This window comes from Aythya ferina, assembly GCF_964211825.1.
Source record: "Aythya ferina genome assembly, chromosome: 1".
Taxonomy (NCBI): Eukaryota; Metazoa; Chordata; class Aves; order Anseriformes; family Anatidae; genus Aythya; species Aythya ferina.
The window spans coordinates 2,947,713-3,091,891 of record NC_140296.1 but is presented as its reverse complement, the minus strand read 5'-3'; the positions used below and the strand labels follow the sequence as shown (position 1 = coordinate 3,091,891).

The window sequence follows — 144,179 nt, the reverse complement described above, 5'->3', positions numbered from 1 at the left end:
GGCAGCTTCGCGCCCCTACTCAGATCTGAAGCGCCGTGTGCCAGAGCTAATTAGCTGAATTTCAAATCAGAAGGGCAACTGGTTGCCTCCTCTGACAGCCCTGTTTCTCCAGGACCTCCCATGAAGATTCTTTTAAAGTTTTCCCTTCCCAGGCTTGAAATGAAATCACAGGAAACTTGTCCCTTGGAGGGGGCAGGGAGAGGGGGGCAGGTGTAACACAAGTTTTGTTTTCTCTGCCTCACCCAACACACTCATACTTCCAAAAGTGTGTGTAAAGATCAATTTGCATCCATCAACCACTTTTGCCTCATGAAGCACTGGGAAGACAGATATATGCTTTCATATGAAGCTCCCCACAGCACCACCTCCTACCCCACTAATAACACCATCATCTTTAGTGCTACCTTGAAAGAAGGTTGCTTTATTCTGCATGCTGTAGGACAATCACCATCAGTGTCTTTCCTGGGACTTCTCCTCTTCCTTCTCCTCTACTTCTGGGAGGCCACCAAGACACTTGGTCACCCACAGCACTGCAGATTTTAGGGCTGAAAAAGGTGATGCTGAGCACCCAACTGAATTTTCCAGATTGTGTCTGATGTTCATCCTCTTGTTCACCACCTTGAACTTCCACCAGAGCCAGGCCATAACCAAGAACAGGAGCAAAATTCACCGCTTTTGGCTGCTTACGTGTTGGCTGATGTAAGATCAGCGATTTTGTGCTGTTCAGCTCTACACAACTGGAAGAGACCTTGGTTTTATAGGCAGGTGCTTGGTGCTTTCTGCAGACTAAGTGTTCATAAATGTCTCATTGCTGACAATCCATAGCCCCCAGCCACTGAGGGAGCATCAAACCCTCTACTGCTCCATAGACTGCTCTGATATGCTATTTAATTCCCCTAAAAGCTTCTTGTGTGAATTCAAGCCCACCTGGAGTTGTTATTACTTCCCCAAACCATTCATCCACTCTTCTGCTTTCATCTCTGGACCTTTAATCACCTCTGCAGTGGATGCTGGGTTCCTACACAATATGTTGCTATGGGCAATTGGCAGTCTTGGGAGCCACTACAATACATTCCCACCTGAGCTCTCTGGCACCAATTCAGCCATGCACTTTCTTATTTCCCCCTCCCCTGCCCTCCACACCCCCAATTAAAAGTAATATGTCATTAAATTGCCTTTATGTTTGTGTTGGTGGGCATGTCAAATGCCTTCACAATACCCGCTCGTACAAAAGCTAAGACAAAGATTCCCACACAAACTGGCTGCCCTCCGTCACTTCACTACAAAATCCCCCATTGTACCTCAAGCCTTAATAAAAGAAACTTAATGAGACACTGGAGGGCCCCCAGCAACACAGCATCTGAGACCTGGGGAGGGGGAAGGGGGGTGCTGCAACCTTTGCAGCATTAGGTAACAGGAGTTATTTAACTGAGTGGAGGTGCCGCTGAGCTGAAGCATTGCTGCTGGGTTTCTCCTCCAGGAAAAGCTGGCTGAGCCCTTAGGAGAAGGATTTCCAGGGCTGGGGAGCCTGGTACCCCAGTTTCTGCCTTTCTCCATTGTGTGCAGGGCAGGGGGTGCAGCTCCACAGGGGTAAAGGATCTGGCTGATCCTAATCCTCTGGATTTTCAGCTGAAAGCTTTGACATGTCCTGCACATGCTGCCTTATTAATGCCTCGCAGGCCTCCAGTGGAAGAGGAAAGGATGAATCATTCCCTGTTCGACTGAAAGGACACCAAAGCATGAAGAGATGAAAGGGTAGCAAAAGAAAACTTCTACCCCTCTCTCCTGAATTAGACCTTAATTAATGACTCTGGGCATATCTATGAGGTGTGTGGAGATGGGGTTGAAGTTGCTGCTCACAACAAGCTCTCTGGACACAAGTGGGCCCAGATCAGAGGGATGCTATGGCTGGATCATACCCCTAGAGTTTAATACTCCTGTACATTACTTATGGCTTTCAGACTGGGACAGCCCAAAGCTGCTGGATCATGGCAGAGCATCTTTGTCCTGCCTGTCTCCAGCCGCACCACCATGCTCAATGGGGCATTGAAAACCTGGTGATGGGGTAGGGTGCATCTGTGGCAATCCTATAACTGCTTTCTGGGTTGACATGACCAGCTGAGCACATCTATCTTATGCTCACCCCACAGGGATTCAGGGCCCTCTTTGGGTTTGTGCTGAAATCTGTCCCTGTGGAGCACCTCGGTGTTGCAGAGAGTTTGGGGTGAGCGATGGAAAGTGCTGGGAGTGTACTTCAGCTCCTAATTCCCCTGCAGGATGATGGCTGTGGAAAACCCATGTGTTTTAGCTAGGCTACTCTGACAGAACCGCTACATCCAGGATGAATTAAAACCTCTTCTTTTTTGATTAAACACACCCCTCTCAAATCCTGTTTTGCAAACATGTAACCTGATCAGTTCAGCTAGAGGCACTCTGCTTTCTCTGACGGGACTGTAAGATGGGTGGCCTAAAGCCACCCGTGCTGCCTGTGGCTGTGTTGGTGATTACAGGTTTTTTCATCAGGCCAGCAGAACCGAGCTGGTAAAACTCCCCCAGCATAGGGTCAATAACATCAGTGCAGTTTGCTTGAGCAGTGCGATGAGATGTTAAAGCCTAAATTATGTAGGCAAAGCTGTCCCAGTTTTGTCTTTCAGGAGCTGGCCACAGGGGCTTTAATCATCCCACTCTCACTGGCCAGAGGAAAGGATGGTCTTGTATTGTGGGATGTGATAGCTTCATTCCACTCCATACTGTGACGGTGTCCACCCTGAAAAGGAGGTGATGTGTTTTCCCACATCTGTTCATTCCTAGGAAGCAATGATTAAAACCTAGAAATTGCCTAATCAGTAGTGAAGGGAAACTCTGATCCCACTAAGCGGTGGATGTGTGAGGAACAGGGAAGTGCTGGATGGGACTGAGTGGACCTGCCTGCTTTGCTTTGCATTGCCAGCATAACAGGAATGAACTGCTCACCCCTCAGGCACATACTTGCACTTGTTTGCTGGAGAACCAGGTTTGTGTTCATGGAGGAGAACTGTGTGTGGCTGGGTGGGCAAATATCTGCTTGTAGAGCCATACGAGGAAAAGATGCAGACCCCAGTGGCCTCCCCTGGCTGCTAGCAGATGGAACTTTCTCATATGATCCTTAAAAGTTATTCCCACAGGGAGCTGGGCCAAGGTGTGGTTGGCCATATACAGTTATGCAGTGTGATGCTATTGAGTATCTCTGCCAGAGAGTAAGAATTTCAGGACACCTCGTTCTGCCCTTGTTTTATGAATTACCAGAGGACTGCGTTGGCTTAGCTATCATGTAAAAAATATGTGCTCGCCCCACCCTAGCGTGGAGACTTGTGTTACTTAACCAGCAGATGAGCTCTGGGTTCTGCACCATGTCTGGGGAACCAGACTGTTGCATCAGCTCTGCGGGGACACCGCCAAGCAAGGCAAACAGCTGGCCCTGTGGAGGCCAGGGATATCATCCCAGCCCAAATCCTACTTCTAGCAATGGTCAGGACTGGTTGTACAAAGAAAGATGTGTCAGCGAATGCCGCACCCTGCTCAGCATACTCTATGAGTAGGATCTGAGCACATTGTAATTTTGGACATCATAACATTTGCTAGGAGGCCAAGATCCTTCCAGAAAAATCTGATCCTACTCCACTCAGCATGCAGAACTGCAGATGTTTTTAGCAGCTGCAGTGCTTTGCAGCTTTTAAAGCCAGCATCCATCATTTAATTCATCTCCCGCGTCATCCAGTGACCCAGTTAGCAAAGGTAACTGAGGATGAGTTGCCTTTTCCTTTCAAATGCATCTTCAGTGGCTGATGAAGACATTGGAAAATGCTCCTGGGGTGAGGCAGGCACATCCTTGGATTCAGGAACGGAGCCTGGCAGAAAAGTCATTTTGCTTTCAAGGAAATGCCCTTCTTCTCTCTTGTCCCTGTGTTGTAGTTGCAGAATCTGACTATTAAAAAGGAAACTCAGGCCTTGTCTGTTTAACGAGCTCAGGTTTGATTGGAGTGTGGTCAGGTCCGTTATAAACAGATTGATTCTTGCTGGTGGAAGAGGCTTCTCAGGTCCCCAGGGGAATCTTTTGTTCAGGGTCACCTGGCATTTACAGCCAGGTGAAAGCTGCTGGAGGACTGGCTGTTCCTCATATGCACTATAAAACGCCACAGGCTCTGTAATCCACTATAGGTGTTTGAAACAAACAGGCAAATTCTGCACAGATTCATGTCCCATTTGCTGCCTGTTGCCTCCAGCCAGGCTATCCAGAGTTTCGTATCTGTGTCTGTCCCAGGTGACCTGAAGAATGGGGATAAGCTTCACCCAAGCGATGCTCATTTCAGAAATTTGGAATAATTTTATAACCCAGCAACTCAACGCAAAACAAAGCCCGGCACCAAATAATTCAGGTAGTGTATTCTGAGGGTCTTGGTTTTGACTCAGCTGGATCCTGGGACTAAGGCTGTAATAAGAGACCAGACCTGCCCCAGGGAGCTCAGTTGCCAGCGGTCTGGACTTGAAAGCCTTGGAGACTGCAGTCCATCACTTGGTTTTATTGGAAAACTGCTGTCTGAAGTCGTGAGTATTTAAAGACCATGGCTATTTAAAACACACACACACATGAAAGGGAGCTAGAAATAGCAGGGGCTGTGAGGAATGGGGGCTGAGCTTGAATCCTTCCTCGTCTGCACACATGGAGACTTGGATGTCTTCCACAGGCGGCTCACAGCCGCTGTTCCTGGACTGCCAGTGGCAGGGAAAGCAGCATCTCCCACACATGGTGGCAGCCCCACTGCCATTCCTGCCAGGCTCTTCCATGTATTTTCAGATTGCTATCACACTATTTATAGCTGGTGCCTCGTTCTAACCCTTCAGATGTAGTTGTGCATGTGAGGGGCATCACCACTTCCAGAGTCCCAGGCTCCGGGCGAGCCAGGGATGCTTGACGTGTGACATCTGTGAAGGCCAGGGAACAGGGTTAAGAGAAATCCTGGGACAAAATACAGGTGGAGATGGCAGGCAGGGCACAAGCTATCTCAGGACCGTCACTGATCAGATAATATCTCCTTCTATGTGATACCTGTGGTTATTCCTGCTTCATGAAGTGTACCGTCCCAAGGTGATGGGAGAGGAACCAGTGTGGGATAGCCCCCATTTTCCATAATATTCTCCCCTCTGTCTCCTGGCTTCTCACTACAGGCTATTTTTCTCCTCTGTACCATTCTAGAGCTTCTGGAGATGTTGGCATCAGCTGCTGTGGCCCTACAGGAGGAACCTCTCTTGGCCGCAAGTCACCTTCTCGCTCCAGCTGGTCCTTCACGCAATCACAGAATGGTTAAGATTGGAAGGGACTTCTGGAGATGATCCAGACTTCAGTAAGATCCCTTACTGAAGCAGGGACACCTGGAGGCTTGCCCAGGACTGTGTCCAGGCACTTTCCCCATGATCTGGGCTGCCCCATGGGATTTGCTCTCCCAGGCACTACCTCCCACAGGCAACTGCAGCTCATGGGCTCTGCACCGAGTCAGACCTGGCAATCAGCATCCAGTGCACCATGAAAACCTTGGCTTTTGTCCAGGCTTTTCTCTGCCTGTTATAGCACAGCAGCTGTGAAATGCATTACTCACAGATGTCTATATTTAGGGTCCAGCACTGCCTTCCGATGGCATCTGAACCAAAAAGGCCAATGAAAATTGAACGTCCTTGTTTGAGCCAGTAAATCAAAGATTTATGCTCTGTGCAATTCAGTTCTAACAATTTAGCCTCATCCCAACTGTGAGAACCAATAGCAGGAATCCTGACTCCAAAGGGATCATATCTGAGCTGTTGTTTCCAGCAAGAAGTTCCCATATAGCCAGGAGGCTTTATGTCCTGGGGTTCTGCAGGATCCTAAATGACAGAAGTAGGTCTCTACTGCTCCATTTTGGGATGATTATTTGTGCCTTCCTGCCTGCCATGGAAAACTAATTTGCATCTTGACTAACACCAGCTGTTTGCTACTGTTGATGAGCTTCAGTCATCTGTAAGCTCTGTCAACAACATCACATTTTATATATAGTGCATTTTCCAGCGCGAGCCTGTACCAAGAGCCTTTCCAGCAATCACGATATCATAAAATCTCCTATAGAAAAAGACAGCTCCAAAAACAACACACAAATGCAGAGTTCCCTAAATAAAACTTACTTAAAATTTTTAGTCAGGGAAATCTGTGCAGTTTTGGGGAAAGCAGGCTCAGCTTGTTGAAGGCTTTGTGTGTCCACAGTGTTGGGTGCATCCTTGTATTTCTCTCCAGACAGCCTCAGGCCCAAATTTTGCAAGAACCTCTGTGTGTGCCTAAGCAAACAAGCAGCCCCAACAAAAGCTTTGTAGGGCTGACAAGGTAACGGATAAGTGATGGACACAGGCAGCAGTGTAAAAGATGATATTTAAAGATTGATGGTCTTTCTGCTGGGGGTCCATACATTTTGAGGAGCCTAGGAGGAGCAGGAGAGGGTCAGCACACGTTCAGAATGAAAATGAGGAAGAAAAGGCAGGGAAGTGCCAGCACAGAAAAGAGATGGTTAAAATGAGCTCTCACCAAGATCACAGAACAAGAACCAGCAGAAACCAAACCAGAGATTTAATCTTTGTGTTCCCTGCTCAGATCTTCTGGATGCTATTTTCACCTCCTTTACTGCCAATTTCTATTGGTGCAGTTTAACAGAAACAAAGAATAACAGTTGTTTATTATTACTATTAATAATTATTATTTTCCTAAGCAGACAGTGTTAAATTCATACTTGTTGGTAGTTCCCATTTTTGGCTTTGTTCTTTCCAAAGATAGGATATCCTTCATTCCTGGAGACACTGACATTTTCTGTTAGACCAAAATATAATTAGATTTGCACACATCAAGCACAAGGTTATCAACCACAAAAACAAAAGACATTGCATGAACGGAAAAGAGTATCTGGGAGACACACCAATCCATCTAGGGACCAGCAGATACAAAACCTGAATAATAGATGGATTAATGTGATCCTATCAGGGCCAATGTCTTGTCTGATTAAATCTATTTCATCAAACATCATCAAGGACAAAATGTACTCTTTGCCCACAGATGGATGCATGATGAGGAAGAAAAAAAATAAGTGTAACTTATTACACGTTGCTGAGTTAGTTTAAGACCTCTGTATTTTGCAGTAAGGGGGCACAAAAAACCTTTGGGTTCTGGGTATCAAATTGGCTTTCATGTATTCCAGTTTTAGGAATGCTACAATGTCAGACAGCAGGAAAATATCTGACAAAAAATGGAAAAATGGGAAATTTGCAGGCAGGCTTTCCTTCCCAGTCTGCTGCACTGCCTGCTGGTGGACTGAAGCCATACTAAGTGCTGAGAGTGCTTAGGGTCCCCATCTGGCACACATCCTTGAAGCCATGTAGTCATGTTTTACCCTTATGTTTTCATGTTTAGTGTTTGTATAGACACTTAATTTGGTGTCTGTGAAAGCCTTGGGCTGGCTGTAAAGGATGGCATGGGCTCACTCAGTGGACCCATGGCCACTGCCTCGTCCCTGCCTCAGACAGGAACAGGCCTGGTTTGAGGGAAAGCAGCTCGTGGATACCCACTGTCAGCGCAAACCACAAGCAAAAGAAGTCATATGAGTTCAGATTACAGAGAAAGGGAGGTGTAAAATCCATCAGCAGCTGACCAAGGACTTTGCTAGCGCAATTTAAATGACCCGGGGCCTGCACTCTCTGCCTGCTGCCTGGTGACTGATGGAGGCTCCACCTGCGCTTGGCACATCTCAGACAAGACGAACTGGCAGGTAAATTGGAAGTATTGGGTGAGACAATAATTCAATTTCTCTCATTGGCTCAGTTAATGGTTTTCAGTTAGAAGGCTCGTGGAAGGTCATTACTCTCCATTAAGCTGCCACAGGTAGACACAGACAGATGGTAAACCAGTTTCCTCGAGGCACTCCACTAAAAGCATATACCTGGAGACAAATTCTGGAGCCTGGCTGCCAAAGGAACCTGTCAGGCACAGGGAAAGAGCCTGGAAAGTCCCAGGAGGTTGCTCTGGGAAATTCTGATCCTGGTGGGCTTGCTCGAGGCCTGCAGGTTGCACAGACTGAAGCCAGATGCTCAGGAGAGGACACGTACTGCGATATAGGGCTGGCCAGAAATTCAGCCCAAAAGATCTGCTCTTTCACTGCAGGGAAATGAGAGCCTGAAAATCTCCTGCAGATGACTGTGCATGGCGGCAGGGAGCCGAAAGTACTCTCTGTGGGTTGATACCACTGGCCTTCCCCCCTGTGTCACAGGAGATAGTCAGGAGTCATTTAATCCAGGATGCATTTCCAGTCCATCCACTGGGTGTTTAAGATAACCTCAGAGAATGAGAAGCTCCTCTTATCCGAGTCCCTGGTGTCTCTTAAGCCAACGATGTCTCAGTGAAGCAGGCGAGACACTTGGGTTCAGAAGAGTTGGGTCCTCTGTTTTTCTGCTACCTTGAAGAAATCACTTCTGCTTTGCATGAAGCATGGGAGAAACAGCACAGTGCACCTCTGCTCCTCTGCTTTGACGTGTTAGAGAAGGCCTGAGGCTAGTTACACTGTGAGTCAGCCTAACATAGAAAAAAGGGCCATGGCTTCAACTTCTGTCCATGTTCCATTGGTTCCCTCCTGCAGATTCCCCCTGTAGCCCAGGGCTAGTGCAGGTTGTGTCACAGAGGACGCAGGCAACACACATGAGCGTTTTGCTAGAAAGGACCTCTTAAGACATTGCTTAGGAGACTAGAAAAGTTTTATCCAAGCATTTCAAAACAGTCAGAAAAGGAAATTAAGAAAGGCTGATGTCACGTTCTCACCGTCACAGTGAGCAAGGCTTCTTGGGTATGAATGTTGTTTTATCTTTGATTTTCTCTGAGTTGTTTTGCCCCGACCCACTGGGTCACTAAAATTGCATCAAGCACTTCTCAGCAACCCCTCCTCTTTCAGCATGAGCTCATGTCTCCTGCGTGGGACTTGTCATTGCCAAGCTATCCTGGAGCACAAAAATGTCAGAGAGTTCCAGAGAAAGCCTTGTGGGGGTGTGTCGGAGGGGGCTGTATCAAATCAATAAATAATGGAGGCCTTGTGTGGGCAGGAAAAGCCATGGCCAGAGATATGCCAGGCTTAGGGAAGGAGGATTCACGCTGGCATTGTAGGGGGAAGCACTAGAATGGGACACTTCAGATGTCTCGAAACTTTTTGTGGCCCCATAGCTGCTTGGAGAGGTTTGACCAAGAGCTCTTGGGCATTCCAGAGAAATGAGAGATGCTGCATGGACACAAGGAAAGGGCTATCTGAAGAGCTGAACTGGGCTGTGGGGTCACACAGCACGGAAAAGCCATGGCAGAGGGGTTTCTTGTGCAGGATGGGTGCTCACAGGGCACTTAAAGGACTGCTGTTAGAAAGCATGTTCCCTATATATACCCTCCTGCCTTGTGCAACCCATTTCTTCAGACCATGACCTGAAGCCTGGGGTGAGGAGAGCAGCAACGTGATGCTCCTGAGACAGGGATACAACAACATCCACCTGTAGAGGTTCACACATGCCCCGCAAAAACCTCACTGAGACCAAAACCCCACCATGCCCAAAGGCTGGACTCAGCCTCTAGGTCATGTACTTGGACTTGCAGGCAAGAAGTTACTTCTGCCTTGGAGGCAGACATCCACTTGCTCTGTAAAAGTCAAACCAAAGCCTCAAAGAGCATTACTTTACAGGAGTTACAAGCTACCCAGTTATTGCTAGCTGGGTCAGTTCCAAGCTATTTTTTTTCTTCCCTGTGGTATTCACCTCCTGCCTTTTGCCCAAAGCCTGGGCTGTCAGTTCTCTGCTTTGTACTACCTTCCTCTCAGGATGGCAGGGGTTTGTTAGCACTACCACAGTGCTGTTAATAAGCCATGAGTGGAAGCTCTTCCACACACCTCTGACTCTGGCTTTGTCCTTTATAATGCTGTATACCTCAGGTTCCTCTGGCAAAGGGAAGAAAAAAAAAGGCCCTTAGTCAGAATGGGAAAGCATGTCTGCAAACTTTGTTGAGTTTTGCCTGAAGTAAGATAACCTGAATTAAGCACATACCCTATTCCCAGAGGAGACAAGGCCCACCAGCAAGGAGCTGGTTTAAAGGCTGTGAGGTTATTTTACCTGTAACTTGTGTGTTACATTAGAAAAATACAAAACAGATTCCAAGCCCAAAGGACAGTTCTTATCCTCAGGGAAAGCATCCTGATTAAAAAATAAATAAAACCAAGAGGCAGACTAGAAATGTTTAGGGTGATATTTGACATCTGAAAGCAAATGAGCACTCTGGGAGATGTGTTCCTATAGCCAGTTTTGTCAGTACCTCTTACTATTTCTGTACTTGTGCCCCTAACCATATTCATTACAGTGATATGGTGCTCTAATGTGGTGCTCTGAGCACTGGGATTACTGAAACCTGCCTCCCTATGTCTCTGTGTGGTAGGATATAAAACTATGCAGTTGATATATACATACCTAATACATAATAAGGGTTGTTGCAGCCTTTCCTTCTGGAATATCAGTAAAGGTTTTCTCCATTGGCTATTAGCAGAAAATCTTTAGCTTTGGAATATCTCAAAGGCTTCCACCTTTCTGTCAGAAGTGACCGAAATTGGACAGCATGTTCAAAAACAACTGGGAAAAAAAGAAGAGGATTGAATAGTTAGGCAGGCTAAAACACTTAGAGGGAGGCAATCACAAAGGTAGCATGATTGCATTGTACTCATTTCCTTAGGAAACTAGGACAAACAACATTTTCACTGCTTTTGATTATGTCCTGCTGTGCAATGCCATCTTCAGTCTGCAAACATCAAAAAGACACTGCTGGGGTAACCACATATGACATCTGATGTTGAACAGAAGGGGATGAAATCCCAAGTAACAGGGGACATATTTCTATCTAAGCTTTCCAGGCGATAATGATAGAACTGTATTTTATAAAATGCATAAAATAGTGGGAAGCTGAGAAGTCATTTTCCAAAAGCTCCTTTCCAATTCCCTTCAACAATTGCCATCAAATCTTGAAATTGTGTTCTTATTTCAGTGGAAAGAAAAATAAGCTTTAAATAAGGTTTGGGTTCTGGCCTGAATCAATCTGAAGATGTTGGTGTTTAGACTTTTACCTGCATTGGCTGAAGCAACAGGATTAGGGTGTAAGAAATAAAACCAGGCAGGTGGTGCAACCAACAGAAGGTGACATTTCACAGTATTGTCCCCAGACAGCCCTACATCAGCTCCAGGAATGCTTTGCAACCCGGCCAGCAGCAAGATGCTGAGCAGCACTGAGGAGGGCAACTGCTAAATGGGATTTTAAGGTATCAGAAACAATATGATGAGAAGTCCTTCCCTGGAAAGAAGGTGTATTACAGAGGGATATATCCTGTCCTATCACATGTGAGTTGGCTTGTCACAAATATTTATGCTATAAGGTCCTCTGGATACTTTTATATCTTAGAGTCATAGAATCACAGAATCATTAAGGTTGGAGAAGCCCTCCAAGATCACCTGCTCCAACCACCCCCCTACCACCAATGTCACCACCAAACCCTGTCCCCAAGCACCACGTCCAACCTCTCCTTGAACACCCCCAGGGACGGTGACTCCACCACCTCCCTGGACAACCCGTTCCAATGCCCGACTGCTCCTTCTGAGCAGAAATGTCTCCTCATTTCCAGCCTGAACCTCCCCTGGCACAACTCGAGGCCATTCTCTCTAGTCTTATCACTTATCCTCCTTAACCAAGACCAGTGAATAAGTCATTCCTGATGACAGAAATGCAGAAATATTTTCTTTGAGTTCCATATTAATGGGAAGAACCAATGGGAAGCTTTTGGGAAAAAAAAAAAAAACACAACCAATGCAGTATAATATATTGGCTATATCACCTCAGATCTTGCCTCTACCACTGGGGAAGGGATGAGTGTCACAACCTTTATGACAGCAAGGTGGGTTAAAATGTGACAATCTGATTTGGTGTGTTTGTGCTTATTGAGGAGAGAGAGGTGTTCTCTTTCAAGCCCTTCTCTCCTCTCCCCAAAATCTTTCACCTTGCATTTGTAAATAGCTGGACTCACCATTTTGCTCTGAGTCAGACTTCTTAGGCCAGGAGATGCTCAGCAAAAAGTCAAAGATTTAGTCATCTTGCTAGGTGAAAGATGATCTGCCTGGGCACAAGGTTGCCATCAGATGTCATGGGACAGATGGTTGTGCAGCTGCAAACACATCTGTGACAGCCCTAAAGCTGGAATGGTGAGAAAATCTGGCAGCATCATGAACCATGACTGGTCATAGGACCTGCAGGGCTGTGCACCCAGTAGCAAGGATGCCCAGCTCCTGGTGCAAAGACGGATATGTGCAGCTTCTGGACCCACCCTGGTTATGCTACATTGAGCTATGCTGGGCACGGAGTGACCAGCTCACGTCTCAGGTAGTTTGGGGGTCTCCCTGGACTGCAATGTTAACAAGGCCTAATAGCCAGAGGATTAAACACAGGATTTAATATCCTTTCCTGCATCTGTTGGCATTAGTTGTGGTAACTACAAATGTCATATGAAAATCAAACTCTTTTGGAAGGCTGTTCATTTCCTGCCTCCTGAAAAACACGTTCTCCTCCCTTAAAAAGAAACCAAACCAGAATGAGTCCTCTCCCTTCGGAAACCAAAGAGGCTACTTGAGGACAGAGACTCTTGGCTCTGGCCTTTCTCAAAGGCCAAAAGGCTCCATGTCACTCCCAGGGGAAGCTGCAGAGGGTTATATGTGTTTTAGTGGTCATTTTGCTAGGACATTATCTGATTGGGTTGGAAGGTGCATATTTAGAGCAGAGAAAACATCATGTAGCAGATGTATTTGTAACAAAGACTGTGAATTATCTCAACCAATTTGGCCACCATGTCTTCTTCAGCATTATTTGAATGTCCTGGTGGCTGAGAAAGCACCTGTGGGTGAGGTGGGTGACAGACTGAGTGTTCAGCCCACCCCAAAATTAGTATTTGGGGTTTTCTGAAAATTTAAGGTGTTATTTGACCTCAAGAAATCTGCACAGAATGTAACGGGCATTGCCAGCCACACAGGCTGATTGTCACTGGCTTTAATTTAAACAACTTTGAGCTTTCTACATTCAGTGAAGCCAGAAGGCAATTAAAACAACTCCCAGCAGTACAAATAGTTGCAAACGTAGCCTAAAAGTGTGCTGAAACCGTGTCTTGGTTGACTGCCTACTGCTGCACATACATTTGGGGTTGGAAGAGGGAAAGGTGTCAGTAGTCCTGTGGGTGCTCTGGGCTACGAGGGACATCTTGCACAGATGATGGGCCCACGAGGCTCAGAAAACCCTGGGGCCATTTTGCTGCAGAGAACATCCTTTATTTCCTAGCTTTCCTGCTATAAACATATGGCCATCATTAATAATAATCACTGATTACATCCGTCTAATTGAACACAAGATATTTTGGTGTGAGAAGTAGGGTAAGAATGTATCGGCTGACAGTCTAAAGGGAAAAATGAGGATTCTCTGGGTTCCTTTGGGGATATGATGACCTAGAAGAGTGAACCCAATGTATTCTGACCACTCATCTGCCAGCCACACCAAGATGTCATTTTTGATTGCAGATGAAGATAAGCCTGCTCATAATTTCTTTCCTAAAAAGGGAATGTTTTCTCTGGAATTTTTTTTTCTTTTTTCTTGGTCAAATGGAATATTCTGTCTCTGACGTGCCAGTCAAGGTCCTGCAGGAAAGGGTGTAATGGACAAAGACCAAGAGACCTTTTCCTCTCAGATCTCCTCAGCTTTTAGTACCAAGTGATTTTGAGACTCCCTGAACTATGGCTTGAATGTGGGCTACCTTTTCTGCACAGCTACAATGGAATTATCTGTTGTGGACACCATCTGGAAGCAAATTTCCAAGTGAACAGGAAACATGCCACTCCTGCTTGTTTTATGCTTGAAACCAGGAACTTCTCCAGAAGTTCCTTCAGCATGAAATAGCCAATAATCCTCCACACCTCCACCCTGCTCGTGGCTGTATAGACCATGAGCTGAAAAGCAGCCAAAGTGGGTAAATTCACCTGCAGATTACCTAACCAGGATTATGGTAATCCTCTTTACGTCCAAATGGCTGTTGTTATTTGCATTTTGATTCTGGTTTCAAATCAGCTGCTTCATCTGTCTTGGCAAAAGCTTCTGCTGTGCTTTGTTTCCAAGGAAATATTTGGGTCAGACATAGCAACCAGAAGCTGCTGTTATTATTATTTAGCAAATAGCCCAAACCTTTGCTCTCCATCCAAGCATCCCTCTGACTTTGAAGAGTTTGGAAACCTAATCCCATATTGAAGCTTTACAAACAATCCCTCTCTTTATAATGGGCCAAGCCACAAAGCCAAATCCGATCATGCTGAACCTTCGCATTGCTCAATGCTTGATGTGAGCTCCAACTGCTGCAGCGTTTCCATCTCTGTTATTCGTTACTGCTGTTACTCCATAACTCCTTTTCCCTCTATGTACAGGAAAATGCATCAGACCAAAACTTATGAGGCTTTCTAATACTGTTGATGGCGTTATTGCAGAACTGCATCCATTAGTTAGCCCGAGGCTTATTAGAAGCATCTGGAAAGTTATCCATCATGGGTGTCAACAGAGACCTCTGAGATTTCACCCTTTTCCTCTCAGGCAAGACTTTTAATTTTCTTTTGGCTAAACAGCTTCAAAACACCTCTGCTTCATCTCTGGTCACACTATCACATACGAGGCAAACATATCCCATTTATATTCAAACTTTTGCTCGTTGGCTTGTTTTGTGTTTTGTTGTTGTTTGCTTTTTCTTCCAGAACAGCACAATAAAAATTTAATGATCCTCTGCATATACAATAGACATATATGGAAATCTACGCTGCTTAAAAGTTAAGCACAAGAGTTCTCTGCATAACTAATTGCTGCAGAGGTTTACACTACCCATAAAACAAGCCTCAGCATGGGGCAGCTATAACCGGGGGCAGGCACTTATCTTCTGCTGTCTGGGGAAGTGACACGCTTTCACCAACCTTAAATGTGAATCCAACCCCAGATAAAGGCACGGGGGTGGATTAAAAAACATAACCAGTGCCTGATTCCTACAAAAGTGCGAATTCTTGAGTCTTCCAACCATCTTGTTACATGACTTTCTAGTTCTTCTGCCTGTCATGCTTTTCTGCTGAAGGTTTCTAGTTTCCTATAGGCTTCTGTAATTCCTATAGATATTTTATAATGGCTTCTGGGAAGCCGTGACATTCCTTGCATTTATTTATTTATTTATTCATTTATTTATTTTAATGAACCTCTTTGGGCTGTATGACTGCATCACCTGTTCTTCTAAGCAATATTCCTATAAGTAAGATCCAAATACCTATAAGTATTAGGTCAGAGGTTGGACTCGATGATCTTGAGGTCTCTTCCAACCTAGAAATTCTGTGATTCTGTGATTCTCTAGCCCTGGGGCCAAATGATACTGCTCAGGCTGTGTCCATATGGCTTGGTTCTTTTGCCCCAGCACAGAGTGGACTTTTCCATGCTGCACATCAGGAACATCCTTTGGCCTGTGCTCATCTCTAGACCACTTGGGCATTGCCTCATCTGTTTGCTTGCATGGGACAGCTGGACTGGATGGCTCGAGGCCAATCCAAAGTCAGTGAGAGGGAGCTCTCTTTGACAGAGGCCCTGAAGATGTCACAGCTGGGAAGAGAGATGGTCAGTAGAAAAGGGCTGACCCTTCTGCGCCTACCACATCATGCAGTGGCATTGGTTCGGGCTAATTTGGGATGATAAGTAAACATGGATCATCCAAACCTACTGCTGAAGAAAACTTCTCAACCATAGCAGTTATCTATGGCTGCAAACTGTCAAGGGAAACAAAACAGCAATGCCACCTTCTCCAGCTCTTCCTATCTCCCCCTATCTCCTACAACCAGAGGGGGACATGTTCTAGCTCTTAATCAAGCCTTGATTATGCTGAAGCCTGACTCACAACCTGTCTGATGCCTCCAACACTGACAAGAGAGGACCCAAAGCCCTCACCCTCATCTGGTTGGCTTCATGCATCACTGCAGCAGTTGCCTATATGACCTCCAGGCCACGAAGTTAGCAAGGACATTTAGTTTTGTTCATGATACAGCCAAATCATCATCTCTCCCTGTCTCCCTCTGAGCTAAACTAGCAGCATCACTAAGCTAAACGAATTTAAATACAAAGCTTTTTTGACACTGTGATGGGGCAAACTGGAATCTGGCTAGCAATAAACTTTATCTCCCTTTGTAACAATGCCTCAGCTCTGCTTAGTCAATGATTCGGATGGTGTCAAGGGTTTGTTTCCCTGGAACAATGTGTCTCTGCCCTGGAACAAGGCTTTCTTAGGATGGGAGGGGTGCTGAGAATGGAAGGGGGGTTGGCTCTGGGGGAGAGGGCTGGCAGAGTTTGAGGGACTGCAGAGAAGTGATGCTCTGATACAGCCCTTTCTCTACTGCAAAAGTTAAGATGCTGCAAAATGGGGATTTTTCTGTATTTTTTTTTTCTTGCTTGTAGCTCCTTTAGCATCAGCACAGATGTCCACTCAAGGGAATTGCTCTCTTTTCCTTTTTTTTTTTTTTCCTTTTTCTGCCAGACAATGAAATAACAGGGAATAGCACTCCCATCCTTCACTGGATGTTTATAACAAGCCAGTTCCAGCTAAACAAACTCCGGAGGAGACATGTATATTTTGCAAGCCCTCAGAAACAAAGGCTGCTGATAACGACTCATAAAAACCTTGCTGGAGACCGTGCCCCATGGCCAAGGAGTGGTGACTGCATTCAGTACTCAGCTCCTGGATGAGTACAGCCCAGTTCTGGCAGAATTGCAGATGAAAGGTGCTTCACCCTCTAAAGAGAGTCGCTAAAGTAGGTGCTGAGAAGCCTCAAGGCTTTGCACAGGGATGTTAGGAGGTCCCTGGAAGATCACAAAGTTGGGTACAGATCCAAGGTGACCTTTCTTACCACGTCCTTGATTGCTTAGGTACGGTGATGCCTGCATCCCAGTCCAACAATTCCTGTGTCCACACACAATCCTCAGCTTTGAAAGGACAAGATATTGCTTTGCATGAGCAGGAAAGAAAATGAATTCACTTGGGTGCAGAGTCCAAACCCCTGTCACACAGAATTTACAAATTAACACTTTTCCCCTCTTTCTATATTTTTTTTGGTATATTTTTCTATAAAAATAAAATAAAATAATAAAAAATAAAATAAAAAAATATTTTTCTATATTTTTTTTTCCATTGGTTTTGGTAAAATCTGAAGATGGAAGCCATCTGAAATACAACCATGCTGCTTACAGCTGTGATTTGCAGAAAGAACTTCTCATTTATGCCTCTGGGCTGGGAATTTAGTATTTATATTGGGATATGAGCACTCTGGATGGTCATTGTGATGGCAGGCTGAGCATCACAAAGCATGAGGACCCCCTGGCCTTGGCATGTCCAGTTTCTCTCTGGTTTTCCCCTTCAAGGTTGTTCTTGTCTGTCCCATGCATCTCCAAGCCTGTCTGCTGTGCTTGACCACGTTCCTCCTAGGTGGTTTCTGACCAGTTTCTCCTCCTTCCCACCTTCCTAAGTCCCCATCCTCACCAGTTGCCAGTGGACATGGAAACGAGCGATGGTGATGGGCAACCTTCAGCCAGGCAGGGCAAGGCTACCCCTGTGAAACACCCAGTTCCTTCCCTCTCCTTCCTACTGGGACCAGTAAAGGGATAAATCAACTGTTCTTCCCCTTCTGTCCTCACTAATGAAGAGGGACAAACCCATAGCTTATCTCCTGTGATTCTGGGATTCTGGGATGATTTATCAACCACAAACTCCAATGCTGCCCAACGCGGAGCTAAGTGGGAGACCCAGCACACCAGCCAGGCACCACCACCTGGGGCTGAGCATCCCTTTAATCACAGCTGAGGGCATTCCCTCTCCCCGGAGGAAGGAGCCAGGGTGTTTTTCAAGCGTCATGCTTCATTAAGTGTTTTTATAGCATTACTTTGCAGCTGCAGGGCCAAGGCAAGCGGGGGGCTGCTGCTCTGACTCGCTCATTAGCGCGAGGGCTCGTACACACTTGGCTTGATGAGACCAGCAATCGTCTGAGCAGGAAAGAAAAAAAAAAAAAGAAAAAAACAACACACAGGATGGCAGAAAATCAGGAGTGGTTGTGATAAGTCTGGCGTGTGGGGAGTCCTCTGAACTGTCTGTCATCCTCAGACACTCACCACAAGGGAAACTTAATTAAAGTGACACATTGCGAGGGGCTCGCCGCTCTTCTCTCACTGCTTAATCAGGGAAACAAAGCGCTGGCTTACTGGAATAACTGAGGCTCTTTGGGACAGGAAATCCCCAAATATGAAAAAAAAGGCTGAAGGCATTGAGATATATTTTACCAGCACTGTTTTCAGCTTGCTTGGTGAGGATCAAAGTCCGGCTGGTGACAATTTAGTCTGGATGACAAAGTGGCAAATCACACTTGTAACTTGCACTTGGTAAAACACGTGGCTGGGAGAAGAGAAAAAACCCTCCCTTGTCATGGTCTTCTGTTTTGCTTACAAGGGTTTGTGTCCTGAAGAAATATTTTCCTGGGAAAAAAATAAAAATTACAAATTATAAGACCTAATGCATCGCGTCCGGTTCCCAGGGAGCTGACTTTGCTGGGATTTAGGGGTGAGAAGGCGACTGGAAAGCAGCCCAGGGACCAAGCCACCCTGATGAGCTTCTTTCCAGTTTAACCAGTTGGAGAAGTGTGTGGTCTGCCAGAGAGGGAGCGCTCTCTCGTGGGCTACACAAGGCATGAGCATGTGTCAGCTGCATTGGCTCAGAGGTGATTAAAAAGGAAAATAAATGAGGCTGTGGAAGAACGACATGACATAAACCAGGACGGCAGTAAAGGACAACCAGATGTCAGGTTGTTTTGATCTTCTCAAGGAATAGGGATGGCAAATAAATGCCAGAGCCAGCTTTGGCACCTGCTGGGATGAAGGGGAAGGTCCAACACATCGCACGTCCCTGGCTGGGGGCTGCGAGCTGCAGCAGAGTATGGGACGTCTTGCTGCAGGGCATAAACACACTGGGTTTGCTCTGCCTTCCCCATATCAGGGCTTTGGCAAAGCAGCATGTGAGGGTGGTGGCAGGACCAGCGTATTCTGGGTGTGTGTTAGTCTGGTGAGAAGGGGGTAAACACAAAGAGAAGAGGATGAGAAGAAGAACCTGTACGTTGTTGGCTCAAGGCTGACTCATACCTGCCCTTATAATGTCATGCAGCCGTGTTTCCTGTTGCTATATGGATGAAATGATTTTGTTTGTGGCCGTAAGCAAGTCTGTGACAAAGCAGGCAGCCCTGAAACCTCTTCTCCCTACCCCTGCAATAAGCTCACCTCTTTGGACCTGCCTTGGTACCCAGTGAAGAAGATGCAGATTCCTGTACTCCCATTGCACTCACATACCAGATTTCTGCTACATCTCAAGGCACAGCAGCTTTCAGAAACTAGAACAGCCACCAGAAAACCCCAGAAAGACATTGAGAGCCTTTTGCAGCCCAGCTCCAAAACATGGAGATGAGGTAATTTGCGAAAAGTTGATTCTTACAGTTAATCATATCCTTACGTGCTTTAATGTATAGAGGTTCTTCCTGCCCCAGGAGAAAAAACCCTTGGCCTTTCCACCCCAAGGATGTAGCCCAGAGGCTGGAATAGGACCAGAACTGGAGTTTGATATTACTATATCAATAGTAATATAAATAATTATTATATTAGTAATAAATGGTAATAATATGTCAATATTCAAAATGCATCAAATATCAAATATAATCTCAAAAAAACTAGTTTGATATATTACTATATGACTATATCAAACTAGTATATTTGAGATTATATTTGATATTTGATATATTTTGAACATTGATATATTATTACATTTGATATTTGATATTACTTTATCAAACCATATTAGCATCGGCTGAATACCTGACTGCATATTCACGCTACTCCTTGAAGTCCTCCCTGCCAGTCAGGCAGGCATGAAATCCTTTGGCAGACCCTGATCTAAACAGTTTAGTGCTCGGGAAGAACAGTGCAAATTGCTCAATATGGAGTAAAACGTGGCTTGCACATATGTCTGCAGCCTTAGGGAAGAAGCAGAAGTGACAGCTCTCTGCTGCACCTGCTGCATTATCGGCTCGGTGTTTCAGTCACCCGTAGTGGTGCTGATCCAGATGTGGGCTTGGAAGTGTTTTACGCTTTCTAAAACACAGAAAAATTATTCCAGGATCCTTATTATATAAGGACCTATTCCAGGACCTTATTATATAAGACAACATCATCTGCTCTAGTGACAGCTGCAGAAGGTGAAGTGTTAGAAGAAAAGAGGCAACAGCGGTGTCTCTTTTTCATAGCACAGAGCTGGCAGTACTAGTACCAAAAGGCAGCCTTGTCCCTACTAAATCTATCTAAGGAGGCAGCCCTAGGACTGGGGACATGATTTCTTACCAGGCCTCTCTATTTGGCCTGCCTTTGAGGGCTGCAAGCCTCACAGTGATACTCTGATATCAATCTGAAAGGTGAAATGAGAACTGGCTTGTCCACGGTTTCAGTCTGGGCTTGGGCTGGCTGTAGAGCTTAATTACCCTTAATGGGAAGTGAAGGCTGATGAAAATGGAACCATGAGAAGGCAGGACCAGCCCATGAAGCCACAGGCAGTTTGGGACTGGACTTTTCTAAGCCACCTCTGATTAGTCTCCCTGCAGCTCTCTCTACAGATCCCTGCAGACATCCATGCGCCCTGGCCTTGCCATTGGCAAACCAGGCGGTTCCTCGGACAGAAAACCCTTCAGTGAGGTGCAACACAACCCGATGGCCAGAGAGAAAGCTCATTCCACTTCCCAGCACTGTCCTGGCCATGTACCCCAGGCAGACATCTCCTCGGGTCTAGAAATGTGGTCCAGATCCTGCTGCCCTTGTCTCTGGCCCTGCTGTGTCCCTGCCTCTGCCCAGCATGGATCTGATCCAAATCTGATCCAAATCCGACCACTGCTCATGCCAGCTACTTCTGCTTGCCATTGTCACCGATAAAAGCCAATAAAAGTCTTGTGCTAGGAGGAGGCCTCTTTGGATGTCAGCCTACGTCATGATTTAGGCAAACAGCGATATCAGGATAACCATGACCAGAAACTCCAGGGAAGCTGTAATGTTTTGCACCAGAAATGCCACCCCTGGAATAATCATTCTGAGCCTTCCAGGTGCAAGAGGGATGGAAAGAAAGCAGAAGCAATCCATGGAGGGCAATTCCTGTTCTTCGTGCACTACAGGGAAACACTGAATGAGATTTAGAGCAACAAGGAGGAGACCTCCATTCAACAGCAGCCAGAATGCACCCCAAGGACAACTGGAAAACTGGCAGAACCCAGCTCTTAGGGGTCCCCATCCAACATTTCCACAGTTCTGTAGATAACTTAAAAGCTTCTCCCAGGCCCAGATCAGAGGACTGGCCCCTCAGGAATGTGCTGCTTCACCAGACCTGGCTGCTGCTCATCAATTTTCCACGATTTCCAAGGCTGGATTGCAGAGCTACGAGCACTAACTACCAGCATCTCGTGTCTGCTGCCCATCCAGGCCCTGCTGGACCCAACAGAGCAACACACAGCCAGCCTGAGAGGCTTATCATTATCGGCTTAGGAGATGTAGGTCTGCGGGGAATTTTAATCAGCAGAAACACTTTCGCACCCAAAGAGACAAAGATATTACCAATTCCCTTAAACGGGCACCAGAAGAGCTGAGCTGCAGGACTCTTCCTCCATGCATCCTGATGATATAAGTCACTCCAAGGACCACAGCAGGGCCATGGGGATCCCTAGCAGTTAATCCTATGGCTCTTCAGCCATGGATGTACTTTGAAAATTTAATTTCCCGGCCACGGAAGGATTTCTTTATCCACTTGAGACACCCCGCTCGCTTCTCTTGCTGCTCTGAAATGTACCCTACATGATTGCCACCCCCCCAAAAAAAAAGCTGAACTGGGTGACATAAAAGTGACTTGCTGTCTTTGGAACATTTTCACGAGTCGTTTTGATCTGTTTTTTTCTCTCCCTTTCTGGCCTGCTGCAGTGTGCCATGCTGTGCAGCAACAGATAACAGGGACTTAGCGAGGTGTTAGCCCTGCTCTGCGTGTTTCAGATGCAGGGATTAATACCTGGGGGCTTGCTGGGGACTGACTCCTGCAGAACCTGGGTTTGAAGTACAGCAATATTTACACCAGCATTCGGTTTTTGTCTTGCATCTGTCAACACTATTCATGAGAGTCTCCTTAAAAATCACACGGTTGGCATGAATATAGATAAAAGCACTTTATTTTCACTCTCTTTTTTTTTTTTTTTCATTGGGTGAATTGTAGGTTATTTGATGGCTGGGTCACAGTTCAGGCTGATTATTTCTTCGTGCTCCAGGAGGCAGAGAAAAAGAAACATTGGGGGTGTTTTCACTTTGTTATCTCAGGTCTTATCTTTACTGAAGAGTTCAAGCATGTGATTAGCAGATGAGCTGCTCCAGCTGGATTAACTGAGCTTGAGCAACACTACAAAATAACCATCTGCAATGGTCCCTGCAGTTTGAATGGCCTTCAGAAACAAACATCTCAAGGGTTATCTTTATGAGTGGCAATTAAAGGGCATTAAAAATAGGTGTGGTCTGAGACCATGTACATTGACCCTCATTAAAGTTTTGTGCAGGCTCTGGAAAAGAAGCAGGTGAAATCAAAACAAGATTGCTTTCCTTCGGACAGGATCCTCAGAAAGACTCTAATACAATTTAAATAACCACCTGTAGAAATTCCTTCTCATTAGCTTTTCCGCCAGTCTGAAATAAGGCCAGTTTATTCCCAGTTAACCGAGAATATTTATTCCCAGTTAACTATTTCCTCAACCCTGTAGGCACAGTGGCAGTGGAAAGGTTTGGGAGGACCACAGGGTCTTCATGGGAGGGGGCTTTGCAGGGAGTCAGCAGAGACAGAGCTGCAGGACACTGCCAGAGCAGCCCAAAGGGCTTGGACAACGTCTGAAACAGGAGAGATGAAACCCTGGTTTAGATAGCACGGTGCTGTGTCATGCTCCATAATTTGTTTATTGATTGATTGATTGATTGATTTTTCCTTGGTGCTCCCAATTATGGATGAAGTGGTATTAGAAAATGGGGATATAAGGAGATCACTGCATATACTGCTGGTAAATTAATAAAGTGTGTTGTGATGAGAGGGCTCTTATGCAGAATTCAGGAGCTGGGCAGCCCAGATGCTGGTAGAGAAGTGAGTTGGGGCTGCATGGACGTGTGACTTGGGGCCTGGGGTGGTTTCTTCATCTGCTGCTGACTGGTCTTCTGTGTAACATCTGGAAGGTCATGCACCAGATGATCTCAGAAGTCTTTTCCAACCTAAATAATTCCATAAAACAAACAAACAAACAAACAAACAAACAAACAAAGAAGACCTGGCCTAAGTCCTGCATGGTAGAAATTATAACTGAGAGTACATAACTCTTGAGTTTTTCTTTACACTAAAAGGAACATAAAATTTGCGGAGAGTACACTCATTTCCTATGCAGCCTGGGGTAGTTAGTTAAATGTTGTGTTTCTTCCAAAACTTTAAATGGTGATACTGGTTCTCTTCTACCACCAATATCTGCTAGAGATTTGGGTAGCCTGATAACAGGGGACAAAGGTTTTCAGGCGATGGGCAGGACTAGAGATGGAGGAAGAGAAAGAGCAGTAGTATATGGCCAGTGCAGTAGTTCAATATCCAAGTTAATGTCTCTCCAGTAAACATTTGAAAGTTCAGATATATAGATAAAGTTGTTAAACTGGCTATTTTCCTCAAGCTGCCAAAAATGCTGGAGGCTAGGAGCAATTTACTGGGACAGAAATATCCCGGGATTATTTTCTCCCTGGGGTTTGTAAAGTCTTGATGTAAAGCAAATGCAAGCCGGTGTCATGTTCAAACTTTATTTTAGGGAGAAACGCCATTTATCAGATCTGGCAGGATCTGATAAACCCTCCAGTGAGGTTATGTGGTTGCGGGAAAGTTTGCAACATAGCAAAGTGTAAGTCATCATGCAAAACGCCAGCCAGCCATTCATGAGTCAATTGACGCATTTGGAAGCCGTGTTACCATTCACCGTGAACAGAGCTGGCCAAAGCCCATCATTCTTTGTCTGCCAGAAGGTTTTGTGTGATTTTATTTCTTTTTCCTTTTCATATTTTTGGCTGGGCTGCACTGAGAGCGTTTATTTCTGAACTGTCCGAGGAACTGTGGGCTTCCTGAGCTCTACAAGTACAGGGTGGGTTTGCTGTTCTCCTCGGGTTTTCTGTTAAAGCCATCGATGAAATTGTCATTGTCATGGAGCTTCTGTGGCTGGCTTCCAGGCTTCTTTGCAAGAGCCAGGCTTGCAGGGTTTATATCAAACACTCACCTGCTTTCAGCTTCCCTGCCTACGAGACAGACCTGCTCGGTATCTTTATTTACAGACAAAACTCCTGGCAATTTCTAAGGTCTCCAGACACAGATCCAGGCATGTCTCAGATCTTGTTGAACCATACTGCAAGAAAAACATTTTAGATTAATTGGGCAAGTGCTTTTTCAGTTGATACCACGTGAGACACTCACTCCATCTCCTCCAACACCTAATTTTAACTTGCTAAATAGTCCAGCCTCACTTAGCCTCATGTAAAGAAAGCAGTGAACAGTAGCCACTTTTTAGGTCAAATCATAGAGGGATCTAAGATGTTTAGAAATCTCCCCTGGAAGAGGAGTGTTTCTCTATTTATTGCTATGTAACGAGCTTCTGGAGATGAGGTTGTCAAATTAAACACTCGGGTTTTGATGCCTAAACAAATACAGATATTAATACCTCATCTGGTGTCATAACGCCAGCCTCTGCCAGCTCTAATATTGACTATCCAAACTACCTGCAACGTCATATATTCCACACAGGTCAGTGCCAGAGACCTCAGATTTCACAGGCTACAAAAGCAGCATCCAAGAAAATCAAATAAATGGAAACGTTTGGGGAAAGAAATCACCTGAACCTGACTGTACAGGACTGCTCGGGGGCTGACAGGTAACAGCCCTGGTACAAAGCAGATAATCTGGGGAGAAAAAAAAAAAAAAAAAAAAAAAGGAGAGAAAGGGATTCCATGTGAAAACTTGAAAACAGGGTAATGTGCCACAGCAGGACACTCCCACCCCAAAAAAAACAGAACTGTCAAAACTGTGGGACATCAAACCTTCCTGTGCTGGCCTGCCAAGAAACTGATGTCAGATTGGGTTGACATCAAGCTCACTCCAAGTCACAGAAAGGACAAAACGAAGAGGAACTCGTAATGAATTACAGGATGGAGATTAACTAATGCCAGTCAGTGACGTTGAGAGATGATAAATCTTGTCGGTTTGACTTTACATCATTTTCTGATGGAGTCCTAAGTCTGGCAGATAAAGACAAGTGGTGATGTCTCAAACTCCTACAAGGTATCAGCTAACAGAAAGGTGATATTGAGGAAGAGAACTAGTGCTGCACAGTCAGTGTGCCCACATCATAAAGAGACCAAAAATGATTAATTGATAACACGAAATAAGATAGTAGATGTGAATGCCTCATTTGGCATTTTCTGGTGGAGCCTCTGGGGAATCTCATTTTTTTTTCCAGTGCTGTTCAATAACTGTATCACATTATCTTGAAAGAAACAGAAAAAAAAAATCATTATTTATAAAACTTGCAGATTGGTCTGGACCTTTCATTTAGGAAACACATTTGAAAAGCGTCCTTTAAACTGGACCCAAATGGGTTTGTATACTTTTGGGAATAAAAATTCCATGTCACACTTCCAAGGCAGGGGTTTTACTGAGGAAACCAGAGACGAGCTTGCAAGCAGTGATGCTGCAACTGTGCTCATGTGAGCAAAAGCATTAAAGTGGAGAGAAATGAAATGAAATGGGTGACAAAAGATGCTATCAGCTCTATATTCACCCATTATGGAGTGGAGGATTGCTAACAAGTGCTGTTTCTAATTTATCCGAGAGAGGGAGAAGGGAAATTTTAAAATGAATGTGGAGAGTGCTATAGGGATGAAATCCTGAAAGGCACGCTCTATGGCAAAAGCCTGAAGGAGTTGTTTATTTATTTTACCCAGAGGATGACTAGGATGTGAGCTAATTATGGTGTGCAAGTGCCTTCAGAGAGGTGATATTTATTGTGCTTCCCGGCTTTTTGTTTCTCAGGCAAAGGCAGAGCGACAGCCAGGCGCAGGAAGCAGAAGCCAGACGCACTAGACACGAGGTGGATATTTTTAATGTTGACAGTAATTAACAGTTGGAATAATAGACAGGGGAACCTGGCAGATCCTCCAAGGCTGGAGCTTTTAATTAAGGCTCGGAGGACGTGAAGAAAGGCTAACGCCGGAGTTGCCATCCCTCAATTTTCTCTAAAATCTGTGGAAATGGAGACTTTTCTGCAGGAAGAGTCAGAAAGGGAGCCAAGCCTTCCCCTGCCTCTCTCTGCTGGCTGCAGAGGGTTTCCAGCTTTAGTCAGCAGTACCCTGTGGGAGAAGTCATTACAAAATGCATTTTATTTCCAGCACGCTTGAGGAGCTCAGCGCAGCAGCTCCTGGGAGGCTGCTTGGCCAGGCTGATGCGGGAGGTCAGAGCAGAGATTAGAGCACCCTCTTCTGCTCTGAAAATTTAAAGCAAAGCGAGACAGCTGTGCCTCAGCCTTCCCTGGGGAAATGTTATGGATGTACAAGCACACGCATCGCTTGCTCGCTTTGGTGAATACTGAAGTGTTGGGAATCCAATGGTATACAAATAATAAATCACATCACAGACAAACACTGTATGAGGTGGTTGTTGCAGCAGTGATGAGCTGCAAATTCGAGGAAAAAGCAAGGTTTTGGGGACATAGGATCTTTAACACTAATTCTAGACAAATAAATTATCTTATTAACATTTTTTTTTTCCTTCAGCTGCAAGACTTGCCTTACTGAGACAAATCATGCAATGCCAGGACCTGAGCTTGTTTTGCAAGCATGGCAGAGCCCTTTCGGGTGAGAGACCTGGCAGAGCTGTTTGGGGTAACCAGCTTGCCATACAGAGGGTGGACTCCTGCCACTGGCATTATTTGATTGCACGCAGTTCTGTTCTTTCACTGGGGAAACAAGAAGCAGAAGAAAAAGGAGAAAGTGGTGCAGGTTTCAACCCACTTGGCTATGTAAAATACAAATTGTTACATGTCAGAGTAAGCACACTAGTAAAAAGACCTCCACATCATTATTTTTTTTTAATCTTTCAGTGGGGGCTTAACACACTTTTTTTTTTTTTTGCTTTCTTTTTTTTTTCCCCCCAACATGGGACATTTTAATGCTATAAACATCCCCCATAAATGAGCCAGTGGAGCTACTGCAGGAGGCTTTGAAACTGCTGATCCTGAGTGGAATTAAACTGCGCAGTACCATTGTCAATATAATAATATTGAATAAAATAATAGTAATAGTAATAGTAATAATAATAAAGACAACAGGGGACATATTAGACATGTATGTAGCTATAGGTATATTTGGTTATAGACATATACATAAATTAAACTTTTACACTCAGTTCAAAAAATCACACTCCTAGTGCACGAGCTTTATTTTATTTTACTTTGATCTGAGCCTGGCGTGTAAGCCTAACGCACAAGTAGCATACATAGCAGTGTTCTGAGTTCAGGCCTGACGTTTGATGTCTTTTAAGTACTTTCCAAAAGTGAAGCACTTTGGTAATTCCTGATAACTGTCTTGAGCTGCTCCAGTCCCCAGTAAAGCACATTTCCAGGAACCTTCCTGAATCCATGCAAGGAAATGAATGAACGGAAGGAAATGAATAAAACAAATGGAAAGAGCTGCTCTCCCCACTGCATCTGAGTGACTTTGTGGCTTCCCCTAATCATTAGTCACAAAGAACAAGCTACTACTGAACACACATCAAGGAGATTGTATGATTTATATGACATATTTCAAGTTAATACTGCTAAAAGGTTGAGTTACAAATGGTTCCCTCTAGACCAAATGCTGGTCCTACGGCCTCGGATAAATTATTGCAAGGGGCTTCCTAGCTGGGGCAGGTGTGGTAATGTTCGAGGTCTTTCCAGGTTGACAGTTTTTTTGCCAGGTCTGCTAAGGAATGAAGATGTCTGGGAATGTGGAGGGGGTTACTGGGGGCTTCAGCTGTAGGGAGAGATCTAAAGAGCCCAGGGAGACAGGAATATTATGCTGCAAATGTAAAAAACTCTGTGTATGTTACGATGGGTACTAGGGAAAAACAAGGAAGGTGGGACTGTAAAAAAAAACATCAGCAGGATGGTGGGGTCTGAAATCAAATATTTTGCTTACCCCAGGCCTGAAAAAGCTCTTGGCTCTGCTGCTTCAGGGTGGAAGGGGAGCTGTGGTGCAGAGACTTAAGGATCTGTTCTGCAAGGGGCAGATCCCAGGAGCTAAATCCCACTAATCCAAAGGCAGAGCCTTAAGACTCCATCCCTACAATTACTGAGTTAGATATGAATAAGTCCTTGCACTGAGGCAGTTCGGAGTAAGGCAGCCTTGGAGTTCTGCAAGACCTTCACCGAGGTCCAAAGATCTTGGGGTGATGCACCCCGAGTCATGAAATCCTGGAGGAGAAGGATGGTCCTCACCAAAGGGGGCACAGGAAGATTTTGAGACTGCTGGAGGGTCCCAGAGCTCCAGCTGGGGGGTCCTGTGCAAACCCCAGCCTGAAGGAGGTGGGCACTTGCACGGAGGCCCACCATGCATCGCCTCTCCCTGGGGCAGGACCCACGTCCCAGGAGATCCATCACCACCAGTGAGATGTTGCTCTGCTGGTGGGTGGCTTTTCCTGGAGGGCTCTCTCCATAAAGGACCTGTGGGTGTATTTATAGCTCACTCAGCCTCCGTGGATGAAGATCCAAGATAAAAATACTTCTCTGGTGATGAACAGGTAAGCTGGTAAGGGGGCTGCTGCTTTTAGAGCACAAACTTGTTTGGATCAGCAAGTTTTCTCAGCCATGGGATGACGCTATTGATGGTGGAGGAGCTGCTGCGGGTTTGGAATTTCTGTGCCTGGCTGTGAGGGGTGGGTCCTTTACTCCCCAAAACATATGGCTCTTAGTCTTTAAAAACAGATATTTTACGCCAAGCTTGAACACAAAGCTTCTGCCATGGCAGTTGTTTAACAGTTCTTAGCTAAATTCCAATCATAATCCTGCTTTTCCCTTGTTTTGTGACTACCTGGATTTCAACCTTTCCATATGCCAGGTTTAAAAGACACTGGCAAATGAGATAAGTTTGACCTTGAAAAACCTTTTCAGAACGTTTTAATATCATATGCATTTACATATACAACTCTAAGTACCTACATATATGGGCCAGTACCTGTTTGTGTGCGTGTGTTTATGTGTATATGGGCTTTGGTTCATTTTCACAGCTCACTGAGGTTTTGGGAGTGGCAAAAGTTGCTGGCTCAGTGCATTTTATCTTTTTGTGCTCTTATTTATGTGTTTTTCTATGTGGTTTGGGATTTATCTTTCGAAGAACTGAAAAAATGCTGTACGCATAGGCTGCATTTTTTGCTGCAAACAGAGTCACTCTTCACTGGCTTGTTTCAAAATATATTGCGAAACTTTAAAAAATGTTAATATAGGTGTGCATTTTAGGACCACAGGGAGTTTAACTGGCAATTGGTAGGGTTTTCTGTGTGGTACAATGGCTTTTGTGGTGCATATCCATGGGGCTATGCAGGTTTTTGGCACCCCATACACTTGCACCTTGAGAGCTGTTGTATAATTTGGGCTGATTCAGCTCTACCTACATGCACAGAGCAAATACGTATACAGGAAGGCAAATGTAATCTGCTTTTCTTCCAGCAGCAGGTAATGCACTGCTTGGCTTCCTGACGAGCTCAGCTTCGGTCTCCCTGCCTGTAAAACAATGTCATTTCTCCTACCGTGTCCTAACAGCTTGCTCTGGGTGCTGTCGAGGCACATTAAGTTGCAGACGTTCAACACTGGAAATTCATTCAAGACGTTTTTCCACGCTCTCTGGTGGCTGCTGTTGGGAATAATCGCAGTTTCCCCTCCGGTGCATTGTTCCATTTTTAAAATTGGTCTGCTCGGACCCTGGGACTGTGATCCCTTCTTCTCCAAAGCCTTTCCCCATGCGGCTGCCAGGTTAGCGGTGGAACGAATAAGCAAAGACCCTTCGCTAGACCTTGGCCAGAGATTGGATTATGTGGTCCTGCAAGAAGATTGTGAGACATCAAGAGCTCTGGTTAGATTCACTGACTTTGGAAAATTTTCCTCAGCTTTTGTAGGCCCTCTGAACCCTGGCTTCTGTGAGGTGGCTACTCTTTTAGGGGAAAACTGGAATAAAACCATCTTCTCATGGATGTGCATCAATTATAAACTGGATTCCACCACCCATCACCCTGCATTTGCCAGGACCCTGCCCTCTCCAACCCAAGTTTTGTTTACAATCATGAAATATTTTAACTGGGCTCACGTTGGCATCATTGCTTCCAACCAGGATGTTTGGATGGACACAGCCAGCAAGTTAGCAAGTGCACTCAGGAACGAGGGGCTTCCTGTAGGCATTGTTACAGCCATGGGTAAAGGAGAAAAAGGCATTGAAGACACTTGGAACAAGATCAAAAAAGTTGGTGGTATTAAAAGTAAGTGCTTTGAGTGCTTTGAGTCTCACTCCTTTTCTTTTTACTTTTTTTTTCTTTTCTTTTTTTTTTTTTCTTTTTTTTTTTTTTTTTCTCCAGAGTATGGCCTGCATTGTTATCCATGAACATAACCTAGAGAATGAAATACTGAAGTTATTTAAGTCAAGCAGAACTTTATCTCTGACCTTAACAGAGCCAGGGTTTCATGTGAAAGAATGCTGGGCATTTTGTATGTGAAGGAGATAGAATAAAATTGTAGTCTACAGCATCAAAGTCTGTGTCCAGCTCGTGTGAAAAGACAGTATTTAGTAGAGATAGGTGTCTCAGCTTGACCCTATCAAGTGTAAAGAGGGGGTTGTAGGAAGGTTTTGTATTGTTGGTGTTTTGAATTATCAGAAATCTCACGCTTTGGAAATGCTGTGTCCTTGCTACCTGGGTTCAGTGAGTTTTTGGGGGTGAAATCCAGTGTTACACACCGCATACTAAAGCAACAAAAGCATCCCTGCTGGTGTACAACGCATGTAGTAAAGAATGCTCTGTTTTCTCTTAAGAAAATGGGTAAAAGCCTTGTTGTCCTGGTTCAAAGCCCTTCAGGAAGTCTGTGACACAGCTCTGATCCTGGATGTACATCTTTGCAATCAGCACTGCAAATCCAGCTGAGGATGCATTTTAAATAAAATTTGCTTTTTAGGCTGAAGGCGAACAAAAAAGGGTAGGAAGGTTGTGTATAACTTGAGTTTTATCAGTGCTCAGCTCTATGACGGAGAGCAAAACCACCTTGGGTGGGTTCATCTCATCTCCATCACTACTCTGTTTGAGCTAGGGATGATGGGCTGCTTCCATTAACAAAGAACCAGTCCCTTCTCAAACACGATTCATCTGGCCAGCTTAAGCTCCCTGCTATATATAGTACGTGACAAATCACTGCCTAGAAGTACCTGCTTGTTTCCTGTAATTCGAACACCTGAAAAAATGCTCTTGTTCACTTCAGCTCCTCATTTGTCAGGAACACTTTCTTTCCTAAGGAGTGTCCAACCAAAATCTCTATAGCTGGTGATGGGATGAATGGGTGGAAGTTGGGCACTGCTGATGACTCTGTGGTGTCCTTCAGCTCAAGGCACACGAAGAGAAAGCTCACGTCTCAGTTAATGACAGCATAGGATCATGATTGCCCTCCTGTTTTATTTTGAAAAGCCCAAATGGATTAATAACACTGTCTGTGGTCCTTGTGTTTCAGTTATACTTCTGTGCATGCATTCTGTGCTCATTGGAGGGGAGGAACAGGCCACCTTGCTCACAAAAGCTCAGGAAATGGGACTAACGGATGGAAGATACGTCCTCATTCCATATGACACTTTACTTTACAGTCTTCCTTACCAAAATATCTCATTCTATGCCCTCGACAATGACACCAAGCTCCAGGAAGCATATGATGCTGTGCTGACTATTACACTGGAATCTGGGAACAGGACTTTTTATGATGCATTCAGGGAAGCTAAAGAAAATGGTGAAATAGCCAGGGAGCTGGAAGCTACACAGGTAAATATTCTTTTTGTTGAGCTTTTCCGGGACATGGTAACAGGACATGTAGTTCAAACAACAATTACAGAGAAAGGACAGGAGAAAGAAAATCCAGACTGTGTACTTGTATTTTGAGAAAAATATGGTGAAGGTTGGGTGTTGTCTGCATTTGTTTGGAAAAGGTATTTCTCCTGATTGTCTGGCAATCTAAGTCAGTTCAACTGCAGAGCCATGATGGGAATTCAAGAGAAATGGGCTGTCTCCAAGGCTCTCAGATTTAGTTTAACTTAGTTAACTGCAGTAAACCCAAGCTAAAGTGGTCTCTCTTCAGGTGGATAAAGTCTGTGACCCCAGCTTAAAGCACCAAAATAAGATTCCCACATCTGATAATTTTTGGGGGGCTACAACAAACAAAATACTGGATGCTTCTAGGTAGAAGTGCTGATTATTATTGCTGCCTCGTGCTTCTTAGCACTTCAGTCAAAGCTGTTCTTTTGAACATGCCATAACAATTATCTCAAAGTCTATCTAAAAAACAAACAAAAACCAAACCAAACCAAACCCTAAAGTCAAGTTCTACCTTTTAGACATTAGAATTGTAGAATCTGTTGTGCTGGTGAGGAGATGCAGGATTCAGCTGCACTAACCTTTGAATCTCACTAGGATCTTCCAAAAATTTAAGCACTTTTAAGGCACAATTTATCAGATCTGCATGGGTGTCTACTTTAGAAAGAAAGGAATCATGTCTTAAGCATCCATATCTTTTCCTTCACTGCAATGAGAGCCCAGGGTAACTATACTGAGTGTAGGATTCTTCACTGTAGGTGTCTACATCTGGTCAACAAATCCCTCCATAGACATCAAATTCTGTAGTTCCCAGCAGCACTTCTCATTTTATAATGAGTGTATTGGCTATAATCTCTCTTCAACTACCAACTGTGAACGATCATATGTCTACAAAAACAACCATTTTTTGGGGGGAGAGGGAAAGGTACAGACTCTTAAATCAAGTCTGGCACAGAGGGGAGCAATGCAAAAGGCTTTGGTACCCCAGAGGACAGATTTTCTCTGGCAGTGAATTCTATGTCTTAGGAATAATCAATGCTTTGACAGAGAGGACTGATAACCTGAGTATGACATTTTTCCTAGCTGGGTGGGGAGCCGAGACTCTTGCTGTGATCTTTTATTTGTGGAAGATGTTTTAGCTCAATCCTTTGAGGCTGGCTGTCATAAAAAGCTAGCTGAACATCAGGCTCGTAGTCTTGCCTCTTCCCATAAAGTAATTTTACTTGATTTTAAAAACATTTTGAAAGTGTATTTTGGGAAGCAACCATAAGAAATGTTCACATATGTTTTTGACAGAGCTACCTTCAATCTAACATTCTTCAAACCCGTTTTTCTGTGAGCCTTAATGCTCACAGGTTCAAGTACCTCCCTTTAGCATTTTTGATACTTCAGATGGCCAAAAGTTTTCAAGATCTTATACCTAGACTTAATGTTGAATGGAAAACAAAGATATTCAAGTCCTCTAATATATCCTCCTAGATCCAGTTATCAGTCTGAATTTGCACAGAAGGTCTGTGACAAACCTGGAGAACAAAACCTATTGTCTCAATTCTTGAGTTTACTGATAAACCAGAGGGACATCTTTTGATGCAGATGTTAAACCAGAAGTTGGCAGCAGTATGTCCTGACCAGAATTTTATCTGTAATTTCAGGTTTCTCCACTCTTTGGGACAATCTATGATGCCATTTACTTCATGGCAATGGCTATAAGCAGTGCTCGGAAAAAAGGAGCCTGGGTCTCAGGAGTTAACATAACAGAACACACGAAAAATGTCAGTTTCCCTGGATTTAGCCAGTGGGTAGAGACAGACAGCTGTGGGAAGTGGCTGAGCAACTATGTGGTACTGGACACAGATGGTCATGGGAGCCAGCTCTTCCCAACCCACTTGCTGGACATGTCTTTAGAGGATGTGACATCCCTCGGCCAGGACATCCACTTTCCCAGTGGAGCCCCTCCCAAGGCAGACTGCAGCTGTTGGTTCAATCCAGACGTTCTCTGCACTGGAGGTAAGAAAAACAAAATATTATGGTCAAATGTCATCAGGCCTACCCTTCTTATTTATTTCATCTTTTTTTCTTACACTGTGTAATTATCTACTAAGTTAGATTTCCCCAAAGAGAAAAGACCAAACCTAAGAAATTCCCATGAAGATGACTGGTCTTCACACTACTTGTAGTGGGAGTCGTGTGCAGAGATCTTACATTTATCCACAAGATTCTCTTACTGGTTTTTCAGATCAATAATGTTGTTGCCACTTTTGGATTCTGGAAAGAGTTTTCCAGGTCTAACAGTCAACATCTGCAAGTAATATATGCTAGATAGCAACCAATATATGCCAGTGGCTCCACCCAGCAAAGTGTCCCTGTCCTTTTGAGGGACAGGGAACTAAGAGGATTTGTGCTGAAGACATTGTTCTTAGGTTGCACATGCTCTCACCATCAGCCCTGGTAAACTCCAGCTTCTTTAAAGAGTTAGGTATGTGGTGTTAGGGCTCATCAGAGCTCATCAAAAAAAGAAAATAATCATTACTCAAAGTGTTGGAGTAGACAAATGAAGTGGTCATTGAAAACCTAAGAAGACTGAAGAAATATTTTCCTGGGTTTGCTAGACTGAACACCGGTTGCACTTACTGTTTTTAACTTGAGGCAACTGTGCTGCAGTTTTAAAGTCAACAGGGAAACCTAATTCTCAGGGTAGGATACTTAGCTTCCACTTGACATATTTGTTTATAATAATACACGTTTATTCCTACTGTTCTGGGATATGACTTAAATAAACAAACTTAACCACTTCTACAGAATATTTCATTCAGCAGCTGAGGAAAGCACTCCCCTTGGCTCAGTTGTAGCTGATTTAAGTCAGAGTAGCTCCATGGAGATTGGAGATATACTGATCTTAGAGCAGTCGACAAGTATATATAATCTCGCCATATATCTAATTCTTCATTGTCACTAGGAACAGCACAGCAATTCAGCATCCCATTGCAGTCTACAGAAAGATTCCACTGACTTTTAGAGAGATCAGGTTTTATGTTCCCACCTTTACAAAAGCATAAAAGCATTTGTCAGGGAAGTGGCAGTTTATTATTATTACTGATATTTCAGAAACTGGATTTTATGACTGGAACTAAACCTAGGCCTCAGTCTGGCTTTTGTATGGAGTTAGGGGTAGAGGAGGTGTGGATGTGAAGCTGCCAAGGTGCTGAGAGAGGAAGAGAAGGGTCTGGAGATCCCCAAGGAAGAGCCCCCAGCCCCTCGCTGGGCAGCCTGTGCCAGGGCTCCGGCACCCGCCCAGCCCAGCAGTGCTTCCTGAGGGGCAGACGGCACCTCCTGGGCTCCAGGCTAGGCCCAGGGCCTCTTTGGCTCTCCCCAGGGTGCCAAACCCTTTGATCTCTCCAGGAGCTGGCTTCCACACCTACCGTCTCTGGCAGCAGGCTCCCAGACCCCTTATCTTACTGACTGATTTGACTGACTTGATGCCTTCAAGCATCACACACAGGCAGAATAGAGAACACCCTCACCTAGGAGAAAAAAAAAAAAAAAAAAAAAAAGGAATAGGAGATGGTAGGACAGATTGTGATAAGCATGTGCAGTGTTTAGCCAGAAAAATGCACGTTTGTGTATGACCAGCATCCCATCCTCTCCCTTACCCCATTCTTGAGCTTCAACCCATCCCCAGTGATTCCTTTTCCCCATTTTTATCCCTACCTCTATACATCCCAGAAGAAGTTTCACATACTCTCACCGTCCCTTTAATGAGTGCAACACAATCCCCCAAAGTCCCTTGAGTATGACTTAAATTTGCCCATTCTGGTGAGCCCATTTTAACCTTGTTTTCACTTCTAATGAGTTACAAAGTTCTGACTGAGTTTCCTAAAGGCTTTACATGGTGACATGAGCACTCTCATCTTTGGTATTGCCTCTGCTAACTCCTGTTACTTAAGGTTTGTTTATCTGGGTGCTTATTTTTCACTTCTTTTGTCCTTTTACTGTCTCTCATTCATCCCAGTGAATTTTGTGCTTCAACCAGGTCTCACGTAGCCTACCAGGTGCTGCTTCAGTGAAGAAAATGGGACTTAGGCATTTTTCAGTTGTGGAAGAGTCCTCTCACCATGATGGGTTACAGGGGGCTATCCGAGGAAGCTTAGGAGACAGCACTGGTAAAATAAAAACCAAAACAAACAAAAAAACACCACCAACAACAAAAATAAACAAAATAAACAACCATACCAAACACAACTGGATGCAGAAGAGAACATCAGCAAACTCCACATTATTCCTACCACGATGTGGTCTGGCATACAGATTCTCTCTGAAATTGTTGGATGACCATGCAGGGATGTGAGATGGGATTTTCATACCCCTACACTGTACCACTATCTAGTTGGGAAGGCATTTGCTCCTTTGTGCAGCAAGAAACCCAACCCATGCCCCTGTGACTGAGTTATTCGAGGGTATTCTCTCTTCAGTAATAGGTTTCCCAGCAGATAACCACAGGTGCAGAGCACCAGGTGTCCTGCAAGTCTGCCTCTAAGCTGATCCAGTCCCTCTTTTTTCATGGCTCTAGACATGAAAGCAGAGTGACTTATATGCATAAGGACAATCAGGGACTGGAGCCCTGGGCTGAAACAGAAAATTAGTACAAATCTAGCAGGAAAATTTCGACTAAAATGTTTTGTCTGCCCCTGGAAAATATGCAATTTTTCAAAAATTCCTGCAGCTTTCACTGGGAAGCTCCATGTCTCACAAAATGCCCTGAGACTTAGGTGCAAGAGAGACTTAGAGTCATGAACTTTTTATCAACCCAAATTTCTGCATGCTTGTTTGTGTTAGAGGATCTCTGAACACAGAGAGAATAAAGTAAATATAAATCAAAGATAGAAGAGGCAGAGGCAGCAAACTCTTCCCGCTGGAATTGAGCTCATCCATTCATGTCAGTTTTCCTTAGCTCCCTAGCAAATAAACTCATGAGCAAACCATCTCCAGTACGTTCTGTCAATGGGCCCATTGAGACATCAAACTCGTCTCCCTGCTCTTCTGCTCTTTTCAGCATTAGACATCAGTAGCAGGGAATGAAAAATCCCAGATGGACTGGTGACTCACACTGGCAGTCAGTTTGGTACCACATGATAAAGCTTCTTCAGTGTTTCGGTTCCTGGAGAGAAAAGGGTCAAATGTTCAGAAGTTATGAACTTTGTAGAAGCTGTCTGTACGACTTAATTCTTGTCTGTGAGTCCAGTTATTTGCTATTTTTCCCACTGTTTCAGGACTCTGTATCTCATTAAAAAAAAAAAAAAAAAAAAAAAAAAAAAAAAAAGGAGAAAAATGTGCATGCATGTAAGTAAAAAATTAAAGTAGTTTCATGCAAATGCAGTCAGCAGTTGTGTATTCACAAATTAACATTAAATAAGAATCATTTTCTAGCATCTTTCTAGCTTAATATTTGACTCTGTAGTCTGAAGGCATTATATTGGTAATTTTAATATTATTGCCTAAATCAATTTATTTTTCTTATTTATTCTAATTATTTAAATATTATTCCAATTCTTAATTATTATTCTAATGAATCAATTTTCTAATCCACCGATTTTTCCCCCTCTCTTTGCACAGGGATTGAGCCTGCAATCATGATTTTGGGAGCAATGCTGGTATTTGCCCTGGTTCTTTGTGCTGTGGGCCTAGCTTATCTTATCAGGTGAGAATTGCAGCACTTATTTGATTTAGAGCTAATTTTACCTTCTGTGGGAGGCTTGCCAGCAGCTTGGGCCATGTGTTGCAGGTTTGGTTGCGGTCTCTGCCCTCCAGCCAAATGTCTCTTCATTTTATTAAGGGATTGAGGCTTGGGTGGTGTGATCACTGGTTCTGCAGTCTTGGGTGGAGCCATTTCACACTTAATCCAGTCCAGTTTTAGAAGAAGATTGTAGTTTGCTGCAGGAAGGATTAACTGGATGATGTCTCTGAAGCATTACAAAGATGAGTATCTCTTTGGAAGTGCAAAGTATGCCCTACAAATCAACAACAGGAATCTGCTTTGAGAACTTCAGGGTGGAGAACAAGAGGGCTGCCATTTTAAATGTCCTTTTTCTTATTCCAGATCATTCTTTTCTGCATTTCTGTCTCCTATGTGATTTACCTACCTAGCACATACGCTGACCCTCTTTCTTTTTTCCATGCATTGGAAAGAAAGAGAGAGAGACTCTCTCTGGAAAGGGTTTGGAGCAATGAACTAGAACACCTCTTTATTGTCAAGCCAATTTATTCCCTGCTATGAGCTGGAGTCCAGGTCCCTGGTCACTCACATTGCATATACATTGTTCTGGGCATAGGATTTGTCTCTTGAGGAAGAGACAGCTTCCACCAATTGTACAAACCACACTTCTGTCCCAACTGTATATCCAAGGTGGATATGAGCCAACATGAACTTTGGTGGCTTGATCTTTGTGAGGACAGCATAGCCACAATCTAATGTGCTCTTCTACTCCAAACCCTCCCCTGGAGGAATCTGTCTGTCATTGGTGACACCTACATGGTACAGGACTGAAATGAGAAGGCATATTTATCCAGCAGCAATGGGTTCAGCAGAGCAGGGCTCCTGGAATTTCCCATCCAGCTCAGCCTGTCAGATCATCCTCAAACGTGTTCTCTCCCCACTCCTGAATCATTCCTCCAAACCCATATGATGTAAGGCCACCCAACAAGCAACACCTCAAGCAGCACCCCCGTTTATGACACACAGCTGCTTCTAATACTTGATAATTGCAGGCACCGAGGAGGTGGCCTCCATCCACCCACATCTTAAAGCCCTGCTCTATGCCTTGGCCACCAGCCTCTATGATTACACAAATAAAAGACATTTTTTTTCTGCCTATTCTACGTGAAAGCTGTTCCACAAGTACCAGACTGTGCCTGGGAAGGCTTAGTCGTAAAGTAAAGATGTATGGCCATCTGCAGGGGAAAAGAGAGAAAAAAAATAAAGTCCAGTGTGACTCAGACAATGATTTATGTTAGGGCAGGGCACGTCTGGAACTAAATTTAAACCACAGCGTGGACTGAGTTCAGATGTGGGAGCACTGGTCTAAGCTCTGCCAGGGATCTGCTACATGACCTTAAATGAGTCACTCCACTCTCTGTGCTTCGCTTTCAGCAGCAGGGTGCTTTCCTCCATGCCTGGGGGAGAGGATGTGCATGATCGAGCAGGGTTTTCTGCAGGGCAGGTGAAGGGTACATGAGTGATGAGCTTTTTGCATGGAGCTGACTTGGGTGGCTAGGGACAAAGCGGTTAGAGAATGATGATAATCAATCAGCCAAGGTGATGCAGACATATTGATGAGGCTCCCTCTGAACTCCAAAGAGCTGTGCTGTTCTGAAATGCCCAGATTGGTACATGCAATGAAAAAGTAAATCACGGTGATCTGCGGACATATTGCAAAATGAGTTCTTCCACAACATGGTTAGTAAAAGGAGTCTTACTGCCAACAAGATCAAATATGTTTCTTTGGAATCAAATATGTTTTTTTGGGATCTCATCAGGAAAAGTTCTAGTTGTCTTAGCAGGCAATCAAACATGAACTTAGTCTTACCAGATGACCAGACATCTGCTGGAGTGTAAACAAAATACTTGAAAAAAAAAAAAAAAGTAATAATGGGGGCAATTGAGAGCTTTTATTTCCCTTTTCTGTACTTGTCTGATGAATTTTTGACTGTCTCATAGACAGGATGTTTCGTGCTCAGTGTTAGACCTTGGCATTCATTGAAAGAGTGGTGTGTGACTTCTATCTTGTTCCTGAGTCCACAAAATGTCCAAGTGCTGTCATGTCCGAGTGTCAGATGAATCCCAGCTGAAAACTACCCATGAAAATCTGGAATGTTTCATATTAATTTGTGCAAGACTGTCTGAACTAGCCCATGAACGTGTTGTCCTTGCTAGTGCATCCTTTCCTGCTATGCCAGTTTTAGAGAAGCTGGGCAAGTAGCAGGCAACATCTTTTTTTTCTGACAAGTACATTGAATTTCCTATCTCCCCTGAGGCAATTCTGCAAATCTGGTAGTCTTTCCAGGAGTCCAGAGTCATCCCTTGGAAAACAAGCAGCAGCATCCCTGGGAGATGCCAGAAGAACATTTGTCCTGTGCTGCACAGTATGCGATAGACATCCCATCTGGCTCAGATCCTGGAAGTAGATCTGAATCAGCACAGTCTTCTGCTTGATATAATCACTCATGGCCAAGAAGAAGAGCACTGTCTCAGCAATATTGCTTCCAAGACCTCCATGCTGCATTGCCACGTACAACAAACCTCTCATCCCTTGCAGCCTTTCCCTCTGTTATGAGTTTGCAGTCATTACAAGGAGGTAGCTTGCTGTGGGGTTCGTACCGCACCATGCTACAATATTCATCTAGCATGCTTGGATGGTGACTGTTGTCCGGGCTGCTTTTATAAATTACCAAAGGTTCAGCCCTAAGAAAGGCTAGTGTGCCTGAAAGCTGGTTTGTTTTTTTCACCAGATAGGCTGGTCTAATAAATCCTGCTATTCTCCCTAGTACAGAATGGCTGGGGATATGAAAAAGAAATGCAAGCAGAACAAAGTATGCAATTACATACACCTCCGGTTCATATTTGTAAGCAGATTAACTCAAAGCCTCTATTTGTGCTGAGACCCTCTGAGATTAAAGATTTTGCTGTTTGTGAATTGGTGACCCTTGCTGTTTGACTCAGAGGATTTCAGTCCAAGTCAGGACATCTTGGCTTGTCTTCTGCTTTCACCCACGTCCAGCACCACTGCACTTTCCTAATACTGCAGTGAAGCCAGACACAGGGGATTCGGTGTCAGAAACTACTTATCTGGCTAAAAGTGGTAACTGTGGCTCTCTCAATCTCCCAGGCACAGCATCCTGAACAGCCAGTTATTCAGGGGGCCTAACAAGATAATACTGACCCTGGATGACCTTATCTTTATCAACCCAGAGCTACATAAAAAGGTAAGTCCTTCTACTCATGCAGTTAATCCTGTGGGACCCTCAAAGACAGGTTTGCTGCATGGCATTTCCATACTCATGTAGCTCTGGGAAGGTCCTTCACTTCCCCATACCTCATTTCCTCCTGCACATCAAATATTTTCCCATATGCTGAGTGGTTTTGAGTCTCAGGTTAGATGCACTCACAATGTTAGAGCTGTTAGAAAGTTAGAGGTTGGAAAAGCCCTCCAAGATCATCTGGTCCAACCACCCCCCTACCACCAATGTCACCACCAAGCCCTGTCCCCAAGCACCACGTCCAACCTCTCCTTGAACACCCCCAGGGACGGGGACTCCCCCACCTCCCTGGGCAACCCGTCCCAAGGCCTGACCGCTCTTGCTGAGCAGAAATGTCTCCTCATTGCCAACCTGAGCCTCCCCTGGCACAACTTGAGGCCATTCCCTCTGGTCCTATCACTAGTTATGGACTGCTGCGGGGCAATCCCATTGCTTAAATTGATGGCATGTATATACTGGGCAGAGCTGGGATGGAGGATAACAACCAGAGGTGTGAACTGTCCTGCATCTGCTTTCTTTGCCTTTCAGAGGCTGACCTTGGACAGCCTGACTGATGCAAACAGTGTAGCAGCCGAAACCAGAAGCCAGAAGTCTCCAACCCGCTCCTTTTCCTTGAAAAGCACAGCTGCCACCCACGAAACCTCCAACGTGGCTTTGTATGAGGTAGGTATGGACACTGTACAGCCTCCCACTAATTTGGTTCACCGAGCTGCTTAGGTGGGGAAAATCTTGGGCTGCAGTACTGTAGATCCTGGGATGCTAGTACTGCTGATGGCCCCGGAGGGTGAAAATAGAATAAAATGAAATAAAATTAATAATAAAATAAAATAAAATAAAATAAAATAAAATAAAATAAAATAAAATAAAATAAAATAAAATTCACTCAATTCTTTCCAAAAATACAACTTTTTGATAAATGGCATGGCAATTCTTGTAAAGAGACAAAGGAAACTAGATTATTAAGGCCAGAGAATCTGTAGAGGGTTACTTTCTCTTTTAATCAATGTATCATTGTTTTTTAGATACTAATAATATTAATTTAATAATTTGTATTGTTAATTAGATACTAATAGGTACTTCCAGCTATGAAGTTCTGTGCTAGGTAAAGGTCCTGCCTCAACCCCATTTTTGTAGTGTTTCCTCTGGATTCTCACTTGGGTGCAATACAGAAAGAACCTACTGCCAAGGACGTTGAAAATCCCCAACCACTTTTAGAGTCAAGGATCTGGAATTCGGATCTAGGTCTCAGTGTTAGACGTTGTTCAGAGACTTGCTCTATCATTCACCCACCTGTATTGTGGACAGGGTGACTGGGTGTGGCTGAAAAAATTTGAGACGGGAGCAATTCACCATCTGCGGCAAAGCTCCACCAGCATCCTGAGGAAGGTAGGAACAGGGGCTGAGTGGGGACGCGGAGGGAAGGTTGTCTGGGGGCCTTTGCAACAGCAGGGCATTTTTATTCTCCTTGTCTCCTGTTTATACCCATTGAAACACACTTCCTGGCTTTCAGTAATTCTTGCCTGATTAAACCTGGGAGAAAGGATCATGCAGGATTGCATCTGACAAACCTGCCAGCGACCAATGTGTCCCAGCCCATCCTGGGCATCGTACTTCAGAGCTGGTGCAAGACTAAATGTACAACGAGTCCTCTAAACAAAGTTGTCTGCAAAGACAGAGTGGTTTGGGGGAAACCACACCATTTTGTATCAGGGCGGGGTAATGCACTGCTAGCTATTTTTATGTGCTGTTTGCTGACGGTCTAGCAGTTTGGCACAGACATAGCTGTGCATTTCTCTGGGATTTGGTTTGTATTTCCAGCTAAGACTCCCTTCAAAAGTTTAGTTTTCTATCCTATTATTATTAGCTGACAAGCAAACGCACTTATTTTCCATATTCAAGGCCATTAGCTGTTGGCAGTTATTGCTAACAAATGAATGGCATTATTATGCATAGAAATACAGCAAATTTACCAGTGTATTTAGCCAAAGCCACCATTGATGGATGACTTTGGATACTCCAGGCATGGTATTGCTTTTCAGATCAAACCAGAGCTGAAGCAAGGCCCCAAATGCTGAACTCGGCTTACGCCACCTAAACCATTTTGTCCTGGTGAAAAATCCAGTCCAGCTTGTCTGAAGAAAAACACGTTGCGGCTCAGTTTGTCTTTGATATCTTACTTTTGTTGTCTTAATGGTTAGACTAAGATGAGCAAAGCTTAAAAAAAAGTGTAGGACAGATGAATGTAAGCAGCAAAGATAATGTTTTCTTCCCCATTCTTGTGTGAAAGGTTGTTTGGAAAGACAGGAATGGTAAGGGCATCTGATGATGCTGAGCAGATGTCTGGCTGACTTGGTCTCCTGTGATTCACTGTCTTGTTTCAGATGAAAGATTTGCGTCACGAAAATGTGAATCTGTTCCTGGGCTTTTTCTCTGACTGTGGCATCTTTGCCATAGTGACAGAGTACTGCTCCCGAGGAAGCCTGGAAGACCTACTGAGAAATGAAGATATGAAGCTGGATTGGATGTTCAAGTCCTCCCTCCTGATGGATCTAATTAAAGTAAATCCATTGCTCCTGCTGAGGCCTGACCAGCATGTGATTTTTAGATTGACATAGCTATTTCCTCCAGGACTGTGAGATTTTAAGAGTAATGTAGGGAAAAACAATGTGACTGTAATTATTCTGGTATACATGGGTTTTTAGTAGAGACCTCTTATTCCCGTTCTGTTACCATCTGAGAAATACTGTTTAGAGTAATAGGACTACATCCTCAACAGCAGGTTGAGAGGTTAAAACCACAAACTGGAACTGACCACCTAGAACAGTGAATTTGGTGACAAAATCCTACTTTCCAGAGGCCTTTTCCTGTCATAAATCAGAAATGGTTCCAGCACAGAACCAAACCATAGACATCCTCTGTCACTGGGTGGATGCATCTGTGGTCACTTTGCAAGAGTGTTCACACACTTCCAGTCATGTCCTTTGTGTTTTTATCCCATAATCATGAACTAGGAGTCCGGGGTGGATGGCTTGAAGAGGGTATACTTCCAGAAACCCACCTTCTGCTCCTCCTTTGAGGAGGAGGAGGATGCCAGGGCATCCAGCTCTCACCACCTCTGTAGCTTCCCTTCATTTAACCATTTGGTACCACTTGTGTCCACCTTCATAACCTCATCCAAAAGTACAGCTTCTGAGTGCAATGAGTCCTAAGGCTACAAAGAAGGAGGCATTGGACTCCTAATGGTGCTAGTCTTTTTCAGTATTACTTCAGGGTGCAGCCAAATTCTTGTTCCTAAGCAATTTCTGAACTTCTCCCCTAGTTTCCTGGACTGATTAATGCTGGTTGTGTAGTTTGGAGCCTTCCAGATGATGATATCTTAATTGACTTCTGCCTTTGCCATGGAGTCAGTGCTGTATTTGGTGCCCTCCACAGTGGCTTAGTGCCTCTGAACACTGATGGATAACACAGTCTCAAAGAATAGTCTCAATCTTTTCTGTATTTTATAGGGAATTAGGTATTTGCACCACCGAGATTTTGCCCATGGACGTCTGAAGTCTCGTAACTGTGTTGTGGATGGACGGTTTGTGCTGAAGATCACCGACTATGGTTATAACGAGCTCTTAGAAGCACAGAAATGCCCTTATATTCAGCCACCCCCCGAAGGTAGGTGCCCTAAGGAAATATTTGGGGGAAATACTGATCCATTGATTTATCAGCCAGTGGTCACATGAGGATTTACATCTCACAACATCCAGGTACCAGTATATGATGGATTGTTGTAGAAAAGAACATGCAAAGTTTTTCAGACTTCCCAAAGGTTTATAGCAGAGTGTCATGGTAATGGAAAGAGATTTTGTTGTAAGTAGTGACAGAGCTCAAGCTTTTTGTAATTGGAGAAGGGTTTAAGTGCACCTCAAATATGAAGCAATTCTGAATTTCTCTGACTGGTGGAATTGGCTTCACGTTCTTAGCTCCAACCCCATCTTTGAAGTTTTATGTTAAGCCAAATAAAAAGAGATAAAAAGAGCCTTTTTTAAAACAAAACAAGACAAAACAAACAAACAAACAAACAAAAAACTAATTTATCTGAAACACAGGATGATAACAGTCTCTTTGAAATAGGTCCTTCACATGCCAGTCACCAAAGGCTGCCACATGACATTACCACCTCTTAGGGACAGCATCTCAAGGGACTGAGTTTGAAGATTTTGATGAGATTTCTTTCTGGGTGAAAAGAAATTGCCAGCACTCGTCTTGAATTCCTATTGTATCCCAGCTTATCCTAGAAAGCTGGTTTCAAGTGGCATGTAGTGCTTTGATCCCTCTATCACAGGTTTTGGTTCCTATACATTACCAGTTTCTCAGCTGTGTAAGCTGCCAGAAGACCCATCTTCTTCTCCTTTACTTTAATTATATATATTACAGTAGCTGAAAATTTCTGTATTCCCATTGCCCACAGTGCACAACTGCCAGGGTAACAAAATCCCAGTTTGAAAAAAAATCATTTCCTGATAAGTCTGGGTATGTTTTTTCCAACTATGTCTTTCATCACTTGAATTATAGGACTATAAAGACTGGTCATACTTCAGACTGCCACAAACTTCTGTGATGGAAACTGCTTTCATCTGAGAACTACGTAAAATACTTTATTAACTCTTTCGTCATTGATAAACAGCACCTGTAACAAGAAACCCAAGCTTTAGCAACAGCATTTTGTCTGAGTGATGTTTTTTCAAACAAACAAAAAATAATAGTTAAAACTTCTGACACTGGTCAGATGACTTCTTATACAGAAATTCAGGACTACTGTTATACAATGTAAATTATTGGTACAGCAGAATTTTTTTTAAAAGGTAGAGTGAAATTTGGAAAATTTCTCAACAGTATGGAAGTTTAGTATTTCTAACACATTGCAAGAAATAAAAGATTCAATAACCAATGAAATATGTTTCCACCTCTTCTCAAATGACTGAAATGAAGTATGCATTTAAATACGGGGAGAATCACTGCAATTAGCAAGTCTGAACCCAAGTATAAGAAATTTGATACCCTTGTTTTTTTTTTAGAATTGCTCTGGACAGCCCCTGAGCTGCTGAGGGACCCAGACATGCGCAGAAAAGGCACATTCAAAGGAGATATTTACAGCTTTGCGATTATCCTGCAAGAAGTGGTTGTTCGGGGCCCACCATACTGCACGTCAGACCTCTCAGCTGAAGGTAGGCCATGATTTCTGTTCAGTTTTAAGGCTTTACACAGAGCACTCACAAAAAGTCTGCTCAAGCCCCTTGGGTAAAATGTTGCCGTGAAAGTGACGTCTCAATCTCATGACCATTCTCAGTGAAAAAAAAAATCAAAAGTATATTTTCAATAAAACATCCATAATGAACATCAAAATGTACACTTCTGATCTCAGCCTTGGTTTATGAGTAATCTCTCCTGTTAGTGGGGTTGGGGCACTGGGTCACCGCCCTAGATGCTTCAGAGCTGGCCAGCTCTGCTGTAGTTTCTTCCCACCCATTATTCCTTTTATGTCTGTTGTAAGAGGGGTGAGGTTTTTGAGCTGGACCCCATGCTAGCCATGTCTTTTTCCTGCTTTGTCCATCAACCCATCTATTTTTCCTTAATTGCTTCCCCATTTAAAGGGGTTCTGTCTCCTCGGCAGAGATCAAAGTGATGCATCATGACCCTGGTGACTTCTACTGAAGGCAGCTCGGATCAGAAATAGCAAATAGGTGAATTCCTTGGGAACTGTTCATGGTGCAGCTCACGTTTGTTCAAACCCTGTTGGGAGGGCATAGGAAGAGCAAACACACTGCAATCAGGGTCAAGTCACAGCACTTGGACAGGGAGGGGGGGTGAGAAGAGTCAGAAAAGAGCTGATTTCAGTGAATGCCCATTGTAAACCCACTTAGGTTGGACAGTCACCAGGTGGGGTATGGCCATTTGGTGCCTGGAAAAACGGCAGTGGTCCAAGCTGCTGCTGCAATGCAGTGACAATGATGATTATGGTGTAATTCAGAGCTGGACTATGATGCAATCTATGATGTAATTTGCAGGTGTTCTCCCTCCTGGCCCCCTAGAGGAACCCCCAGTAGATGTTGAACATAGTGCACTCCAATTCCCAGACCTGATAAAATGATAAATTTCTATTCATTGCTTCCTAATCCTCAAGGATCTTTTGTACATGGTGTGAACTTTAAAACTCTCTGCAGAAGGCATTTCCCCTTGGCTGCCCCTGGAAATACTTAGCCAGGTGTTTTGGTTAATTCATTTGGTGGAGACTGGTGGGATGGTCCAAGGAGCTTTAAAGTAAGCTGTCAATGCTGAAAAGCTCTTGGTACTCACCATAACAGCTGTGGAAATGCAGGGTCTCTGCCAGAAGGAGGGTGGTTTTCACTCCAGATGACTGCTCTGCACTTCACAAGATGAAACCTTCGAAAACAATCACAGTTGTTGTTTTTTGTTTTTTGTTTTTTTTTTTTTTTTTTTTTTTTAATGCAGGAACATAAGAGTTCTACCTTACACTTTTTTTCAGGGGCAAGGTTGGCTCCCTGAAGGTATCTTCTCAGTTTAAATTGCAGAGTCAGGCTAAAAAGCAGTAAAAAACAAAAAACAAACAAACAAAAAAACAATAACAAGAAAAGAAAAAAAAAACAACACTGTCTCTGAAAACCTCCCTGAAGTTTCAGGGCTCTGGCTTGCAGTGAGCTCCCCAGTCACCTCGGTGTGGCTGCAGGAGTGCAAGCTGCTAATGTGGGATTAGGAGTGAAGTGCCAGGGCAGGGAAGAGGGAGCTACAACAACAATTTCCTCCAGGATATTCTTAACAAGAAATACCTAAACTGAAGTCAGGGTTGGGTTCAGACGTCACACTCTCCCATCCATATTCCAGCTGTCAAAGAAACCCGCAGCTCAGCTCCTTCGCGGTAGGGCTGCTTTATCTAAAAACTGCAGATTCAAGGACTGACTTCTCAGGACCTGTGAGCCAGGCATTCATTAGGTTTCACCTCTAGCCAGGGAGTCACTTCCCAGATGTTGTTTTGAACCCAAGCTCTCCCTCTTAAAATACTTCTGCCTCCATTCCCATCAACCTCCTACGTACTGGTTCCCAGTTAACAATGGAGCGTCAGTGGCTGGTATCCTTCCTGTCTGGGCTTGGACATAACTCTCTAATCTCTTAGAGGACCACAAATCCTGATGGAGAGAGTCGGAGGCAATTTCATTAAATATAAGCCTGAAGGCTCACACATCGATCTGTCACACAAGCTTCCCCCATCCAGCCACTTTATTGCTTGTAACCTGTCTCTCCAGGGACAAGAAGGCAATTGAATTTCTTGCCTTTTAAATCCTCCAAGAGACTCCCGACAGAGGAAAGCAGGAAACCCCCGTCTCATTTGACACAGCCATGGGGTTGTGAGAAATAATAGTGATGGTGAAGGAATGAGCAAGGCAGGGACGAAGAAGCCTGTGCTCTCAGCCCCCATTTCACCGTGTGTTTTGGATTCTTCTCTTTGTCACAGAAATTATAAAGAAGGTGAAGAAACCCCCTCCCTTGTGCCGCCCAAACATAGCCCCTGAGATGGCCCCCCTGGAGTGTATCCAGGTAATGAAGCAATGCTGGGGTGAAGCCCCTGAACGACGTCCCACCTTTGAGGAAATATTTCACAAGGTCAGTGAACACAGCAGTAGGTGCAGTCCTTTGTTTTTACTTGCCAGGAAAATGGTTTGGTTTATTTTAATTAATTAATTAATTTATTTTTGCAAGCAAGGTCTCAAGAAGTGATTGAGAAAGTCCTAGAGCTCTACTCTTGCCTTTACTCTTGGGTTGTTTTATGCTTTATGCACATCTTACAGCTTGTCCTGAAGTTGGACTTCAGTGGGAGCACCACACGGGATGTAAAGCAGGAAAGAAATGGTCTTGGTGTCATCACATTTGCAGTATACCTGTTCTGATGGTCTCATGGAGATCAAAGAGCTGTGAATTATGTCTCCTTCAGATCAATATGTTGCTTGATCCTACAAAGTTTCATAGAGAAAAGTGTTTTTTTGTGTGTGTGTGTGTGTTTTTTTTTTTTTTTTTTTTTTTTCTTCTTGGCCTCAATCTCAAGAAGATTTGTAAGATCCCAAACTGACAGCAAACTGAACAAAACTGAATGGCCTTTGGTGCCAAAACAAGGATGAATGGTTTAAGACCATGGTTTAATTGTTTAAGACTCTTTGGCCTGGAGATGAGGCAACTGAGGGCAGATATGAAAAAAAAAAATATCAAATCCTGATTGCTATAGAAAAGGAGATTAGGTAATAACTGTTTACCATTGCTCATAATATAAGAACTAGGAACATCAAATAAAAGGAGCAAATAAACAAAACTCCAAGAAACAAAAGGAAGCGCTTCCTCACATGGTACATACATGTATATGAACTGGGCAACTTGTTACTACAGGTTGATTCCAAGTATTTAAAGGCAGTTCATGAAAGGAAAATTCACCAAAGGCTGTTAAACACAAAGACAATTTTTGATATAGAAGGTCTCTGAGCTTCAAAAACTTCAAATTGGTGGAGGCTGGGTGCACATCCCAGGGAAATATGATTGTACATTAACCCTGTTTGAACATCTTTCCCAGATACCTGTTACTGTTCACTATCATGGATAAATAAATCTTTTGTCTGATCCAGTAATGCCATTCCTATACTCTTTTAAGGTCAAACTAAAAAATATAATATCCATCATTCCATCATTTTTACCTTCCAATTCTTTGATGCTGTGATTAATTTCACACCCATGTGACTTCATTCTTGAGTCTAATACAATACCTGAGTCCACAGATTATCCAAATGGTTCCAAGGCCCAGTTTCAGGTCAAGAGGAGATAGCACAACATATTGTGGTTGGGGGTGGCAGTACACATACATGCCTGTGTGCACAGGCAAAATTAAGACCAGTATGACAAAAGTAAGAATTTCCAATGCCCTGGAATTTTGACCTCTGAATGGAAAGGGAGGCTGACGGGAGGCCATCACCCTCTACAATTAGCTGAAAGCAAGTTGTAGTTGAGAGTGTTGGTCGCTTTTCTTGGGTTTCAAGTGACAGGACATGAGAAAATGGTAGCAAGTTGCACCAGGAGAGGTTTAGATTGGGTATTAGGAAGAATTTCTGCATGGAAAGAGTGGTCAAGGATGTCCATGGCAGGAGGTTGGATACATGCTGTCATCTCATTGGAAGTGGTGCTGCACTTGAGCCTCATTGAAAGTTAGTAGAGAAGCAATATAGACCCAGACAGTTTCCATAGTTAGTGGCACAAATTCTCCATCCAATTTACCTTTTTCATTACTACTGAAGTTTTGTCATTGGTTAAACCTGTCTTACAGAATAATGACTTTAAAATGAGTGCTTGCTTTTGGTTTCTTTCCAAATTTAGAGTGCTGTAATGATGTAATGAGATAGGGAAATAACTCTCCAGTTTGATTTTCCAGTTCAAAACCATCAACAAAGGCAAGAAGACCAACATCATTGACTCAATGCTCAGAATGCTTGAGCAGTATTCAAGCAACCTGGAAGATTTAATCAGGGAGCGGACAGAAGAGCTAGAGATTGAAAAACAGAAGACAGAGAAACTCCTATCACAAATGCTTCCTCCGTAAGTACTGCTACTTTAGACGGCAAAGAGTGCTTTGACAATACATAGCTGGGTTGGGCAAAAGTGTTCCCCACTGTTGAGGAAGTTGGAGGGCAGATCACTGGTTTTGGCAAGCACCTTTCAATCAAAGCAAGAAACTTTCATCAGTGCTGATTACATCTGTAAAGATCCTTCAATTTATTGGAAGATCTTTTAGGCATACTAGGGCAAGGGTGTCTGAGCTCTTTGGCGTGCTACAAGGGCGTTTGCCCTGTCACCTTCTTTGTGTTATTATTTCAGATCAGTGGCAGAAGCCCTCAAGACTGGTGGCACTGTGGAGCCTGAGTATTTTGACCAGGTCACCATCTACTTCAGTGACATTGTGGGCTTCACAACCATTTCAGCCCTCAGTGAACCTATCGAAGTAGTTGACCTCCTAAATGACCTTTACACACTGTTTGATGCTGTTATTGGAAATCATGATGTTTACAAGGTGAGAGTACCCAGGGATGAGGATCAAATCATTGCTGAGTCACACGCTCACAAAATTTGATTCTACTTCTCTTTCCCAACTTCAATTTTTATCTTTTTTTAATGCCATGGTATATGCTAGGTAGAGACAATTGGTGATGCCTACATGGTTGCCTCAGGGCTCCCAAAACGGAATGGAAACAAGCACGCAGCTGAGATAGCCAACATGTCCCTGGACATCCTCAGCTCAGTGGGAACATTCAAGATGAGACACATGCCGGACATCCCCCTCAGGATACGAATTGGGCTGCACACAGGTAGGCAGCAGCACTTGCCTGCACCTAAACATCAAAGAACTCCTGCACAATTGTATTTCCAGCTTTGAATGCCTTCTTCCTGCTCACCCTAAAACTGGATACCTTTAGAAGGTGTTTAAAAATCTTCCATAGCAACAAGGGCATTAAAATGAAAGTGCAAACACAAAGCAGAAAAGTGGCTCAGTGTCATTAAGGGGAGAAATTGTGTATTCCATCACTGTCAGGAGTTACATCAGAAATGTTAGTCCCAAGGGTTGCATTGTAAGTGTGGCTTTTTGATGTGCCGTAGTATTTTCACTGGTATGATATGGAGACATCCACAAAATGTCTTTGTAACTCTGTTCTGAAATGAAAAAAAAGAAATGCATAGAAAAGCCATCATATATAGTGAATGAAGAGATTGGTATTGTTTATTGTAGATAGGATGTAACTGGAAGAATATATGATACAGATATAAAAAGCAAGTTATGCTATAAAGAAAGTAAACTATCTCTAATACAGAAGTCATAATCTATTAAATTAACAAAAAAAAAGTAGCTTGTTTAAAAAGAAATGGTTTTTTTGTTTGCTTGTTTGTTGTTTTTTTTTTTAATACAAAGTGTAATTGAACTCCAAAATAACAACAAAACCAGAAAGATTGAAGTCATCATATAACTGAAAGCATATGATTTTAAATGGACTGGGATTTTAAATGGAGGAAAAGACAGCTGCTGTTATCAGAGTCTGTATGTTTTGTAGAAATATGAACCTTCATAATTTTATACCACTGTCAGCCATTAATAAATTTCTCCCAGCAGTTCATCGTTGGACTTCCTGCTTCTTCCTCTAAAGTACCAGGTACTGGCTGTTGCTAGATGCAGAATAATGATTAAGGCTGTCCAGCAGTCTGATCCAGTATTACAGGGTGTTGTTTTTTTTATCCTGCTGCCTATCTAATAATGCCCACATTCTTGCAGCTGTGGCACTGCAAGTGTTTTGCAGAAGTCAATATCCTGTCCCTGTTGTAAAGGGAAACAAGAACAAAGGAAGTATCTCACACAGAATACCCCAAGAACAGAGCTGTGGCTTGAGCAGAACTAAAATCAATATTTCATATCTCCTAGACCATATAGCTTCTTCTTTTGGAGCTGTCTCTGAAAATTCATTTCCTTATTGTTTTCTTCGCAATATGGGAGTCTCAGCTGACCCTTTACAGAAGTCCCGAATGTTAGGGGATGATTGCAGACACTGTGAGTTTTACATTCTTGTAGAAATCAGATGAGTCTATGGCCCCAGCTTGTCTTGCCCAGAGCAAGAACCTCTGGAGCCACATCAGCACATTTTCAACATGGGAAGAGAAGAATTCAGCGTGCAACATCTGCTGCTGCCTGTTGACAGCACTTCTGCAATGTGCCTTCCATGCAACCAGCCAAAAATCTATCCCTAGGCGATGTGTGCAGGGGGTTAGTTATGTTTTCAGTTGTTTTTATGGACAGTTTTTCAGTTATGTTTTTATGGTGTCTGGAAACCGGTGCTGCTATGAGCTGTTGTGTAGGGTATGGGAAGAGGGAAAGGAGTTGGTGTTCTTTTTATAAAGAAGCAGAAGCCAGATCTTATTTTGCACAGATCTGTCAATGTCAAGCTGTCATGGGAGCAGCAAGAAATTCATGTTCCAAGGCAAAACAGTTCTCTGAACCTCTAAGACATCAGAGTTTGATTAACCCTAGACCCCATTTCTCCTGAGAAAAGAAACATGAAGAGGGAATCACCAGCATCATGAAAGCACTGAGGAAATGCTCAGGGAGAGGAGGGCTTGGCTAGCAATTTAACCACCCTGGAAAGGATGGAGAATGGGTGTGACCACCAGCTTTGTGGGCCAGCTGCCCTCTGGAAAGTGGTGCAGGGAAGAGCTTGTGATCCTGCCTCTGAAAAAGCAGGAAATGCCATTACAGAGTGGGCTGCCCACGTCCCTCCTGGCTGCTGTGTCTTCTCTGACCACAGAGGAGAGCTGCAGCTCTGGGAACATCTGCTGGCCCATGCACATGGCCTGCTCATGGCAATGCGTGGGGAAGGCGGAGGACAAGAAGACCGGTGTTTGGTCTGCAGTTCCTCCCCTGCTTTAAATGCACTCTGGATTCTTGGCTCTCCCCTCTCAGCTCCACTGCTGGTCCAGGAAAACTCAGCTGACTCTGCTGTTTCCACACCAGCTCTGTCTGGGCTGAGGCTGGATGGCTGGGGAAGGAGATGGTGAAAAGACAAGCATCCCCATGGAGGCCTAAGGGGGTCTGTTTATCGGTCAGGCTCTCTGGCAGGTAGCCCTGCGTTTTGATCAAGCTTATTGACCTCCACGGCACCACTGATGGTTGCTGCAGAGGCTGAGCCAGCACGGCTCATTAACTGACCCTTTAAGCCCTGGCAAAGCGCCATTTCAAAACAAACTGGAGAACCTGTATAATTAAACAACTAGGACCAGAGCATTCGCGTCACGGGGTGTCTGGTTTCCTCTGAACTTGTTACTGTGGGAGATTGGTATCTGGAAGTTTTAGTTAGCCCTTTGCTGAGGCTGTCTAGACAGGGGGGAACACACACAGGCAGTGAAGGCAGCAAGTGAACAAACTCTGGGATGCTTTCAACACTGAGAAGTCCTTTTGTCACGCTTACATCGCAAAGTTGGCTTTGAATTAATCACTTTCTGCAAAGGGAGGTCAAGGTAATAAGCAAAGTGTTACAGAGATATTAGAATCATAGAATAGTTTGGGTTGGAAGGGACCTTAAAGATCATCTAATTCTACCCCCTGCCATGGTCAGGGACATGTCACCGAGCCCAGGCTGCCCCCAGCCCCCCCCAGCACCCCCCAGCCTGGCCTTGGGTGCTGCCAGGGCTGGGGCAGCCCCAGCTCCTCTGGGCAGCCTGGGCCAGGCCCTCAGCGCCCTCTGAGGGCAGAATTTCTTCCCAATTTCTTCCTGAAGCCTCCCCCCCAGCCACTGCCCCTCGTCCTGTCCCCCCAGCCCTGACCAAGAGTCCCTCCCCAGCTTTCCTGCCCCTGGGGCCTTCTCTTCCCCAGGCCCCCCACCCCCAGCTCTCTCAGCCTGGCTTCGTGGAGGTGTTTCCAGGATTGTTAAATGGCCTGCACTGTCTGTGTGGTTGGTGGAGATCTGGCGGACATGATAAGAGGGCCTTGGAGATCTGTTCAGCTGCAGGAGCCTTCTCTGTGGTGAGCAGAGAGGTTCTTTACAGCTCGGTTAACTGCATTGACCTGGCCTCCACCAACTACAGCTGGAGCTCAGCTACCTCAATTTGTGCTTCTTAAAATAGAATCAAATCCTCCTCAGTAAAAGCTCGGTTTCATCAAGGGCCATTTATTTGCATCTTGGTAACATCTATTACAGATGGAGCTTTGATCCTTTCTGAGATTTCTGAGTGCAGCACCATGCCATTACCCAGATGATGCTGGGCTAGTCGGTATTTTCTCAGGGAAAGCTCTTTTTGAAGTATGAATTATAATGTCTCCAACAAGACCCTTTTGTATGCCATAGTGAGTACACATTAAGGACCAGTTACAGATGCATTATGTCCTTAACCCAGCAGCATCAGCAGTGCCTTTACAATTGTGCTATAGAGGCGTCTAGACTGCCAAAACCAGACCCTGAAAAATCTTCCTCTAGTGCATATTGCTCCTCTCCTGAAGAACTTGAACAAAAGTAGAGAGTACTGGTAAGAGTGAGAATTAAATTAGAAGAGACTCTGAAGGGCAGTGAGTTTTCCAAGGTTGCACAGCGTGTTGTTGGCAGTAAAAGCATTAAACCAAGTCCTCCTGATCTGCAGCATTCCCTGCATGCTGTTTCATCCAGGCATGCTGTTGAAAAGTCCTTGTAACATTTGTGGTATAAAGCATTCTTCCTCTCTATTTTTCAGTTTTTGAGTAAGTGATGTCTCATCAGACAGGAGTTAAAATCAGTCTTTCCTCTCAATTTGCATCCTCTCAGTTTGCATCCTCTGTAAGTTGTATAAAAATATTTCCTTTGATGAAGTAACATTTTTTCAGAGATCATAGCAATAGGTGTTCTTCTAAAGTCCTCCATAACTTTCAGCTTTACAAGTGTGGTATATTTCAGAGTGCTTTTGATTCCATACATGCATACATGTATATATAGGTTAAGGTTAAAGTTAAAGTTTTTGTGTGTGTGCCCTGGTGGAGTTTCATTTTCCTTAAAATACATCTGAAAACTATATGAGGAAACAGTTTTTGTGGCAAAGGAGGTTAAAATCACAGATAAATTACTTGCTTTGTTACTTTGTGATAAATACCCAGCAGCAAACGAGTAACTGATCTCACTTCTAAATTAGGCTACAATTATTTTTAAAACATTTTAACCTAAAACTTTTTGTTTTATGAAAACCTTATATATAACATACCTTTAAATATTGTTGATGATGTACTACATTCACAACTCTTGTAACTTTGCATGACAAAAGTTTTCCTAGATATTATTTTTGTGAAATCATAGTGCAGAAGGATCATGACATTGAGGAGGTAGGTAGGCAGAGCCTGAAAAGACATATGTCATAAATGCATTCAATATAAAAAAAAAAAAAAAAAAAAAAAAAAAGACCTGCCTTTTCTCGCATATATCCCGCATCTCCTAATGTTACTGAGAATATTCTTTTTTGTGTGTGTGTATGTGCGTGTGTTTATTTTGCAAGCCTGATACTGCAGAATGTGGGTGATGAAATTTAGCATCTCATCCTTCAGAGCCCAGTCCAAACATTAGCTGATCCAAGCGCCCAGATGACACTTGTCTATGCTGCTTGGCTGTCACACTTTACATTCTGTGTATGTGCATCTTCAAGTGAATCCTACATGCATAGCTCTCGCTGAAAACTTGGCACCAGTTCTTTGGGAGCTACTTGGAAGGGAGTGATCTTGTCTAAAGGATGAGAGAGAGGAAAAATAAATAGCTTTTGGCTAGACAGGCAAGCTAATGATGTCTTCCTTTCCAAGGAGGGGACACAGGGTGGTCCAGCGTGCTGCCAGCATCTCTTGATTCCTAACGCTGACTCTGAGTCCTGATTCACTGGGACACAGGGCATGTCACAGGATCTCAGCTTCAGCTTTGTCAGATGGAAAAGGAGGTCAGAGATGAATTTTAAAATGAGATTTCAACAGTCCTTGAGCCTCCATGAACTCTGAATTAATTTGTCCCAGATGACAATGAACTGAGACAAGAAGAACTCTATTAGGCATAAATCACCACTGTTCAATTCAGAGAAATGACTGTATTTTGACTACTTGTAGCAAGCATGAAGGCCAATGACAACTTCAAAAATCCTTCTCCTGTATTCCCAAGTGGAAATTTTTGGATATCAGAAGGGAGGATGAGATTTGCCTAGGAGTGAACCCCATTGTACAGTATTATCAGTTGGGTTATGTCTTTCAGGGCCTTGTGTGGCAGGCGTTGTAGGTCTGACCATGCCACGGTACTGCCTCTTTGGAGACACGGTGAACACAGCATCGCGGATGGAGTCCACAGGCCTGCGTGAGTATTTGGAACAGTGCCTGGGGTGGGTGACTGACAAAATTCTCAGGAGAGATGACAAAATGTGCATCTTTAGCTGTAGGCATCACAATTGAATCAGCTTTGCAGAAAGGGGCAAGTCCATTGACGAAATTAAAAGCAGTCTGAAGGGGAGGGTGTCAGCTTTGCCCTCAGACGGTCTTTAAGACAAAGAGATTGTTGCAGGAAGCACGGTCGAAAGCACGACAGACACACAGTAGAGTCAGATCATGCTCCATTTTGGTTTGCTCAGCTACAGCAAGCCATGGGATTTTTGCTGTTTCAAGAAATCCCTCAACAAGAGATCATTTAGTTTTATTCTCTTTTCCTGCAAAATCTCAAAAAAAAATGTTCAGTTTGGTCCAGTGACCAGTGTGACTCACACCCTGCATTCTAGCTACAGTCCTTTGATTTGGATCCCCTCAACCCAAATGAACACGAATCTTGACCTAGATTTTCCTTCCATGGGGGCAGCTAGTTGTATCTTGCTTTCAGACTGGTCAGTGCTGAGGACCTTTCATTCAGAGCTGTTCTTGTTCAGTAAATAATGCACCTACCTTACTGGCTTACTGGCATATTTTGTGATGGCTTCATGTATCAGCAGTAGAAACTCTTTGAACAAGTGGTGGCAGGTCCTAACGAAATCCTTAAGATTCCCTTCCCCTTTGGGTTTTCTTAGTGTCTTGATGGGTTGATGTTCCCTCAAGTCCTTGCCATTATTTTCCCAAGACTTGCAGTTACAAAAGTGGAATATTAATCTGCATTTCAGTCATATGCATAAACAGCTCTGTTTTCTGCTGGTGTCCTTGACTTAAACATTGACCTCAAAACCATAGTGGCTGAACTGTGGGTGACACAGTGGACAGCTAGGGACAGCAGTGTCAGGGCCCTGGGTGAGATTTCAATTGGCTTTTGATGTTCAGGCCATCAGAACAAGCTGCTTTCCAAAGTCAAAGTCTCTCACATGTTTTAACCCTTGCTCTTGACACTCTCAACAGTTCTAAGAGATTAGCCAATATGTCTAGTTTACAAACTACAGGAAGTCTGTGATATTTAATACTGAAATCTTGAGGACTTGCCAGGCTAGAAATACATTGTAATATATATGTCACATAAGAATTTTTCTTTTTCTGTCACATAGCCATCACACTTCTAGTTCAACTAGTAATTTCAACTAGTCTAATTAAGACTAACAATTACACCCATAATTAATTAAGGAAAATTGTCTCTCTTATGATTATGTCTGGCTTATTTTAAGAGGCATGCACAGAATTTGGAAAGCAGTGGAAAGGAAGAAGTACTAATAGAAAGGAGATATTTGAAAATTCTCAAGGTTTAGACCCCTGGAAATGCAAAGTCTGAGACTGGAACCTGCTAACACTGCAGAAACAAGATCTTTGTACATTAATAGAAACTTGTACAGATACACAGTAATAGGTAGACTGTAGTTTACTGTGTCACGAAATGTAGATCAAAGCTGTGGTGTTCCTCTGTATCAGTTCCTTTAAGCTGATATTCTTTTTTCTGATCATTCTGATCAACTACAACAATAAAATAATACAACTATTATGGGGGAAAGTATTTTAGGAATATTTCCTGGGTGTTCAAATCAATTGCACAACAACAAATTTCAGTGAGTTCCAGCAATGGATATAAAACAAACTGGGGAGATGGGAATTTGATAAAGATTTCTGCCTTTGCCCTTTTTGTGCATAAAATGTTAATGGCAGCTCTGGGTGGAATAAATTACTGAAAATTCTAGTTAAATCTACATATATAGCCACGTTCTTGTTATGTCTCGCTGCAAACTCCATCTCTTTGCTTTTAATCCCAGCACCTGTTTTTCACATGATGCTGCCTGTCTGGAGCAGGACTTTGGTTGGTTATTTTTCTTTTCTTTCTTGCTGCCTCATTACACCGTGGCAATAGGTATTAAAAAAGACATTCTTCATTGCAGCCAGCACTGCTGCTCAAACACCGTTTGCTATCTTTGTGAAGAGCTGGACTTCCTATGCTTACTCTGTTTGGCGTTCTTCCCCACGAAGTCCCCATTGTAGATCTCCTCTTGACCTGTGCTTGTTACAGCCTTACCTGGAGGACCCAATCCATCAGCATCACACTCTGAGTCAAGGAACACCACACAGCTACAACATCTTCATGCCAGCATGGCTTGGAGAATTTTTCCTTGCGTGTATAAAGTAGTGGAGGGTTCACAGTATGTGAGCAGTAGACTGATCCATCTGTTTTGCTTTCCATTCCCAGCTTACAGAATTCATGTCAGCCAAAGTACAGTGGATACACTTCGGAGTCTAAATGAAGGCTATGAAATCGTACCTAGGGGAAAAACAGAACTGAAGGTAAGAAGGCCAGGGCTGTGTGAAATGCTTCATAAGGGAATCTTCCTACTTACGGAATTTTCATGTTAAGCTTTGCTTGACCTTTATCCACAACTCTTCCATGCAATCCTTCCCAAAACATTCCCCATCGGTTGCTTCAGTAAGTGAGGTAATTCTTGAAGGACCGTGGAAAAATCCACAGTGTCAAGCACACAGATGTATGTTTTGTATCTAACTATTTATTCTGAAAATTGGAAGGAGAAAAAACTGTTGAAAAAGTTGGTGGCAAAAGAGAAAGCATTTAACAATGCCATTCTCATTTGAAATCTTCTGTTGTGAGTAGATTCCTGGTGGAGAGGGTGAGTGAAAAGGTAAAGGTCTTATCCCAAGTTATTTTTTTTCCTGGTCCTTGTTTCTGAAGTTTATAGGGAGAGTTTATCTGAACCTCAGATCACATACCAAAATTCTTACCCCTGCCAGCTACTGCCACGCAGACAGAGTTCTGCAGGATATCAAATTCTGCGTATTAGTCAAGCCCAGTTCTGTCACCCTCTGTTTCATTTTAACATCATCCTTGAGTAATACTATACACACAAGAAGCCACTGGTTGCAATAAGACTGCTCTTTCTCAGGGAGGGAACCATAGCAAAATAAGGTCCTTAGTAGAATTTACCAGTCTTTCAGTGGTTATCAGAGAAGTGCAAAATACTGGCAGAGAGAAGGAAGAATGCTTAGGGTATGAGGCAACTGTATTCCTCATTCAGAAAGAGCTTATTTTGCCTCTTGAGGTTGATAAATACCATGAGGAAGAAGGAAGGGGGTAATTCATTAGAAAAATTTCATGATTCCAAAGCATATGGTGTTTTTTGTTGGTTTTGTTGTTGTTTTTGTTTTTGAGGCATTATGTAATCATGGGGGCTGACAAAGGTATAAGGGATTTTGTTGAAAAGATGCATATAAAGGCAAGGGGTCACTTGTTCTAAAGTCAGTATCTACAGTGTATGTGTGCATCTCCACCTGAGCTCTGTTTTCCCTGTCAATGAGAGCACTGTAGGTACAAGTGCAGCATCCTTCCAAGGTGGACATTCACAGAATCACACAGAATCACAGAATTGTCTAGGTTGGAAGAGACCTCAAGATTATCGAGTCCAACCTCTGACCTAAATTCAGAACAGGTCAGAGGAAACACAATGGAATCTAAAAGTACAGTCTTCTTTCTCATGCTTACAAAGGGTACCTGGTGACTTGCTCGCCTAAAGGTATCCATATTATGGAGGTTTACAAATGTTTACATGAATTAGTACCTTCAACTCACCCATAAAGGACAAAGTGGGTACATTCCTCTATTGACCATCCGCTCACTCTATGAAATAAGGACTTTTAAAATCACAAGAATGCCTCCTAGCATTCAAAATTTAACTAGTTTTCAGCCAGAAATGTTCCCAAAGTTTAGAACTCTGTTTAGTCCACCATCAACAGAAGATGCTATTTTTCACAGTGTCTAAACCAGACTAACTAAATAATTCAAAACATCAATTCTCCCCTTATGTAGTCAATAGAAGTAGGAGGTTTGCTTACCTTAAACACCTCCAGGAGAAAGTATGAATATTGCCCCAGCTCTCTCAACAATCTTTTATGAAAAGTGGAATCATGTCACCCAAGTTTGTGTGGCTTCAACTGGATATATCAGGTGGCTATTCAAGGTTTATTCAATTGAAAGACACCTTTACATAGGCAGTGAAGGTAAATTGGCACTTCAGGAAATTATTAACCTGATTTACTTTCAGTGTCCAGTTTCTGTGAGGATGAATGTCACCTTAGAAGTATCTGTTCTCCTCCACTGGTTCCAGTCAAGGATGATTGACTCTGATACAGTTGTCTACCTTGCATCAGATGTATCTCACTTTAAAAGTTAAAAAATTGATGCAGGGAGAGGAAGTGATTATTCTGATAGTCATCCCAGCAGCAGCTGTGAAGTCTTTCTATTATTGATGTTAATACTGCAAAATAAGATGATTAGAAATCTTGTAGCTGCTTGTTTCTATTAAGTTACATAGTTTCAATGACCCAAGTTAGTGAGACTCATTTGTGCAGTTTGAACAAGGCCTTCTCTCTAAGGACAGTGAAATGTCCTTAAAGACATTTAGTGTTAGGTCAGAGGTTGGACTCGATGATCTTGAGGTCTCTTCCAACCTAGACAATTCTGTGATTCTGTGATTCTGTGAAATTAAAATTATCCTTGAACCATTGCAAAGGAGAGCCCAAGATTTCCAGCCATACTCTCTCTCGGGATATATATGAAGCCCTCAGAAACCCAGTAACAAAATCATATATTGAGCAGAGGGTGGTCCAAAAACTGCTCTTTATCCAGACTTTGTTTTTATTTTAGGGTAAAGGAGTAGAAGACACATATTGGCTAGTTGGGAAAAAAGGATTTCTGAAGCCCTTACCTAAACCTCCTGAAATAAAGCCAGGGTAAGTGTGACTTCATCACTGTTCAATACATTCATTAAAAGGTCACTGTTGGAGTTCACAGGCTAACTAGCAGTCTTTCCATGGTGTCTATTTACAAAGTCTACATCGTTTTTCTTAGGCTACCTACATTTTTTCAGGCATAGTACTGGGACTCAGAAGTGGTGCACTTGCTTGAACACTTCTCCTTAATCACAATTCCCAAGAAGCAGCAAGGAAACTTGTTGATTTTCCCCCATGATACATTAGAAATGGAGCACCAGGGAGTTCCTTCCTGAATGTCCTTCCTCCTCTGTGTGTGTACAGGAGATGTTCTGATAGAGACACTTTCTGGCCTCTCGTTTCATCAGCACATGGTGACACTCAGATTTTTCTCTCATTCCATCAAACTCCTTCAGAAGACACCATCCTCATTACAAACACATTTCTTCCCTGTATCACTGTTCATTTCAACCAAACAATAAGGAAATTGTTTTGATTTAAAAATATGTTGGCATTATATAATTAAAGACTTAATGGTGTTGCTTCCTTATGAGAGGTGATGAGCAAAGGTTGCCTACTTGAAATCCATCCAGCCATTTTGCACCTTTGCAATGCCTGACTTTGCAAACTGAGCGCTCCCTGCTCAGCTGTCACATGCTGAATGCCTAGGAAGGATGTTGTGGTCAGGACATGAAAACCAGGAGTGGGATTGGTTTGACAAGAACAGTGTAGTCACCCACATTAAAGTTACTCAACCTTGACTGCCTTTATAGTCAACAAAGAGAAATAAATGCTTGGAGGGTGTGAGTTGACTGGCCTGCTTAGAGTAAGATGAATTACCCTTGAAAGATGCCTGTTCTTGTTGACCGTAAAGAGGTCCTACAGTGACTAGCTCAGAGATGGATGTCTGACAGCAAACAGGGTCTGTTTTTGCTTTGACTCTGACTTCCCCTGAGTAATCTTGTTCTCAGTTTTGCCTCATTTCCTCTTAGTAAAATGAAAAGGGCATTTATCTCCTTTTGCAGATAATATTTAACTCCTGGACAGTTGCATTCAGGGCAGCCCATGTGTTCAGAGCACTCCCGGAGTTTTCCTGGCATAGCATTGAATTAACAGCATTTTGGGACATGTCTCTTAAGGTATTTAGGTGTCAGACAGGGTGGAAGACAGAAGGTGACTGGAAAATAATTGTGAGAGAAGAACAGTGTTTCTTAAACTTGGAGGCATTTGGTACCAGTCATGCATTTTTCTTGGGAAATATGAAACCTGGAGCACATTTGTCAGATTATTGGAAGGTGTCTCTGCCTATGGCACGAAGTTTGGAACTAGATGACCTTTAAGGTCCCTTCCAACCCAAACCATTCCATGATTCTATGATTCTATAATTACCAAGGTGAATTGTCTTTCCATGAAATCAAGGAAGCACTAAGATTAGGTCTTTCTCATCTGTGTTTCACCATTTAAAATCACTCGTCAGGCCTCTGTTGACTGTTGAGGTTCCTTATAAAGCCCCTAAAGAGACAGTCTTCTGGCAACCTGTGCCTGTATTTCATCAGATTTATGCAGGCCAGAGCTGATTCTAAACAAGGATTGTAAATGATAGAAAATACATCAGGTCTGGGGACTGAAGAGTGGGGCAATAAAAGCAGGAAAAAAAAATTCTCCCACACAACCAGGATCAAGGGATCTTGAGCATCTTTTTATAACCTCAGAAGAATCCACCAGTAACACTGCTGAGAGGGAGGTGATCTTCTGCTCTTGCCCCAGAGCCTTGATCTTCACTGTTCTGTAGGAGTATTTGTGTCCCCAAAGATCCAAATACAGCACTTGAATGAATGTGAGAGTAATCAGACAAAAAAAAAGCAGAGTTATATGAAACTGAATCTGTCCTAGGGAAGGGTTCAAAATGAAAACTAAAGCCTGTAGAACAACTGGATATCCAAGCAAGGCAAATAATTGGAGAACTGCCTCATGCACAGGCAAAGTTATTATCAGGCAAGGATCAGAAATGGTGCCCTGCTTTTCCAGCTTACCTTGAGGTTCAATTTTTATGCCAGATTATGAGGTATTGACAGTTGCTCCTCTGTTATGGCTCTGTCTTGGTCAATATGGTGATTCAAGCCACTGCTTGACGTTCACCTAAATTTCCTCATCTGTAGGCTTTTGAGCTAACAAAGAATTAATTCCTCCTGGATACAGGAGTGAATACATTTCTCTTCTACTCCTCTTTTCACCTCATCCTGAAGCAACTCATCTTCCACTTAGGTCTTTCCTTTCTATGAGATCTTGCATGTTCTGGTCACTCATAACTGGTGGGATCAGTGAGCAGAAGTAGATTTTCTCCTTCTATTCATGAGAGTGAAGAATGCATTCCTCATCACTTCATTCATCATGGATCACTAGAACTAGCAACCCTCCTCTGAGAGGTATGCTGAGAGGTACTTTCAACTCATAGTTTGGCTTTCTGTTTGAACTCTTGACTTAGACCACCAAAGGGATCACACTCATTAAGTATTGAACAACAAGGAAAGGGAGTTGCTTCAATGAAGAAAGCTTCAACTCTTGGACTGGGAAATTCTTCTTACCCAAATGATCTTGTAATGTCTATTTTAATGTAACCATGCGGGGTATTTTGCTTGAGCATGTCCTTAATTCCTCGTGTTCTTGCAAGAGCTGCAGGTGCCCATTGCTCAGGAATGAATGGTTGCCAACAAGGCTGGATGAGGGTATTTCTCACACTGCATACTCTGAGGAATTTCACAAAAACAGAACTAAATTTAACTATATGGCTACACACTTTCCCATCTGTCAGCTGGATTACCTTTACTGCCAATGTGTGCTTTCCCCAGTCATTCCAGTTGAGAGATAAAGATGGCATTTGCTTGTCTCATGCTTTATTTTGCAACTTGGGTGACCTAAACATCTGCAGATGGGCAGTTGTGGTGGTCTTGCTGAAAGCTGGTGCTTGTTAAGAGAAGCTTAATAAATTGTGTTTGGTTTCATCCTCATATTATTGAAAGACAAACCTATGGGCCATGGATTTAAGGTTTGCATCCTGGGGTTGGAAGTGCTTTGTGAAGAAAGGTCTCAAAGTAATTCTAAGAAGATTGATTTCGTCTTCATAACATTTCTGAATCTGTGTCTGACCCCATGAGTTATCTCCTGGAGTTCATAGGAACTTGGACTACTTGATGATCTTACTCTCACTGACAGTCTGTTAATGCTCCTTGCTGTCACAATAAGACCATGAGTACTGTCCATGACAATACTCCATGAAATATGGAGTATTTAAGGTCTTCACCTCAGAGGTTTGTGAAAAAGATGGCAGGTAACATCAAAAGAAAGTGTTAAATTTATCTGCCGTGTACAACCCCTCATTGTAGAACCCATCAGCCAGACAAAGCTGAAAGCACAGTCAGTAGGAGGAGGATTTCTTGACACATGAAATCAATTTTCTAGCTCTGGTGGGCAGTCATGGGCAGATCAGGTAGCTCATACAGCAGTTCATATATATCTATGGATCAATCAAACTACATTATCTTACTTCAGGCTATCGCTGTGCTTGTAGTAGTCTTGGCACCCTCAGATCTGCAGAACAAACACGGACTTTACATAGATGATAGACTTTGCATATATGAATCTGCTAGAAGCTAAACTTCAGCAAATGTAAAAATGTGTGAGGATATTCAGTTATGTGACTTGGTTAATACCAATAGCCCATAAAACACTGGGAAAACAACCCCTTCTGGCATTGCTGAAATTACTGAGAGAATATAGCTGATTATCTAGTAATAAACCTCAAGCCATAACCAAATGACTAACAAAGGAACAATTATTGCACCTACATAATTTGAATTTAATTGATATTCACCAACCTCTGTGTTTAATCCTAATTACAAACTTATTGGAGGCATTAATTGGAACATTCTCATTGATTTTCATTGCCTGCACTAGGCTTTCATACATTTGCAGTTGTATAACGAGGTTTGGGTAAACACACATTACTCTTAAAAGCCAGGTGCTGTGGGTAATGTTCACATAGGATACAATGCATTTTAATTAAGAAGAAAGTAAATACCATTAAATTACCTAACACGCTTCTTACCACCCCAACTTTCTTCCAACCGTGCATAAAATCAAATGAACAAAAACACTATTCTTAAAATTGGCCTTATGCCAAGCTGCTCAGGGTCTGTGTGTGTTTTTGGAAGTAAAAGCTTACTGGAAATCAGGTAAGAAACCCTTTCACGTGCTATTTGTAAGAGATAGGGTGGATGTTCACTAGTTGACCCAGGGCACAAGGAAAGAGGAAGTTTAATGCCCAGACTGCAGTGTTGCCTCCTGCTCCAGAGAGTTTTTTTTTTTGAAGGTGAACCTCCTTCTTTCTGGGTCTGGTCAAATTGCAGTTTTACCGGCTTTAAGTGAGACCTTTAGGTTTTCTTTGCATCACAGAAAACAGGGCAGGCTGTTAAACAGGCTCCTTAGTCCTTTCCTTGCTCCAAGGCAAATTCCTACACCTTCCCCAATAGATGTCTACCTTGTGATGGGTATTATTTCTCCTCCTTTCTTGCAACTTGTTAGGGTTTGTGTTGCTGCATATCAGGATTGGGTTGGGGCTTCATGGTGCAATAGTCACATAAGGCAAAGAAAAGGGATTTCCACAAAAGCCTTATACTTTATTGGAGGAAATAACAGCCAATTGGGGTGGGCACAGAGAAAGCATACCAAGATGATGAACAGTTGAGCAGCTGCCTACCTGCAGACTAGATTATTTTTGGAGATTTCACAATCAGATAGGTTTGAAGGAAGGCTGGGAGGTTTCTTTGAGGGTACACCAGGAGACTAGTTTTGGGGCTGAAGAGCAGACAAGGAAAAAGCATAAAGATGCTAGATTACAGATGTGAGAAACTAGATTGGGGCACTCCTCTTGCCCCAAACAGCACAAAGAACATGATGTTATGCAAATCTATCAGATATAAGCCTAATCTAGACTGAATCATAAATGCTTTTGGCAAAGCACTGAAATATTATCTACTACTAGGAAATATTCAATAACCATTGAAATTCAAACAACAAACAAACAAACCACAACCTTCAACAGGAGAAAGGATCATGTTCATCTGCAGTTCCATGGAGTTGAGTAACAGAAAGGGTCTTCTAACTTTCCAATTTCTGTGATCCCATTTTAGAAATCCCTTGCTTTGGTACAGAATACAGGGCCTTCAAGCAGAAATCTTCTATCCCAGAAGGTAGCTTTATCTGGGAACTTTCCCCTTATAACACTATTTTAAATTATACAGAATATCAACTGGAGAAAAACAAATACAATTCAGTGATGAAAGATATACATGTAGATCATGGTTGCTCTCAAGGTTCTCAAGGGTTTTTAACCATAAACAGTGCCCAGGGAGGGAGCATGCAAGAGTTCTGGATTATTATCATCAATCCTATATCCCTGCTCTTGAATCAAATGATGTAGAAGGTCTAAAGTCCAGAAGAGCCCATAAGACAACCAGTCCAAGACCATCAGAAGTAGTAAGCACAACATGCAGTGAGAAATCACTGAAAACTGATGGTGCAACCAGGTACAGGAGAAAGTCTGGGGGCTTTCCCATCCTCCCATACATGAGGGCCACCCTTGGGAAAAGCACCAAGAACTTAATTTAAAATGAAATGGGTTAGAAGCAGTGAAGGATGCTCAAAGAATCCATATCCAAACACCAAATGATAAAGGTCAGGAAGAAGACACCCACTGGGACAACAGGGTTTCTTGTTCTACCCTATGGGAAGTTCTCTGATTCAGTGTCTGTAGGAGACACTCGGGCAGGATGGGAGAGGATCAGTAGAGAATCTTTACTGTTGCTGCTGATGCTTCTCTCTGAGCAGCAAGTGAAAGGATTTCTCTTCAGGATCCCATTTGAAGTTTTTTACTCAATGCACATTTTAACCTGAAATAAAGAGCTTGTAGAGCAAACAGTAGTGATTTTTTTTTTCTGTCCTTAGATGGCTGGACTTATATAATAGCATCATAAGATTTCATAAAAAAAACTTTGTATAACATATAAGAAAAGGTTTTTCTGGGAGAAATAAAAGCATATTCTGGCTCATAGACTTGATCACCCAAAGACAGGACAGATACTTTTTGTTTCACAGTAAACGTTTGCTTCTCAAATGATTTCTGAACCCCTAATACAACAGCAAGATGAAGAAAAAGGAATGTTCTGCTCATGTTTATGGCATAAAGCAGGTGAGAAAGAAGATTTTTTTTTCTCTTAAGTTTGATCATTTAAAAGGGGGAAAGGGAAAGAAAGTTAGTGAATCATCTTCCTTTGAACAAGACTCTCTGACTTGGAATGCAGTTGCTTCAGCTGATTTATTTAAACAGGCTCTTTATGAGCAAGCTGAGGCTTCTGGAAGAATTGGCTGGAATATTAGATTAGAGAATTTCTGCCTTTAGCAAGAAACCCCAAATGAAGTGTTCAGAAAGGAAGCAAAGTCAGGTAGGAGCACTGCCTAACTGGAAGATGTGATTCAATGTGTCACCCTTTCATCTGCAGGTATTCATATGCAGTCCTGAAATTGTGCTCAGTATCTGTCTGTCTTTGTTGTCTATGAAAAGTGAAACATGGGGAAGCCTGAGCTGAGATGTAATGGGCTGCCCAAGATCCCTGCACCTTGCAATAAAGTATGCTTTGCTCCAACACAGGGGGTTGTGTGAGCTGGGGATAAGAAAAGGAGAAAGAAGGGATGAGAAGACAATGTCTTCTGCAGTTTTTGCCAAAGGGTAGAGAGTGGCCAAGTCATAACAATGCTCTCTGTGGACCTGAACTTTCCCCATATAACTGGGAACTAGAATTTGTACTGGCTGCCTCAGGTTCAAGCCAGGAGATTGTTTTTTCAATGCTCAGGAAAAAATTAATGTGGTTCTGTTATTGTAATACACCACATGCAGGAAAAAGAAGGCAAATTCCTTAACTTCTCTGGGCAGCTGCTGTAGGACAGGCAGGCAGATCGTGTCCAGGGAATTGGAGTGCAGGACTTCACATGAAATTTTCTCCAGCTGGCTTCAGAAACAAGGTGGAGGGAAGAGAGGATCTTGGAAAACAACAGCTGACAGGCAGAGGGGTTTTGCAAGAGGTTAGGAGGGAGGATGCAGAATCAGCAATCTCAGTTATTCAGACACTGGCAAGTTCGGGAGATGTGTCAGTGCTGTTTGTACTGGATCCCCCTTCTTATTATTGTGCTGTGGATTGTGCCAAGTCATTATCAAATGGTCATTTGATATTTGTGTGAGCAGTTTTTGGAGCTAGAGCTCAGATAATCTGATATTGTGCTTGACTCACAAAGACCTTGGTGAGGTCTTGGCCTTCTAGTGGGTCACAACCTCCTGCACCATTGTGCAGAAACAAGCAGCAACCGCTTCATTCCCCTGTGGATAAAGTCCTGGAGAGTGGAATCAAAGAGCAAGTCCCCTCGTGCTTACTCTTTTGTGACTGAATTTTACCAGTGCTTGCATAAAGGGCCTGAGATAGAAGTGTTCCTCCTCCCAGCCCAGTTGGTAGGATTTTTTCTTATGTAAAGTTATTCGTCTCTGGCATTAGATACATCCATCTGAGCTCTCTTATCTTTTTGAGTCAATGTGGAGAAATGGGCACTTCCAGGTGCCACTCTTCTGCCCTGCAGAGGACATCTGCTTTGGGATAAACCCACACCGTGATCCAGCAGCTTCTATTTCCCTCCACTGTCTCAGAAGAGAGCCCAAGATTTATGCCTCCCATGGAGACATCTCTGTTGCAGGTAGTTAAAACTCAGTGGGAGGAATCCCACCTGAGTTGCAGATTCCCAGAAGAAGCCATTCCTCATCCAGCCCATCAGGATTATGTCCTTCAGGCTTCCCTGTCCTTGCAATCCAGCCCTGTAGGCTCCAGCACTCACGGGAAGATTTATAAATAGAAATCAATGTTTCTATAAGAAGGAAAGATGTTCCCAGAGCCAAGGATTTAGGTAAGGCATAGAGGACAATGTGGTTGGATGTTACCATTTGTGAAAAATAGGCAAAAAAAAGCTGAAACCTGTTTCCTGTCTCTCACCAGAAAGGTGGTTAAGTTTGTGCTAAGTTTTCAGAGGAAACTGGCAGTCCTGAGGGACATTTAAATAGGATTTCCACTTGGAAATGTGCCCATAGTTTTGAGAGCTGAGAATCTCTGAAAGCATCACCCCATGGAAGGGCAAATTGCACTGAATGGAGCTGGACTAACCAAAGGCAAGGTCTTCATAGAAGTTTGGTTTTGCTCTTCTCTTTGATGAATTAAAGGGGGATCAGAGGAATAATGGAATGAGTCACGGAGAGTTCATCTTGTCGAATACACTCAGAACACAGCCATCTAATAGAAACCTAGTTTGAGCTCCTCCATCAACAAAACCATTCATCTCATCCTGGGAGAGGTGTGTAGGACATGTCAAGTGCCATCTGGAACTGTCTGGCTATGCAGATCACAAAACATGTCTAGGCATTACAAAAACATCTCAGGGCAACTTCAGGACATTTAAAATGGAATTAGCTAACCTCACCCTTTGCAATAAATCGAGCTGAAGTGATACAGGAGGGGAATAAATGAAATCTGAGCAAGGCCCAACATTTGTTTCCCTTTTTCACATCAGAAGACACATTTCACATAGTCTCTGCTATGGTCTGTTCGTTATTGCACATGAAACTGAATTGGTTCTCTCTCTAATGGCCTACATGTTCACTGCAGGTGTAAAGCTCATGGGTTACCCTCGGAAGAAATTGCCGAGTTCAAAAGGAGGAAAGCTGCAAAACTGCTTGAGAAAAAGGCCTAGATCTGAGGTAGTAGCTGTAGGACAGTCCCAAGTAGCTCTGCTATTTTAGTGTCTGCTTGTGTGTTATTTGTCTGCACTTCGCTGGGTTTAGTGCCACGCTTTTTCTTGTCAAAAATATGTATTACTCTTTTAAAGTGTCTTATTCAAAAAGGTGCTGGGAACTGTGACAGAGCTGTCTAGAAACTGTAATAACTTTGTTGGGTGATTTCCTAGCAAAATTACGACCTGCTCTTGCATGATTTGGTTGGAAATCAGAAGTTATATGTGTATAATAGCATGAACTGAGGTACCTGATCAAATAGGTGCTACTAGAATAAAGCTGGCACATAAGCTTGCATGCACACACAGGATCTGATGCCCCTTGAGAATGTTGCATGGTTACGGTTTTTTAGTATCTCTGAGAGCAGCAATAATGCTGCTACTCTGTGCCACTGAATTTGTCTTAATTTAGGCTTTCTTAGAAAAAGACAGATGTGGATGAAAGCCCCCAGTGCCTCTATACAGGCTGCTTACAAACTTCTAGGGTTACAAACTTCTAAGTTTTATCAAACTGATAAAAAAGTTCCATCCAATTTTCTCATAAGGCTGAAACCCAACAGAGCACTTCTGGGTGTGTTTCTCTTTCCCAGCCATGACTTTTAAAGATCTGGGGGGTGTTAAGCTGTTTCAACTCCCTTAAGAGATCCATTTATTCATTTATTTTTCTGAGAACAAAATTTGGGACATACTGTGGAGAGACCTGTATAAATGGTACCATACGTGAACACTCACAGCTAAATATAAGCTCCAAAGCCCAGAGGACCAGCATGATGATCTACACCTATGATCACGAGCTACTCCTCCAAGGCCAGAAACAAAAGGACCTCTCACTTGGGTTAGCACTGCCTGGCAGAAACTGTACATATAGTAATATAAAAACATTTAGCACATATATCACCCACAGATATATTCTTTGGTTAAGGCTGATTAGCAATACATTATAGAGAACAGAAGGTCCTCGTTAGCTCATTTGGCTTGATTCATAGGAAACAGCAGAAAAATCAGTAAGATATTTATACCTGGAGCTTTTCAGTGATCCTAGTTCAATCCTTCTTGTGTGTCTGAAGCTTTCAATGGAGCAACTGCGTTCTCAACAGCCACTTATCCCCATGTCTCTGCTTCATGTCATAGTCGCATTCCCATCTGATCTTAGGTGTACTTCATAAGATGAAAGGAATCATGCCATCAATAAGCTTGTTTTTCCCTGATAAGAATAAAGGGACTCTAGACAAGTATTTCAAATGCAGTAATCTATAATTCTTTCTCTCAGTTTACAGTCCAATTTGTTTGACATCCTTTAACAGTCTTGCTGTGATAAGATAAGGTTCCCAATCTCTACTTTTGGAACATTCATATGCTCTGGAGTCTAGAGGCGTGCCAAGACTGATCCTCATGCTCAGAAGATGAACCCTTTAGCTGTGAAAGGCTGTGGACTCTGTTGTCCATGCTGTATCCTCCTTTCTAAAACAAGTGATGGTTCTGGCCAGATCTTGATAAAAAGGTGCAGCAAAGCATGAGCACCATCAAAGTACACCTCAAGGCATCCGGAGATAATGTACTTTCTCCTCCACCAGAATCTGTAGGGATTCTACTGGGAAATCATAACGTGGATCATAACATGGGTGCAATGACCCACACAAGCAAGTGGGGTACAGCCTGGAGCACCACAGGTGTCCAAGGCTGTTGTACAAGTCTGGCAGATAAAACAGCAGCTGAAAGCACCAAGGCTCAGTTTCTTGACCTATTCTCTCTCTCGTTCTCTCTCCTCTTTTTTTGCCTCTCCCTCTGTTTTAATGACTTGTCCCATGAACTCATCTCAGTAACAGTAGACCTCTCAAGATTCCTGTTTGGAAAATAGAGCAAGCACCCAAATCACTGCATCTTGCTGGCCAAACCACAGACTAGCAAGGTGTGGTGGACCAGCAGTTAAGATCTGAAGGTGAAGTTTGAAAGCTCATTCAGCACAGGGTGTGTGATAAATCTTCGCTCTGTCCTTAAAGGTGAAACTGACCCTTACACAGAAGCACAATACAATTACAGCTTACTATTTCTTCTTCCAGCTCACTGCAGGGATAATCTTAGGTGATTTTGCCTGCATGATCTCTCCAAAGACTAAAACCAGAACTTCAGAAACCAAACACTCATTTCTATTGATTATTATTTTGTCCATCACATTTTTTTTCTCTTCCACCTTTCTTCTGCTCTGCATCAGCTACTTCTTCTGCCTTGGTATGCAAAGACATCTCCCAGAAACACAGTGGAAGTAAAATCTTCCTTATTCAACACTAGAAAGGCTTAAAAAAGACACTTAAGGATATTTATTTTCCTTGTTTCATTTGTGGTTGCACAACAGTTCTGATCATTTTGACAGGGGCATCAGTTCTTTCTCATAATGTTCAATGAATGAAATGTCAGGGTCAATTCTCCACTGAAGCCTAAATCATGTTGAGATGATATATTTGTAATTTCTTAAGACTCAGGAATTGCCTTTATTTTTCTTTCCTGTTTTTTGCCCTTGGCTGTCTTTGGCTGTCCATGGTCTCCCACCAAGTGTGAGAGTGAAGGGGGCAGAGTGTGTGCTGAGGTTGGAGGCCCCAGACCTTCTCTTGTTACATCCAGATTTAATAGCCTGTCCTCAGCGGCAGGTATCTTATACCTTTGGGATCCCTGCTTTATATAGTCACTTTTACATATATTTTTATTCTAAAGCAATTGCTTGTTCATTGTACGACAGTGATGTTTACAGTTTAAAACCTTACATATCTGTGTGTGTACAAAACAGTTTCTCACCTATTTCTTTTCCATATTTATGTAATCATAACAGTGTTATTGATATGTGTTAGAATTTGGTTCTTTTCAGTTTACAACAGTTGGGATTATATTTTCTTCTTTTATACACAGTTAATTTGATTTCATGGGATGCTTTTACAGGACATCTAGAAAGTTGAGACCTACCTAAAACCCTGCTATTCACTCATCTGCTGGCCTTCTACAAATTCTTGATGTTTCATTTGTATCTGAACCCCCCGTTATATTATAATAAATCCATGCCTACCAACAAATGGTAGAACCTGAGCACCATGGACACTTAGAACTTCATTTCAAATGAACCTCTTCAGCTCCATCACATCAGTTTACCAGCTTGGATCTAGATTTAACCTCTGAATTAGACAAGCTCTTAAATCTTAAATCTTGCTCAGCAGAGCCTGTTGCGTTAGGAGCACTGCCAGGCTGAGGCAGCAAAACTGCACCTGGATCTGAGGTGGATGTCAGCATTTTCTGTTTCTCTGTCCCTCCTGTGTTGGTAATGGTAGGATCGTGGGGCTGTCCGAGCAGCTGAGCCTTCAAATTTCCAATAAGTGGCAGTGAATGACCTCAGACCCAAAGAAACCCACACAATTAGCAGGGAATCTCTGCTATTAGCAGACAGAGGCTTTATCAGGCTTGCAATGCACAGTTAGAAGTGTTATTCATAAGCAGAAATGATGTTTACCTTTCAAAGTGGATATCCTTGGGTGAAAGCTCTGTCCATCCCATTAACCCATGCAACTTCTCCAGCACTTGTATGGTCTACTGGGACCACCACATCCCTGCTGTTCTGTATCAATGACCTTCCCTGCTTGATGCTTCTTGATGGCTTGAAGAAAATCTAATGTTTTTGCTCTTTCTGATGCAAAATGATGTAAAATAAAAAGCTATTCCTTAGTGAGCAGGGCTGCTAATTCCTCCTGTCTTCTGTTTTACAGCCACAACTGGTCAGGCATGCTGACCAGGAAACTCAAATTTGTCCTGAAGAACACAAAGAGGACACTGACAAAAGCAACCTTTAAAGAACTGGGGAGCCTGAAGGAGACTGAAATGAGTCTTGAAGAGGAAGAAATCTAAGAAGAACACGGCAGAGAACTAGTAAGACCAGGATGAACAGCGTGAAGTCAACCCCAGTAGGGAAGTCCAAACCCTCCTTTTAATTTCCTCCCATCCAAAAGCAGTATAATTGCTGAAGCCTCTTAGCTCTTGCAGGGGAAGAGCCTGAGAAGGCAGATGAACCCCAATCACCATTTCTCATTGAAACCGGGCACTGGATCAGAGCTTTATTCACCATGGTTCCATATGTGGAACTTTTTGACTGATGTCCATTGGAAGGAAAGCAACGGTGCTTTCCTTCATCAGCACCTCAGTCACAAGAATGGGCCCGAGGCATATTTTAGGTAGGTCAGCATGGCAGCACAAACATATCCAGGTGCACTTGGGTCTGTATTAGAACAATAATGCCAAGTGTTAACTCATTAACCATTTTGCAATAAATAGGTTTGTTGTTATAAGAAATGCTGGTTAAAAAATAAGATCGACACAATTCAGAATAAAATGTTTTTGACTACAAGAAAAAAAGATTTTTGCTCCCCCACAAAGGGAAATTTTGAATCAAAAGGCTTTGTTGCTGTATGCCAATTTAAGCTGAAACATTTTCTTTTGAATTGACATTTCAGCTGCAAATGCCATTTTAATGCTATTTTCAAACTAAAATGACTGTTTTGAAATGAAGCAGTTTGGTATGAATCAATATTTGTTTCCAAATGCCAAAATGTGATCTGATCAAAATGCCAAAACATGTCATCTTCACAATCCCAGATCTCAACTGGAAGTACATTTTTTTCTTTATAAACACACATATATAGCATATCTAAAACATTTTATGCTTTTCATCCCAGAGCAGGATGAAAAGAGAATGTCAAGATACTGGAAAACTGAGATGTAGAGAATGATGTTCTACAGTCCCTTTAGCTGAGTAATACTAATAAGACTAATGAATATTCTTACCTGCAGAAGTGAGGCAAAGGGAAGGAAAAGTTCATTATTTAATCAGTAGAAGAAGCCTAAAGCATCACAGAATTTTTCCTCCCCAGTCTCTAAGTAGTGTCAAAGCCACTAATATCCAAAGTAAGCCTCACAGTGGGTAAAAATAGCTTCCTACAAAGGGCCAGCATTTGGCCTGTAGGCACTTCCCACAGAGAACACTTCATCAGAGTCAAAAATTTTTATTGTTGGCCACTTCTTCTTCCAGATTTTTTACTTCTGTTCACTGTCTGGCTTCTAACAGACTCCTGGAAATTGTTGTTGTCTCTCCAGCCAGGCTAAAGAGAACTGCAGATATGGTAATTTAATCAATATTACCACGAGAAAGTGCTCGTTGAAAACACCAAGACCTTTCTCAAGCCCAATTTGAACTCATCAACACTGCACCCAAAACAGGTTTTTACCAGTTAGAAGACAAATAACAGTGAACAACTCTCTTACGTTATTGCAGATGACTTTATTAAAGAAGGCAAGCCAAACTCCACAAATCTCAGAAGGATACTAAGTGAACAGCTATTTCACCATAGCAAGTATAAGACGTGCACTGTCAAAGTACATGTAAAAGCTGTTCATGCTGTATCTATCTGAACAGTGAAAATGGGTCTAGTATCTACAATACCCAGACTGAGCTGATAAGTAAGACACAGGAGCAGTTTTGCACTGGCAGCTGGATTGCCAGACACCAAACCTTAAGATCTGAAATAATGCTAGGCAGATACGTTTAATGAAATACACCTTTAAAGTTAGGGGTCGTAACCCCAAGGTGAAGTCCATCCCAGATATCCTCATTCAAATGGATGAATCGTGCCCTAAAAGTGCTTGCCATCGACTGTAACAGAATCTGCACCAGTGGAGAAGCCTGCATCATGGATGACTAAAGTCAAGCTGGATCAACCTCATTCCCACATAGTTCATCACCAGTTCGGAGGAAGTGCTGGACTCCCTGACATTTTCCCTGGAAAACTCCACTACTGTGCTTGTCTAGATGGCAAGTATGTGCTAATCCTCTCTGAGACACTTCTTATTCCCAGCACACAGGCAAAGCGGATGTAAAGGAAAAAGCATGCGAGCAAAAAACATAAAATCCTGAAAAACTTCTGATTGATCCCTTTATCTGGTAATGTGACAGCAAGCAGGAGAGAGCAAGACTTTCTACTTCTGATATATGTCAAATTACACATTTGTAAATGTATGAGAAAGAAAAACACACAACAAACAACAGCAAAACCCAACACACTTCTTCAAACTACTGATATGTATGTATTCTCTCAATATCTACCCATATGCACAGATACATATGTATTTGAATTTTGGGGTACCCAGTGTTTTTGTTAGTCTGAGACAATTTTAAGAAAATGCTGGGTAGCTGCAAACTGAATTCTTCAGACGAAGACCATTTAAACAAGAAGATTTCAATCTGCCCTTCTGCACACAGTTTTTGAATTCCTTCTTCAGCATGCTGTCTTCAAAAATAAACAGCATTCTTTGAATTTATTAAAAAACACATAAAATAGTAGATCTGTGGGAAAGGAGAGCAGAAAGGCAAAGTTCTGATCACTGACGACTTCAGTAATCCCAGGATAATTCTTAATTCTCTTTGAAGCCAGTGTAGTTTTTTTCCCCTCTTAATTTCAACAGGAAGAAGCCAAGGACTCATCCCCAAGTGTGATAACCTCTGCTGTTAAAAAGCCATAAAATATATTTATATTTTCCTGGTATTGTTCTGTTTAGACAGGTTTAGGTTTACTCGTGAGATTTCTTCCCACACTAAACATAATTACTGTATCACACTCCTCTCTTGTTATTCTGCTCCTAAAAATAGTGGTTGGATGTTATGATGTTAAGGTGGGGCCTGGAAGCAGCAAATGTAAATCTCGTAGCTCTGCTGCCAACTTTTCAGGTGATTGTGGGCAGGTTGCTTGGTTGATTTCTTGGATAGTGAAGCACCCACTCTAGAAAACACCATTGCAGGAGGGTTTACTGCTAATGTTATAGGGTAAAATTTAATGTAATCATGCAAATCTGCTGACAGCTGTAAAAGATGTACTTATGCACAATATAAACCATCTGAATATAGTTTATATTTCATACAGGATCCACAGTATTTTTCATAGTGAATTAAAACCAAATGCCAATAAAGATCCTTGGATACCTATCCCTCCACATGAAAATCTTGTTCTTTTATATATCTTTACCTTTACCTCAGATTACTTTTCAGCTCTCTCTGCAGATAAGGTTCCTATAGAGAACCCCATATATTCAGTCCATTACTAATTAATTTAGAGGCAGACCCCAACAAGATCTCAAAATATGCAGGCAGTGGAAGTACGAGGAGATGCAGAAGAACCTAAGGATGGTGTGGAGCAGCCGTGGCATGGATGGGTGTCAAAACAGCCACAAGAACCTGTATCTGGGAAAGTTTCCCATACTAGGGGATACTGCAGTGGGGAGGGAGCAATATCACTCCCCACAGCACATTGCTCATTGGAAAATATCAAGATCCCACCCTGGGGTTTGGGATTGCTGCAACATGGCAGCAGAAGTAAGGCTGTGAGTAATTCTGCAGCATTACCCCTCTTTTTAAACTCACAAAATTATGTTGTCTCTGTCCTGGCATCCTCATGGAACAACACCTTCCCTGAAGCTCTGGTTATTTTCCTTGGCATTACAGAGATTTGTCTTCCAGTGGTGAGGTCAGGGGCAGCTCCATGGGCAACTCCACTGCAGAAGTTGCCCTCACTTCTCTACAACCTCCTGTCCTCACATCAGTAATGGATTTGCCCCTTTGTCAAATGGATGGGAGACATCAGGGCATCCTGCCCCCTTCTGTCTGTGTGACTGTCCTGGAGGCAGCAGCTGGATGCAAGTCCACAGGGATCACCAATGAAGGTGGGCTAAGGATTTCTTACCCCTGTAGTCACACACCCTTGGGTTCCCCTTTGGTTATGCCACAGAGTCCCAGAATGACCTCATCTGTGATAAAAATAATCATTTTGAATAAACATGGTGAAGCTTTTCAGTTTTTGTCCCACCCCTGGTCTTTTTGCAATGGCCAGCTCCATGTTCTAGGCAGTGCAAGAAACATCTACCACTTTCCCACTGATGCTCATTACTTTGCAGCTGTTGGTATTGTTTTGTTCACCATCCTTTCCCTCACTCACAACAGTTCCTCACAGCCATGATATCTGGCTTCATGATATCTGCAGATCTCAGTCTGCCTTGGTTCTCCTTCCTTCCCTGACCAATATGTTTGAGCACCTCTAAATTCTACTGAACAGCACAGGACCCAGCAGGGATCAGCAAGAACCACCCACAAGTGTTGTTGCATAATTAATCCTGATGATTCAATTCTGGTCTTTGCTTCCTGCCTCCGCTCCATGACATTTGCCCCTCGCATTGTCATTGCTTGGAGCAACACAGCCTCCTTAAAAATAGGACAAGTTTAAGGTCTCATGAAAGCTAATAAAAATTTTATCATCTGGTTCTCCTTTCACTAACAGACTAAAGTGTTTTTTGTTTGTTTGTTTTATTTAAATGAATCAAATCCCCCTTTTGCCACTCTTTCTCCTTGACGTGGTCCATGAACCAAACTAGGTAGGACAGGCTGCAGGCGCAGTTCAACAACTGTACAACAGACCTTGGAAGTAAATATCCTCGGTTTCAAAAGGCAAGATGTCTAAACATTTTTCATTAACATATGTGGAGAAGATCAGGGAAAGTCAATATGGGGCCAAGGATCAAAGCTATTGTAGGTTATTTCTGTGTAGGTCGGATGTCCAAATGAAATCCACAACGCGGAGCGTGAAATTCAAGTTGGTCTCGAACAGAAGGCATTTATTAGCGTTGAAGCTTTCTCTGTTATTGTTGCTAGAACTTGCCAAGCTGTGAATATTCCTCAGTTTCCAAATGGAAAATGCTCTGGTTGTCTCCCATTATCTGCCAGACCCCTCAGCTGCCCGTCTGCGGGGCGATCCCAGCCACCCAGCCCAGCCTCATGCTACAAAGCAGCCCCAGAGGCAGATGTCTCAGATCCAACCTCCGCATCCAATTTCCTTCTTTATTTATTTTGTTGTTGTTCAGAAGCTGGAACTGAAACGGCATTTCAAAATACTGAAATCCTGCAGGAAACCAACTGACCTTTCTCCACACTAGTCAGAAAGCTGTAGGCAGGAAGAGGAGACAGCAAACACGCTCTGCGTGCCTGCAGCTCGAGTCTCGAGCCCTTTGCTCACCAGCACCGTCTGAATGCCACATAGCACAGGGTAACAACTAATGGCAAATGTACCGCAATTAACTGCTTTAATAATCATCCCAGGTTGCGTCGTTTATTCAATATTTCTTCTGCAGTAGTAGCAGAGGACTCCACTCATGTATTGAGATTCTAGTGCTGGAGAAATCACAGTCTGCTCTGACATATTATTGCTTTAAAGCACAGACCTGAAAATTGTTAATATGAACTTTTCTGAGTTTAAAGGAAGTTCAGGCTTGGCTCTGAGCACTCACTTTGTGACTCAGGGCTGTTTGTAATAAGAAAGCATCACAGGAGCTGAGCATTCCTTGCCAATCCTTGTTTTGAGCCGTCTGTGAAATCTTGGCACTGCGTCCCGAGAACACTGTGTGGAAATAAAGCTTTTGTTTAACCTACTTGTGTGGGCTTCCTGCAGAGGTGATTGTCTGCCTGGCCAGAGTTGCAGCTCTAGCTCCCCAGCCACCATCATCACCAGAGAATAACCACGGGTTGTTATCCAAGCAAGGTGACAAAGGTTATTCCCAGGAAGATGTCATCGGGGTTGCTCTGGTTGACTGCACCATCACTGGAATGAGAGGTAAAACTATGGCCTGGTACACGTGCTGGGTCCAAGCCTCAGGAGCAATCTTCAGAGTGTCCCAGCACATGCTGGGGAGCAGGGGTCAGCCTGAAAACAGCTTCCCTACACCTACTTTGTAGCTTTGTCCTGGTGGCTGGGCATTGGAAAGGGTGCAGACTGTCCACCACTGGTGTGTGTGGCCAAAGAGTAGTAACTTCTTCATCAAATGAGGCTAGAAAATGAAAATGTACTTATTTAGGTGGAATGAATCATTGCATGTTCAGGCACTGCTCTCCATGTGTGCCCAGCCAGCAGAAGATGGGCAGATGGAAACGTACAGAGTGAAGAACCTTCCTGCTATGGTAGAACAGCAGGCTTCACGTCCTCAGAGGTCTTCAGCAACTCATCATCATATCTGAAACTTCAAGACAGCCTGAGCAATGAGAGCAAACCCCCTCGCATGGTGCTTTGTGGTCTTAGAAAAGGAAAAGAAGAAATGGATGCTCCTTAGAAAGCAATGGGGATGCCTGCATGATTAAATATTACATGCCTCGTCTCCTGCTCTGTTGCTGGAGCCACCTCTTTCCCCTCTCAAACATCCAAAAAACCTGTTGGGAATATTCCTGGTGCCAGGAACATTCTCATAGACATGCTATGAGATTGGTCGGGATGGTGTTTGCTGGCTGGGGGACAACCAATAGTAGCAATTTAACAGCTGAATCCAGCACCCAGGAACTGGTCTCTGGTTCAGCTGTAGCTACATTTGTTTTCCCAAAGTGAAAAGAATGCAGTTTCACTCAGAAATGTTGAGTGGAGAACCAAGGTGCTTAGATAAGAAGTTCCCCTGGTTCACTTCCCAGTAGGCAAACCCCAACGTGAGCACAGCCTGAGAAGTCACCATTGCCAACCCTCCCACTTTAATAGGTCAAACCCAAAGAAAAAAAGCCTGGGAACAGTATTTTAGGCAATGTCTTTTAAATTCATGCAAGTCCTGAGAGCTGCACTGTTGAACATCCTTATCCTCACTACCCATGCCCAGGTGCTGGACACTTTTGCACCAAGAGCTGTTTCTGCCACCTTTGCCAGAGGAGTGCCCCATTGCAGCTCCTCCCTTCTCTTCATCATCCAGCCAAAGGAAAGCCAAATTGGTAAGAAAATAAGGAACCAGAACCACCTCAGCAAGGAAGGATGACTTTATTGCCATTTAAATCCTCGTTTCCTGCAAGACACTACCCTTTCTATGAATCTATTGATTTTGCTCAATGAACTGGCCAGAAGATGATTCCCTTCTCCTCGAACACAAGAGCTGGGGAACTGAAAGTTTCCCCTTCACAGCTGAAAGGGGAAAAGAGGGGAAAAAATAATGTCAAGCCCTTGCTGAATTGAAAATAGAGAGGCTGAAGGAATCTCTCTCCTCCAAGCACGCTGCTGTCAGCCCAGGGCCACCTCTGTCTCTGCGCCCTCCTGGTAACCCAGACTGGCATTGTGTAAGGAAAAGCACATCCATGCTGCGGCGGTTATTTTTATGCTGTCCTGTACTTGCTGTAAGAACTGGTCCTGCAAAAACATTTTGCTCTTGATTTTGTGCAGCTCACCCAGTTTCAGCGAGGTTTATTTATAGAGAGGAAAAGGACAGATGAAGAGCTCACAGGTCTCTCCAAGATGGAAAAAAATAATAAAAAAAAATAAAAAATAAAAAAAAATTAACTATGCTTCTATTATTTTCATGCTGAATTATTTTAACCGAACTAAATGTTAAAACAATCACAGTAAGGTAGAAAATATTCAGCTTAAAAAACAAGAGCTAAAGCCCATGGCAATAAAAATCTACTGATCACATCTGCAACATTCAGATTTAGATTGCAATTTAGATGACAGCATTTTCTGCCATATGTCAATACATATACATAAGAATATACATGCATATTTATACTTGTATATGTGTACAGAAATATATGTAAGTATGAAAAAAATTAATCATCAGCCATCCACCACCAGAGGGCAGGCAAAGTATATGTAAATCAGTCATCCTAACGTGTTCCCTGCACATGTCAATGAATGAATTTTTCAGTGGCCAGAAAGGTATTGCCAGTGTTTTCTTTGACCATCTCCAATGACTTTATTATCTTGAATCTTGAGCCTTACGACATCCTCATGTTGCACAATGTACTTTCCTTTTTTTATTATCATTATTAAGTAAAAAACTCTCTGCATTTTTCAAGGATGAAAGCTGGGAGCGGTGCACCATGAGGTCACCACAGGGAGCATCGCATGAATGGTGAGAAACTTCCTCAGTGCTAAGGCTGAAAGGGGAGAGGACATTGCCATGTGTGTATCTGGAGAAAGCAATAGGCCAGAGGGAGCTGTACACATCCACTTTTCAGTAAATATAACCTAATATTACTCCTTCACAATCAGCAGATATCCACTGATGCACAGCAAAGGGACTGGTCCCTTTTGGGGTGTATTAAAAATCGATTAAGAGTGTATCACTTGACAGCAGAAAATGAACGAAATTGAGATCCAGCAAGGCTGATGTGAACCATTAAGCAACGTGGGCATTCCCTTCATCCTGAATGCTAGAAACATCTCATTTCATCAATTTACATGTGAGGTTGGTAAGCCAACCTTCTAGATATATACAATTAGCAAAAAGAAGAGCTTCTCTCCCTTTCATAATATAGAAAGGATAAAAATATGGGAGTCTAGTCACCAGAAAGTAAATCCTAAAAAGCTCACTCCTCCAAACAGGGGATGCTTATGGTATGGCATGGAAAGGCAATGACCTTCTAGATGTGATGGACCATGAGCTCTGTTAAGACCATGGACTAAATCCCAATCAGAATCATTCCAGAAATACCAGTTCCCAAGTGGCTTCTCCCAAGGAAATTTGGAAATCATTTTAAGTGACTGATATGTCCTACCTGGGCTGGAAAGCTGGTTATACACACACCACCAAAAAATCCAGTTGGTCCTCTATTTCCTGCCTGTGAAAGGGACTTGTTTCCTTTCCTGCTGAAGCTGTGTCTGTGTTAGTCACTCCTCACCCCTATTGTGCTCACAGTAGAAAGTGGGAGCTCCCCATGGGTGATTCATCTGCCCTATCTTTGATGTCTGCTGGAGAACAAAATGAATCACGATCAAGGACTCCCATTTCACCCCTGTAAGCTGTGCAGTATATCAAGATGAGTGGCTTGCTTGATAGATGCAGACCTTGCAGATGTCTACATTTGATCAGAGCTATCTCTTTTGTCTCTGACATCATTCTGGGGTTACACATTTGTGTAAGGAAAAGGAGACCAGGAGTTTACTCAGCTCTTCAATGCTGCTGCCATGGGTTCTTCTGTATGTGCTTGGCTGGGAACTGGTGATACAAATTTAAGCAAAATTGTATGTGCTTCTAAATTCTCCATATTTCATCATTCCGGTGCACTAAAGCTCTCAGTGGAAATGCAGCCTGTGCAATGGCTTTAAAGATTTTGCTGAGTGCTTCCGACCTCTGAAATCTGGAAGGCAGTGTTCAGCATTGAATTAAATGCTCACTGTTTGGAACAATCTGAGACTGATAATCAGGGTTAAAAAGGCAAAATTTCCTTCAAGTCGTTGTCCTGTGTCTGCTTTCTCTCTCCATTGAAATACCTCCATCATCCCCGCACATTTCCCAATGTACCCCCCACTTCCTTATTCGGTGTGGAGGGGTTGCTAGATGGTGCAGGTGCCTTCCTCCTCCTTTTTTTTTGTTTCAGCAAAAGCACTGTGGAAAGGGACTGCTGTGAAGTACTGTGTCAGCACTGCAAGGAGCATGCCGAGGGACGAAGCCAGGGTTTCAATGTTTTTCCTTCATGCAAAATATCCAAAATACATCATTGAGTGCTGCATTAGATTACTCAAGGAAAGCCAGCATTTGTACAGAAAGCACAGACGTTTTGGAAATAATCCAGAATCCAGCTGTGGGCTATTAAAAAAAAAAAAAAAATCAATACATGATGACGTAGGGATGGATCAAGGGGCTATGGGAAGGATCAAAGGGTTTAAGGAACATGACAAAAATAGAGCATTTCTAAGTCATTTCTTCTATCCCTAGGATTATGATTGCAAACATTTTTTTTTTCTTTTCTTTTTCTTTTTTTATTTTTTTCAGGGTTTGCCTGAAAAAATCAGCACAGAAAGAGCAAAGGACAGGGCAGATCACACTCTTGACCAACTGTAGTGAAACACTTTCCACAAGAGCTGAAAATTACTCGTTTCATGATCAGCTTCAAGACCTTGCAGATATAATGCCAGTAATCCCTTTACTACAGCTTCCCTGCAGAAAGATACCACCTACCCAAAGCAAACAGGGAAAGAAAAGGGACAATAGAAAAGGGAAAACTGATTGTCAACAGTGGTTGGTAGCTTAAAGTCATTTTGGCAAGGTCTGAGTCAACACTGGGGACTAAAAACACCAAGGGAGAGACTGGCTTTCCTCTTTATTTCCCCGCTCAAAAGAAAATGAAAAGAATGAAGAAAAGTGGATGATATTTCAGTTTGAATTGACTGGGGGATCTAAAAGGGAGAGAGATGATCTTTGACAGAGCCAGCAGAGCAAACTGTTCTCCTGCCTGTTGGCACCACCTGATTCATAGCTCCTCGTGTTACTGCAGAGATATGAGAAGTATTTGCAAGAGAAACCACATCAGACTCATCTGGTTTTGCCATTTCAAGATAAACCAGATCTGTCACATGGAGCACAGCTCCCTGAACCTGTTGATAAAGCTTGGGACATTTGAAGTGCCAGCTAGAAGAGGGCCCTGGAGATGGTAGAGGAGCAGGCAAAGCCCAGAGATGCTTGAAAAAGCGTGGGTCGGATGCTGCTGGACGAAGACTGCCATCAGCCATCAGAGCCGGCAAGCCAAGTGCAAGGCAGAAAGTCCATGCCCTTATTTTTGTCTTCTCAAGACCCAGCAACTTTCCTGCAAGCCACACCTCAGAAGTCACTGGGGACGGGTGTGAGTCTGAGGCTCAGTCATCGGAAAGTAAAACCAGAGGATGCTGGAGACACTTTTAGCCCTCTACAATCCAAACATGAATCCTGCTTGCCTCATTCCCCTAAAAATTGTGGGAGTCTCTGAAACTCCTGAGCTATCCTTTTTCTTGCTCACGTTTTCCCTCCCTTTTTCTCTTGTTGTCTCATGGCTTCATGTTCCAGCAGCCTCCGTATCTGGCTGCCATTTCCTCCCCAGCTGTACTTTTTTTTATCTCCTGCAGTCTCTCACTCTGCAGAAGACCCTTTATTGCCAAACCACCTCATCTAAATCCTGCCGTGATACCTGCTCACACTGAGAGTTTCAACAATATCTGTCATTCATGTGGTGTCCAGTGTCCCTCAAACACCACAAACATCCCAAGCACCATTACGTGCATTTCATTTTTTTGTCCAATTCTGGAGCACTGCCTGAATCCCACTGTGCCTTGGGATGGGCAGCCAAACAGCAGTGACAAGATGAGCCAGGAGAATGCCAACCCTGAAAAACAATGATTTGTAGAATGGACACTGCTGACCATTTCCTAAAAATTTACATCTGGCTGGAAGGGCGAGTCTGGAATGTCCCAGGAGAACTGGCCACGCATTTTTCACTCTGGTTTTCAGATTAATTTTGCAGATGCTTTTAGGTTACTGGTAGTAGGGTTAGAGTAGCTAAAGGATATCTCCTTTGCAGTTGTAAGTCTTCAGCTTGCAACAGGAATGTCTTCATGGTCCAAGGTCAGGTTAACCATTACCATAACCTGGGGAAGGTTATGGTTGGTACCAGAGGGCAGTAAGTCACATTCAGAAAGGTGCTCGCCCCCCTGGGCTCTGCTCTGCTGAGGCCACCCCTCGAGTGCTGGGTTCAGCTTTGGGCCCCTCACTCCCAGAAGGACATCGAGGCCCTGGAGCCTCTGCTCACAGGGAACCAGGGCCAGGAGCAGAGGGAACGGCCTCAAGTTGTGCCAGGGGAGGCTCAGGTTGGCAATGAGGAGACATTTCTGCTCAGCAAGAGCGGTCAGGCCTTGGGACGGGTTGCCCAGGGAGGTGGGGGAGTCCCCGTCCCTGGGGGTGTTCAAGGAGAGGTTGGACGTGGTGCTTGGGGACAGGGCTTGGTGGGGACATTGGTGGGAGGGGGTGGTTGGAGCAGGTGATCTTGGAGGGCTTCTCCAACCTTCATGATTCTGTGATTCTGTGAGATGCCAAGAGCAGTGCCTTCCTCAGAAACAACTCAAGACAGAGTCCTGAAAGCTGTAGGCACCATAGAATGAAGCTGAGGACAGGAACCACAGCTACCCTGGTGACCTGCACAGCCCCTGTCCTGCTCCCTACCACTGTCAGCACCAAGGCAAGCCAAAATCCCAGTGTGTAAAGCATCAGCAAGCTCCCAGCGGCAAAATTCCCCAAGGAGCAACAGGAAAAGAAAAAGAGTGAAGAGATCAGAAATCTTGGCCCTCTCTTTCCCCATGCTTTTTTTTTTTTTTTTTTTTAAGAACAGGCTATAATCAGAGCTGAAGGAAATGAAGCAGAAATATCAAACTTTGTTTAGTCTGGGGAAATATCATTTATAATTAGAGATGGGCATCCTGTTGACATGATACAACCTATTTTAAGTGAGAGGTGAGCACGTGGTCAACTGCTAATCTTTTGCAAGTGATTAAAAACTGCCAGTTCATCTCTGAGTGGCTGCTTTCTTTCTTTTTTTTTAAAGTGTCGTTTCTGAAAAGCAACTGGGCTAACGTCATCTTGAGATAATGATGCTTATACTGGCAGTGATGTCTTGGAGCATCTCAGAAGCTGGGAGTTTTGGTTTCTGTTTATGCACTCCATGCCAGTCCCACCAGGCAAGCCCGCTCATCTCTCCCATGGAAGAGTGGGAATCCCAAGGGACATGCAGGTTCTGAGCCTGTGGCAGGACACAGCCCACAGTTGACCTCGTATGACCAGCACTGACTTGTGGACCTTTTTTTTGGAGCAGGGTTTGGCAGCTGCCACATCCTGCTGCCCCAGGGTGAGGCTGGCAGGATTTGTGCACAGCAGGTATCAGCAGAACCCACTGCAGGACTGGCGCTTGCAAGGAGCTTTGGGGACACAATTCTACAAGGTTTTGGGTGTGCTGTCCCTTGTAGTGCCCTTCATTCACAGGACCAGCATGAACACATCTATTCTGCCAGATAACCTGGTCACCCATGTTGTTGGTGGGTTCACTCCCTGGGACAGACATCTTTAGTGGGAGAGAAGTAACCAGAGTAGCATCGTCCCTCAGGTGTCACTGGAACCAGCCACAGGTTGACCCAAGACTTCTGGACCCACACACCAGAGCTAGAGGTCTAGCAACAGCAGGGTCTGTGTGGATAAGTCCTTCTACTTCCATATGAGGTTGAAATTTATTTTTGGAAGACTTACCCTTTCTGTGATAGGTCACTTTCCCATTAGCTAGCCATGATCCACTTGGAAAATACAGCTGGACTCACTTCTCCAAGTAGCAGGTCCACAGGTTGGCTGCCAAGACACCAAATTGGCCACCAGGTTTGCCTGGCATGGTGACAGGAGGTGAAACAATACGTCCTTGTGCCTCGGTGAAGTCTCTCCGTGGGTAATTCCTGGCCAAGTAGGATAGCACAGAGTAAGAGAGGAGTTACAGCTTGGGTGGGAGGCATACATCGATAAACCAATGTCAAGCTCATGCCAAACCAAACAGTACAACCATATTCACTTGGCTTGGTGCCAAAAGATGAAGAAATAGTGGAGAGTTAATTCAGGCACTGCGTGGAGTGGCCAAGGCCATACAGCTTTCAGACCACAGTCCCAAGCTCACTTCTTGGTACTTGCCATGTACTCTCTCTTAAGGGGTCAACATACATTAGACATAAATAGCAACTCTGATGTCAGTCATGACATTGTAGGATGCTCTTGGAACAGCAAAGCTTCTGTCAAAGGCACAGGGACATGTCCATCCTTAAATCTGTTATCCAGCGTAATGTTTCTCAGGGATAAAGCTGAGACAGTTGGGGTTAATTGGAGAAGAGAAGGCTCCTGGAAGAGCTTATTGTGACCTTTCTTATAAAGAGGGGTTTATAAGAAAGATGGAGAAATTTTTTTTTACCAGGGTCTGTAGTGATAGGACAAGGGGCAATGATTTTAAACTAAAATAGAGTAGACTTAGATTAGATATAAGGAAGAAGTTCTTTACTGTGAGGGTGGTGAGGCACTGGAATAGGTTGCCCAGAGGAGCTGTGGATGAGCCATCGCTGAAGTGTTGAAGGTCAGGTTGGATGGGGCTTTGTTCTAGTAAAAAACATCCGTGTCCATGGCAGGGGTGTTGGACACGGCAATCTTTAAGGTCCTTTTCAGCTCAAACCATTCTGTGATTTGATTATTTACCAAGAGGTTGGATTTATTGTTTGCAAAACAGGAGCTTAAGAAGACGACGCTCTATGAACAAGTGACATCCATCTCCATACTGCGGAAGAACTCGAGAGACCATCTCAAGCCTCATCAAAATGGTATTCCGAGGATACCAATAAAGGTTTGGGATCGATGCACACAAGCAGCCTTCTCCATAGGATCTGCTTCTGTTGCTAAGAAAAGTCAATGATTCCTCATTCACTAACTGTTACTTCTAATTGTTAAGTGAATTTGTCCATTAATAAATGAAGTATACAGCTAGGTGTGTACACAGGTAATAGCTATTGCAGTAACAAAATCATTTTTTTCTGTATTATATACTCTTATTACTTCATTTATTATCCTTGTTACATGCTTCTTGCAACAACATGTGCAAGATATATTTACTGCCTTATTTAGTGAACCACATCTTGCACATCTGTAGATGCTTTCATCTAGAGCCTCCCAGTACACTGCAGATCTGAAATAACTCTGACTCACAAGAGCTGGTGGGCTACAGAAGACGATCAGGAACCTGCTGCGGAGAAGCAGAGGCTGGAAGCCGGCATATGTTTAGCAGAATCCCCAAAGCCTCTTGGCACACGGTATAAAAGGACATGGCTTTTATCTGACTTTATAAGTGGATCCAGGGAAGCGGGACAGAATTGATGCTATCCAGGAGAAGAGAGTCAGCACCACATTTTTTATTTTTATTTTTGGGGGGTGGAAATCATTGCAAATTGTGGTCTGAAGTGGGGTAAATGCCCAATGCTGAAGCCAAACATCCCTTCTGAGGGGCTTTGCTCGGCACAAGCCCATCCTTGGCACTCACCCCTGGCACTTCAGGGTGCCTTCCCTGCGCAGGGGAAGAAGCGTGACTAACATCCTCCGGGACTTGTGACATCCTTCCCTGGGGGAGTCGTGTGCCCTGCTCATTGTCTCGGTGCAGAAGGTCAACATTTGTGTCATCACAGCCACACGTGCAGCCCCGCAGGTTAATGTCAGTGATGAGGATGCTCCCCAGGCACTGTGGGGAGCAGGAGTGAGGTTTGCAGTGGTCCCTGGTGCCCTTTGGGGAGTCCCCAATGGGGTGGGGTGGCCCAGGGAAGGCCAGGTCTTGGCTGGGGAAGCTATGCTCATTTTGCTCCTCATGCATTGAGTCTGGAGCTGGCAAAACATTTTTAGAGGTTGGTACTCCTGCAAACTAGTATTTGGAGCCAGTGGATGCCCACCCAGTTATCAGGGCACTTCTAAGCAGGAGAAGACAATGTGGGTAATGCTCAGGTCTCCCACCCATTTATATGAAAGCAATGTTTTGAAGAATAATGACCAAGTAAAAGACATCAGGATCTGTCCCACTGCCCTTTTTTAGAAGGCACTTGTGTTGTTCCTCATTCAAGCGTGAAATTGAATTTATTCTTTCCCCCAAGGGTAAGTTTCGGTCATCCCACAGAGAGACCCCGGAGCTCTTGGGACACCAAACATGCTGTGCTCACCCTACTCCAAAATATCCTCTTCTTACACACCGCATCCTGACTTTCTGGCTTGGATAGCCAGGGTGATGGGTTTGTGCTTTCATGGGGGTGTGTTGTTTGCTGGCTGGGACTATGACCCCAAAAGGGACCTGTCTTGCTTCTGTGTCCCTGTGGGTGTGCATCCCAGCTCAGTCCTCACAATTCACCCCAGCCCCAGGGTATCTAGGGGTCTGTGCTACTCAAAGCTCATGCTCCCATCTGCGGGACAGGCACAGCGAACTTCAGAGGCAGCACGTGTCGCCCAAGTCTGTGCGGAGGGGATTTTTGTGGTATTCACAGACCGTTTCATGTGTCAATGTGAGAGGAGCATAATTACCAGCTGAGAAACTGCAGGAAATAAGCCAAGGTTGAGCGAACGAAATGGAAAATAAAGAGAAGTGCAGAGGACACACACATTTTAAAACTATTACGGAGGTATGCATTCACGTGCTCGTGGGAGCCTGGGAATATATAAGAGCTCATGACTGCGAAGGAATGAATTCAAGGACCGGTCTATGGGGAGTATTTTTTTTTCCTGTGACTTCAAACTTCTCTCCGAGCTCGCAGAGTTTTAGTCAGCTGGCATGCAACAGAGGTACGACTTCCCCAAGGAAACTCTTCCTCGGCTCGCACTGGAAAGGCTGCTGGGAGAGTCTGGGAGGCAGAAGGCTGCAGGCAGAGGCGAAACCACCTCCTCCTCCTCCTCCTCCTCCTCTTCCTCCTCCTCCTCCAGCCACAGAGCAGGTACGTGGAGCAGCGCGTGAAGCCAGCTGGAAAGTTGAGCCGGCTGCCTTTCGGCTGCGGGAGAGACGCGGGCTTCGGTGGCTTAGGGCAGCAGCCTTTAAAAATATCGCAGATGAGGAAGGTACTGTATAAATAAAATGGGCTGTGTTTATGAATAGGCTGAGGAACTGGCTAAACACACTGTGTAAATGGCTCTATCCACACAGCTGTATATTTAATCCATTGGGGACTTGCGCTGCAGAGAGTTAGACCCTTTAAGTTAAGGAGGCACTGCTTAGTTTATAACAATACAGTTGTCATACTCCTGCTTTGTTTTTATTCTCTGTGTTAGCAGCGACGGAAAATGGGGAGATTTTTTTTTCTTTCTTTCTTCATAGGACTTTAGTCTATTTATGGTGTTACTGCATTGTAGCGCTCTGAACCAGGAATGCTGCAGAGATCAGCATCGTGCGCTGATTAAATGCCACTCACCCAGCTCTCCGACACTGCGTCCTAATACAGCCTTGGGCAAATCACACCATCCCGGGGTGACATGAAATGCTGCTTAGCTCGTCTGCTCCTCTTCCTATCGGTGCTGTCATTGGGCTCTCCCTGTTGGAGCACGAGGTGCGGGATGGCAGGGCTGCTTTTCTGCTCTGAAGATCCCGACAGCTTGAATGTCACCTTGGGTGAACGGGGACTTACTGAGAGTAGCTGCTTTGCTGCATCCGGGCTGTTATTACGAGGAATTGATGGTTAGACAATGTTTGGAAATGAAAAAAAGTTCTAGAAAATCCTGGTTTATATAAAAGTCATAGAAAATATTCTGAAGCCAAACTCAGTTGTATTTTTGATTAAAGTACACATATGTTTCCTGTAAATAGAAGCCAAAGTTTTGGCTTTCCTCAACAGTGGAAATTTGATTTATTTATTTATTTATTTTTACTGAGATGTAGTCTGTTCAGATTTAAAATTGTCTTGTTATTCTAAAATGCTGAAATTCTCTGGTTTTAATAACAAAAAAAATATCATTCATCTCTCTTTAAAGCAGATAGTTACAGCTCAGTGACTATATCAGTGCTTGGCCTTTTATTAATACAATGATGAATGAATTCACAGGGGGGTATCAGTACCATGCAAGTCAAATATATCAGAAATAATTTTCCTCACTTTATCTCCTGTTGGACCCTATAAATTCAGTATGTCTTTTTCTCAAATACTGACTCCACTGTCAGTATAAGAAAAATTGCTGAATTAAAAACTGATTTCTCTCTCTCTTTGCTGTGCTTAGATTAAGGCTTGTGAGAAAAAGTTCTGTTTGGGTTCCTGGATTTCAGTTTCTCCAGGAATTTTGTTCCCCAGGGAGAGAATTTCACATTTGAATGCTTTCACCTTCAAGTGCCAGTTCGTTTCACTTTTTGTAGATGGAAGTGTTTGCATTTTCCCACCTTCTGCTGTCCCATTGCCCAACCACTCTCTTCCAAAAATCTCTGGACTGAAGGGTTTCATGCAATTCTCATTCACTCCTGGAGAGAGAAATAAAACTGAAGGTGAATAAAGTGGGGGAACTAGCTAAACGCCATGTGTATTTGCTGTCTGATTGAAGGGTGATGTCCCCCTGAAAATTTTCGGTGGGCAAATGCTGTTGGCTGCCTGACCTGATCGAGGCACACACAGAGAGAGGAAAATGTGGGAGAGAACAAGGGCAAGCAACAGCATCAAAAGCCAGGGGAAAAGGCATGATTTAAGCCTTGCAGGTGATGAAGGAGACTTGATTTGTGGACTTGACACTGGGGAGGCAGGAGGTTGAATGCAGATGGCACCAGCTAGCTGAAGCAGGAGACACTTCTCCTGGAGATGTTGTAGGGTCTCAGGAACTGGAGCTGTGCTTTCTTCTCAAAGGCTGTGGCTGAGGTTGGCATGGGCTATTTATTTTTTAATAGGGGTAATATTTATGTGGCCCCCAGCTCCCAAGTGGGATGAATCACCGGGGAGCTATTCCAGCTGAAGGGAGCAAGATTTGTCCGACTCCTGCCCTTGCAGTTCAGACCCACTTTCTAAGGCGGGAGTTTATTTTGTTTACTTCTCTGGAGAGTTTGATTCATGCGGCTTGACACAGGACTCAACCCAAAAGCAGTGCCTTAGAAAGCAGCAGCGTTATGGATGGACAGACTCCAAAGGGTCTGAGAGTTCAAGACACATAATCGTCAAGACATATTCTTGTTTATCTGAAACCCTTGGGAACCTGCAACAAATTACGGACGGGCTCGTGAGAGCCAAAGACTGGGATTTGCTTTTCCTTCCCACTCCGGGCCATGCTGGGAAGAGGCTTTGGAGGAGAGGAGTGGTCCAAAGAGTCCCCCATCAGATCTCTGTGTTGGAGCCCTAATCCCCATGCCACATTGCCAGCTTTGGCTGATGTTGGGTGAAATCCAGTTGGTGTCTAGAAGCCAAGCAGGCAGCGATTTGCAAGGAGAACACAGGGAAATCAGGAAAGGCCCAATTCCATGGTCACAGGTGCAAAGACATGGGCACCAGTGGGATGGGATAGCCCTTATCATCTTGTGCAGGAGGGCAAAAGAGCTTGATTTTCCAATCTGTTCAATGGAAATAACCCAATCCATCCAATGGAGATGACCTTTGTTCTACAGATGTGACTGCCAAACACATATTGAAAATGGGAAGTCAACCAAAGATATCAGGCTCTGAAACTATTTGTTTTCAGATCTCCTTTAGGAAAGGGGGCAAAGAGATTAAGAACACAGCGGATAATTTACAGAGTGGTTGGTGTGCCTCTAAGGCTGTGGTTTTAATGAAGCAAAGCCCTGGGCAACAGAATCAGTGCATGCCCTTCCCTCCTGCTTTGGCATTTGTTTCAGTCCAGGCTCATCGTCACAGTTCGGCTGGCACAGCTGCTTGGCCACTCAGTAAATCAGCCCAAGAAACAGAGCCAGCTCTTAAAAAAGCACCACAAAGCCCAAAAAATCTGCTACTTTTTCCAGCTTCCCAAAGTGACCTGAATAACCAGGTGTAGGAGAACGGGAGACTGCAGCCATCCAGGACACTCTTTGTTGCTGGCTTATTTGTATTCCATCTCCAAATCCCAATCAAATCAAAATACGCTCTTTCCAAAAGTAAAGAAAGGGATTATTTTTTCTTCAAGACCTCAAATATTTGAGTTTTTTCATTGTAAAAGTGGTTGCATGCTGCTGAGGAGGCAAGGGGTGCTCAGGGGTACCCAGGGCCAGGCCCAGAGGCCCCGGGCCCAGCCTGGAGCCCAGGAGGTGCCCTCTGCCCCTCAGGAAGCACTGCTGGGCTGGGCGGGTGCCGGAGCCCTGGCACAGGCTGCCCAGAGAGGGTCTGGGGGCTCCTCCTTGGGGATCTCCAGCAGCCGCCTGGACATGGGGCTGGGCCCCCTGCTCGGGGTGGCCCTGCTGGAGCAGGGCTGGCACCACAGGGACCCGCAGCTGCCCGACACCACCAGCCACTCCGTGATCCTTTGACAAGGGAATCTGATCAAAAATAGTCCATTGAGAGCCCAGCCAAGAGGAACCTGCCCAGGATGGTGACAATCTCACTGGCAAAGAGTTCTGCTCAGAGCTAAACCTGATTTTTTCCATCCATTGCACCCAATCATGCCCTTTCCCACCCACGCGCTCACCACCACCTCTTCATAGCCTTTACGCCTCTCGTTGCAAAGCAAACAAGATGATAAGAGCCCGGCTCTGGTGTATTATTTCAGCCACAGGAAAAGTGCATTGCAACACTTCAGGTTCCTGCACTTGGGAGGCAGGAATGGGGAAATCTCTGTTAGAGCAGGTATTTTAGAAGCAGGTCTTAATTAGGCAAAGGAAGTGTGGAAACGAGCAATTAGACAGCTGCTCCAGCCCTAGAGGGCAGCACAAAATAATAAATAAAAAAGCGGAGCTCACAGGCAATCTGAAATCATCTTCTGCTCAACAAAAGTGTCCCTTTTACAATGGGAATTTTTACAGGCACAACTGAGCACTGTGTACTTGCTGCCAGAAATCTGGACATGTCCAGATGCTTGGACCTGTCTACCTTTATCAACCTCCCTAATTCCTGCCGTGTGCCAGGGAAACCCCTGAAAAGCCTGAAAATTCAGGTGTGTCGTAGCTGGCTCTGAACCCCTGCCCTGCCATCAGACCGTAGCACACCAAGCAGTGGGGCTGTCACTGAGAAGAGATATGTCTTCCAGGACAGGTTTCAAGATGACGGGCTTCACTTTTAACAGCCGTGATTTTTAAACCTTTAATCCACAAGCCCTTGTTTCCCTAAAGATGCAGAATACGGTTTAGGTGCAGGGGTAGGAGGCTGCAACCCCTCAGGAATGCAACTCGCAGACACAAAACCCTAAAGTAAACACGCCGCCCGCACCGTGCACGCAGCTAAGCAATGGCATCGGCAGCGATAAGTCACTTATTCCCCGGGGCCTGATCCCGACAGCTTCTCTGGCAAAAATCCCCCCGTTTCTCAACGCCTGCGAGGACCTCAGGATGCCGCACAGTAGCTGAGTCTGCTCAGAGCACACAGCGGTGGCTAGGACCCAGCAAGAGCCCGGAGAGGAGTCCAGAGGAAGACGAGCAACTTAATTTAAAGCAGACACTGTCCCAAACAAGGTTATTTCCCTGAAAAATGCCTTCGGTCTGAAGTTATAAGTAAACCTCTTGGTGTCCTGAATGGGTGAACATGAAGCTGAAGAATAATTACCTAGGTACCAGGACTGAATTGCTGTTGGAGAGCTGGATATGCTTTTTAAAGACATGACAAGCAGCATATGGGAATGTGAGAAACCCTTGAAACAAGGTAAATGGGGGATATTTGCTCTTTTTAACCCTGAGGGCTCTAACATGGCAGCAAAGTGTCTTATGTAAAAAAACATCAGACTGCTGGGAGTTCGGTTTGTGTTTCATGTCTTCTCTCATGTTTAACGTCTCTTTGGCACGATTAACATTGCTGTTAATTGCCTGAGCAGTAGCTGAAATTATCTTTGGGGGATATTTAGAAGGTGCTGCTGTTGTTAGCTACAAACAGGCTTAGTGTTGTAAAAGAGATGGAGGCATATGTTGCTCTGCAGTGGGAACTGGACAAATTGTGATTAAATCCTAACTCTTCCCTGCTTTTCAAATCTGTTTTGGGGGAAAATCACTGCCTTTGTCCTCCCATCTGTTAAATGGGTGTGCTGAACCTTTAGCTCTGCACCAGGTGAGGGTGGTGAGCAGCTGAGACCTGCAAAGAGAGCAGAGCCAAGGGGGCACAGCTTTGTGTCACGCTCCATGGGCTGAGGAGGGTCTAAAGGAGAAAATCTGGACAGGAAAACTCCTCAGCTGGACAGCTGAACACTGAAAACCAACTTGGGAAAGGAATCTCTGTGAGCATGGATGTGCTGTTGTACCACGAGGAGCAGCTTAACCTGCTCTGGACTTGGTCCATGTGGTTTCATATTTGGAGGAACACAGCACCAAGTCCTAGAGCTTGGGGGCTCCAGGGTGACAGCCACCTTAGGAACACCTTGAGGGACAGCATCCTAGCTTGCTGTAGCTCTGTCACCAATAACAAGACTTTAAATCAAGTTCTTGTGTTCAAATGCATCCATTTCACAGTTGCTTTTTAAATTTATAGCTTAGGAAGTTTCAAAACATGTTTAGACCCTGGGTTGTGTCAAGGTCATCATTTAGGATGAAAAGGGATGACTTTTAGCAGTATGACAAGAGAAGAGTGCAGACTGCATGGGACGCACACTGTCCAGCAGGGTGGTGTCCTGTTGTGGGTAATATCCATGGAGATTCCATCAGCTTAATTCATTGGACCTAAACAGAAATAATTTCCATCTGAAGGCTCTGAGTAAAGTCTGGTAATTTGCACATCATCGGTATGTCTGTCTTTTCTCAGTTTCAGCAAATCAGTACCCAAACAACAAACATCATTTTCTCCTCTAACCCCCAGGCTACTCCCCTTGCACAGAGTCCTCAGGCACCCAACCTCAGAAACCTGGGCAATGAGAAAGAGAGGGAGAATGTCAGAGACATTATAGATGGTGGTATCATCAATTCCTTCTTCCACCGGGTGATTTTGGAGTATTTTGCAAACAGTAATTTAAAAGGTTGACAATGAGTATCCTTGGTCTTGTTTTAGAGGTGGGGAACAGAGTTCTGATCCTGCTGCAGAACCCCAAAGACAAACTCCAAGTTCTTTCACCTTGGGCTCCCAGATCATTTTCTCTCACTAATCATCTCCCTAAACTAGAAGGAATATACAATCTGAAAATAAAGCATTAATTAAAGGTCTAGACTTCTCCAGTCTCTCTCTTCCTAGTACACACCTCTTTTCTCTGGCGGTGAGGAGGAGGGATGCCTTGCTTCACTCAGAAGTTTATAGAAACGTGCCCAAGTATGACACAGTGCTGTAACCTCATGGGAAAGCAGTGGAGGGTATGAGCAACCCACTCATTAGGTCTTGGTGATCATCTCCTTGGCAGAAATAGTTGTCCTGAGGTGGCAGGGCTGACCTGGCAGAACCCCCAGGAGACTTTATCCCATAGAGAACCCGTTGGCGTTCCTGTTCAGCAGCTGCCAGTGCCGGCGATCAGCTGCATCCCTCAAACAGTGACTAAGCGGAGGGATCTCCACCAGCTGGGCATGATCCCATCTCCTTCCAGCCTCATGATGCTCTGTGGGTGGAAGCCGCTGAGTAACGGTGCATGGACGCCGTCTTTCGGCGCATGGGAGAATGAAATTGGCAAAACACTTGGGCCTCTCTGGATGCAGGTTTGCTCCAAGAAAGCTTTAAGAGCAGGGCTAGAGAAGTACTGCTGCCTGGCTTCCAGCTGGGGGCTGGTGCGTGTCTCACTGGCTCAGGACATCAGCAGGACCAGCTTTGATCTGCCTGCAAGAGGTTGTACAAATACAGAAAAGTTCAGCATTTTTGCAACAAATGGTGGCAGAAAGAGTTGATACCTGGAGCTCACATCAGTGGTGACTACAGCATTGATAAAATCTATTCACTTTAAATGAAACACAGTCCCTGTGCCTATAATTTCTCAATCTGCAAAGCAGAACTGCAACCACTTTGCCAGGGTCTGGGAGTCTGAATTCCTGCCAGATTTCTTTGTTTTTTCTTTGCCATCTTCAGCTACACAGAGCTGTGCTTAACTTGTGCATTATGTTGCTAATTCTTTTCTTTCTGTAAGCATCATATATTAAAAGGTAAATGAGTCTTCAAGATTTTTGGGGCTGAACCTTAATGGCTTATACAAGCTGTTTGCAGCCTGAGACATACAGGTCTCCATCTCTTCCTGAAAAAGTCTTTAATTTCTGAATTAGCTGGTGTGATGTTGAAGTCTCATGCTTGAACTCAGAGACTTTATTAGGGCCCATTGACATCTCAGGGCAGACCCCTCAGAACTCATCGGTGTCCTTCTAGAAATGTGCTGTCAGGAATGCTTTCCCTTAGCCTCATTTCCATTTTTCTCCCATTGCCCTCTTTATTCATTTTACAGTAATTTCTATGCTCTTTTCTGGAGTGCCTTGCAATCAGAGTTAAACTCTGATGAGTCCTTTATTTGATGCAGATTTTGTGTCTGTCTCTCTTTAAGGCATCAGCTTTCAAATGTATTTAAAAGCTTGCCCATACTTGCAATGTGTAAAATGGAAGACTAACATTTGGACAAAAAGGTCTCAGTCCATTATTTATTTAAACTGTTTATATTAACACAACAAATCTGGATGCATGGTGACTAATGAGTGTGTAAAAGCTCTCTGACTGTGCTGGGATAAGAGGTGTGGAAACTGTTGTGGATGGAAATGGAAACTGATCCCAAATCTTGTTTCTGATTGGCATCCCTTCACTTTCATCAAGCCTTGGCCCCCAAAACTCCAGCCCAATTAAAAGCACCTGAGCTGCCTCTCTGGGGAGAGACAGGTGCCTGTAGGAGGTCACTTTGTCTTTCTCCATAGCATCTGTCACTCTGCCCAGCTTGGGCATCTGTATTTCAGTGGGTGACATGGGTATCATCAAGCTGAAATCACATCAGAGCAGTCCTATGAGATTCCTTGGATCTTCCTTTCATGTCCTTGTGTAGATCTCTCTTTTTCCCACTTGGTTCAAAGAGACACAAATGTACATTTGTGGGTCATGCAAGCTGTAGGCTCAAAGATGGGTTAATTTATTGTACTGCATACATGCCTCTCTGTGCTTGGTGATGTTCTGGTGCCAGCTTTCACATGCACACACGAGATGACTGTGGGGTTGTGTCTGACACCTAACATAATTGCTTCTTCCCTGCAGAACCATGAAACTGTACATCGTCTTCCTCCTGGCAGTGGTGAACAGAGGGATCTCTAACTATCGGCCTGCAGAGGGGATGCCCTGTGAAATGGTAAGGATGCCTCCCTGCCCGGCACTGTGGGATCCTGGTGAGGTTGGGACCCCATAGTTAGAGGCACTGCACAAATAATGACGGTTTCTGTGAAGGGCCCTGCTCAAAGACCAGTTGGCAGAGGTGGGCTTTGCTGGGTTAATGGATGCTCTGCAGGCTGTTCTTGTTCTTGTTCCCTTCCTCAATGTGGCGACAGCACATAAAGGGGAAAAAAGGGAAGTGTCATCGTCTCTATTTTGTTCTATGGAGAAGCTGGTTGAAAGAAATGTGACCTGATTTCCCCAAGAATGAACATGGATCCTATGACTGAGACAGAGAAGGAACTTAGACCTCATATCTACTCCTTTATACCAGGCCTAAGTTCTTTGTGCTTTAAATAAAGCTTCTGAGAAACACATCTATAGAAGCTTTTGTAATAATGGCGAGTCTGACCTCTGCCCTGACACAGCATTGCTGCCAGGGGTGTTGCACCTGACTTCTACTGGAGCTAAAAAAAGGTGACAAAGCCTCTGGCTCCTGTACAAAATTTGCTTCTTGAATTTTTGCAAGCACCTGGTACAATATTATAAATGTTATTCATAGCTGGACTTGCTCCTTTCCCTGTTCAAGTACTGCTGACAGTAACAGGCCATTTAAAAATACTTATCTTCCTTTTTTTTTTTTTTTTTTTTTTTTTTTTTTTTTTTTTTTTAATGTTGATGCTGTTTAGCACAAATCCTTGAGAATTTCCAAAATAGGGAAAAAAAAATAATTTGTGAGCTGTACACATCTCCCTTATGGGACTCATTCCATTCCTGCCCACCCTGCTGTATTGCTGCACTTCCTGAATTCCAGAGAAATTAAGACCTAGTATATATAAAAAGATCTTGGGAAGGTGACTGGATAGCTCAATTCGTTGGCTGTTAAGGGGAGACTGATGAAACCACTGTAAACATGACGACTTGGGTCCAATGTATCATAGTCACATGAATGCCGGGCGAGACATGCAATAATCCGAGCAGATTTCACCCCGTCCCATTTCTTGATGGGTCACAGATCAGGCTGATTGCAGAGAAGTAAACACATGCTTGTTTCCACCACTCCACTGTAAACTGCTTCCAGCAGGCCCACTGCGCAGGCCAAAAACCCCAGGCTGTACGCAATGAGGCTGGGATAAATTCGGCCCCAACTGAAAACACGCTGCAGCTGGGGGCTGGGATGCTCATCTGGTATAAATTAACAGCTCAGCATCACTAAAGTCAGTGGGGTTTTGCTAGTCCTCATTCGCTGAGTGTTTGGTCCAATGGAGGGAGGAGGGTGTAAATCCAAACACATTTCCACGCAGCTTAAAGAGGCTGCTGGGTTAGCTGATGGGTCCACTGGGACTCCTACTTAGTTCACAGGACGATTTTTCATCACAGCCTCACTGTTTTACACGTTACTTTCCCTCTGGTGACACCTTTAAAATAACAAAGGCTCAGAAATGGAAACTTTCATCCCAGGTCTCCTGAAAGAGGCATGGGTGAGAAACCTGTACCCTTTGTCATTGGCATCCTTGTTGGTGAACCACTCTTGTAGAAGAGGTTTTATGGGGTAAAATGTCCCTACTGGGCTCTGACACCAAAGTGAGCTGCACCAATTAAACAAGTCATTACCTATTTACTGAGCCAAAGCAACTGCTGGCCAACTATTTGCAAGACATGAAGCCACATGCAAGCGAAAGGTTTTCAGAAAATTGTACAACCTTGTGTCAAGGTTGTGAAAGAACATACACATAGTGCTTATCCTGGGTCAGTCCATTCGAAATACCTGGGGAAATTGCTCAGACTTTGTTGCTCAGCCAAGCTTCCACCTGGGCAGCTTTTCTAGAGAACAGACACAGACACCTTGCAAGCACAAGCTCTCCCCAGGTATCTCCAGCCCAAATTCTTTGGTTCATAAAACTGCTGATATGGGAGCAAAAGGGCTTGGATCCAGCTGCTTTGTTAGCAGAGCTTTAGGTAAGGTGGGTGACAACTTCCACCCAGTGATGAGCTGGGAAGAACCAGAGGCAGAATTCAGATGATGCTCAACTTCTGAGTTGTTGGGTTATATTTCCACCAGCACCTGAATGGAGCCAGACACTGTATGACCAAATGCTCTTGCCAATGGCCTTTAATCAAACCGGTGACAGCACCGACTGAGCTGATGAGGTGGGAACATGAGACCAGCAAAAGCTTCGTTTCCAGCCTCAGGCTGCCAGCCCATTGAGCTGTGGGGGGAGAAGGAGAGATGCACAGGCAAACAAATGCTGTTTGCTCAGTCCCACTGAGAAGTGCTTTATCTTTCCTTCCTGGTGCTGATGAGATCAAAATTCATGCAGTTTGAGCCTGGAGGGAGAAAAGATGGTGCAGAACAGACTCGATAAGAAAGTCAGCGATTATCAAAATAGTCAGTGAAAAGGAATGAAAATCATAAAAAAAAAAAAAAAGGGGGGGGGGGGGAAATGTTGTAGGAACAAATGGCAGACAGTGGGAGATATGGATTTTGTCAGACCCTTTTATCGCTGGGAGGGTTCGGTGCAAGCAGACTGAAGGCCCAATCCTGCAAGATACGTGGTGGATTGGGACTGACCTCTCTTTCATGGACTTTGATGGAAATGGGCCAACTGGTGCTGATGGGCGTTGGACCAGGCTTCAGTGCAGGGTGCTCAGAGGGAGCAGAGGGTGCTCAGTGCTTGTTGAGATGTGGCTCGAGGTGTGGGAAGAGATCTGGCATCTGCCTTGGGCTGCAGAGGCTGCTTCTTTTTCACTCTGGATGTGTGCATCTTTTTGGCTTCTCCCTCTCCCACAAATGGAACAAGAAGACCATTCCTGATCTGTTCTATGGGGCTCTGGGCTTAGCCCAGCTCTGTATGTGTTTTAGCTCAAAATGAGCAATTTGACACTGGTTTTGCAGGCAAGAAATAATGGCTGGAAGAAGTCAGAATATTCCCTCCTCTCCTTTTCTAATTTGTTTATTTTTGGGAGATCTGAAAGAGCTGGTTAGAAAAAAAAAAAAAAAAAAAAAAAAAAAAAAAAAGAAAAGAAAAAAAAAAAAGAAAAAAGAGTGGGTTCAACTTTTAATAAACCATTATTTCAGATCTTTGGAGCAGCTTGGGTATATCTAGAGTTTAGATGAGCACTAATATTTTTCTGTCACATTTTTATGTGACTCACATGATGCAAAAGAGAGAGTTACAAAATGCTGACTATTGCCCCACTTCTCACAAACAGACCTGCCACTTCATTCACCTAGAAGTTCACATGAAGCAGATGGTTTATAATGTATATATTTTATTTTAATGTTTCTGTAATGTCTGAAAAGCTAATACAAAACTTTGCATCATGGAATCTGGATTCCGCTTCTTTGCAAAAGTTAAGATTCAGCCAAATTTTTCTCTCTTTTCTTTCTGATCTTTCTACAAACAGTACATGACCCGGTCACCCATATACATTCATAACAAGAGTTTCCTTTCAGTAAATTAAATGCTGCCTAAACCTTTCACATTCCTCTTCTTCCTGCTGCTGTAAGTTCTTCCTAACAACAAAATACAGCTTGACATTTATGCAAGGATGATTATCTTCATGTTTCCAGTGTTCCTTATGAACACACACTCCAAATTTTGCTTTGGACACAGACTCAGTCCAAGCTGCAATTGAACAGACATGCATCGAGGAGACGAATTTGATAAATAGATGGGTTTTTCTTCACTCTAGTGCTTAGAAGTGAACAGAAAAAGTGTGACCCTCACTTCACATCACAGCCTTTTTCCCTTCAAAAGCTGGCTTTACATGATATGTCTTCCCTGTTGCACTGGGAATGTCTTGTATGGATGGCTTATGGGGATGGAGCATATGGATGGAGCATAAAGCATGTGTGAGAAGATAGGAAATGTTGCATTGGGAAAAGGATAAATATAGATGGTAAAAACAGGAAGAGTTTAGAGGTTTGCATCAGAAGTTTTTGAGTAGTTGAATGACGCATTTGTTTGAGGATGCATTGCTTACCTATGCCATGGCTAAAGAAAGGCACAATCAAATACCTGAGCGGTATGACTAACAAGGAGAGATCCCACAGTTTGTACCATAGGATCCTTATCTTTCCGTGTCCTTGGTTTTGAAACTATGCTGCTAACAGAGAGGAGCTTTTCAAAGCACTTATTACTATTGCAAGTGGAGTTTGCAGAAACTAATCGAGTGATTTAGGATGAAGCTGAGAAAAGCAAATATCAGGAAAAAAAGAGTGTTTGATTGCAATGGAAAGAGGGGAAACTCCTTCACATGGGACTATTAAAATAAGCCTGGGAGAAAGGTATAAAAAGGAGAATGTATAGTAGGTATCTCTTGCAGGTAGCAGATACAACTCTACTGGTCTTTAAAATGAAATGCGTGCTAACTGTTATAGCTGTGGAGAAGCATTAGGAGGACTGTGTTTGCTGTCTGAATGCTCAAAAAAATAATAATGTGATCAGTGTTTCAGGAGAAGGATCTAATTGACTGTTGAATGCTATTTTCTTTACATTTCATGCAAATATATTTTTCCTTTGTTAGGTGATGACCCCTTTTCTCTCTTTCTTTTTCTGGCAGACAAACTTGCAGGCATTTTGCCACAACAAAGACCTTCGCCAAATCCCTCATGAGTTCCACTCAAACGTAAACAAAATCGATCTGTCTGGAAATCTGATACAAAGGATCCCTGAAATGCCATTACCATTCTATACTTCTCTCCAGTGCCTGGATTTAAGCTCTAACCAGATAAGCTTCATCGCGCCTGGAGTCTTTGCACACATGACAAGTTTGCTGGAAATAAACTTAGCCAACAACCACTTATACGAGCTCGCTCAGAATGGGACAGAGGGGATCGGACTTTTACCCAAGGTGGAAATACTGGACTTGTCTCACAACAGCCTCTACAACGGGATGGCTGAGTATTTCATAAAGCAAGCTCCAGCACTGCGGTATCTTTCCCTGGCAGACAACAGTATTATAATGATATCGCACAAAATGTTTCAGGGTTCTCCAGGTCTTGTGGAGATAGACCTTCAGAGCAATATCATCATGGAAATAGAGGAAGGTGCTTTTGAGTCTCTAGTGAATCTTTCCAAACTCAATCTCTCCATGAATTCAATTACTTGCATCTCTGATTTCAACCTCAGGCAGTTGGAGATACTTGACCTTAGCAGAAATAGCATCGAGTCCTTCCACACCACAGAGTCGGATGATGAGTATAGCTTAAGAATTTTGGATCTGAGTGAAAACAAACTACTTCGCTTCCCTGTCTTCCCCCTGGTGAACAAGCTGGTAACTCTGAATTTATCAAAGAATTTAATTCAGCTCAGTACTGAATCCTCTCATAATAAAATGGACTATATGGAGAATGACTGGCTAGATGCTTTTCTTCTTCTTGATCAGAAGCAAAGTAGAAACAAAAGTTCTCTTAATTTATCCCAACTTGTGTATTTAGACTTAAGCTATAACGAAATCAAATCAATCCCGAATGAATTCTTTGAATCAATGTTGTCCCTCCACACCCTTAATCTCAGTAAAAACTGTCTTCAGTCTTTTGCAGTAACTTATGACAGTGCATTGATCTCCCTAACTGTCCTTGACTTGAGCTACAACTCTTTGCAGAACCTTCTCCTGGACTCTGTCATGCTGTCGAATTTGAGGGAGCTCTACATTCAAAACAACCATCTTCAGACCCTGCAATTTGATATCTTCTCAAGCCTTCCTAGCCTCAGACTGCTTAATCTACAGAGCAACAACATCAGTCTTTGCAGCATGTACTCAGGATTAGCTAAGCAGAGACTTGCTGGGGAGGAGAGTGGTTGTGTGTCATTCGTTGATTCTCCTGCTCTTCAGTACTTGTACCTCGCTGACAACATGCTGAGCATCCTGCCAGCGTACACTTTCTACAAGACTTCTCTGATTGCCTTGGATATCTCCATGAACCCAGGCCTGAAAATTGAAGTTAAAGCACTATCAGGACTGGAACGGTCTCTTGAATATTTACATTTACATGGCAATAGCCTGATAGAATTAAATATTGACTTGCCTTGTTTCAGTCACCTGAAACACTTAAACCTCTCAGAAAATCAGCTGAATTGGCTGCCTAGGTGGGGTAGCGACTCTCCACTGGAAGTTCTGGACCTACGGAACAATAGGTTTAGTTCATTACAGAACAGCAATATTTTAGCATTAGAAAATTCTCTTAAAAACTTGTATCTCACTGGTAACCCACTCAATTGCTGTGGAAATATCTGGCTCTCATCGATGATCCAGAACAAAAACGTCCACATCCCCAATGCAGAGCACTTAATGTGCCAGCACACTCAGAACTTCGGGTACCAGGAAGAAATGCACATTGGGAACATTAGACCAGAAGACTGTGAAAAAGAGGATCTAAAGAAAATCAACTTCCTTATTATATTAACGTTTGTGCTGGTTTTGTCCGTGATCATCATTGGAGTGGGTTCATTTTTTTGCTTCCGCAGGCAGAACTTCAGCCATCAGTTTAAAGCATAGCACGCAGATTGCCTTGAAAACCGAATAAATCAGGTGCTACACTGTCGGTGTGTAGAAATGAAGGGTTAAATTCTCCTCTTTGATTTTTAACTGTGGATTTTAAGACAGTTTCAAAGCGCCCCTGAACTATACCACTATAGAGTTCTGGGTTGCAGGGACTAAAAGGAGAATTTGCCATGTTTTGTACTTGCTTTATTCACAAGCTGATCTGCCTAAAAAGTTTATAGAGTGGTAGAAGAGGCCCCCTGTAAAGCCCTGTTGTAGTGAGGGAGGTGAAATTTAAGATACTTTGTTGATGTCATCTTCATAAAAAGGCTTCATGTAAATTGAGTGATGTAACTGAATCACTTTTTTATGACGACATCAGCTTAGTAGAAAAGTGCTGCACCTCCATGAGATATGTCAGCTTGCACTGAGATTTATTTCTTTCCTATCAGGTTAGAAATAACACCTCCAAAATGTTGAACTGAAATCATAAAATCTGGCACCAGGGCAGGCTAAAACATGATCTTGCACTGTTTGAAACTGTTTGAAAATCTCCCTGGAGTTCCAAAGCAATGAGAATTCAGCTAAGTGAGCAAATCGCATTTCATGTCTGATGTGCTCATGGTGATCATTTAGAAAAACCATGGCTGACCATGGGAACCACAGACCTTAGTGGTAGCAAACTCTGTGGACATCTTCCTTTGCTTGTAGTATGTTGCTGCAGCCATTGGGGCAAGACATGGGGGGAAGATGAGATTAATTATACTAGTCTTGGCACTTAACACCCACCATGGGTGTAACAGAAATCTCAGGTGTGAAGCAGCTGCACTAAACGTTACCCAGACCTGCTCAGAAGGTCACAGGTCCACAGTTCAACTCAAAGAGGAGAAATTTGCCCCTCACGTGCAATACATATTTAACTGGGTTTAATGTGAAGAAATTCATCTCTGGGGTGAGCGCTTTCTAAAAGAAGTCTTAGAGAATGAATTTCAACCAGCTAACATTGGACTGAAATGTTTATATTTCTTAGGAAAACTGTTGGGAATTCACTGCATACAGATACATTTCAATGCAAAAAGATAACATATCTATTTTTAAAGTTCACAGGAGGTTAGGCAGGCAAAACACATTTTAAAGATGCAAGCATGAAGCAAGATACAGGGAACCGAGTCCTGGGCCATTATTCAGATCAGAGGTCCACTATCTCTCCCTAAAAAGAGATTATGACATAGAGGACTGGTTGCAAGAACAAGTCTGTAGATCCTCTTTCTGTGATGGGTTTGACACAACTGACCCACTGAGTCACTAAAAGCAGGCACTGACATATGTTATGTCCCGTATCTGATAGCAGATTCACCCTTTTGTAGTGAAGAGATGCTCACCAACAGTGGGAGCCTGACCTACTGACAGCATCCAGTGGCTTTGAAAGGAGCTGTGTCAGGTTTTCCGATAATGCCAGGAACTGTACATTTAGGCACATAAGAGAAATAGAAGTCAAACCCAAACCTGTCCAGGTAAATAACTCAAATTGCTGCTCCACTTCTGTTTCTTCCAGCTAGTGAATGTCAAAATTAACACACTACAAAAAAAGATGTATAATTCTATTTTTCAAGCAGATATGTAAGAAACTGGCTGGTAGATTTTGTTGTGGGATTTTGTACAATAAAAACACCTTTGGATTTTGTAAAATACACAGGGATGTGAATATATTAAAGCACCAGCTTGGAATACTCCACAGATGAAAGCAATGTCTTCCATTTTTTTTCTACGTTGTTCAGACTCCACCTTAGGTCTATAATGTCTTGTCCCAAAGCAGGGACAGCTGGCATGTACTTTGGAGGGCAACCAGTCAACATCAAGATCTACTGAAGAGGTAGGCAAGTGGTGTTGAAATAACTCATTTACTTGACCAGTCAGCAGCACCAGGACCTGGTCTAACATTTTAATATGAATCAGAGAATAAAAAACATATGAATCAGACAATCACAGGCTGGCTGAGGTTGGAAGGGGCTTGTAGAGCTCATCTGGTCCAACCCCCTTGCTCAAGCAGGGCCAGAGCGGGTTGCCCAGGACAATGTTCAGACGATGAAAAGTCAATGGAAGCCAACGCTGTGCCTTGGATCAAGCTCCGTCTCTTCTAGGAGAAAGTTTGCACAAGCAGCTATCTTGGGGCTTAGTTGGAAGCCAGATGCTGAAGTCTGCAAGCTTTTCCTTTGGTATGAAAGCAAGCTTCGCTGTATGCCCAGACATGGGCTAATTGAGCCATACTCCAAATTCATGCCTTTTGTGTCAAGCACAGAAAGATTATACCTCCTTCTGAGAGCCAGTATTAGCTTGGCTGCCATGACTAGAATTAGTTAATAACCTGACGACAGAGCCAAACCCATTTAATTAACAGTTTTAACACTGCTTTTGTTTGGCTCTACCAAAAGGAAGTGCTTGTTATTACTAAACATCTGGGACTAATTAGACTTCTATTGACTTCCATGGGAGCAGAAACAGCTTTCTCGAGGAATAAGTCCCAGGAGTAACATGCAGCATGGCTCATTTGGATTTCTCTGTTAGCAGCATAAGCAGCCGAGAAGTGACATGAGCCTGCTCTGGCCTGCTTGGTTATTTTAAACAGGATGAGGAGCACGAGGGAAAGGAAATATGAATAAAGGAACGAGGAGAGGGAAAACAATGAGAAATGAAAAATTTCCACACTCTTATTCCTCAAAATAGGGGATACACCTATATTAGCCCCAAATGTTGAAGCCCAAATACCAAAGTGCCTGATCCTACATCAAATGTAGCTGTTACTCACACCTTACACGTCTTCCCAACACTTAACCACATCATCCTAATAGGTTGAGAGGATATAGGCAGCTTGGGCTTTGATTTTGTAACCTCAGTTTGCACCCTCATGCATTGCTCTTTCATAAATTCCCTGCAACAACATCTGCTAACTCAAGGGGAGTTTATGCTACTCAGCCAAGAAATTTCCTTCTGGGATTCTGAGATGTGTAGCACAGCATGTGCAGTATGTGGGATTTATACAACCAACACTGTATAAACTTTATATATATTATGTTTTCATGCAGCAAGTAGCTTCCTCTCTGCAGCTGTTTGCACGGGGCGGAACAACAGATCCAACAGCTCTCCTTCAAATAATTCCTATCACAGCTTGCTACACACGAGACACTAAGCGGTTCCTGTGGTTTGTTCCCAGAAGTGATTCTTTGCAGTGGGGTCAGGCAGACATAAGCACTGGAAGCACTGGAAAACTCCCAGAGAGGGTCCCTGGAAGTTCAGCAAGTCGTGACTCATTTGGGCAGCCACGGAAAGTCAAGTCCCAGTTTCCAAAGGCGTGAGCTCTTCCTGCAAAGCCAAGCCAAGATAATACCCTAGCAGAGTACAGTGCCTCTGTTTCCAGAGCTCTCTGCAAGGACCCCTATCAGCCCCAAATAAGCCACGTACCATCAAAACCAGTACAACTCTTACGATATTTGAGAAGGTCAGAGCATTTTCTTTCCTGTTCCTACCCATTCCCCAATCTATTCAGTACCCTTTTGCTTGCCTGAGGAGAAACAACCAAAAACAACAACCTGCCCCGCCTCTATTTCCACAGGAGAGATAAAAATATATTTTACCTTGCATGGCAAAGTACCCTATGGTCATATCTATTATTTTCCATAAACAACTGCTGATTCTGTGCACACTTGTGCAAAGGCATAGATGCATACAGGTCAGTATAAGAAATAGGTCCGCTTAAGGATTAACATTGCTTAATCTAAACTAAAACAGCCTGTATTAAACGATTTTCTGTAATAGAAGCCAGCTTGTGGTACCGGTGCCTGTATACTCCTGTTTCATGCCTGTCTGTGTGAAGCAATCTGATCAAGATTTTCGAAAGCGATCACTGATTTCTTTCAGGTGCCTACATTTTCAGTCTGCATCTGGCCAGTCCTGAAAGAAGTCTGATTTTCCAAAAGTCTGGGTCCATCTCCTCTCAAAACCAGACCTCGGAAGTATGTCTTATGCATTCCCTTGCAAAATTGAGACCAGGCAGGTTCATACGTCCTGCTATCACTTGAGACTTTCCTTGCTAATGATAGTTGTCCACCATGTCAGAGGAGCAATGAGCATTTGAAGAGCTGAATTACAGCAAAGCTGCTCATTAACAGCTTCTCTGCCCTGTAGTCTTCTCCCTGCAGGATCATGTTAAATACCTCATTACCCACAGAGTAACCATTCACCTATAGTTCTGGCTTCTTTGGGGTGAAAAAGGAGAATTATCCCTAAGGAATGGGGAAAAAATGAAGTTGAGGGTGTTCAGCTTTCTGGCAATGCCACAGCTATCCAGTTGGAGCAGATTTTGGTCTCATGGTCATGGCTTGATGAGAGAACAAACAGAGTTGGACAAGAAATGGGAGGAAATGTGGATGAGCAGAGAGCCTTTGGAGAGCTCAGGGGGAAAAATGGGAAAGGGGGAAAATAAAGTGTTGGTGTAATTCTCTCCAAGCCAAAAAGCATCATGGAGAGATGAAAATCCTCCAGAGGAATGGGTGGTAAGTGGCCACCGCTCCCCAGCCCAAGAGGTTAGAGCAGATCTGTGAAGTTTCAACCCATCTCTTGTAGTGGAAAAGTGAGGAGAGAGCCCAGGAGGCAGATAATAGAGCAGAAATGAGGGATGATAAAGTAAGAAGTGAAAGATGGGAGAAGGAAATGGAGTAGAGAGATGGTTTTAGTACAGATCAGATCTCCACGATGGGTAACCGAGAAGTATAAGAGGAAACTGAAGAGCAACCAAGGGAGAGGGGTGGGAAGAGGCTAGCGTGGAGGACGTCAGGGCTGAGCTATGCGGAACAGAGGGAGACCCAGGTACCTCGGCCAGGCGACATGCTAGCTGCCCACAAATATGTAGTGCATGTAAACAGAGGACATCAGCTCACGAGGGGTGACAAACGGGAGCATAGAGTAACAAGGGAAACAGGGTGAAACTGAAACAGAGGGGAAAAGAGACTGATTAAGCAAAGGGAAGGAAGGCCCATCAGGCTGTGCAACATTCTTTCGAAAGCAAAGGCATTTGGCGGCTGATGCAATGTGATATTAAACAGATTTTTGGCAAATATCAGGGAACAGTCCTGCAGAACTGGGAGGGAGGGTTCACTTTTTTCCCAAGCTATTGATCATGGATGCTCTGTTGTATTGCAGAGCCAGGTTAGTTCCGTGGATTTTCTCCTCCTGTCCATTTCTAGCAGTTATTACATCAAAGACATACACTTTCCAGGCTCAAAAAGGGGTATCAAGGGTTGCTTTGATGTCATGATCATCTCCAGGAGGGTGAATGAATTTTGCAAACAGCAAAGGTGGCATCAGGAAATGTCCGTTTATGAAGAAACATTCTGGAAGGTGACACCAGAAGAGATTCCTCCCTAATATTTATGACTTCCCCATAAGGAAGCTTTGTGGATGACACGAAGTAGAGCAGTGATTACATGCTAGGGCAGAGCAGCTATTCAAAGGGATACCCCATAGCACAGGAAGTTTCCTACAGAAACTTCATGAAACTCAGCAAAATAAGAACAAAGACCTGCACCTTGGAGAGAACAAGCTTGTGCAAGCCTCTAGCTTGGGGAAAAACTGACCAGAAAGCAGCTTTGAAGAAGAAGACGTGAGGGCCCTGGTTGACAATTTGTCCATGGATCAGCATCACACCCTGGTGACAACGAGACCTAGCTGCGTGCAGAGCTGTATTTGCAAAGGCTTAGTGAGGAATTTAATTTATTCCCCCCTATTTGGCACTTTTAACACCACATCTGGATACTGTGTCCAGCTGTTGGCCTCCCAGTGTAGAGGAGATATCGACAAACTGGAGCAAGTCCAGCAGAGGCCGCCAAGGTGGTTGGGGAGCTGGGGCATGTGATAGCTAAGAAAAAGATAGAAGGAATAAGGTTTGTTCAGCATGAAGAAGATGAGACCTTGGGGGAAAATCTTAGCAAAACTGGAAGGGCAGTTACAAAGAAGACAGCACTGGATGTTACTCAACAGCTGACATTGAAGTTGGCCCTGTTCTGATCAGGGAGCTGTGATGGAGCACTCCAGAGGCTCCTTCCAACCTGAATTATTCTATGAGTCTCTGAAAAACAAGGAGAACGGGTCATAATTTTAGGTGGGGAATAGATGAATAGAGAAAATTTTGAGCAACAGAGTCCACTGGTGGGTTCTGCCTCCTGCACTGGAGCTGAAGAAAGGATTTGGCAGCACAAGCGTCCAGAGAGATGGTGCAAGTGCTTGGTGATGTCAGAAGCAAGTGGAGCTGGTCAGAACATGCAGATCTGAATTCACATCATATTTGCTTTAACATATATATATATAGCTCGAGATTAAAATTAAAGATTTCAAAATTTTTAATGAAAATTCTGAAAAATGTAGAGTTGGGAATTGTTTGTTTCGTAAGGCCAGAGCTTCAGTTTGAATTCAGTTCTTTTTATTGCAGTAAACACATTCTGGTACAACTACAAATCATTGCAAAGTTCAGTTCAGTTTTATTTTCTTTGTTCTGGAGAAGATGAGGAAATGTTTAAATCAGCGATTGCTAAATAATATCCCCCTCAGTTTTACTAAAGTAAAACATATCAAAAGTAAGTGTTTTAGGCTGTTGAAACTAATAAATCTGTTCATGTTTTGGCACATCAAGTAGTGTTGGAGCACAGGAAGAAAATAAGACAAAATAATGTCATTAACTCCTTGAAATTCCAGAAGACAACTATGAGGTAAGATTTTAATTTTTTTTTAATTATTTTTTTTTGGTCATAAAATGCTCTTCTATCTTAAGTAATAATGGGTATATTTTTATAATATTTACAGTTTTTTTGAATCCACTGTTCTTCATTTTAAAATGTTGTAGCAGAAACTTCTGATGGGAGTTGTAGATTGAAGGATTTCAAAACCCCAGCTTCTCTAGTTGGTGCTTACTCTTTGAAAAAAACATTTTTAAAAGACCTGAGCAGATGTTTCTAGGCTTATGTATGTATTTAAGATTATGTTTCCTCTAACCTGTCCTGCATGCTTTGCCACAGACAGCAGACAAGTTATAGCATTGCTGAACTGGACCCATCACCCCTAAATCAAGCTCCTTTCCTGCTTGGGAGCAATGCTGCCCAACGAGATGAAGAGCCAGAAAGGTATTTTGCTGCTTTAATTGCCTCTCTGGGTATTTAAGTTCACAATCTAAATCTTTACAGTCCTTGTTCACAGAAAGGTTGGGGTTGGAAGGGACCTGGGGGGCCACCTGGTCCAATGCAGGGCCACCCAGACCAGTTTGCCCAGCACCACATCCAGACAACTTTTGAAAATCTTCAAAACTGGAAAGTCCACAGCCTCTCTGGGCAACCTGTTCCAGTAATGTTTATCTTCCAGATGACGCCTGAAGTCTGTAGATTTGTCTGTGTAGATTTGACTGTGCTTGATGTCAAAATTCTCCCTGCATTTAACATTCTGCTCCTTGGTGTAACAAGAAATGCCACAAACAGCACAAAGATGCTCATACCTGTGTAAGCCCCAACAGGGCTCACATGCTGTGCATCTGTCTGTCTCCCAAGGCTCCTAAACTGGTACATGTTTTTGAAGCATCACTGTTAGATAAAGCTCTGTGCAAAATGCAGCTGGAAATAAAGCTGCCATGACAGCTCCATGCCTAGGTTGCCAGTTCAAGTCTCTTCCATACAAAGGGGATGAAAACTTTATTTCTGTCCCTCAGTGTCCTCCTTGCCTTAGCGGACCCTATCAATTGATCCTCTTTTTTATTTATTTTCTCAATTTATAGCTTGTTGTACCCCTTATGGAGTTCTTGAGTAATCCCCAAAGAAGGGTTCAGTGCCCTCAACATGATGATTTGGCCACGGGGAATTCAGGAGGCAGCAGGAAAGGACTGGACGAGACAGTTGGGAAGCACCGTGCTCCCATATTGCCCAACGTGCTGATCGAAACAGTCCCCCTCCTGCAGAGGAGGAACTGGAGCTGGGTGTGCCATGATCCACATGGTGCTCTGAACTCTGTGCTATAGGAGCACAAGGAAAGAAAAGCCACCACATTTTCCTACTACCATGTCTCATAAGGAGGGGGTGTTTCTGAAGAAGATCTAGAGATGTGAGTCACCAGTAGCCAATGCTGTCTCCCTCTACAGTCCAGATAAAGGCATTTAAAACACAAAGATAGATAAAAATGCAGGTGTCTTCATGAAGAATTATGACATCCAAGTTCTCCTATGCACACCTTAACTCCCCTATGACATCTACACTTACATGAGCTGGAGGCTGGGACTTGGGTCATCTGGGACACTCAGAGTCCTGGTACCCAGTGAGCTGACCTTCTCTTCATCCACCAGCTGTATTTGCTATATCTCCACCAGCTCTCATGGTGTTGTCTACATCTAGACTCCTGCATTTGAATATCTTAACCCAGAGCTAAATGCTTGAGTCACTTGCCCAAACAAAGGCAGCCAGTTTAGTCTCTGGCAAGCAACTGGTGTAATTTGGGATGTTCCTGGGGTTTGGGCCACATAAATACAGAATTTCCACGTGTGAATACAATATCCAGAGGAAACCTAGCTATTCTTGATTACCAGCTGGAGGCCAGGCAGCATGTCCCATGGTATCTCAAACACCACCAAACACCAGTTTGTGGGCATCCAGTTGGATATCCTCATTGGATAAGATAGCCCAAGTCTGTTGGACAAGAAGTCAGAATTAATTTGAAGAACAGGCACTCCAAGTCCTTTCTATGTATGGTTGTTATGTTAGATCTGCTCTCTGGTGTCAGTTTACCCTCAAAACCAGAAATCATGACCAATTTTCAACCAGGCATGTTTTGCACAACTCTCTGCCTGTGTACATTCCAAGTTACATTATCTGTTTCTCTTCTTTTCCCATGGTGTAATTGTTTTTCCAGCCTCCTGCTTCCTCGCACAGCTCATGAGGAAGCTTTCTAGTGGCTACAACAGAGGTTTAATGACATCACATGTTTGTGTGCTGCAGAACGTGTCACTTCATTTGGTTTGCATCTCGCACTTCCTACTCGCCTTCAGCAGACCTCTGGCCTCACCCACACGAGGTATCTTCAGATGTCTCCTCGCAGAGTACCTGAGTGCCACAGAGTTAAACAAACCCCTTTTTGTCAGCATCTCATGGCCTAAATGTTGCTTTTTTTTTTTTTTCTTTCTTACTACCTCTTATTTCACAATTTGCCTGTTGGGATTTTGGTCTTGTGCAAGAGCTGTTATGGGAATAAAGTCTTATCTCAAAGAAAGATCTTGCTTTATTTGGATCAAATAAAACGAGTCGATCTCCCTAAACTTCCCTCCCCCTATCCCTTCCCTCTCTCCCCCCAATAAATAAATAAATAAATAAATATCAATTAAGAAAGATCTAAAAGACATAACTAAGTCACAGATAAGTCTGGGATACAAGCATCCCAAACACCCTCGCTTTTCCCCTGCACTGCTTCAGACCCCCCCCACAGATCAGAAGCACAGACACAACACGATACTACCTGAATTTATCGTTTTGCTGGTTAAGTCACTGCAGATTTTAAAGACGTCTCAGCTGTAGCTGAGTGAGCTCAAGTTACAATCTGTTCACCAGCCAGACCCTCTTAACTCCCCATACCTCCCCCTGCCTGTGAAGTCATTTAAACCATCATCATGTTTTACTTGACAACTGGGACAGGCTAAGGCTACATCCACTACCATTTCCACCCTGCCTGGGGATAATTTATTACACCCAATTCCATGGCAGCTGCTGCTACCCTCCCACCCCTCCTGTCTTTTACTTTGCAGCTCTCCCAAATGTGCTCCTCAAGTTCTCTGGTCCCAGGAATGAGGTTAGAAAACCTGGCAAAGTTTTCCAGGCAGACACTGTGAGAGAGTTCAGAGGGGATGCAGCAGCAACTGGGAAAGGTGTGAAAAATGGGACCCTTGCAGAAAGGTTATGAGAAAAGGTTCGCTGTGGAAGGGGGAGAATTAAAGCACATAAACAGAAAGGGATGTTTTAAACATTCTGAATCGGCAGGGAAGAGGGGAAAAAATAACACAAATATAAAATATAAGTCAAATGTTGGGTGGATTTTTACAGTCTTGGTGGTGGTGAAGGTAATTGTAAGGGTATTTTGGGATCATTCCTGAACCCCAGAGACTTGGTGGAGACTGCCTCCTGGAAGGGGCTGTGTGCACGGGGAAGGAGCAGACGCTTTCCCATCAGTTTGGACTTGCAGATGTTGGAATGTGAATTATTCAGGACTTCTGAGATGACTCTAACTATCCTAAAGGGTTTTCTGATCAGTTTTGAGTGCCCAAATCCTGCTAGTTCTGTGATTAAAAAATGTGCTTATTTCTCCAGGGACAATTCAACTGGAATATCCACGCTCCTGCTTTGGAGCAACCCCTGCGTGGGATAGCTTCGTTAACACCAGCAGAGGCTCTGCTGCTGTGGACGCTCATGTTTTACTCTAGGAATGGTACCAGAAACACATATGTTTCAAGCTGTTTCGTCTGTTTCAAGCCGTCTATCCCCAACAGGACATAAACCCAAAGAAGTCTGAGCCCGAGCTGAACTTTTGAACCGTATTATATCTGAATGGACTAGAGATTAGGTCAAGGGAATTTACAACCCATCTTTCATCAAGAGATGAGGCCTCTCTTCCTTGTTTATTATTCCTACAGCATTTACATTTTTAGAAATAATATTGATTAAAAAATAAAAAATAAAAATCTGCTGTAATTGGAACTGTCATTTCAGCGCACCAAAATATTATTATATCAGCCAAGTCTGTGCTCTAAGGGACGCAGGCAAGCATGAATTACGGGCTGGCACTGTGTCAAAAATGCAGCTATTGTTCTCAAAAACAGGATGCAGACCAAGGGGAAATGGTGTCTAGTCTTGACTGTTCATAGTATAGGCATAAAAAAAAAGAAAAAAAGAAAAAAAAAAAAGTCCTATTGAAAAAGTAAAAGGTCAGATTTTCATGGGAGAACTTTTTCTTTTCATTTTCCTGAACTGTTGGTTTCCACCACGTAAGGGTTTGGATCACCAAGCATAGCTAGAATTGTTTGTTTCAGCAACAAGTATGTGGATTGTGTTATCCACAGCACATGGGGAAGCCTTCAAAGCAGCAACTGGTATTTCATACACCTGGAAAGCAAGATCTTTCACCCAAATTTATATAAAATGCACTTAAAAATCTACATGCTCTTTACACCTAGGTGGAAGAAGTAGAAAAATTACCCACATTACTGACACAGTAAGAGCCCTGCAGGTGTCAGGGCTGCCTCGTGCTAGGTGTGAATTGAAATATGTCAGGAGAGTTTCCAGTGAAACAACCTAAAAAATGGCTCAGGAGAAGGAGAAGTGCAGCCTGGCTCTCTCCATGGATGGCGAGGACCTGCATAAATTTCTCCAAGCACATGGAGACGCTTTGCAAGGTGACTGCATTTGGAGTATTCTCATCCAGAAAATACCTGCTTGCACTTAGCCCTCACTCTGCAGTGTGTGACGGTCACTCAACCCCCTTTTTTTTTGCAACAAAACATATTTTGCATTGGCTGAGGGTGAAAATATACACAAAGCAGAGACCCTGTACTAAACCCCTGGGGCTGGAGCTCGATTTGAGGTTTCCAGTTTAGCAACCAGACTGGTTGGTTCATTGGCCAAAGCTCAGCTGAATGGGACTTCCCTGTATTGTTCTGCTGGTGGGATCCTGCCCTCCTCCCTCTGCCAGGTCAGAAAAACCCAAGTGTGGCTCCCAGGATGGGGCTGCACCCCTGAGATGTGTGAAAGCACCTTTCTGGGGTTTAGCAATGCTGGGATAGAGCAGCACCTCGTTGCAAGAGAAGGAGGGAGAGAAGAATGATGCTGAGCAATGAAAGCAGCCCCAGGGGGCCCAGCAGCAGACTTGCTGCCTCCTCAGGAGGCACTCGGATACAGCAGTAGGGAATAAATCATGCTTTCTCTGGGCTACTCAGTGCTACTGTTTTTCTTTCCTGCAGTAACACGTGCCACAAATCACATCTTTATAACTCGACCCTATATCAAGCTGTGAGTACATTCCTCCATTAAAAGGCAGCCCCCTGAGGAAGGCTGCTCCAGACACGTCTTCTGCCAGGGAAACATTTTTGGGGAAAAACACTGGAAAACCCTCCCCTGCAGCATCATCCTTCTCTTTGACCTCTCTACGGGTGCATCTCCATGCAGACAGATGTATATTTGCTCTGTTGGTCGGCCACAAGCCAGCTCTGGCTGGGATCCTCGTGGCTTCATGGGTCTGAGCTCGCAGTCTCCACCGAGGAGCTTCCACGGGCACTTTTGGCTCGTGCCCTCCCAGTGCCCCGTAACGCTGATGAGCCCAAAGTGAAGTCAAGGGCTTTGACAGCCAGGAGGTGACGTAGCTGTCCCAAAGCGCTCCCCGCTATTAAATTAAGGGAACGCCTAATGACACGGGAACCAGCAGACCCAACTGGGCTGGCAGCAATGACTCAGTGGGCAGACAGCTCGCCCTGATGCTTCGTGTTGCTTTTATGAAAAAACAAAACACATTACAGAAAGGGCATGGCTCATTGCATTTAGTCTGGGGAGCAATCCAAGCATCGTAGCTAACATCACAAACCCAAAATAGTCGGTCCGATGGACAGCTGGGGTGTGATGGTTGAGTCTTTGCTACATAAACCCTGTGGTTAGTCAACACCAGCAGCCCCATTTCCCTATTTTCCCATCTCCCAGGTTCCTGGAGGATACATTTGGAGGACAAAAGAGCAAGCAACGATGGAGCTAGTTTTGCAGTCAATCCCTATAAACCAGTGGGTGTCCCAAATGATCAGGACTGCACTGGGTGCGGCCCGTTCCCTCCCAGTGAGGATAAGAGATCTGGGCCTCGCCAGGCTTTTCATTGCCTCTCTGCAATATTTTGCCTCCAGCAAAGCCAGGAGGCACACAGGACAGGGCTGAGGCTCAAGTACTCTCTGGAAGCAGCCCACAGCCCTTTGCTCACTGTGTGTTGGAGAGGGGCGATGGGTTGGGAGGGCATTGAGGGGCCATAGAGCAGCCCAGGGGAGGATTTTTGGCTGATTCAGCAACGTTACTCATGCAGGCTCTTTGGCTGCCCGCTCCTAACTGGGGCTGCTAACAGATAAGCAGTTCCCTGATTATCAGCTGCTTAAACGATAGTCAATGCAACGAGACAAATATTGAAATTTTCTCACTGTGGGAGGATTGTCCCCATTGGGGAGGCTTGGAAAATAGCCAAAGGGGTATCAGAAAATCAGCCAGGATGTGGGCAGAGGTCATGCAAAGTAGCAGGAGCCCTTTTCCTGGGGCACCTTGAGGTCTCAGCCTCCACTTTTGAGGTAGAACAGGGACAATCTGATCAGTCTGGGCTGCACGTGGACATGGGGTGCAGGACAGTGGTTTCCATTCTTTTTGATGTTGTCAATGTCATTTCTCTACCCACTTATGAATGGTGATTGCAAAGGAAAATAAACAGCTTTCCTTTGGCATGGCTTCTCTTTGGTTGTGTCCTCATCTCTCGTTCAGGTGGCTCTTGCTTGATGCAGAGCTTGTGGCATCTGTGTCATTCAATTATTGCATAAATTCTATTTTGAATCACAGCTTACATGAACTGCATTGCCAGGAGGGCAGAGGTCTGGAGGAGAACAAGTAGCTGTCATCACTAGTTAGAAAAGGCAATCACAGTCAATTAATCATTGTTATTTGTTGATTTACAGTGTTCAAATTAATTACCACTGTTTGGATATCCAAGCCTCTTTCACCAAAGGTTGACCAAAACTCTGCACTCCTCTGTAATTACTAAACTCTTGTAAAATATTGAAACTGAGCCTGGAGGAGTTAATTGAGTGTACAAGTGTAGGTGGAAATTGAATATAGCAGTTGTGACTCACAGTCACTTGCTCGTATCCCTGTATTGTTTGCAGTACTAGGACTGTTTGTAGAGCTCCAATTTCTGAAAACTGGCAGCTTTAGCCAGCCCAGTAGAAATAAACAACAATTTAGAATTAACATCAGAGAAATATATACCCCACAGACCAACTAATACATATAAATAACAGCTACCCACCATCCCAAGGATGAAAAGTTGTACATGTTGGAGAGGTTGCTTCCCGCAATAAGGTTAATTGATGGCACAACCAGAAAAGGGCCACTGGTGGGTTTCGGTCATGTATCCAAACAGAGGGTGGTGAAATTCCAGCCAGGGCACCACTGCCAAGTCAGACGGGAAATTTGAGAACCCGTTAAGGAAGCTAAAGGAGCACAAGGGGAACTATAAATTAAAAGCAGACAATAGGACACTGTGTGCAGAAAAATTTAAAAAGTGCTTGCATATACACAGTGTTTATTTAAGATCTGTTATGCACAAAGGTATCTGGCAAACTGTTACAGAGTCCAGGCAAGACAGATAGGCTTTTTCAGCCCATTCTACCTGAGACAAAAAAAAATAATAATAATAATAATAATCCAGTTTCAAAGGATTATTAGCTTGAACTCCAACTACAAAAGGTAACTTTCAGTGAGACACTCACAGTTGCTATATGGAAGGTTTTTGAACAAGATGTCATATAGATCTGAGTTATATATGGCCTTTGCTGAGGATCTTGCAGGTAGTAAAATATCGTTTGGTGAGAGGTTATCAAGGAAAATAAGGAGAAACAGCTTCAGTCTCCAGGTTTTGCTGGCTTAGCTCAACCAACCATGTCAATATGATGCCAGGATCACATTTGTGGCTCCCTCTTATCCCATTTTCAGCAAAGCCAAGGGAAGAGTCACTGTGCATTTTCCCCTATAGTGAGCTTTGTTCACACCCCCTTGCCAGCTCAGAAGGCCTTTGCTGCACAGACACATGTCTCTAAAAGAGTTGAGGAGATCTTTCCTTTTTCAAAAAAAAAAAAAAAAAAAAAATTAAATTAAAAAAAAAAATCATTAGGCTAACCTGAAGTCATTTCTGGACCTAGTCCTCATTTCTGGGGCAGACTGTTCCAGACCTCCCATGCACAGGGCAGGCACAGGCAGGCAGATACTGCATCCCGTTGCCCATCTCCCACCTCCCAAAAGTGAGCCTTGACTGCTGCGTTAGCAGGCACTCTGGAAAACATTCAGTGAAGATGGGACAGGTTTCCTTTCCTAATTATTATTTTTTAAATTAAAGCAAAACTAATCAGCTTCATGATATTGGGAATAACTTGAAGAAATTCACCGTGAACAGCACATGGGTCTCTTATCCAACTGTGAAGAAATGATGATACCTGGGTCCTCTGCCTGTCTCGTCACACTGAATTACACTTATCACCAAGGTTTGGAGGGGGGGCTCCTCTATTAGAAGACACATGAAGGCATTTGAATGTTTGATCTTTATTCCCGCGATGATCTGTTTCTGTAGGGGGAGTATTGGGCTGTTCTTACTCTTGAATTTCACGAGTGGCACAGAAACCTGGCCTTGATTCCCATTCATTTTTGATCTAAAAACATCACATTGCATCACTCAGCCCAACCTCCCCAGTAGAAAAAGGCTTGAAATTTTCATTTCAAGTCAATCTGACCTTTCTGTTTAGTTTCTTTTTTGGTGACTGAACCAGAAATACATACGATGGGTTTAGTCTTCAAAAACCATAGCTCCACCAGCTCTGCACAAAGGTCGTTACCATTCACAGCAATGCACACAGCCTTAACTGGGCCTGGAAACTGTTCATTTGCTAGTGAGCTGCCACTTACATGTTTTGTCTTCTGAAAAAAGTCAATGTGAATTTATAGCTGAAAGCAATTTGCAGTAGTCCCAGTGAAATACAAAGCAGATGCCTTCAAGAAGCAGAAACAGAACAGAGCTGACTGATGCCTCCATTGTACAAACAACTTTGATCTGCATTTCAAAGACTGAACACTTCCAAACTTGGTTCGTGCTTCTCTCTTAAAGGAGTTATCCACTTATATATATGTGTGTGTGTGTGTATATGTATCATATTTAATATTTGTTTTCTTATAAACAATGTTATAAACCCTAGTCTTTGTTCCTTATAATCTCTTTCCCATATTTGGTCTGTTGTCTGTGTTTAGAAATGTCTGTCCCTGCTTTTCACCCTTAGCAGGTATGCTTGTGATACTTTGCTAAATGATTTCAGATTTATTACGTTCTATACCTGGGATTCCAGTCTCAAGATGTGCCATTTGATGCTTGAAATATTTCATTTACTTCTCTAGCATGACTTGAGATCTGAAATAGATCTGGGGCCCACGTAAGTCCAGATAAAGCTTAAGTACATCTGGTCGAACACATCAAAAGCACTGAGTCTTAAAAGGATCCAGTATAAACCATTGCATCACCACTATCGGAAAATGTGCAGTTTAGGTCTCAGAGTTTCCAGAACATGTAGATGGCGTTCTGACATCAAGAGAGATTACAAACATGTGTTGGTGCTTCGACAGAAAATGGGAAAGTATCAGAAAATGTTATTGGGAAAATTAGTTAGATTCCCAAAATTTTACTGCCCATTACTGTCAACTGTTGCCTGTTTCATGATGCGTTGACCTGGGAAAGACATCAGAAAGGAAAAAAACGACATAGATCGTTAATGAGTGCAATAACAGCAAGAGTAATGATGCACTGACACTGGTAATCAGAAACACCGCCAAGCATAATAAAATGGACTAGCATCAAAGGAGTCATATATTAGAAAAATATGCAGATTTCAAAGGGAGACTGTTAATGATATATAGAAATTGCATAATAATGTAATGATTAACAAACAGTCATCTGAAATCCTGTCTTTGACACTTGAGTAATTACATTATTTACGTAACGGTTGTCTTCTTGTTCCCTTCCATATTATTTACTTCCCTACTTCCATATGCGCTTCACCAAGTTAATGACATAACTTAGAGGTTTTAGACTGGATGTCACGTTTCTGTGTACTTCTGTCATTGAAAAATCATGTGAAAAAGGGAGTGGTGTTTGACCTGGGAACTCTGAAGGAATCAGAATAGGTCATTTACAGCACTGGGACTAAGAAAAAAAACAAAAAACAAAAAACAGCAATTTCTAGGAAGTATCATTCACTATTTGACTGTTATAGAAAGTTGTTTATTTTTTTCTGCTTGTTTGTTTGTGGGTTTTGTTTGTTTTGTTCTGTTTTTGTTTTGTTTTGTCTTTTGTTTTGTTTCCTGCAACTTCACTTCTTACTAGAACATGGATGATTCAGCCCACCCAAGTAACCCCCTTAAATACCCATTAAAAGTGGTGCTATGACAGTAGAAGCACTTCTAATCTTCCAGCATCTAGAAAATATTCTGGTGTCAACTGCAAATGACAAAAACGCTCCTCTTATTGCCGTCAAAGTGGAGTGCTGAATCTTTAAGATGTACTTTATCCATCAGGACCTGATGGAAGGATAATAACAGCAGGTAGGAGAGAAGACTGATGGTCTTCTGGACATTTCCCTCTTCCCAATTGGAAAGAAACCAATTCTTCAATTGGTTTCCACTTTGTAGTAATTTTCATGTCACCTCTGAATCATATTCTTTATTTAATGAGGTTAGATTGTCAGTGGCAGATATTTTTTTTATCTATATCTAGTCTTTTCCAAGTAAGCTTTTCAGGCACACATTTTTAAGAACACCCTTATAAAGGCCTATTAAAGCTTCATTTTGGTAGAAGCTGTTTTTTCTCCTGACTTTTTGAGGCAGTGAAAGTAACCAGTTAATAGGATGCAATTCATTTACATAAAGGTATCAAATTTTGTCCTGTTCATTACCTTTCTTTAGGAAAGACAGAAATAAAAAAGTCTCAATTAAATTGTTTTACACTTGATAGCTAAGTCTATAATGCAGCTTGAATGGAAGATAGAAACAGACAGATAAACGTTTGTTGTGGAAGACCCAGAAATGCTATATCCACCCTAGGAGACTGGATGGGGACACAGAAGACCTCTTCAGGACCTTCCCAACCTGTATCTCTATAAGATTGTATGTAATTAATAGCAGTTGCTGAATTAGGCTCTTCCAAAAAAATATTTTTTTCCTTTTGTCTACAACCAGTCTTTAAAGTGTCCATTTCTCTCTGTTGGCTATAAGGGGAGCTCAGACATCTACATCACATAGTTCCACATTTAATCTGGCAAATTCCACTAATATACTTCAAATAGAAACCACATCTTGTGCAATTCAGTCTCAAATATTAGCAAAAGGTACAGTCTCAATGGTGCAGCTGAATATCCCCCACTTACTGGCAAAGTAGAAAGATCTCCAAAGCCTTTGCAATGCATGTGATGTTTATTAGAAGTAAAGCATCTCTGATATCTGCTCTTGAGTGATAATGCGCAAGGTTGAAGAGCATCCTCACAGTTTATAATTCAGTACACTTTCTGGTTGCCTAAAGACCAGATGTTTCAGCAAGAAGACGATGAACACTGAGTGAGTGGAAGGTTGGAGGACAGGACGATAATGCAGAACTAGAAATTGCACATTCTCCACAGTCTTACGTGACTATAAATCATGGTGGGCTCCTTCAAATGGCATCAGGAGCCAAATTCCACTTATGCCCTCCATCAAAATAAAAATTTATAACAGTGAGAATAGCAGAAGTCTGGCTTTGAACGAGCAGGAGTTAATCAAGCAGTGGGATGAAAGCAAAGGTATTTGCATTTCAAGGTAGCATAAATTAAAAAAAAATAATCTTGAAGATCACCTTCTGCCATTCTGTTACAGTGAAGTCGGATGGATAATTGAAGGCAGCACATAATATTCAAAGGAATTCACAGAATTAAAGCAAAGATTTCTTCCTATGTGTACGGCAAGGAGTTAAACATCTGACTACCCATTCATCAGAATGTCAAATCAGGGATTAATAGAGACAGACTCTTCTCTTTCTCTCCTCCACAATGTTATGCTAAATGGGCCTCTCCAGCCAGAAAAGAGATGGGACACATCAGTCTCCAGAAAGCAGATGACTGTTCTCCCAATTTCAGGTGGATGGTACTTGGGTTACAAATCTCAGCCATTTCTGGGAACGGCACTCTTCACTTCAACATAGATCAACAGAAATCTATCCCCTATTCAACCATATTTCTAAGTTTAATGCCACGTTCACTTTACTCTAGAAGAGAAGTTGGCAGGTAGACAAATATTTTTTCTTAAAAGCTCAAAGCCGAGTGCCAAGTGGTGAAATTCTGGCATCAATAAAGGCATTTTTTTTAATTATTTTATTTTTATTTTTATTTGAATGTGGCAAAAGTTTTGCCCAATGTCTGAACTCTGGACTCTTCTCCCTCACTCTGGATGTTTTTGATCCAGACTTATAGGTCGTGGCTGGAATTTTACGTAGGATTGGCTGGCTCAAGCCCTCACACGGTGTCCTCCAGCAGAGTTTTTGTCCCACAGGAGCAATAGTATAGTTGGCCAATAGTAAAATGATGTGACAAGATGAGATTTACATAGAGGCTGGATTTACAGACTATGAATATTTTTTTTTCCTTTAAAGATATGAAAGATATAAACAGGATCAAAGCTTCCTTCCTGCAAACATTTACATACATCCTAAGCTTCATTTATCAGAGTGAGTTAATTGATACCAGACTTGTGTACATACAGTTAAAAATGTATATAAACACTATCAGTGTGGGGGGTCAAAAAGTAAAAGAAAGCTCTTAGGCAAACAATCAAGTGGGTGGTTAAGAAGTTATGGCTTATCAGCTCAGCTCTGGCACTTGGCTTGCTCATGTCCTTAATGCTCTCAAACGCAAGAGCTCAGCTCAGGTTGGACACGGGTGGTAGAGAAGAAGTTTAAGCACAGGCATTTTGCTGCCTGGGTAAGACTGAGAGCAGGCACATGCACAGTGACAGAAGCGAGCAGCATTTTGGTAAAGGTCAGCAGAGATGTGCTGCCAAACCTCTGAGCCACTCTTCAAAGCAGCCTCTGAAAGGTCAGCTCCTGCGAGAGAGGTTGGGCAGGGTTAGGGTTAGGCAGGGTTAGGGTTAGGGTAACGTGCTGCCTTTCAAGCCTGGGGAGCTTGCGAGGGGGGGCATCGTGAAGGTGAAAGGTTCTGCATTACCCCTTAAAAAATAAATCTTTGCTTTATCTCTTTCAAGAAGGAGCAATACTCAAAGATTTGCACAGCCAAAGTAATTCCTGACATTGCTCAGAAGCATTTACCCCAAACACACTGGTTCTTTACCAGCAGGAGAACCTAAAAGAGATGTTTTAAGAACTTTTTATTTATAAATCAAGTTTTTTGTTGTTGCTTCTCTGCATTCCCAAAATTGAGAAATCGCAGGGAAAAGATCAAATCCATGTGCAGGGCATGTTACAAAAATGTGTCAGCTTGTCTGGGTCTCCTTCATCCTTTTGGATGAAGACAGCTAGCTTCAAAAGTTAGAGTAATCCATGTGGATTTTTATAAGATAGGCTGTCACGCAGAGGAAGGAGGGCTGTGTTACTCAGCGGTTTGTTAATATGAGAGGTGTACGTGGTGAAATAGCGGCTTTCTGTGATTTCCTATAAAAGGCCTGGAAGGACATAAAACCAATAAACAAATCTGACAGCACTCCAGGTCTGACAGCACACTGAATAAACGTGAGTCACGTGAATTGCAATAGGTCATTCGTCAGAAGTACAGGAGAGTGCTGGAAGAAAGGAAACCAAAACACTCACAGTTCTTGGCACCATCAAGAACCACAAACCAGTCCGCGTCAGGATAAATTTAATAAAATTTCTGTAACAGTGCATTGCAAAGGACAGGAGATCTAGGAAGAAATATGGCTCCAGAATGCTTTTAATGGGTCTGACTTCCTTGTTCTGAACTGCACCAGAGGTTTATTTCAAATGAGCCACATCTCTCTCCCTTCCCAGAAAACCATCACACTCTCCATGCCCCACAGATGAACTCCCTCTCTGTTTCCCATAGGAAATAACCATCTTAAAATCATAGAATCATTCAGGTTGGAAAACACCTCTAAGATCATCTAGTCCAAGCTTTAACCTAGTCCTTAAGTTCATGACTAAACCATGCTGCCAAGTTCTACACCTACATGTTTCTTGAAGACCTCCAGGGATGGTGACTCAACCACTTCCCTGGGCAGCCTGTTCCAATGCCGCACAACCCTTCCAGTAAAGAAATTTCTCCTAAAGTCCAATATAAACCTCCCCTGGTACAACTTGAGGCCATTTCCCCTCATCTTATCACTTGGTGCTTGGAAGGATGTGATGCTCAAGGCTTAGATATGGTCTGTTGGTCTATATTTCTGCTCAAACTTGCTAGAATCAATTCTCTAATCCAACCCGCTTCCTAAAAGATGCAAAATCATGAATGGCTGAGCACTCTTAAAATGTTATTGAATAGAGCTGAGCACCCCTAGCTGCAGCTGGCTTCAGTGGGACTGGGACATATCGGAAATCCTGCAGCACCAAACCAATGTCTTAACAAATTGCCAAATCCAAGTGGGAGCTTGCATTTTTCATTGGTCATTCTTAGCAAAACCTATTCTTCAGGAAATGAATGCTTCTGGTAAGGGGGGTTAAAAGTACTTGTCAGGAATGAGATCATCAAAGTGTATAAGCTCTGGGAAGAGGCTGGTATTTTGCCATTCAATCAAAGGAAATGAGATTTCCTCTTTTTTTTTTTTTTGTGCAGTTTTGCAGTGATAAAGCTCAAAAGACCTTGGTTCTAACCCTGATTCCTTCTCCTCATATTGAATAATTCATTTCACCCCATTGATGTTCTCAGCCTCTATATTCCCTACCACTAATGAGAGCGAGATGTTTAGAGAAAGCCTTTTACTGTATGCATGAATAGCACCTGGAGGAAAACGATGGTTTTGCTATGCCACAGACATAATGAACCACTGCTCAGCTTGGTGAGTAACTTCTGCCTGTTTGTGGCCACAGGAACCATCAAAGCCTTGAGGGTTAGGTTGTTCAGCAGGAAGCTGAAGTTTAACCCTTGAATTGCAAATGATGCCAATGAAGCTCACTGCCTATCTACTTTTACTGTTGGCCATCAGAAGAAGAAACTCAAGTCTAAAATAAGAATCAGAACTTACTCTAAATCCAGGCTTCTTAGCTTTTGTGATCTGGTTCAAATAAATTACAAAGCCTCCATAACAGAAAGCTTGAGGTCCTATTAAGAAAAATATTCCAGCAGTTGATGTTTACAGGCTGGGATGAATGAACAGGTGTTATATTCCTTCCTCTGGCTTTGGACCAGTTAGTTGTGGTCAAACCTGAAAAGGAGCCTAGACACTTAAGATCTTAATATTTTCAGATGGCTGAGGAACCAGACTCCTTTTGTGCATGTGGTGCCTTTTCTCTTTGCATGTAAAATAATGAACAACTCTCTCCTTAGTTCAGTGGTCTGTTTTGCTGCAAATGAAGCGAAGACAATGCTTTGCTCAATACTATAGCATAGATATGCTGTATATTTACAAAGCTTTATGCCCCCCCTCCTTTTTACTGCTTTCTGAATTGAGTGTAGATTGACCATGTTGCATAAAAAGTGACAGCAGGGCTGGTATTGTGCACTCTGTTAAACACTGTCAAGAGGTGTCATTTTAAAGTCAGAATAAAAGCTGTTGTCCCAGATAAATATTTTTCCCCTAAAAAAATAATTTTGATTACTCACATCTTGGATATCAGAGAGTGCAATAGTTGTCTTTGGCTGATTTCAAGTGATACTCTGAGCTATCTTCATATTTCAGGAGTGACTCAGAAGCACTGGATGCTCATCCTTGAACCTTTGACACAGTTCAGGGCCAGAGTTATCCCCTTGGATAGCATTCCTAGGACAAATACTGCTCATTTTCTACAAAAGAAAGACTGTGGAAGAGCAGAAGAGCCACGCAGGTCTTTCAAACCAGCAGTGATTTACCTTTCCATGGGGCCCAACGCACCAGAGCAGGTCACATCAGACACAGAAGCACGCACTGCCTCTCCTGTGCACAGTAGTTTTCTGCAGCTCGGTGTCATAACCTTGCTCCTTAAGAGTTTAGTAGCTTTGGCAAAAGATCATCCACAGCTCCAGGACTGGGAACAATTCCTTCTTCTGGCACTGTGACACTTTCTACCAGAAGAGCGACAAAATACAGAGTGTTCTCAGGGACCAGAACGGGACAAGCTCCCACAGGAACGAAGAACCCCCACAAATATTGCAACGCCCTGGTCCAAATGCAACACACGTTTCTGACCTCCCTTCTCTAAAATAAGTTCGGAGGAACATGTATACTAAAAAAAAATTAATTAATTTAAAAAGTCAAAAAAAAAACAACCAACAACAATAATCCTTCCAAAACAAAACACTCCACTGCATCCCCTTTGCCCCCCAGAGAGAATGAGAGAACAAACACATGATACATTAGTCATAGACTGTAAGACCAGAGGAGACCGTGGTGATTGTCTTGTCTGACTTCTTGCGTAAGAGGCCGTTAGGCTTCTGGAAATTAATTCATACTTGAAATGGAAAAGAAATGTACTTTGGTGATTTAGAGAATTGCTATCAATGGAAATTCAGCCACATTCCCTGCTCCAAGCTATTCCAAAGTCTTGTCTCATGCCTTTGTGTTAAATATGAATTTATTAAACTACAACCTCTAGCCTTTAGGGATCATTCTGCATTTGTCTCTAAGAATGAAAATCCTCCTAAATTAATTTCTGTGATAAGTACTCTAAAAATCTGGTGAAGTCAGGTTTTTTCCCCTCTAGCCTTGACAACTACACAGTCTGAGTACCCAGTGACATTTGCTATAAGGCAAGTTCTTTAGCACCTCAGTTGTTCTTGGTTGTTTTGTCTGAAACTTATCAAGTTTGTTTGTTTGTTTTAAAGTGTGTGCACCTTCTAGATAGAGTCATTGTTGAATGTCAGCTGGTGCATGAGCCCTGGCATAGGCTGCCCAGAGAGGGGCTGGGGGCTCCTCCCTGGGGATCTCCAGCAGCTGCCTGGACGTGGCGCTGGGTCCCCTGCTTGGGGCGGCCCTGCTGGAGCAGGGTTAGTGGTTATGATTTTTGGTGACACCAAGGCTTAGATGGGATTGTCAGACTGCATGTGGTCAAAAACATCTCTCCCCAAAATCTGGTATTTGGCAAGAAAATGAGCTTGGAAAGAAAACAGAAGTAGTAGATTATGGAAAGGCTTGTTTCTGTTAAGTTTGTTTATTTCTGAATATTATCTCTGGAAACTGATATTATTCTTCAAATGCCAACAGAGGTTCATAGTTTAATTTCACATTACGTAGAATATCAGTGCTGTTTAGTGTCAGTATGTTTTCACATCATTCTTGCATCAACTGTACCTTATTTCAGTCTTGGATGACCACTTGAAACATGAAGTATTTCCTTCTCTATGCAAAAAGACCAATGGTTTGTTCATAGTCCACCCTAGGCACAAGAGAGATTCTTGTGCTAGTCCTGTGGGTTTGGTTACCTTTGGAAAAGGCAATGAGGGAGGCTCTTCTGCTGGTTGTGCAGAGGTGTTGGAGATGATTCAGTGCTGCCCCTTCATTCCCTGCTGATTCTGGTTCCCTCCATGGATGAGAAGGAGATTATGGCTGATCTAAACCTAAGCATGAGTCAAAGGTTGCCAAAACCAGATTTGTATTTTGGAACATGGAAGAGGATAGCCTCCAAGAGCATGTTCTCAGGGGCACCAGTCAGATGCTGTGGGAGCACCACCACAAGCTTGTTTCTGCAGGTACCTAAGCAAAGCCATCATGCCACGGGTCCCCCAACCCCATTGATAACTTGACCCACCCTGTCCCATTTGCGGACACAACTTTGGCACCCCATCAGTGGTAGGAGGAGGCAGTCTTCTGGATAAGTAACCCCCTCCTATGGGGTCTTGGCCACACCACAGCAGAAGCCAATCGTCCTACAGGTCCCTGAAACATTTAGGTGATTACCAAGGTCTTTGTGGCTGCCTCAACAGCCACACCAGCAGCTACTAACTCCACCCAAAGCAAAGCAGGACCTCTCCTTCTGCTACGGGATTTGACTCAGATATTCCAGACACATGGTTTTATCATCCTGCAGCCTTATTTAATGTGTTTATCAAGTTCAGCTGGCACAAAGCAAGCCATTAACACTTACAGCATTGATAAGAAGGAAGCCAAAGCAAGGAGTAAATCAAATACAGGAGCCTCAAATTCCTCGCAAGTTCGTTTCCAGCAAATGTTGTCCTCTGGTCTTTCTCCAAATTATTACAAGCAATACCATGTTCTTTGATCCCAAAACACCAGAGATTTTGATATGAAGAGGCTCACCACAAAGCTCTCATACACATATATAGCTCTGACTTCAAAACCAACCCACTGGCTTGGTTAATGAAGAGACAGATAATGTCAACCCCATCAAATAGCCAACCACATGGGAATGTCCCAAAACAAACTCTTTTGTACTCTGACTCTGGGGTCTGACCCGGCAGGGAAGCTGAACAGAACCCAAATTACCAGCCTCCCTGAAACAAACACACACACAAAGCTCAAACTGAGAACAATGTCATCACTTCCAAAAGAAGGACAAAGCTCATTAAAGAAATCAGCTTCAAGCGCAGATAGTGACCTGCTGCTCTTTGCATTCCTCGGTGGTTATAAATTAATTAACCAAGGATGCGGTATATATGTATACATACCAATGACCCAGGAAGATAGCAGAATTCTGATAAAAACTTAACAACAGTTCCCAGCTGAGAAAGAATTACAGGGAGCTTGAGTGGTGGCCCTGAGGGTCTAGGATGTGAATCACTTCTATGAGCCAAGGTAGAGGCAGTGCTTTCACATTTGGAAACCAGATGGTTGTAGAACTTGATCCAGAATATTTAACTATTCTTGGCTTTGATTCCAAATTTGCCTCATTACAAGGGCAGACATGTCAGAACCACGCAGGCCAAGTTTTATTCTCATTTATCCTAGTTCAACCCAAATGGACTCAGCAGCACCCTCCAGTAGCTCCTCCATGGGCTTGCTAGGAATGGGGGCGTTGAGAAAAATTGACCCCTACAGCCCAGGCCTGTCTGACTCATTTGCCCTTTTGGCTCCCTGAAATCCCAGACACTGTGCCTGATGCCAAGAGGAAGCCTGTTTTGTAGTACTCTTCCTCACACCAACTTGTCTTTGCTATCACAGCTTGTTCCCCTCTTCTCCTTGTAGGATGGTGTGTTCCTGTGGAAGTTTTACTTGGAAAACACCTTCTGTGAAGACCATGGACTTCACCAGCAATGCCAGGAATTGATGTTTCTACAGAATTTCACCTTTTAATCATTGGCCTACATTTTGTAAGCATTTTATTAGCTATGGTAAGCAACAGTTTCAAGCAACTGAGCCAACACAACTTTGCCTGGAAGAGCAAGTCTCTGCCTGCTCGTCCAAGACAACCAACTTAACGGTGCAGAAAAAAAAGACAAACATCTATTTATGCTCTGGAGATGCCTTCTCCCCAGATATGGCTGACTGGGACAAACTTCTTTGTCAGTCACACTAGTAATATTGAGCTTGATTCACAGATTATTAGACCTGTGTGGACCAGTTTGATTTGTTGGTCTGATTGCCTGTATTGTGCAGGGGCTGGGCTCCTTTGGATGAACTTGCATTTGCATGCAAGAGTATTTGCAAAGAAATACATTCAATTTTGTTGTAAACATGGCCTTGATGGAACTTGTTACAATACATTTATTTTTTTCCTTTTTTTCCTTTTTTTGTTCCTTTTTTATTTTTTTTTTCTGCATGCTATTAGTAGTAGGTAGTTTAATTAGTGCTATCGCTGATTAAAAAAAAAAAAAAGTTTAATAAAGAATGTTCAGATCAAAGATTATAACTTACATTTTGTTCCTTCTGGGGAAAAACATGCTGCTAGCTCATGCTCTGGGCCAAAATGTTTATCCTGTTTGAAACCCTAGAGAACTCAAGAATTTCAGAAGCAAGAACATATTGCTCCATCTCACCCGAGTTTCTGGTGACCTTCCTACAGAACCAGTAGCGAAGATCAGAAGGGATTCAGTTCTCCTTCCCTGCTTTATGAATGTGATTCCCAGCATGAGATGTTTGCACTGCACATTTATCTGTCTTAAGTTATTTGTGTGAGGTCAGTGTGAGCCAAGCAGCATAGCTTAAAGTCCTCAAGATTGAAGAATTGGGAGGGTTTTGCATTGTTTTTATTACCTTCAAGCACTTGCTTTGTACTTTATGTCATGTATTTCATCTGGAGGTGAATATACTACACATCAAATTCTAAGTGCCATGAAAGGATTAAAAAAATAAATAAATCTGCCGCAATGAAATTCACAGAGCAAGGGGAGGACATCCCCTTGAAAGGCTGGAGCACTCAGGGACAGTGCCATTAGAAAACAATGTCAGAGGAGTCTGTAAGGAACTGAGATCCTTGGACAGAACAGAGACAGCATCTTCATTCTCACAACCTGACCAAACCACTGGACACTTACATCTGTCCTGGTCAGGGCTATTGTGGGACTACCTTCTTGTTGTTGCCTTCATCCCCTGCCCCAAGGCTTCCTGCTGAAACTATCTGGCAAATTCTGCCAAAATTCAGGATAAGTTTGGAGACAAACAAAGCCATTTTGTCTGGAGTTTAAAATTACTGAGAATAATTTAATTTTAATTGGTAATAACTCACCCTATAGCTTGCCATCATGACCCAATCTCAGGTTTCCTCTGTTTGGTGTAAGGGACAGCTGTCTTACAAGCCATCAAGAACAGCATTTAGCACTGAATGGACTTTCAGTAGGTGACATGACATACCCTACTATATTTGCTGATCATTATATCTCTTCTCAATCTACAATATACTTTTTTATTTGTCTCGTTGGTCTGTTGCAACTTTTGTAATCTTTCTGAGAGAAAGACAGCCACCACTTACACTTTTCTGCAGCAAGATCCAATATGGCCATGTCTCTATACAATGTTATTATATTGTAATATTATTGCCAATTTTATATTGTATTTATATTATATTTATATATTTTATTGCCAATATTATATTGTAATATTATTGCCAGTGTTATTGAGGCTCTGCCAGTAGGTTATACCCACAGGCAAGTACAAATCAAAGGAAACATTGAATTTTGTCCTATCTGCCATTTAAGAACTGCTAAAGATCAGGAGTGTGGGAGATAAATTCAGAGCAGGGCGACTGCACACAAAAAGGTTTCATTGAAGCCTACAAATGTCATATAAAAGCAAATCATAGTTCAGGGAGCTTTTATATCTGCTTTGAACTGCAGAGCCAACGGTATTTCCCCTTCATGCTCCATATTCTCTGGGGGTTATTGGGATATTCTGCCAAATTTAAGACTTTCTCAGCTTAATTTCCCAAAGAGCAAATATTTTATGTGAATTGCGGTTACCCAATAATGCTGTTCTGAAAGCTCTTCTGGAAGGAAAAACAAAGGATTCATCTCTTCGCCAGATGAGCTTCTGTCTTTATCTCTTGGAGCTCATCAACTCGGAAATATTTCACCTGCTTGGTCCCTACCAGCAAACCTCTCACTGGGCATTTTGAAGGCAAAGTTCCGAGCAGAGCAGCATTGCTGTGAGAGGAAGAAAGCACTGTTTACTGCTATTATCACATCCTGCTCTTGTTTCAGTTTTAATTTCTTTTAACATGCTGTAAGGTCATTACCCTGTTGGGTCTCAAGGAAAAAGGAAAAAGTAACTTTCAATGTTTAAAGGCTAAATTCCACCAAATGATTAAGTGCCTACTTGTGTAATGCCAAAATCCCCCAATTAGTTGTTCACTAAGAATAGAGATCCCTAAAATTTAATTTGTCAGTGTTCCCAGTAGTAGCACTCCATAGCATCTTACAGTAGTCTTTTGGTGGTACAAAAAGGACAGTCTAAGTCTTGGTATCAGCCCTTCTACACCCACCTCACTCCTAAAATCCAACAGAGCTCCCAAAACAGATGTTTCTCGATCTCCTCTTCAGGGTCTGGCCCGGTAAATATAATCACATGCCGCCTTTCCCCACAAAATAACAGTTGGAGATGTGGTGCTGGGATGTCCTTTATCATGTCTTCAGGGCACGCTTTGGGGAAGTCTTCAAGTCACCCGAGGGTGAAGAGAGACTTGGATCCAGCCTTTTGTGTCTTCCACAAATACCTTAAGGACATCTTGTGCTACCAACAAAGGACACCTTGTGCTTGGGACCTATTACAGGCCGCCTGACCAAGGGGAGCCTGTTGATGAGGTCTTCTTGCCCCAACTACAAGAAACTTCGTGCTCACAGGCTCTCATTCTCCTGGGGGATTTCAACCACCCAGGGAAAGCCATGTGGGAAGCCATGTGCAATCCAGGAGACTCATAGGGTTTATTGAGGACGATGTCCTTGTCCAGGCACTAGACAAACCAACCAGAGAAGTGTTGCTGGACCCAGTGCTCACCAGTGCGGAAGAGCTCATTAAAGAGGTTAAGACTGGAGAACGCCTGGGTTGCAGTGACTACAGCCTGCTTGAATTTGTGATCTCAAGGGATATGGGCCTGGCTACGAGCAAAGTCAGGACCCTGAACTTTAGAAGAGTGAACTTCCAGCTGTTCAAAGAATGAGTGGATGAGATCCCATGGGAGATGGTCCTGAAGGACAGAGGATCTGATCAGAGCTGGCAACACTTTAAGGGGACTCTTTCTTAGAGTGCAAGAGCTCTCTATTCCCATATGTAATAAATTAAGCAGGGAAAGTAGGAAACTGGCATGGTTGAACAAGGACCTGCTGGTTGAACTTAGGAAAAAGAAGAAACTGCACAGACAGTGGAAACAGGGCCATTGAAGACAGATAACTGGTAACAACAGACATGGAGAAGGCTGAGGTACTTAACTTCTTTGCTTCGGTCTTCACTAGTGGTCAAGCTTCACATGGCTCTTGAGTCCCCAGACCTCTACGTAGAGGCTGGGGGAGCAGAGTCCCTCCCACTGTAAGAGAAGAGCAAGTTTGAGACCTCCTGACACAATAACTACAGGTCTATGGGACCTGATGTCATGCATCCCAGGGTCCTGAGGGGAACTGGCTGATGGAGTTGCCAAGCCACTCCCCATCATATTTGAAAAGTCCTGGCAGTCATGTGAAGTCCTCATGGTCTGGAAAAAGACAAGGGTCCAGAGGAGGGCTACAAAGATGATCAGGGGGCTGGAATTCCTCTCCTATGAAGAAAGGCTGAGATAGCTTGGAGAAGAGAAAGCTCAGAGGTGACCTCATTACAGCCTTTCGGTACTTAAAGGGAGCTTATAAAAAGGATGGAGAGGGACTCTTTACTTGTGTGGATAATGATAGGACAAGGGGAAATGGTCTTAAACTAAAAGAGGATAGATTTAGACTAGATATTAGGAAGAAATTATTCATTGTTAGGGTAGTGAGGCACTGGAACAGGTTGCCTAGAGAAGTTGTGGATGCTCCATCCCCGGATGTGTTCAAGGCCAGGTTGGATGAGGCCTTGGCCAACTTGATCTAGTGGGTGGCATCCCAACAGCAGTGGGGCTGGAGTTAGATAATCTTTAAGGTCTCTTCCAACCCAAGCCATTCTGTGATTCTGTGAAAAGGAAGAACCTTTTACCCTTCAGCACACTGTGTGAGAAAGGATTCAAGAAGCACAAGAAGAAAGCTGAGGAGTCCTGACAAGTGCCTTCTACTAGGTCAGTAGTGGGTGGACTGGTCCTACTCAGGGCCATATCCTCCCTTCATGTTTTCTGTTTGCCAACTTAGGTAGCAGCGGAAATCCTATCCTTGGAGCAAGATCTCACATCTTCAAAGTCCTGCATAAGCTACCTGAAAGAGCTTTGGTACCTAAAACACTATTATACTGAGCAAACTTGACCCTGGAGGAGACTGATGCCATAAAAATAGCACCCTGAAAGCAAGGCCCTCAAGGTGAGCACTGTAAAATAAAACAAGTCCCAAAAGTCTCTTTCCAAAGTCATTACTGCTAAATGAGATGACAATTGAAGGAGACAAAGAAAAAAGTAGTTTTCCCAAGGTTGTCAAACAGATGAAAATGCCAAGGAAGAGGACCTTGGTACCCAGCTGCTGGGCTGGGGCTCCCTTCCATGTTTTACTGTGATTATCTTGCACGATTCAGCGTCTTATCTGAAAATGCACTTCTCATTTAATCCCCACTCGGGGCATCTGAAAAATGCATCCAGTTTCCCGAAAGCCAGGCTGACGTTTTCTTTTGGGCCTCATCCCATTTTACTATTTCCTCTTGGCAAAGCTCACTAAATAATCTCTCGTTTCCTTTTATGTTCACATCTCAACTGAATCCTATCCTGTGATCCTCCTCAGTCCTTTCTGTGCCAATCTTTATGTATCAACCTCTTTAATCCTTCTTCACACGCCTCTAACTATCTAGGAACAAGGTTCCCATAAATGACACAGGCACGTGGAGACATACCACAGCTGTGGAGCACACCCATATCTGCAGCTTGGGAAATGGGTGCAAACAAAATTCTGTGCAAGCCATCTTCATCCAACGTTCTCCATGCCACACAAAGTATGAAGAACACCTGGAAAGGTTCCTTCCAGCCTTCTTTAAGAGGTAGGAACAGACTGAGGTCTTTCAGACAAACTTTCCTTGAAGTTTCAAGCAGATTTTAGAGCTGTTTCGTAACAGTAGTGGCACAAAGTACCTCTGCCTTTAGTTAGGGTGGTTGTAATTCAAGAGAGCAGTTGCAATTGCTTAAAACAGAATAGGTCCTTCAGCAACAGTGAACAAGTAGTGGGAGGACTGATGGGGACCACTGTCTGCTCCTCAAAGAGCAGAGAGGATGTCACTCAATCCTGAACTAATTAATTTGACCTTTGAATTAAATGTAAATTGAATTTTCCATAAAGGTAGAAAGGGTGAGATTCAGTTGACCCAATGCACATGTCAGAGTTATCAGCTGAGCTGATGGTATCCATCTAAAGAGAAATACACAGTGATAAGGTCAAATCCACATCTTCCTCAAAAGATACATAAAATAAGGCAGTTGAGCCTCCAAAGTGTTCCTTTCTCTCCACTGACTATAAAATGAACCTGGGCAACCAGAACTCCTTGGGATGTCTCCACTACATGTACATCAAAATTACAGGAGATGAATCTCAGCAGCAGCAAAATATTAAACAGACAGTGGTCTGGTGCTGAAGAGCAGCATGATGCCAACTGGTAACCAGAAAGAGGAAAACTAATCTTAAACCAGAGTTATAAACACATTCTTAAATTAAAACTTGTATTTTGGTTCACTTTGACTAGCAATATTTTGTTATTGGTTATTGGAGGGTTATGAGAGCATATCTGGGATCCTGAAGTGAATTGTAACATTTATTCACTTAAAAATTTATCACTGGAACTGTAATTTGGAGTTGTCATCCTGCTATTTACATTGTGTACAACCAGGGAGCTTAACTGATACCATATGAGTTATATGTCAAAAAATAAAAATAAAAATAAAAATAACAGAAGCAGAGGGTAGTATAGACCCAGATGAACAGTACAAGAACAACCAAGCATCCATCAGCAGCTCCCAAGTGAAAGGTCACTGAAGTTATGAGCAGGGTTATGAGACCGGTGGAAATTCAATTATTTTTGAACTGGGAACATTAGACAGATTAAAATAGAGTTAAATTTTAGAACTGGAGCCACAAGAGAAGAAATTGGGAACTTTTGCCACAGAATTAAAAAATTTCAGTGGAAATCTTCCTACAAATAGTAACAGACACTCAGAAATTTTGACTGATTAATGAGCAATATTTCAAACCAGAAGGATTAATTTGTAGCAACTAGATTTGATATAAGTGCATAGTTCCCATTAGAAATAGCTAAATCCTCTTTTGGCAACACTTTGGTAGAAGCATCCATATTTTTTGCAACTCTGGATGAGTTAAATTAGAGCCTTCCTAAGAGTCAGACAGTGAACATCTGGTTTGCATCACTGAGATCTTAAGAGTGTGCATGCATGTGTGCAAAATAATTTCATTACTAACCTCCCCCTCTGTTGCTGCTCTCTCTGCTTTGAAACCAGAAAAAAAATAAGAGGGAAAAAAATCACATGCCCTGTGATCTCAACACTTTGCCAAGAACTAGACCTCAGTTTCTCACAGGTTTTCTCTGAAAACCATCCTAATAGAATCAGCAAAGAGGAAAAATGAGATACTCATGAAATTAGTCATGGCTGTACATTTTCCATGTCCAAAAGATGTCAACTTTGGAGAGTATTTTCCAGCTAAAGACTTGTTTCAGGGGGTTAAAAGTTTCTATGTAAACTAAGGCTGTCCTTTTCTCCCAGACTCCCCAGCTGTGTCCAGCTAAGCTGGTCTCAGAGGTCTCCAGACTGGCTGGGCTGTTTTCTGGTAGACGCCCCTTTGCTTCAGATGATTATCAGCTTTACCAAGAGGAGAGTTTATGAACTTAGTGCTTGGAAAATAATAATAATAATAAAAAAAAGGCATTCAAGTCTCAGAAACTTTGACAAAAATGTCCAGGAATGGCTGACATGGGATAGCAAATAAACACTGGCATGGAGCCATTGCTGGTGGCCCATAGGCTACGTATACTTTATATCCCTGATTCTGGATTCGCTCCATGTATATGAAGTCTGTTGTATGAATCACAGCTGTCCCGGGGATCTCCATGACTCCTTGCCATCACCACCACCTTCTTTGGGGTGTATCCCGGCCTTGTAGGTGTGATGCTTGTGTTACATGAGTGCTTTTAACATTTTCTGAAAGCCTGCCCAGGGACAGGACCCTTTCCCCACCCAGCTGAATTGAAAATGTCTTAATAACAGAGTGCTCAACTCAGCCAAGAGACAACAGTTCACATAAAAAGAGGAATGGGACACAAAATCCAAATGTCCTGACACCACTTATTATCCCATTTATAATGCTCTGAGAAACTAACTGAAGAAAAGAGGAACATTTATGAAAAATCACCTGCGTGTTGCTTTTCTCTCTGCTTTGGCTGCTCCATGCTGTGTCAGGTCATGGCTCAAGATGGGAAGCACTGAGATCTGCTCTCAGAGTGTGAACTGATGATGGTGGATGGATGTAAATCGTGGCACAATTTCTCAGGCAGAATGTATGATCCTTCCTTTAAACCCAGACTGTCCTTTCCACCTCTAAGTGCCAAGGATTTCAAACGGGCAATCAAGCTGCCTTTGGTTTGGAGTCTGAAGTATGATAAACCCTTGCTTTAAAGGTGACAGTCACACTTTTTCTGTGGACAGTATCTCTGTCTGTGTGCTGAAAGCTTGTGGCATCTGCAATACATCCCCTCCAGGGGATGTAGCTGTGATTACATTAGCATTTCCTACCAGGACTTTCACACACTCTCAGGCCCATCATGCAGCTGCATGAACAAAGCAATCTCACCATCTGCATGCTCAGATGTCTGTGTCATTGGGATAAGTTAGTTGGAGAAAAAAAGGGTATTAGTAAGAAAAGCCCTGAAGTAGCACTTCAGTTTTTCAAGAGTGAAAAATCTTTGCTGGTAGGAATACATAAAACCCAACAGATAAACAGCTCTGCTTTGGCTTTAAATTTGGTGGAGATACACATGGTTCCAATTCATCTGTCCCAAATATTAGAATATTTTTCTGAATATGTGTCCTGGTATGCTTAGTTATCAGTCTTATTTCTCCTACCACACCCATGGGGTGATCAGCTAACCCCATGAGAAAAGGCAGTAGAAGAGCAAAGCGGGGAAAATTAGTTTCTGAGCATGGTAATGTCTTTCTCCTAAAGGAGTCCCACCAAAGCCTGGCAAAGTAAGACTATGATCCCTTCACAGGCCTGGAGACCAAGACAATAAAAAAGTAATGTGCCAAAAGTAACACCCTAATTTGCCTTCTCTACTGACCTAGGCAATGGCAAAACCAAAGATATTCAGAAACAAGAAACTACCAGATAATTAGCTATATGCATTTGGTATGACTGACTCAGTCTAGTCCCACTCTGTCCAGCTCCCAGTGCAATGAGAAATAAAGCAGAACTGGGACTTGAACAACTAATATTTGTAATGGTATTCACTGGGTGACAAACCATGATAAGCTGAGGATATACCAGATCCACCCAAGTGAGTAACACAAGCCTATGACAAGAACAGAAATCAGGTAGAGAAACAAATGTGGAACCACAACTTACTCCCAGGCCAAGAGTTAAAAGTATTACCCCCCCGCCACTAAAATCATTCAAAGCGAAGGTTGGAGGAATCCTCCTCCCTTGTAGCTGACACATCAAAAGCTGGCAGAACTTTCCTTAGCACTGGTGAGATTCTGATCCTGGCAGTTTTGTTGTTGTCACTGCTGTTTGGTTTTGCTTCAAGAAATAAAGCTGATCTTTCCCCCAGAGCATTGATGTCTGATGGCATTTATCTGTAGGCCCTTATGTTAAACTGACAACTCACTCGACACGCCTCTTCAAGACAAAAATGTGGAGGGAGTAAACTATGTTCTCTGATTTAAAACTATTTTCAATTGACCGGTCTAACCTTTCTGGCTCCCTTATCTGAGTATTATTCATTTCTCCTTTAACTCAGCTTGAACCCTAGGAAATTCTAGCACTGAAGCTTGAGACATTTCAGCTAAGAATTACTACATATTTTCAGTGCCCCCTCATGAGGTCAAGCTTTCTCAAGGAAATACAGACAGAGGCTGCAGTTATTTTGAAGGTGTCTCATTCACTTATGTGGGCTTTTGGATTATAAATCACCTGCAAAAAGACTTATCAAACTCCTACAGTCCACAGTTTTCTAAGCAACAAGGAGCTACATCTGGGTTTGCAGCTACTCTCTCTGATCAACTAACAGTGATGTAATTTTGACAGCCGTAGTCACAACAAATATCTGGGAGAGATTTTTTTGAATTTTTAGCATGTGGCAGTTTTTTAGCTTTTTTTTTTCTTTTTCTTTTTTTCCTTTTTCCAGGGCACAGCTCTTTAAAGTCTGTCAAGGAGGGGAAACTCCTGTTGGTTAAATCTCCAGATTCATAAAAATATTATGAGACTGACCATAATAGCAAAAAAAATTATGTGGCAAAAAATAACATCCTACCTTGCCTTCTCTAACTGACCTGGACAACGACAGCAACAAAGATTGGTTCAACAAGTGTTTCTTTTGATAACCACTATGAACAGAAAAGGCCAATATTTTACCCCATGTTCAGCCTATCTAATTTGGGTTGCTGATGCTGCTGTTTTGATCACTGCTGTGTGTCCCACCTTTTACACTCCCTGCATACCCTTGTGTGGCAACTTGTGATGCTGAAACAGGTTTGTTGACCTAGCCTTGAACTATCTTCAAATTTCTTATAATTATTGATGCGTTTTTTTGTTTGTTCGTTGGCTGTTTTTGTTGGTGGTGGTTTTGGTTTTGGTTGTTGATCTTTTTTTTTGTTTTGGTGTTTTTTTTTTTTTTGTTTGTTTGTTTTTTTGACAGGGCAATTTTCTTTTCCAAAAAAAAATAAGCTGATGTAATTCCTACCGTCAAGATTTGTGTTTGTACAAAATTACTGTATGCCACATCAGATCACCTCCTTTCACTTGCAGTAAATATGCGGTGCTAAAATAACCTGGCATGCTCCTCTAGCTCTAAGAGGAGGCTCTGCTCTTTCCTTACATCCACAGCAGCACAATTTACATGTATGGTTAAGTCTCAGGTAGAAGGACATCATGTTATACAATGAGTTACTCCATCTTTCAGGACACATGCTTGAGTCATCCCTGCTGGTACACAGGTGTAAAATTTGAAAACCTAGGTAGAAAAAAAAAATAATTAAAAAAAAGATGAAAAGGTGGTATTTCTTATCCCTTGGGAGGTTTGCAGGACTTTAAAGACAGCATATGTAGATGGTAACACAGAGCACTCTGGCCCAGAGGCAAAATTCTTGCTAATCGAAATGTTTCCCAAAAGGACTGAGTAGGTCTCTAGGAAACAAACAGCAAGAAACAAGACAGACCACATCACCTTTTACTCATTTCTCCCAAGAACTCACTCTGGTGTACAGATGCTGTAAGAGTCCTTTCACTTTTCAGCTGCAGCCAACGGAGCTTCCAACATTTTCTCCATTTTTATCACAGAGATGACATTGTTCATTCCCTTTGATGAACATCTGGGGCCAATCATGAATGCATCCTCCAAGGCGTGCAGATCATGAATCAGCAAGCAGCTTGAAAATAAATCCAGCCCATCAAAACTGTCAAGTCTAGAGCATGATCTACTGATACGTTATCTTCTTTGATTCTTTGTCTTCAATAAATCTTAATTTCTGTCATCCAGATTTTGTCTCTATGGACATGACATTAAAACATAGTTTGTTATTTTCTGCCAGCGATAAAGAATTATTTCCTGTCTTATACCTGGAGACCCCAAAAGGGCAGGCCAACCATGCCAGGATGAGTTTATTGAAGTAAGAAATCATGTAAGAATTTGGAGCATCTAGGAACACAACTTATTAAAGGAGTCTCTGTTTGTATGAGCAGTGCTTTAGCTCTGATTAGGCTCCCATGTGAGGGCTCCTCTTCTCCTGGGGGCACAGAAACCAGTTTCCCTTTGCTACACTGTCCTGATGGGATGGGAGACCTTCTCTATTCCACACTTGTGCTGGGAGGGTGACCATGTGAGTAATCAGAAGGGGATGAGATGAGGTGATGACAGACACTATGCTGCTATGTAGGGAAACCACTACTAAATCATGTATACATGTGGTGCTATAGTAGCTATGAATATGAACAGAAGTCCTTGGACATGAAGCCTTACAGCATCTATCCAGGGATATTTATGCACTCCTAAATAAATATTTACTATACATTGTAATGAATAAAAGCATGACAGAGAAGAGCTTGAGACCTCAGCTCCTCCATGTCCACCCTTATACAGTGTTCCCTAGCTCCCTGACTCCATTCGGGTCTGAGCTTGATCCAAGACAAGAACCAGCCATGCAGTCCTCCAACACTGGTTC

At 43.3% G+C, this 144,179-nt stretch overlaps 2 protein-coding genes and 1 long non-coding RNA gene across 5 annotated transcripts; 2 read left to right on the top strand and 1 right to left on the bottom strand.

The window, feature by feature from the left end:
- Positions 1-30,076: 30,076 nt before the first annotated feature.
- GUCY2F (guanylate cyclase 2F, retinal) lies at positions 30,077-75,254 on the top strand (the record flags this gene model as incomplete). The annotated part of the gene is made up of 18 exons (XM_084500123.1): positions 30,077-30,815; positions 32,050-32,351; positions 34,052-34,406; positions 38,010-38,094; positions 41,279-41,375; positions 41,958-42,092; positions 42,735-42,815; positions 43,811-43,987; positions 44,936-45,092; positions 46,496-46,645; positions 48,949-49,097; positions 50,902-51,065; positions 51,345-51,537; positions 51,658-51,832; positions 57,251-57,349; positions 59,630-59,724; positions 62,093-62,178; positions 74,784-75,254. 18 exons carry the CDS (start codon positions 30,077-30,079, stop codon positions 74,920-74,922), a joined length of 3,378 nt encoding a protein of 1,125 aa, XP_084356249.1. The 3' UTR covers positions 74,923-75,254.
- Positions 34,266-38,410, bottom strand: LOC311424748. Its single transcript, XR_014686175.1, has 3 exons — positions 38,136-38,410; positions 37,503-37,554; positions 34,266-34,400 (listed from the first exon to the last, which is right to left on the bottom strand). It is a non-coding gene; the product is annotated as an uncharacterized lncRNA (long non-coding RNA).
- A 15,583-nt stretch (positions 75,255-90,837) lies between the features above and the next one.
- Positions 90,838-107,979, top strand: LRRC32 (leucine rich repeat containing 32). Of its 3 annotated transcripts, none has more exons than XM_084529410.1 (3): positions 90,838-91,349; positions 99,636-99,726; positions 104,313-107,979. In XM_084529410.1, exons 2-3 carry the CDS (start codon positions 99,640-99,642, stop codon positions 106,248-106,250), a joined length of 2,025 nt encoding a protein of 674 aa, XP_084385536.1. In that variant the 5' UTR covers positions 90,838-91,349; positions 99,636-99,639; the 3' UTR covers positions 106,251-107,979. The 3 variants fall into 3 exon arrangements, with proteins under 3 accessions (XP_084385536.1, XP_084385537.1, XP_084385535.1); XM_084529411.1 differs by having other exon boundaries at positions 91,343-91,470; XM_084529409.1 differs by lacking the exon at positions 90,838-91,349 and adding an exon at positions 94,394-96,155.
- The last annotated feature ends 36,200 nt before the right edge of the window (positions 107,980-144,179 follow it).

Excerpts from the sequence above, each read along its gene's own strand:
- LRRC32 (XM_084529410.1), top strand. The coding sequence starts at position 99,640 with ATGAAACTGTACATCGTCTTCCTCCTGGCAGTGGTGAACAGAGGGATC. Across the intron at positions 99,727-104,312 it reads AGGGGATGCCCTGTGAAATG|ACAAACTTGCAGGCATTTTG; the intron begins GTAAGGATGCCT and ends TTTTTCTGGCAG.